The sequence below is a fragment of the Melospiza melodia genome, chromosome 3 (genome assembly GCF_035770615.1).
Source record: "Melospiza melodia melodia isolate bMelMel2 chromosome 3, bMelMel2.pri, whole genome shotgun sequence".
NCBI classification, from domain to species: Eukaryota; Metazoa; Chordata; class Aves; order Passeriformes; family Passerellidae; genus Melospiza; species Melospiza melodia.
Window position 1 is genome coordinate 110,557,313 of NC_086196.1, and position 142,623 is coordinate 110,699,935.

A 142,623-nucleotide genomic window follows, 5' to 3' on the forward strand; every position below is an offset into this window, starting at 1 on the left:
TTTTCTCAAATATTGAAATGAATATTATATGTGTTGTGTTAGAAAGTAATTCTCTTAAGTAGTGTGTTAAATATAGTTTAAGGTTATAACATAATGTTAAAATATGAACTATGCTATGTAAGATACTTTTTTTCTAAAGAAAGGACTTGCACTGAGATAGCAGCCGCAGGACACCTAAATCTTTCAGAGAAAGGGAATTTATTGTTCCATTATCAGAAGAAACGAACTTTTTCCCACCTCACTCAGGCAGGACAACGCCATTAGGATTAAGAAGAAGAAGTTGATGATGACCAGACAGAATCCTGTGTTTGAATGGAATTTATGCATCATGTATGAGGTGTATGAATATGCAACAGGCTGTTGCTTTTAAGGATTAATCCTCTGTTAACGTGGGTCCTTTTTCGTGCTTATGTTGCCCAGAAAGGGCAAACACCCGGATATCCATAACTCCTTGTTTGTATTGTCTCATATTGTCCTAATCCAAATTGTCCAAATTATTATTACTCTAATTATATTACTATTTTTAGAACGATTTTATTACTATTAAACTTTTAAAATTCTAAAAACAAGTGATTGGCGTTTTTCACAATGCCCAGCACACATATGCAGAGCTGTAGTGCTGAGCAAAGAACATCAGTTTGCCTCACAGGCTTCAGGATGGTGCAGCTGGACTTTGGAGAACTCTAACAGAGCTCAAGAGATTGAGATGTATGTATGGAAAATATTATGCATAGTGCATTAGTCTAACAAGGAGTTATGTACACACAGTATAGGCAAGAATGTTTAGGAACTCTTGAACAAGCACAGGATATGACATTTCCTCCTGATGCAATGCAAATATGGCTGTGGTACCTTTCCCTCAGCTGGTAAACTCCCCAGGGTGAGGATGTGAAGGTCTGATGTGAAAGCTTGGTTTCTATGTCTGGGTATGGCCAGCAGTTTCAGTGCCACCCTTCCTGTTTTTTCTGGATTCCAGGGAAGAGCCCGGCTTTGCAGCTGGTGTGTGCCACAGCTGTGGTCCTCTGGGCTCCGCATGGGCACTTTGGCTCACAGTTGCTATTTGCAGATAATAGGAATACAAACATGTGCATGTTTGGGGGCTAACTCATGATTCGGCATAAATGGGTGAAAAATGCGTGTATTTCATGATCGGCTTTTTGCAAATATTGAAATGAATATTATATGTGTTGTGTTAGAAAGTAATGCTGTGTTAATTCTCTTAAGTACTGTGTTAAAGATAGTTTTAGGTTATAAAAAATGTTAAAATAGAAACTATGCTATGTAAGATACTTTTTTTAAAGAAAGGACTGGCAGTGAGATAGCAGCCACAGGACACCTGAATCTTTCAGAGAAAAAGAATTTATTGCTCCATTATCAGGAGAAATGAACTTCTTCCTGCCTCGAAGGCACTGTCAGGATTCAGAGGAAGAAGCTGACACTGACCAGACAGAATCCTGTGTTTGAATGGAATTTATGCATCATGTATGAAGTGTATAAATATCCAACAGGCTGTTGCTGTTAAGGGTTAATCCTCTGTTAACGTGGGTCCTTTTTCAGGCTTGTGCTGGCCAGAAAGACATACCCAGACTGTCCCTAACTCTTTGCATTTATTGTCTCATATTGTCCTAATTCAAATTGTCCAAATTATTATTACTGTCATTATATTACTATTTTTATAACCATTTTATTACTATTAAACTTTTAAAATTAAAAAAAATTGATTGTCGTTTTTCACACAAATGTTTTCTCTTTTTTTGCACAGACCCAACTACAGGCAGTAGAAGCACATCAAATAGGTATTGCTGAGTTTTACTGACATTCACTAAAACCATAAAGTAGAATCCTTCCCCATTGGGGCTTGAGGCTACTAAAAGTTGTACCCAGGTCTGCTGCTGAGGGAATAAAACAATTAGAACTCAAATACTGCTTCGTTATCTGAATAAGATTTTTCTGTTCATGGGTCACAGTTATTCCACTAGACTGTGACCACACAGCCATAATTGTGCAGCTTTGCATTTATTTGAGATAGCTACAATCCCAGCAGGAAAAGGACAGGCTGTTTTCCAAGTGAGCCGTGTGTGTCACATAGACTTTTTTGGAATCAGTAGTATATGAAGGGGGTGTGAGATTCCACTGCACCTTTTAGGGATGAGATGAGCATGGAATCACAAGAAATGCTGTCCAAGTTTCCACTCTGCAATGAGTGATAGCTGTGTTTTGAAGAACTGGGAGAGAGAAGGCACTGAAGAAGACATGATTAATAATTTTAAAGTTCATACTGAGCTGTAGCCATTTAATTTTAAATAAAACAATTTGGTTTTCTCCAGGAATCTATTTTTTGCTCGCAGTATAATTATTTCAAGGATTTACCACAATATTGCTATTATGGACAGATGTTTATCTTTGTTCCTATGCCTTTGAAAGGAAAAAAAAGCTGAACTTTGAATGAGTGCAGCACAGTAAAATAAACTAGCAGGTCTGGGTCGATTCTTCCTAACTTTAAATATCTAAAGCAACAGAGTTATGAAAATATTCCTAAATGATGTTGCCAGACAGAAGAGTATTATCTGTGCTGTTTTCTGTATGCAGCACTGCTCATTGCTATGCAACAAATCACAGAGGTCAGCAGACCCTGACCCTGCAGAGCAGCTGTGTTATAGCAGTCTCTGGAAAACACCAGTCCTTGCACATAAAATTGCTTCAAGCAAGAACATCTTTCCCAGAAAGACTGAGATCTGCATGCTGGATCATGCTTTTCCTCTGAGCAGCCTGAGGTAAGTAAAGCCCTTATGGAAAGAACAGCATCCATGTCCACCAAGGATATTTTCAGAATTGTCACAAGTTCCTATAGATATATCCATACACATAAATATGCCCAGGCATAATAAGGGGGCACTTCAATAGCACCAAGAGCAGCTTCTCCAGCTGCAGCTAGCACTAAGCAGACCCTTATCTCTGGAGATAACCACTCTGGGAGCACTCTGGAGACATCCATCCACTCCTGGGGCTGTGGGTGCTCTCTGAGCTGCCTCCCCAGCTCTGGATTTGAGCAGAGACTTGGGCAATGCAGCACAGCCTCCTTTGCTGTGCTCCCACCCCCTCTGGCTGCTCTGCCCAGCACAGACTCCCCCTTGTGCTGCCCTTCCTCCTCCCTCAGGCATTTCCAGGTTGCTCCTGGATGGGCAGAGTTGTTTAGTGCTGAGAGGGCACTTGTGTGAGATTTTTAAGTCACCACTGCAGAGTTTCAGGTCATTGGCATTTCCCATTCCACTGCCATGAGCTCTCTAATACCAGGCAACACTACAGCTCGAGTTTTCACCTCTGTGTGACTAAACTGAAGAATTTAAACCCTCAGGCATGTTTAGATGCCTGAGCTTGAACACAGATGTCAGGAGGTGGGATGTTCCCTCACACCACCATGAAGTTTGCCACTCTTCAAATTCTCTGTGTTCCAAGGGAGGGGTTCCCAATCCTTCTTTTCCTTTGCAAAAGGTGAAAGATATTTCATGGTCTGGCTGCTTGAAATGAGGACACTAAAGACACACTACAGCTGGGGAAGATGAAGGACTGGCCCGGAGGGGCGATATTAACCATCCATTTCCTATCTTGTTGAGTGGGGGCTGATGAGCTAGACCACAGCATTAATGGCTCCTAAATGTTATGTATTTTCTCCCCACTTCCTGCTGGATGGGGACTGATAGCACAGAGCTCCAGCTGGCTGCTCTTTTCTTCCCAGGAGAATAAGTAACTTAATGAGATGCAAAAGCAAGTGGAGAAGAGGAGAGATGTGGGGCCTGCAGAGAGATGTGGGGCCTGCAGTTCCTCAGCAGAAATGCTGTGTTTACTTCCCACTTGTTCCTTACTCCTTTTCCATCCTCTGCTCTCCTCCTTTCTGGGCATACCTATAGGGTGTCTGATTCTCCTGTAGTCCTTGGCAGCAGCATTCCAGACTGGGTTAGGTGGGACTCCAAGCTGGCCTGAGCCAGGCAGAGCTGGCAGAAGATGGAGCTGCAGAGGAGCATGGCAGAGAGGCCTCAACTCCTCCCTGGTGGGGAGATTCCTCCAGCTGGGCCTGCACCCACACTCTGCTGATGGAGAAAAGCAGGATTTGTCTGGTGAGTGGGACAGAGAGAGCATGGAGATGGGAGAACCAGGAGAGCTGATGAGGCTCTGCTTGCTCCAGTGCCAGCTTTGCCCTCAGAGATGGTGGCTCCTTTGATGTCTCTTCCCCCTCTGTGGACACAGCCTGCACCCCCAGCTGGAGGCACGGGAAGAGCTGGCAGCTGTCCTGGTCTTCTCCCCACTGGGAACAGACTGAAGCTGTTTTTCTTCATGGCTGTTTTATGAGGAGCGGGAAGAGAACACCCGGACAGAGCACTGGGATTAACTTTACAAATGTGTCTCCCTTTGACAAAATGTTTGAGCTTTGCCAGTTCCTCTACGTTCTCTCCCACTGGCTGAGGGCGGCCTTGTCCTGAATAGGAAAAGGGGAACAGTGCAAGAGCACAGATGTCTGACATCTTCCTGTCTTCTGGCTCAGAGCGAGGGAGATTAATAAAAGCTGCCAGAGAGATGCCTTGGAATAACCCTTCCTGGTTGGAGACACAGCATCCTGGAAACACCCATCATTTGGCAGAGACACTCACTTCATTCCTTAGCTACACAAGCAAATTTCTTTAACTCTTCTCAAGATCATTTCTGGACTGGATTGCAAGTGTTTTCTGTTAAAACAAAAACAAACAAACAAACAAAAATGCAACAAAAAAAACCTCAACCAGTTTGTTTATTTTTGTTTTACATACGTGGCATTTCCTAAAAGGAACAAAATGCTGAAACAATGAAATATTTTTCTTTTTTACAGCCCTATCCTTCATTAAGAGACAGTTTGCCTAACATCTCTTCTTCCCTGTTAAGATGATAGATGGGGTTGAACAAAACTTGCAGGATCCAGTGGGGTGCCATTTGCGTCACCAGTGGCCATCAGGGAATGATCTACCACTTCAATTGCTTCAAGGAGAGATAGAGAGGAAAATGGAGCAGGCTGAGGTTATTTATTACAGTGGATGGAACAGGCTTTGAAGTCAGACAAATGGAAATTTGGATTATTTGCAGGAACAGATCCTATGTGAGGCTGTTGAGTTAGGCAAGGCTCCGGTTTTGGAGGAAACATCACATGAGTGTACTCAGGCTTGAAAGCTCCAAGAAGGACAGCTGGAGGCTGCCTTAGTAATCTGGAAAGAGGGATGCACCAGAGAATGGAGTGCATCACCACTGCCTTGCTCAACAAGCTCTCCCGTGGATGTCATTCCATTAGAGTTGAAAGGGACTTCAGAATAACAGGTGAAACCGGTCTTCTACAAATCAGCTTCCATTGTGCTGCAGAAAGCTTTCCTTTGCACACTCGAGACCACCAGAGAGGAGGAGATGAACTCTAACAACTAACAAAAAGCCAGCCATCAGATTTACTGCCTAAACAGTGATCTCACCTGCAGAGATTTTTACACTTCCCCACTCCTAACCTGAAAGCCCTGAAGTACCTGCACTGTCACATTTCTATTTTCCCTCAGGGAAACCAACCTGGATGGAAAGTGACAAGTACACACAAGTTGTGTGAGCTCTTAGGAACACTTCTGAAAGCTGAGCTAAGGAGAATGAGAGAAATGAGAGACAAAATGCCCATGCTACTGGAAGTGGTAAGTACCCTAGGAAACCTCCCTGAAATTCTTGACACACACCAGCAACTCTTTCTCTGTTCATCCTCACTGAAACTTCTAAATTGTCAGTGTTTTAATGCTCCCTTCATGCCATTTTCTCACCTCCAGTTCATCAAGCTCATGGACAATTCTGCTTCTGGAGAAACCTGTAGTAATTCCATGGAAGCAAAAAGACTGAATCTGATAGGAGTGCAATCAGACCATGAGGATTTAGTAGCAAATTTTACAGGGAAATAGAGAACTGGGGACTGGGGCTGTTCTAAAATAAATTGTTTGACCAAACACTTGGTAAGTTCTTTCCTCCTCGTTCCTTTCTCAACACATTTATTTGTCCCAGATTCACACTCTTTCATGTCCAAGCTAATTTCTTTCACAAGATTAATCAGCAGCTGGAGGCAGGTGATATCATAGACTTTGACATCAGATTGTCAACAAATATTACATTTCTCTCTCTCTTTTAAACTAAACAGCTGCAGTGATGGCTGTGCTGGCTGGGGGCCAGCTGAGTCTCTTCACAGAAATGTAACACTCCTTGCCTCAGTTTTCCCATATTCCCAGCTTGTTTGCTCTCTGATGGAAAACTTGGCTTCCATGGCAAGACACTCAGTAGCACCTCCAGTTGCAAGGCATCCAAGAAAAATATACTGCAAGGACCAGGGGAATCCTTATAGCTCTGACAAAACAAGGGTTTTGTTTTCTCATCCCTTTTCCTTTGGAGGGAAAATAGTGCTGGGGCAGCTTCTTTGTCCTAAGGTAATTGAACAAATAGATTTAGGTTCGGCCTTGAGTTATCTAAAAACCTCAGGGGCTTTGTCAAGTTCTGTCTCAAACAAAGTATTGGTTTAAAAAGCCCACACCTGCCCTCAGTGATAAATTCTGTCTTTAGGAAAGTAGTCTTTGAAGTAATTTTCATTTTCAGAGTGTGCATAACACACTTGTGAGCCCAAATACTGATGAGTTCTGGTTGATTTAGTTTAATTGAGGCATTAGCTGTATTGCAGGTAAATGGATCTGGAATAGCTGCTAGAGCACTCAGTTTTCCAAATCATTACAGAAGGATGAGATAACAGTCAAATATTTTATGTTGATAGGCTTAAGTACTTAAAATTATGGAAGCTTTTTCATCAATAAGTGCAAAATTATTGCAGCAATTCTGAGCATCAGCAGGGTCTGAAAGCCTTTAATTAATTTTGCTTACATTTGAAATAATCAGAATTATTTCAGAATAATAAACTAGATCAATCCCTGGGAAGATTCACATAGAAGGGATTACATCCCACCTGAAATAAGTTTTGGCTCTGTCACTTAGATAATCCATTAAAAATCCCCAAAAGGCTAACAATTGTAACTGGAAATACAAATTATAGTCTGCATATGTTACTCTGTTATGTCCAAAGAAAAATACCTGCTGATTTGAATAGGCTACAGATCAGGTCTTACACTGCACACCTAAATTAGAAATTCATCTGTCTCTGGGACAGAAACTCATCAAGTTCTCTCTTCCAGAACTCAGTTCAAAATCCCTTCTGTTTCTGAGGAAGTAACCTTTTCCACATTTCCTATTTTCACTTGTACTATTCAAAGATTGAAAGCAAGGATTTACATACAAGGTGCTAAATAAATAATCTGCTGCATTCAAATCACTTTCCACTGGGTAGATGTAATTTTTTCCATCCACATTTAAGTTAAGCACACTGGACCAGCCTTTATTTTAACATCTGATGCAGTATAAACAGGATGAATGAATAGATGGAAGAGCTCTGAGCTTTTGGCAGTGAGCATTTTGGCAAGTCAGAAAACAGAGGGCAACAGCAGTGACAGTGATTTCCAGCACAGTGCAGGGAAGCAGCAGCAGAGAAAGCAATAAGGGCCAAGCCAGGACCACCCTGGGCTCTCAGGACTGCACTGATGGCCTTGGCTCTTGTATTTAGAGAGAAGGACAGAGGTAAATAGCTAAAAATAGCTGAAGCCTTTTTCCTCATTCCTGATTTCTCACGGTTATGTTTGCATGGTGAACTTCAGTGAAGCCCACACACTGGGTAGGTTTCTTGTACTTGTCCTGTTCTCTGACTCAGTTACTGTCTGATCTCTTGCTGTAGCAATTATTTATCTGCAGCTGCCTCAGCACAGCTTGGCCCTGCCAGTTTCTCAGCCTGCATGGAGAGCCTTTGTTATCCATCATATCCTCTCCTTAAAGAGACTAAATGAGAGATGTGGACTCCAGGGGCTCTCCAAAATGCAGTTTATTCCATCCAGGAGGTTACAGCAGCCCAGGGAGGTGGGTGACAGAGCTGTGCCTACAGCTGTCAGCTCCAGCTGCAGGCAGCCCTGGAGACCCTGAGTTTAGGTTACATTGCATTATATACTTTCCTTTGCTGAGCATCTTAATACAGTAGAACCAATTTATACCTTAACTTTTATCTATAGTCTATCATAACTGCTATAATTACCATATTCATGTGACTATTCTCCAATCACTAAAAGTTAGTACATTACAGTTTAAGCTAGAAGTTGTTTTTCAATTTTCTTGAAGTGGAAAATTCTGAGATCTTTTTTCTACTTGCAGCATTTGCTGACTTGTTTGCCCGTGGTATCTTTCTGCTTGGTAAAAACATCTTCTTGTTTGAGGTGGGTTTATCCTTTGCTCTAAGTCATAAAAATCCCTTCCAACTAATATATCCTTTACCTCCTTGGTTATCCAGTAAGTCAGGCTCAGCAATTCTTTTTTTCTGTATCAAAACTTGTTTTAATTTCTATTCCTTCTTCAGATTCTACATTCAAAAACCTTTCTGCCAAGCACACATATCTGTGAGACTTTCTTGTCAAACTTTCATCCTTCCCAACACTCTCCCTGCAGGTGAACAGCAAAGCCCAGACAATTTGCTCTGTGTGTCTGTCTGGGCAGGCTTTCCATGGTGCTCGGGCAGCTCAAGGAGCCCTTCTCACTCTACCTAAACTTCCATTAGTCCCAGCTTCTATCAGCTCTGCCCATAATATTCCAGTACTTCTTGGGCTCACATTCATTGTCCTCACACTGTCAGTGTTTCATAAAACTGATGGAGTCAGACCCAAATGCTGAAGGGAAGAGAATCACTGACTCCTACAGGCATTGAATCAAATTTTTCCTTTCATGAAAGACATGCAGTCTTCAGAGAGGGTTGAATCTAAAAGCTCGGTGGAGCATCATTGGTTTTGCTGTTTGGGCTCCTGAAGGGTAAATATCAAATAAAAGCATATTAAAACCAACCCAAGAAAGGGCTGGAATGAGTAGCTAGCATCTGTTTCATTTTGAAAATGTACCTAAGCAACCTTTTATGGCTATGGAGCAGCCACTGAGGCACTGCTGAAAGTTAAGAGCATCAGCTCAGTACCTGAAGCAGTGCTAATGAAACCACACAGCTGGGTTATTCTGCAGAAGAAATGGAGAGACATAGAAAACAGATTTCTGCTCTCTTTTAGCATTTCTTTTAGCTGGAGGACTCACAGGTGAATAGAGGAGGCCAGGAGGTGTCACATGAAGAAGGGAAGCCATGCCCAGAGGAGAAGCAGCCCCACAAGCACAGCAGTGGGGCAGTGACTGCAGCCCCAGCCCTGCTGCTCACAGCTCTGCCTGGGCAGTGAAACAGGAGCTTCACCTCAACAACAACAAGTGTACAAACACTTCTGCATAGGTGAAAGGTGCCCAGCTGAAAAGGTTCAAGTTTGGGGCACTGCTACTCCCAACACTTTCCCTCTTCCCCCTGGGAGACCAACTCCCAGAGGCAACTGGATGCAGCACTGACCTTTCAGGACTTATGAAATGCAAACACAGCTTTATTTACTTCCTGACCCTTGGCTCAACAACATCTGCAGCTTTATAAATGAAAAGCAACCACTGTGATTTAGCAACTTCTTCTGCCTCTGCTTTATTTTGCCAAGAGGCAGAGGCCAGGCTGTGATATGAGCACGGTGTTGTGGTGACATTTGGGAACCACCAGCTGGGCTCCCCAGGCAGTTGGCACCACCACTTTTCATTTTGCATCTTGTCTAGCAGGACAAAGCCTGGCTGCTCAGGTAAAGGGCCACAGCTGGGGATTTTAGTCAAATCAAGAAAACACATTGAAAATGAAGCCTTCTTCCTCTGAAAGATCTCGAGTTTCTGTTCCAGACAAGACAGTTGAGTTAGCAGTCTGAACTCCTCTTGTCCCTCCAGTATGTGACAGAAAAGCTGCTGCTGCTGCTACTTTTGCACCTTTACTAGAAGAAAAAGCTGATCAAGTTTTGCCAGATCAACCCTGGGCCATATGAGGAGAGGTGCTAATTATTTTGAGGAGAACTCTTGGCAAAGCTTTTCATCCCTCTTCTTTCTGAAGAAACTCTGGAAATTTGTTGGAAGCAATTGGTTCCAGTCAATTTGCTGGAAACTGCATAGTGGTTGCTGCAGGATTCTTCTTCTTCAATAAAAAAAAAAGGACTTCAGCAAATATTTGAAACTGAGTCCATGCAAATTTCATTTGTCAACCTAATCTTCATGCATTCAGCAAAATGGAAAGGGATTCTCCAGTATCTGCCTCATGTGACAAACTTCAAGCACTAGCAGCAGCAAGTTGTACTTTTGGCAAGGTAAATCAGTTCCTTTGCACATGAAAGAACTCTCAGGATGCCTGGTTTATATACATGTACAGGCACATGTACAGTAAGACTTTAAAAGGTAGCAGATGAGGATGGTAGGGAATGTCCTGATTTTGTTTCTCAGGATATTCTCAGCAAATCTTGACAGAGCATTTCTTAGCAGCAGAAATACTGAAAAAATAGGTTCTGATTACTTTAAGCCCAGGAAGTGGAAAGATAGTGTCATGATATTGTGCTTTTTTTGTGCTTGATCCATATCTTACTGTACCAAAAATTTATATTTTCTTGTGGCATCTGCTGAATGCTGACTAGATAGATGTTAGCATCATGGTAGTACCTACAGATTAGATCCAAATTGAAGTGGCTGAAAACAACTAATATTTGGGTTTCTACATCAATTTTGATGCTTTGGAAAATTCTATACTTCTCCAAAATGACAGAAGCACAAGGAGGGTTATGACTTAACAGAACTGTGTTGTAACATTTTATTCAGCCTCAACTTTAGATTCAAAATGCCCCTATGAGGCCATTTTAATCTCCACCTTTGTCTTTTTTTGAAATCAAATTCTTAGTTATCATAGCATTGTCTTTCTTGGTTTGGAAATGACGACAACTAACTATTCTCCTCTGCATTTTTTTGGTAGTCTTCCATAATGACTCCTATTTCAAGAGAGATGGCATCACCTGTAAGTTGGGTAAAAACCAGCACCTGATGCATTCTCATCAGACCCAGGTTTAAAGGAGGGCTGCCTGAGGAGAAATCCAGACATGCAGCCTGTGGTACGAGCAGCTTCTGCAGAGGAGAATGATCCCTCATCACCATGACTGCACAGACAGACTCTGGTTGGTGTCCAGCTCCATCTGACACTTCACCACACCACAATGACTCTTTCCTAGCTGGCTTGTCCTGCTTCTGCAGTCTCTGCACCCCAAAGGTCTGCTTTCAGGGAGATGAACTGGCTTGTCCCAGCCCAGGGAAGGAAGCCAAAGGCCCCAGGCAGAAGTGGCATGCTCAGCAAAACCCAGCCAAAGGGCAGCACGGGCTAAGGCAGAAGCTGCAGCAGCAGCAAAGGCCATTCTCATAACATATACATCACTTGTATTTCCTGGTGAGTCAGCCCTCCTTCCTCCCCTCAGGTCACACTAAGGGAGATGCAAGGAACAGGTTTGGGGTTTTCCTGTCCATCCTGCATTCTGTGGGGATGTAATGACAGCATTGCAGCTGGCAAAGCAGCACAGCTGTCCTACAGGAGTCACACACCGTCCTTCCTGTCCCCGTGGTGAGGGGATGTGCTTTTATGGCACACTGGAAATGACACAGCCAGCGCTCAGTGACTGCTGAATGCCCAGCAATGGCATCAGTCAGGGACTCTGGGATTTGCCACAACAAGTGCTGCTCAGGAAGCAATTCCCTTTCCACTCCTTCCCTCCCTTTGTTCCCCTTAACCCTTCTTCTTGCTTTTCTCCCCACCTTTCCTTCTCTCCTTCTCTCCCTCCTCTTTCTCTCCCTCCTTTTGGAGAACAGCTCCTGCTATTGTTTATCACCATACAGCATTGCTGGCCATGAGGAAACTTTGGAAACCAAGGAAATCAGAGACCTTGTGACAAAACTCAAGGGAACAATGGCTTCAAGGGCACTCAGCTCTTGGCAGCATGAGCACCATGCTGAGCTCAGCATCTGGCAGCAGGGACCATGGGTTAGGATGACAAGAGGCCAAGGAAGCACAGAAGAGGATCAGGGAAGATGAATAAAGATGCATTGCTTTCTGGAATGAGATGAGCAATGCAACCCTGCAGGTATTTGTTTAGAATTCTATGTTGCACCATGATCCATATGCAAAAGTTTGATGTGTTTTCTCAGAACATCTGTCATAAACTGGACTGCAGACTTTTGAAAAAGTCTTAGTTTTGAAGGCAGCAGAATTAAAAGGTTCTGTGTGGCTGATTCTTTGTCCCATCTGCTCTGCTATTCTCCTTTCTTTCTTTCTTTCTTTCTTTCTTTCTTTCTTTCTTTCTTTCTTTCTTTCTTTCTTTCTTTCTTTCTTTCTTTCTTTCTTTCTTTCTTTCTTTCTTTCTTTCTTTCTTTCTTTCTTTCTTTCTTTCTTTCTTTCTTTCTCTCTTTCTTTCTCTCTTTCTTTCTCTCTTTCTCTCTTTCTTCCTCCCTCCCTCCCTCCCTCCCTCCCTCCCTCCCTTCCTTCCTTCCTTCCTTCCTTCCTTCCTTCCTTCCTTCCTTCCTTCCTTCCTTCCTTCCTTCCTTCCTTCCTTCCTTCCTTCCTTCCTTCCTTCCTTCCTTCCTTCCTTCCTTCCTTCCTTCCTTCCTTCCTTCCTTCCTTCCTTCCTTCCTTCCTTCCTTCCTTCCTTCCTCCCTTCCTCCCTCCCTTCCTTCCTCCCTTCCTCCCTCCCTCCCTCCCTCCCTCCCTTCCCTCCTTCCCTTCCTCCCTTCCTTCCCTTCCTTCCCTTCCTTCCCTTCCTTCCCTTCCTTCCCTTCCTCCTTTCTTTTTTCTTTGTTTTTTTTTTTTTTTCTTTCTTTCCTTCCTTTCTATTTTTTCTTTCTTTCTTTTCTTTTTTTCTTTTTAGCTCTTCTCTCTCTGGCAGTGAGGACTGGTCAGCTCACACAGTGGTTGGAGTCAATTTGACATTTGCAGACACTAATGGAGGTGTTTGTGTTCATTGCTGTGTATGTTTGAGTAGCTGTTCTTTATGATTCAATTTTTCTTCCATGAGTCAACTTATGCTTGTTTCAGACTTCACAGGAGCTATTTCACAGCAAAAAGCCTCCCATCACTCTTAAGTCCTTCTATAAAGGTACACAGGAGGCTGCTATCATTTGCTTGCTGTTTCCACTCTTTAGAGATTTCAATGGGAGAGTATATCCTATTTATAGAAATCAATTGAATAGTTCAAACAAACCACAAACAGTAATGACACCTGAGGTACATGTTTTGAGTGACTAGCTGTCCATCAATTTTGCAGTATAGGTTGGCTGAACCAAAAATTATGTTGTTAACATAGAAAACAACTATTTCAGCATGTCAGAAATGTATTGACTTTACAACATTAGACAGAGTTCCTCCCTTTGACTAAATCTGGTGGATGTAAAACAGCTTTGAGAAGATGCTTCTCTGAGAAATGAGAGATGTGGGTCACATCCTTTCAGATGTGGGTTTTACACTGCCTACATGATGGCTTGTGTTTGCAGAAGAGGTGGCCACCACCATCAGCTACTTTATAATGTTAATCTACTATTTAACTTTTTTTCACTGTAAGAAGGAAGGATTTCATTTTGGGTTGAGTAAAGTATGTTCCACAAACCAGAGCAAGTTTTTACAGTGTTTCTTGTGATTGCAAATACAACCCATATATCTCTACTATGGATCAGTTCAAACCAGTTTCAGTCCAACTGATTTATTTGGCTCAGCTACACAACTCAAAATTTATTCAAATTAGCCTGTGAGTCAGAACCTCATAAACATAAGTGAAAAGCATGTGTATATAAGATGCAGGAATCTCTCTGCCCAAGAGTTTACTCTCCAAGTCAGGTGTCAGAAAGGTTCTTATCTCTATGAATATTTAGTAAGTTTGTGTAGGAATTGGGAAGCCAGCCTGGGCTATGAGTATTCTAAATCAGGGCCCAAGCCAGAAGCTGCTCAAATTTCCAGCTTACATTCCTTTCTACAGCTACCAAAGGTACTCTGGTTCTGGTGGCTCAAGGCTCCCAGAAGGCCCAATTCAGACAGTGTTCTGTGTTCAGACAGAGCCTCCACAGCAGGAACAATTCATCTTTTCAAGGTCTAGGAGCACTCCTCTGCCATCACCTACCCAGTGTGGCACCGGCTGTTTTAGCTGCAGCTTGGGATCTGAGGGCTAGACTTGATTCAGCACTCACAAGGAGTCTTCCCTGAATAAGCAGAGTAGGTGTAGAGTTTGTAAGAAGTGTCACAGTGGCCGTCTGAGACAAGAAATTTCTTTAAGAGGTGAAATGTTTTAACGGGTTTCTAATATAGCCGCGCTGGGCGGAAAAAGCAAATGAATGTGAAGTTGTTATGGAACCTCCTGTGTACATGTTGCAATAAACAGGGGTGTGAAAAGCTCTGAGAAAGACACAGGAGACAGAAATGCAGATGAGGGAGGAAAGCAGAGGTGGGTGAGAAATGATCTAAGTGTTGGCATTGTGTGCGGCACAGTGGGCATTGCTCAGCTCCATGCACACCCTTCCCTGCCTTGAGGGGCTGCTCGAGGCACTCCTCACTGGGGGGATTATCCTCTTTTCCCTGCAGATGGGAAAACCAAAAACCAAGGCAGGGAAAGGTCAAGACTAACATTTTAAAAACGGATTGTCTGTGGCTTGATTTCTACATGTCTAAAAGGAAGCCAGTCTTGTTTCCTTAATGAAAGCCATGACTCTCATGAACCTCATGACCTTCATGAACCTCATGACTTGCACAAGTGTGGACTATTGTCTGCTCAGCACATATCAAAACAAGGTCCAAGGTGTCTCAGATTCAGCATTTGAGATGGCACATGGGACATGTTGGTCTCTTAAATGCTACTGTAGCTCATGCAGAAAGTTACCATAATTAATTTCCTTTTCTGATATAGTGAAGGAATCTTCTTTTTAAATAATATATCTGATTTGGATGTTGCTTTTGTATTCACATTGTAACAGAAGTTGTCCAGAAATAACATGGAGGTATCTACGGAGTTTCATTTGCTTTTTCCTGACATTTGTATGAGTAAACTCATCTGACTTCACAGTGTAGATGAGGAAACTGCATCTTCCCTACATGCCACGAAGAACTGTAATTTTTTTCCTTTTGGATAGGGGTATTGCAGCTCCCCTGACAGCACTACACCCACCCTCTGTCTTGCTGAGTTTGACACTGCCTTCAGTGACAGCACAGATGCTGGAGCTGAGCTGCTTGGTGACTGTCAGGCAACGTGGCCACAGAGTGGTGGCATTCTTTCAGCAAGGATTTCAGGCTCCTGACTGAGCTAAGAGGAAACCAAGCTGACTGCTGGACACAAGTCTGGATTTTCTCAGGGCACCTTTGCAGTTGGAAATGTCAGGGAATTCAGACTGCATCAGTGAGCAAATTCAATCCAAATTCTGGTGCCACAGCTCCCTTTGCTCAGGTGCTCACTTTGGCTCCACCACAGTGCATTCTCTTTCCTGCTGTTTTCCCAGCTTCTATATATTAGGCTCACACTGTTTCTATCTGTGCAAGTATCCAGCTCCTCATATGGCTTTAGGACAAAAACCAGTACACCTCCACAGATACCAGAGGCATTTTGGAAAACCTATAGCTTGCATTCAAATGAATCTTTGTTATTTTAAATTTATTTGCAATGTCCTCTCCTCTGTAACTATCTATTGAATAATGAATTTTAGACAGGCTAACTCCACCTTGACATTGTCAGATCTCTGTCATGTTCTTTCATTTCTCTCTCCTTGACCATTCTATGTAATTCTGTGAGCTGTTAAATAGCACCTATACATATATATATACATATAATGTCTCCAGCTCTACACAGGCTTTAGGACACAAACACAGAGCAGGTAAAAGAGTTCATCCCAAGCCAAAAATCGACTCTGGCTGTTAGTGAAAGCTGCAGCATGACGGTGTTTCATGAAGGCAGTTTTTGACCAAGGATGAGTGTCTCCTATACTGCCTGCAAAGTTTTGTTGCCCTGGAAACAGGTATTATTGTTATGTGGAAACATCTGTGAGATGTATGGGAACACCAAGGTGATTTGGATGAAATATGGCAATGGAATGGCAACAAAGGTGTGCTTAACTGTGCTCACAAAAAGTTACAGATGAGAAGTGTTATTCATCAGCAAAGTACAATACCGTGCAGAATTTTAAAATAATTCACTTCTGAAGCTCTTCTTTCAGCAAATTGATGCTTGTCAGGTGTAGAAAAGAGGAGGGAAGTTATAAAGATGAGGAGGTACTAGTTACTGCTATTTCCTTAATTTGAGATCTATGCTTGAATGCCTTTGACATATAAAATAAATACTTTTTTCTTCAACTTACAGTTTCATTGTACAAGAAGGGAAAAAAATGCCTCAAGGTTTTGAAAAGCCACAGTTTAACTGTGGTTTAGCTGTAGTTTTACCTTTAACCTGCTTTATTTGATCAGTAGAAAATCCCTGTATAAACTCTCTTATTTCATTTATCTTAATATGTTATAACCTCTTCAGTTACTGAATAATTGAGAATTATAATTGAGAATCCAGTTTACTAGGCCCATTCAAAACCTAATTTAGGGCTTGATGAAATGGTGCTAATGTAAAGTTAAATAAACTAAGCGCCAGTAAAAGCTCTTTTAGGAATTGCCACTCCTGCTGAAGGGTAAGGAGTTTCAAACAAACTCATTTAATTTACTTTAAAAGTTACTAAGATAAACTATTCTAAGTGCTTCTGTGCAGAAAAACTTGCAGAGCTATAACAATGGACTCTGGAGAACTGCTGCTTAACACGAGTAATGAGTGAAGCACAGAAACAGAAAGCAACTAAACCTTGCACCATTTATAAAAAAAAAATCAAAACACAACACTTTTCCTCTTTCCCTTTAGGAAAGTTAAAATACAATTCTGCCTGCATTTTCTCAGTTTTCCTGCCATTGCTGCCACAGCTGTGCAGTGGGAACACTGCTCATGATACAGCTGTGCCAGCAGAAGCAAGCTGGGCTCAGACTGAGCCTGACAAATGAGGTGGAACCCAGCAAATAACGCGGCTTCACATCAATCCTTCTTGTAGCGTCAGGAGTTTCGCAGCACAGAGAATGTATTTTATTACACTAACAATTCCCTGCGAGGCTTATTATCCCAGAGTCCCGGGGCTGGAGCTGCGGCTGTCGGAGCTGCATGGCAGGGATGTGCGCGGCAGAGCTCTGTCCCCTAGCGGGGACAGCGACACGCTCCCTCCAGTGAGACAGGGAAGGATTTATTTGTGTGAATGTGTATCTCACATTACTCGCTCATGTCCCACTCACCGGGCGGGGGACATGAGTGTGAAAAACGCCAATCTCTTGGTTTGTAAATTTTAAAAGTTTAATAGTAATAAAATGGTTATAAAAATAGTAATACAATTAGAGTAATAATAATTTGGACAAAATGGAATTAGGACAATATGAGACAACAAATACAAAGAGTTACAGATGTCCAGGTACCTTTTTCTGGGCAGCATAAACCCGAAAAAGGACAAAGTTAACAGAGCGTTAACACTTAAAAGCAACAGCCTGTTGCATATTCATACACCTCATGCACACTTTTCCTTTAATCAAGAAAGCATTTCTTATATTATGGACATAGAATTTCCTTGTCTTGTTGACCTGAAATTTCCCTGTGTGTTGTCCCAGTGGTCACAGACCCATGGTTTAATCCATCTGAATTTTCACAAGCACTGTCTGTGTGAGGAGCAATGTGCTTTGGTGCCTTGGGACATTTGTCATCCAATTCCTCTGCTCAGGAAAATGAGAGGTGGGTGCACTCAGGGAAAATGGGAGATGGGTGCACTCCCTCCCCTGCATCCCTTTTTTCTCAGCTTGCAAGGGCTTAGGGACCATGGCTACCAGAGAGGGTCCAGGCTGGCCAGGAAGCTGCAGAAGCACAAGGAATTCACAGCTGGCACAGCTGTGCTGCAGATGGAAAGCTGTGGCTGCCACATCCCTGCAAATGTTGAAACCCAGCTTGGATGGGGCTGTGAGCAGCCTGGTCTAGTGGAATTTGTCCCTGCCCATGGCACGGGGGTTTAAGTAGATGAAGGGGTTTAACTAGATGGTCCTTGAGGTCCTTTCCATACAAAGCTCATTTCCACAGCTGAGCTGACGTGCTTGGGGTGCTCAGAACACTTGGGGTGCTCCAAGAGAGCAGGAGGTGCTGCTGTGCTGCCCTCAGGGTGTCCTGCAGGGGACACACACAGCTGGTGCTGGGCAGCCTCGGTCTCTGGGTGAAACTGCAGCTCCTGCAGTGTCCCAGCCCTGGCTCTTGGAGCTGACAGCTGTGCCCAGCCCATGCTGTGGCACCCCGAGTCTGCTAAAAACACAGCCAGGCAGGGCTTGGAAAGGACACTTCTTATGGAAAGAAGGATGCTGTGCCTTACTGAGTAGGCTACTCATAGAAAGCTTTAAATTGAAATCAAAATTTTACATTTTCCTTCCAGAGTTTAAAGTTTCCATCCAGAGCAGTCTCCATTTCTTCTTTCTACCCACTGTGTCTGCCAGCTGCAGCAGTTGCCTCTTCCCTGCAAGCTTGAGCTGAGTTTGCATTTCCATCAGCAGCAGCCCTGGTGTGTGGTGACAGTGCTTTCCACTTCATGGGCAGCAGCTTGTGGCTCAGGGAGGGACTGGCCCACAGAACTGGTGCTGGTTTCCTCAGTGCCTGAAATGCCAGGAAGGAGGAGGTTTCTGAAGTACCCCAGGCCTGCAAGGCTCTTAAGACAAGCTCATCTTCCCCAATCACGGTCAGATATCAGTGGGATCACGGGACAAACTTGGGGGCAATTGCTTCATTTAGAAAAGCAGAGTTGTTGAATTTTTCTAAACCTTTGTGTGTTCATGAGTGATGTACATTTTTTTGTCAGACTGCCTTTGTATCCTCATTAAAAGAGATCCAAAGTCAATTTTACCTGTTGCCATTTATTGCAAAGGGCCAGTATGCTTTTGTTTCCCCACTCACTTTGCCAAGACCTGGTCATGGTGCTTTTGCCCCCAGGTGGAGACACAGACCATGATTTTTCCAATTCTATAAAGGGAAAGCTCCATCTGTCTAGAAGTAAGTTTTGTACAGTCTAATGTTAAGCCTTTAATTCGATTTTTTTTACTTGTAATCATGCTTTAAACACATTTCTTGTCCTTAACCAAAACCAGTGTCTTCATTGATCTCTGTATTCATATTTTCAGTAAAGGAAATAGGTGTGATGGTTTGGCTTTCCATTGGAGGTGTCAGACCTGTCTTGATCTGAGCACTGTGTTTTATTCCTTCCAGACCTCCTTGTGTTATTCCAGCATTGGGGAAATGAAGAAGGGGTCATTTGGGAAATCTTTGATCCCTGTAATTTGAGCTGCAATCTGTAGAAATTTAGCAAAAGAAGTTGGACATTTAGAGGATTAAAACAGAAAAAAATGCTTTTGAAGGATTTTTCCTTCCTAGTGAGTGAGTTTCTACCTTAAAGCAATCCAAAAGTGCCGCCACCACAGCAGAAAATGGAGGCCAAGAAGAAGAAGGAGAAAGGCTGGACATGCCCAGATTCCTCCATCTTACCCTCTGAACCCCCATTCTAAAACCTTCCAAAATCTATTTTTCACCCTGTGATAAATTCACTATCATTCCACTTCAACTTTCGTGGCTTGTAAATCCTCATACAAGGTTGGTCATTGTTTTTTTCAAGGGCTAAATCAAAGGCACAGGGGTCTTGGACTCTGTGCTAAGGTCTCTGAGCCCCCTGGGCAGGGTCTGGAGCCCTCCAGGGCAGCCAGAGGAATTCCCTGGGATCCAAGAGGTCCCTGGGTGGGCCCCAGGCAGGGCTCAGCCCCTGGGCATGGGCAGCACAAAGCTGTTTCTGAAGATCCCCATGGGCTGAGGGGAGCTGTGTGCTGCCAGCTCCTCTGTCCATGGGCAGGCTGGGAAGGGCGGGTTGGGCATGGCCAAGGTTCAGTGACCACCCACAGGAAAAATCTCCCAGCCTTATTGCTCTGTGAATTTTCAGGAAGGAGAAAACCCTAAACCCTGCCTGTGGGTATGTAGGGGGATAGAATATAAGAAAATAAAGATAGTGTAGAAAGTAATCTCACCCCTAAGGAGCTGCAGCTGGGCCAATTATCAAAGATTAAGAACAGGCCTGACTTTAGCAGGCCCCAGCTGTAACCAGTGAGAAGAAGAGGGCTTCTCTTCTTCTAAAAGAGTGGGGTGGCTGGGCAAGAAGGGAACTGGGGTCAGTTGGCTGCTTTGTGAAGGAGTCAGTGCTTGGAGGAGTTGCCCATGAGAAACACCAGGAAGGTTTGAAACTCTTGTGATGAGGAGACAGCGGCATGGAACCCCTGCAATGAGATGACAGCACAGGTAAGGTTTGGCTTTGGAGCTCCTCCTGGGGCAGCTCAGGGAATGACTCAGATGGGTTCAGCTCCAGAGCAAGCAGGGTTGATGCCAGCTTGCCTATTGCTGGGCCATGTCCTGGGCAGAGTAGGCAGAAAAGGTGTCCAAAAAAGTGACAATTGGCTCAGCTGCCCCCATCAGCACTGCGAGCTTTGGCTGTGCTGCTCTCCCTGCCCCACTCCTGCTGTGTGGGCTCCTTGCTGCTCCTTCCCTCAGGCCCTGGGGAGGGAGGGACAACTGAGGTTGCTGGGTGGCTCACATGTCCTTGCTGATGTTTTGGCTTTCTTTAATTTTTTTTCATTTATTTATTTTATTTTTAAAATTTATTTATGTTTCTTTAAGGGTTTTTTCGGGTTTTTACTTATTTCACGCGCCTCACGGCAGCTGTGCAGAGCTACGCCGATTACGCAGGGCTACGGCGACTGCGCATGCTCACACCGACTGCGCAGGCTCACGGCGATTGCGCAATTCGCAGTGGGGATCACAGAGTTTAACTAATTTTAAAGCCAAGTGCTTCTCAAAATGACATTTCTGGGCAGCCTTGGTGTGGCACAAAGCTGTCAGTGCCACCTCCAGCTCTCAGAAATGAGCAGGGCCTAGAAATAATGACCTTTCTTTGCTGGCTCAGGGAGATGAGCCGGCGTCTGCTTGAAAAGATGGAAAGGAGATTCCCAGCCTGTTGATATCCCAGCTTGGCCGGCTGTTCTCCAGAAATCAGTGCTGGGCTGTCTCATTGGGGTCGGTTTGACATTGAAAGTGATCTCCATCGGTGATCCTGGCTGCAGCCAAAGGAAGGGGATCCTGGTGAGATCCCAGCTGCTGGGCTGTCTCATTGGGGTCGGTTTCAAGTGCAAAGTGATCCCCATCGGTGATCCTGGCTGCAGGCAGAGCAGTGAGGGCAGCAGGCTGAGGAAGGGGATCCTGGTGGGATCCCGGCTGCGGGGCTGCTCCCCGCTCTGGGCACTCAGCAGGAGCAGGATGGGGACGGGCTGAGCCCAGAGCAGCGTCCTGGAGGGGAGCAGAGGGATGGAGCCCCTCTGCCATGAGGGCAGCGTGAGAGAGCTGGAGCTGCTCAGCCTGGAGAGCAGAAGTGTGAAAAATGCATGTATTTTATGATTGGCTTTTCGCAAATATTAAAATGAATATTATATGTGTTGTGTTAGAAAGTAATGCTGTATTAATTCTCTTAAGTACTGTGTTAAATATAGCTTTACATTATAGAAATTGTTAAAATAGAAACTATGCTACGTACGATGCTTTGTTTAACAGAAAGGACTTGCAGCAAGATAGCAGCCACAGGACACCTGAATCTTTCAGAGAAAAAGAATTTAGTGCCCTCCTATCAAGAGAAACGAACTTCTTCCCGCCTCGAAGGCACTGTTAGGATTCAGAGGAAGGAGCTGACACTGACCAGACAGAATCCTGTGTTTGAATGGAATTTATGCATCATGGATGAGGTGTATGAATATGCAACAGGCTGTTGCTTTTAAGGGTTAATCCTCTGTTAACGTGGGTCCTTTTTCAGGCTCGTGCTGCCCAGAAAAAGGTACCCGGACTGTCCGTAACTCTTTGTTTCTATTGTCTCATATTGTCCTAATTCCATTTTGTCCAAATTATTATTACTGTAATTGTATTACCATTTTTATAACCATTTTATTACTATTAAACTTTTAAAAATTTTAAAAACAAGTGATTGGCGTTTTTCACAATAAGGAACCAGGGATTAGAACCTTCTCCCTGGTTCCACCTTCCAGCACCTAAAGGGCGACAGAAGAGCTGGAGAGGGACTTTTTACAGGCACGTGCAGTTGTAGGACAGGGAGGAATGACGTTAAACTGACAAAGGAATGTTTTAAATTGGGTATTAGGAAGGAATTCTTCACTGTGAGGGTGGTGAGGCTCTGGAACAGGTTGCTCAGAGAAGTCTGACCTTGGTCCCTAGTGTTCTTGCTTTCTTCTAGCCATTCAGTGGTGAGTGGGAGCTGGGATTAACTTCTGAAAATAATGTTAGCTTTGGTACTCAGCAATGACCTTTCCTTGAGGGACTGCAGATCTGTGGAGTGGAATAAACTGAGCAAGACTCCTGGAAAGTACTGTCTATTCCAGAACAAAACCCCAGTGTGCTGGGCCTGACCCTATTCATATCTTCTGTGCAAGCACAAGAGGTTTTAATGTTATTTTGACAGATGGTGTCATGTCTGTTTCCATTCAAAAGCCGAGGGAGCATCCCTGGATTTGTGTCAGCAGTCCTGTTTCCGGGTATTATTTACATCTCCTGAAATAAACCAGTCACAATTCCTTGGATATATTTGAAGGACTGCAGCAGTTTATGACAAAACCTCCCTGAGATTTTCCTACCATAAACATCTGAGTACCAAAATGGAACACATCAGGGCAATCCCAGAGAATGTCCCTGTGTACTTCAGAACAACCTCCCAAGTCGTGAAGCTGTGATGCAGCTGGGCATGTGATTTCCCTGGCAATGAGCACAAATCTGCACTATCTGGGAGAGATCCTTTCAGGAAAGACTGCACAGATCTGTTAAAAAAGAAAAAAAAAGAGAAAAAAGCAGAAATATTTTTGATGTCCATAACATCAAAGAGCCTGTTAACTCGCTCCCAGGTCAGATGCTTCTCATGTGATGCAGCTAGGAAAAAACATGTGAAAAGGCATTCTGACTGAAAGCAGCATGGAAATAACACTCATGGATGGAGAGACCAAAACAATTTGTCTTCCCATTACCCACTTTAGGCTGCACAAGAGGAACACTGAGCTGAGATAGATTTTTGCCTCATGCTACAAAGGAGGCAGGCAGGGTGTGCATTCTGAGAAACACAGGTGGGTTTTACATCCCCATGTTCTTGTGCTTCCATGAAGGTTAAAGGAGATGATTTTTTTTCATAAAACCCTTTGCTAGATTGCACAAGACCTACATCTCTCTGTCCATCAGGGTGAGAGCAAAAAGGGAGGATTTAGTGGGAATGTGGAAAGAAGCAAGGAATTTGTTTGTGTCTAAACAAATTGTTTTAGTCCAGAGTAGGCACTTTTGAGATTCAAAAAGCTGCAAGTTTGGCTTCTAAAGCTGCTGATAAAGGGCAACTGGGCTTGTAAAACCAGTTCCCATCCCTCCAGCCCCTAGAAGAAGGGGCCTAAGAACAATTTCCCTATCTCCTGCACAGATCTATGGCAGGCTCAGCTGCACTGGCAGCTGCTGTTCACAGCACAGTTCAGACTGTCAACACTTTGGCTTTGAAGTTGTAAAATGTTTTTAAAACAGATAAATATTTTTACTATTGTCCCAAATTTGTGTCAGATACTTTTGCTCCATGTAAAAGTAAAGGGGAGTAAAATCATTGTCAATTGAGGAAAATCTGAGTGCAGCCAAAATTATTCCTTCCCCTAATGTTAAACTTAACAAAGCAGCATCCTTCACATGTGTGAAGGATTCAATCCATCAGAAAGACTCCCATTAAAAAAATCTCCAGCTGGATCAAGTGTCCAGTGAAAAGGAGCTCAAGGGTTCAGCACAAAGACCAGAGGTTAACACAGCCTTTGAGGGAAACCTGTTAGGAAGAGCTCTTGGCTAGTGAAGAACACAGCCAAACACAGAATTTGTAAATTTTCTCAGACTGACTTTACCTTGGCAGAGGTAAAAAAATAAATAGGCAGCTCTCTGGGGCTCTGAAGAATTTTCCATGTAACTTAGTTCTGTGTGCAGGGTTCAAAATAAGAATTATGGACACAAGGATGTCACTGATGTTGTGCAGGGACTTGGGGGAAAAGAATGTGATGGCCAACTTAAGATTTGGGATCTGCAAAAGATTCCATTTTATCCAGTGATTTACAGTGGGGTAGTTCACGTGTTTGTACCTTGGCTCTCCTTCACTACCACCTTACTCTTCATTCCTTCTGTACACAGAATCATCTTGGGTGGCATGGAGCAGAGAGGAGTGTGAATTTGCCTGTGTTCTTCCTGAAATGACAACAGCAGCAGAGGGAAATTGCCATGACTCCAGCTCGTGTCTCTGCCCCCACAGATGATGAGCAAGTGCTACAGACCTGCCAGAATCTTAATTTCACTTGGCTGCTGCTTGATGAAGCAATGGAAACAGAGGCAGGAGTGGTTTGCTTCTGACTGAAGAAGCAATTTCATCTATCTACTGGATTATCTTGCTTACTACCATGCCTTTTTTTCTTCTTTTAATTTTTAATTTTAAACAAAAACGCTTACAGTCTGAAAATACAAACTTCCCACACTCACTGCAAACAGGGCGAAATTGCAATTTTCCTTATTCACCCCCCTGATCTCTCTACTGAGCACGGTCAGACAATTCCAGCAGAACTATTCTTTGGCCTTTTCCTCTGGTTTCTCTGTTTTCTCCTCCACACTTATCTCTTATTATTTATTACTCCTTTTATTTCCATCAGGATCTACATGCTTGCATATAATTTTATTTACTGAAGGGATAAGTTGATGTGCATTTAAGCCTTCCAATACTTGAAAGGGGTCTACAAGAACGACAGAAATTGACTTTTTACAAGGGGATTTAGTGACAAGACAAGGGGGGATGGATTCAGACTGGAAGAGAGTAGGTTTCGATAATAAATTAAATATTAGGAGCAAGTTCCGTCCTGTGAGGGTGGTGACGCGCTGGCACAGGCTGCCCAGAGCAGCTGTGGATGCCCCATCCCTGAAGTGTTCAGGGACATGTTGGACAGAGCCTTGAGCAACATGGTTTGGTGGGAGGCTCCAAGCCATGCAAGAGGTTGGCACTGGATGACGTTCACGGCCCCTTCCAGCTCCAGCCATTCCCGGACTCCGCCTGGCCCGAGGCTGGGGCACAGCCCGCACCCGCCCCGCCATGGCGGCGCCGCCGCCTCACAGGCCGCCGCCGAGCACCGGGCGGGCGGTGACACCCGCCTTCCTATTGGCCGAGCCTCTTCTCGTTCTTCTCTCCTATTGGAAGAGAGCGTTCTGTAGGCGGGGATAGCCGCTGAGCGACGGCTGTGACGGCGAATGGGCGGGCGCGGGCGTCCCTCCCGGCCGGCGCTGGGGCGGGAGCCAATGGGAGCGGCGGGGGGCGCGTGCGGTGCCGGGAGCAGGTAAACAGCGGGGCCGGGGCGCCGGACTGGGATGCGGGATTGGGATGGGGATCGGGATGGGAATTGGGATCGGGATGTTGCGGGTTATAGATGGGAAGGGACGGGACGGGCCCGGCGTTCCTGCGGGGTCTCGGGGTCGCCGCGCTCCCGGAGCTGCCTGTTTCTGTCTATGTGTGTATATACATATAAATGCATGTTCACGTATATACGCATATTATATAAAAAGTTACATATTTCCAGGTGAGTTGCTGTATGTACGTGTGTTAAGCTACCTGTACACCTATTTCTGCTGGGCGGTGGCGGCGTGTCCCGGCTTTCATGTGGAAGCGCCCGGAGGCAGAGAACTCCGGGCAGAGTTCTTCAAGCGTTCGCAGGGGCAGCCGGGCAGGGAGAACATTGCATGGGAGCAGGAGCTCCCCTGGCCTCCTGCAAAGCCTCTGCCTGCTGGGCTGGGGCTTCTCTTGGCGCTTGTTTGTTTTTGGGTGGTTTTTTTTTCAATTTTTTAAAATGTCGGTGTCCCTGGATGTGCGCCTTGGATGCGCAGGGCAGCGGCCCAGCCCCGCTGCGTCCCTGTGTGTGGGGCACAGGGGAAAGCGGCCACTCGGGCAGGACACGGGAGCTCAGCCCGACACAGGTGTCCTTGGGTGTCCCCAAAGTGTCACCTCCAGCCCCTGTGCTGGCTCTGATGCCCTCGGCAGTGCTGGGACGGATGCGAATTGCTGCTCCCGCACGAGAAGTGTGAGATTTGAGGTTTTATTGTGTGGGGCTGTGGTGCCTTCATGCTGTGACACGGAGTATTTGGGCTCAGTGCCGGTAGAATAACCCTCCTGACCCTCCCGGGCAGGGTCTGATTTCAGCTCTGCCACCAGAATCGCCCTTTGGGAACTACATCTTGTGCCTTTCTTGTGGGACAAGAGAAAGGAGTGCTGGTTCAGCCACAATGTAGAAAGAAAGCTACGGATCTTTGCTGCTTCCCACAGCATCTTGTGGTTTGTTATTTTTGTGTTCTGGGGCGGAAAGTGAGCGGTGTTTGCACGCTGAGATGGTGTGTTCCAAGTCCCCTGGCATTTTAGCAGCATGCCCATTCTGACTATATTTATTAGCAAGAGCATGAAAATATTTCCTCCTAATTTTGGCCTCACCACTTCTGATTTCTTAAGTTTATTTCCTTCTCTTCATATTTATCAACAGCACTGCTTTCTGCAGCCAAAACTTAGGAGGACATCAGGCTGTCAGTATCATCTCAAAGCTTTCTCTTGATCTAAATATAGCAAAGAAAATACATTTTTCTTAATCTAATTGCCATCAAAGAGAACAATATGGATAAGAAGGAATTTAAATTCTCAAGTGGATAATTAAGTATTCTGCCAGGCTACAGCAGCTATTCTGTGCTGTATATTGTACAGGTATTATTTGTGATGGATGAAATGCAAAGCAAAGGGTTTAGATTGTTTGCAGCATGAAAATAAAAGGCAACCTGAGGCTAGATCTTAATGTTAGTGAACTGGCCCAGTTTAATTAAAATCCATGAAGCTGGTTTTTTGCAGTTGAGGAAAGAAGGACATCTGGAAAGAGAATTGGTGACTCCTGCTTCCCTTCAGAGTTCACAAGACTGCTGTAAAGCAGGAGTAATTGTATTCCCACCTCAGCTCTTGTAAGAAGCACTTACTACTGGCCTACTTTTTGTCCTCTTTTTTTCCACAGAGTTTTGTGAGTTGGGTCATTTTGCTCTTATGCACTGTATGATTTTTTTGAATGGGACCTGCTGGTTTGAGAGGCAGAGAGGAGAGCCTTGCCTGATACAACTTAGTGCTTCACTTTGATAATGGCCTGGAATTTTGTTCAATGTATTTGGCAGATCATGCTCTCAAGCTTTCTGTGAATACAGATACTGCTTATATTTATCTCAGTGTTTTCCATTCCTGAGCTGTCCTCCTCCCTTTTCCAGCTCAGCCTAGAAAAACAGTCAGTATGCACAGGCATATTTGCTGTCATGAGCATGAGTAGGAAAGAAGCTCCTTCGCTTTCCATTGTGGGGTGTGCAGCACCCTTTTGGCAGGCAGAAACAATTTCCACAAGGCCCTTTTCCTTAGTTTTAGCAGTGAAATGAGACCAGAGAACAGTGTGGCTTTGTGACTCAGGTGATGAGCACCTGGTGCTGATGAGAGTTGGAGAGTGGTAAGACAACCTCTTGCAGGACAGTTTAGATCAGTCTAAGGCAGAAGACCTCTAAAGTCTTGGATCCCTTGGGATGTGTTTGTGTAAATCCTCACTGGGACCATGGCTGTGCAAACAAGGGACACTGAAGCTGTGTTCAGCACTGAATCTGCTTGCTGAGCAGAAGTGTGATGGCACTTCTATATCCTTGTTGGGGGAGCCTGGGAAAAAATGTCCTTAAAACTGGCTGTATTTCAACCTGAGTTTATTTCTTCCCATGTAACTGTGAAGGTTAGTAATTGGCACAGAGGTTTTGCTGTTGGTTTAACTCCTCCATTGGGCATAAGTAGGGTATTAAAAGTAGGCTGACTGGCTGTCCCTTCAGAGTCCTCTGCAGAATTGCTCTCTTTATGTAGCAAAAATGATTTCGTAAATAATGTGAGAAAAAGTTCTTCAGTATTTTGATTGAGTCCCAAACTATCAGTGAATAAAGCTTTATTTATTTCCTCCCTGGTGTCTGGCATGAGCAGAAGGTTTTGAGAGTTATTTAAATCCTGTAGGTCACAGATCCTGTGGCATGAATAACTTATCCTGTTCCTCATCCAGAAGTATGTCATGATTGAATGACTGTGGATCTGACTTCTTTAAAGACCTACATCCTAGAACTGGAGCAGAGTCTGGTGTCCCAGCTGCAAATTGTGAGCCCTCAGGTGCTCAGTCAAAAGAGTGAGCAAATTACTTATAAATAATAAATTTATTTATTAAATAATTATTTAAATAATATAATAATATAAATATTTAGATATTATTTATTACTGTAATAAATATTTAAAGATAGAATAATTAAATAAAGTGTGTTAAGCATCCAGAGAGGAGATCTTGGTCTCTGTAAGAAATAAGCACACAAGTGTTAAGCAGCTCACTCAGTAAGAACAGGATTACAATGAAGCTGACAGGCCTGGTGTGAGGGTTAGCCCTGCTTCTGTTTCCCATAATGTACCACTCTTATCACCAAAGGAGGAACAAAATGATATGAAAAATCAAGAGAAGCCAGGGGAGGAGCAGATGTCTCACAAAAATGTTTCACTTTTTGGGTGGATTGAGTTGATGTTCCAAAATTTCTTGAAGGTGCAGATGTGTTTGAGGAGGCTGTGACAGAAAGTAGGGGTCTCCTACACCTCCCTCTTTCCTTCCTCCACAGCGAATTTCAGTTCTTTTAGTGAGAAGCAAGAATATCTCACAGATCTTCAAAGCAAACTCTCTGATGTCAGGGTGTGCTGGTTGGGCTGTGAATGTATGATTCAGATTTCAGTGACTGTGTCCAAATCACGTGGCTTCTTCAGCTTCCTCTCCTATTTCCTGAGACACAGGAACTTGGGTAAGCTTCTGTAGAGTTCTGGTAGGTACAACTGCTGACAATGCAACAGAGGTATGGTTTTGCTTTTGGACAAGTGGCTGGGTATCAGAAAAGTGATTCATTACTTGCTTTGTTAAGCTGACTTAATAAATGCTAAAAGGAATTTTCCTACTAGTTGCATTTATAACTTCCCGAAATCCTGATTTTAAGGCTGTTCTGCCATATTTAGGGCAATGCACCTTCTCCCTTTGGTGTCTAGAAAGAAGAGCTGTTCCTTTCCTTTCTGCACTCTGTCACTGCATCTCCTGCTTTTCTGCATAGCAGTAGGTGAAAAGAGGCCAAGCCTTTCTAGCCCCCACATTTTTTCTCTGTGTTTTTGCCCATTCAAGTAGTTTTGCTTTTAATCACAAGCCAGCATAAGGAAAAGCCCTCAAGTGGCTCTCCTAAAAGGAGACAGGTGTTTCACTTGCTATGCAAACCTCTTCATCAGCAGAGAGAAGCACTGCTAATAAATTTCATCTGGTTAATAAACAGTCATAAGACAGCATGTAGCTCCTGATTAGTGCCTCATGTAAAGCTGAGGCTCCAGGTTACTAAGAAACTTGTGCTCCTTGCTGATGCTCCTGGGAGTGTTGTGTAGGAGCTGAGCTTTCTGACAGGCAGCCTGTGTGTGAGGTGAATCTGTGTCTGGCCCTGCCAAACAAACACTGAGCACTGAGGAACCTCCTTTGTGGAAGGCAATGTGTGCTGGTGGGAGAGGGGAAATAGAGGCAGCAGGTGTGGAAGCTGTGGTAAAGGAAAAACAAGTTTCTTTAGTGCTGCATGTGCTGATAGCCGTGCCTGCAGCAGTCCCAGTGACTTGAACTGAAGGGATTGTCATGGCTGGGTGAGGGCAGGACAAACCTGCTGTTGGGAGGAGATGGAGCCTTCCTGGTGAAATCTGCTGAATCCTACTCAGACTTCCAGTCCTTTGCAGTGTGGTGTTCACTGTTCTCTCCCCCTGTGCTGTGCTTGTCCCCACAGGCTCGGGCAGTGCTGGCTGTGCCCTCCTGAGCGCCCCCTTGGGCAGCGGCCATGATCGCCTTCATGAACAACTCGGACAGCGAGGAGGAGCCCTGCAATGAGAGAACGTCCCTCATGTCTGCTGAGAGCCCTCCTGTCCCCTCCTACCAGGATGGCCTGCCAGCCTCAGAGGCAGGGGAAGCACAGGCACACAGGGTAGGTGTGTGCTGACAGAAGCAGTGCTGCTACCCCTCAGTCCCTCCTTCCAGGCTGGATTCTAGGATTGGCTTTGCTGTTGTTTCACCGGTGTCACTCTCAGCCAGCAGCAGCACTGCCTGTTGCCATTTCCTCCAGCCTGACTTCTACCCCATATGTACTCCTCCCTTTTCCTTCCTTTTGATAAAGATGCCAAATCAGGCTTTTAATCAGGACCTGATGCACATTTGACTGTTGCAGGACATCCTTTTTAGCCTTCTTGTCTGCTCTGGTCAGAGGCAGCTAATGTTAGAACAGAATCTAGTCCAGGTGCCAGCAAAGCAGCAGGATAAAGCAAGCACAGCATTGCTGAGAGAGGAGGAACATGTCAAGCTTTTGTCACCTCAGATGACATTTTTTTCTGTCTAATTCTGGGCATCTTGCCCTTCATGTTCATGTGTCTGTCTATATATGTGTATTTGAAGAGTGTGGTGGTGTTCACAGGGGTCCCAGGATGAGGGAAGAAATGAGGATCTGACTCCATGTTTCAGAAGGCTGATTTATTATTTTATGATATATATTATATTAAAACTATACTAAAAGAATAGAAGAAAGGATTTCATCAGAAGGCTAGCAAGGAATAGAAAAGAATGGAATGATCATAAAATCTTGTGACTGACCAGAGAGTCCGAGACAGCTGGACTGTGATTGGCCATTAATTAAAAACAACCACATGAGACCAATCACAGATGCACCTGTTGCATTCCACAGCAGCAGATAATTATTGTTTACATTTTGTTCCTGAGGCCTCTCAGCTTCTCAGGAGAAAAGATCCTAATGAAAGGATTTTTCATAAAATATGTCTTGTGACAGAAGAGGTCCTTAGGTATTCATGGAATTGCTTTAAAAACTATTGCAACCTGTTTGCAATGGAATTTAATGGAATTTCTAATTGTATTGTTCAGTTTGTACCTTTCTGTTAGGACTCAGCTGCTATGCTGTGGTGGCCTACAGCAGCCTCATGAGACATGATGGAATCAAGCTTTGAACACAGAGAAAAGAAGCATCTTACGCATTTGCAAATATTTCTTTTCAGAAGAGGCGAGCAGGTAGCAGCCGTGGCCCAAACAACATCGCCGCTGGAGAAATGTCTGGCTCGGGTGTTCCAGTGAGAGAAAGCATCCTGGAAAATGAAGAGGAGGAACTGACTCTGAAATATGGAGCAAAGCATGTAATCATGCTCTTTGTGCCTGTCACCCTGTGCATGATTGTTGTCGTCGCCACCATCAAGTCAGTGCGCTTCTATACGGAGAAAAACGGGCAGCTGTAAGTGGGCTCTGAAACAGCCTCAGTATGTGGGACCCCTGCCCCACACACACACTATGGGCATGCAGAGTACTTCCCTGGCAGCCTGGGAGAACCTTTACACAGGTACAGGTGGCTGTAGGAACACACACAGAGCTCACCTGTGTAAGCTTTTCCCTTACCTGCATTATACTGATGCGTTAGCACTGTCATTTGGGGTGCCCTGAGTGAGGCCTGTGAGCAGAATAATAATTAAGCGGCTTCATTCTGCAGCAGAAAAGGCCCAGGCTGAGCTCCTAGACTGTTCACTCAGTAGCTGGCAGCAATGAGGGAATAGCATGTTCATTTGGTTGAGTGTCTCATTTCCTGGTGATATTTCTGGTTCTTAAAGACTCGTGGTGTGGATACGTAATTCCAGCTCCTGCTGACAGTGCCTGGCTCCTGGGGCTGTAACTGCTTCACATATGGCATGGAAAAAGGGGGACTTGTCCCTTGAACTGAATGGAAGGAAACAAAATAGGGTGGTGAGAAGGGATAAAAGAGTCTAAGACTCTCCTACCAAGTGTGGAAAGAAAGGGTGTCCCCATTTGAGAACAGCACCTGGGAACCCAGCTGCTCTGGAAGAACGTGCCTTTGATAGAGACCACTAATCTTTAGTTGATAATTAACTTGAGCCCAGCCTACATCTCATGTTTGCTGTCCTTGGCAGTTCTACCTCCCTTTCTTTCCCACACACAGAGAGGTCTGGTTTTATCTGGGACAGACAGTTAGAAGAGAATATCTGTGCTTTATATGGCTTTTGCTTTATCCTGCAGGATCTACACCCCTTTCAGTGAGGACACCCCATCTGTGGGGCAGCGTCTCTTGAACTCGGTGTTGAACACCATTGTAATGATCAGTGTCATCATTGTCATGACTGTGTTCCTGGTGCTGCTCTATAAATATCGCTGCTACAAGGTAAAGCATCCCTGCCACAGCCTTTTCCATCTCTCTGCTCTGAGCCTGGGATCAAATGGGCCTTGCATGGCCGTGAGAGACACGGGCAATGCACTGGCTTATCCTCGTGCTGGGCACAGCAGGAATCACACTGTGCAGGAGTCTTTGTCAGTGGTGATGGAGCTGTGCCTCTGAATAGGCTGTGCTGTTATTTTGTCACTAATGGCAGGCCCTTAAAAACAAGGTCTGCCACTTTGTGTGAGTCAGGTCTGAGTCTTCTGCATCTGATCCAAATGTTTTGCCATTTGTACTTCTACCACTTACTGTGGATGCTTCTATTAAGATATTTCACACAAGCTTTGTGGGAACTGGTATTATTTCTGCCTTCTGGAAGCTCTGGTAGAAGAGCACAAGGCTTGAAGAGAAAGGCACATTCAGGTTCTGTGATGCTCAGGGAGTTCTTATATGTGGTACCAGCCCAGCATTTGTGGTCTGTCCATTCCTGCTTTTTAAACTTGTCCCAAAGACAGAGTTTATTTTACAGCTTTGGGCAAACCCTTCCTCCTTCCTAGCAAACAGAAAGATTGTGCTGACACCTGTATGAGCTAGCAGCCAGTCTGAATACCCATGAAAATGCTTTTGCCAGAGACTGAAATAAACCCAAACCACCTAAAATGCTAAGGGACAGAATTCAAAATGAAAGTGGGAGAACTGGGAGGAATTGGCTGGCCCTCCTCCATCAGTGACCATAGGGAAGGCAGGGTCTTTGGGAGTGCAGGAGGAGACTGTTGGGCTGCAGTTCTGTGACCTGAGCAGGGGTAACAGCCCCTACAATCACTGTCTCTTCTTGCCCTTGGCAGTTCATCCATGGCTGGCTGATCCTGTCCTCCCTGATGCTGCTCTTCCTCTTTACCTACATTTACCTGGGGTAAGTGGGAATGGTGCAGGTAACCTGGCACTTCAGGGCTCCTTCACCTCTTTGCTGAGAATTCCCACTTTGAACAAGAAAAGGAATGTCTCCCCTTCTCCAAATGGACTTTTAAGTGTTGTTAGAAGAAGACAGCTTTCTTTTTTAAAACTGGAAAAGAAGATCTTTAATAGTCAATGCTCAGTTTTACAGAAATCGCTGGGCAGTGATACTGTGAGCATGGAATGAACAGGTTGAATCCTGTGGTACAGAGGCCCTGCATTATACATTGAGAAGCATGTGGAAAGGCATTTCATGTGCCAAATTACTTTCCTGGTTTGTCTTTTTTCTTAAGACAACATTGTTTCAAGCTCATTCCCTCAGCTCCCAGCTCAGGTGAAAGGAAACTTGTAACTTGTGGGTGAGACATTTGTTAAGACATTTTCATTTTTAACTGTGAGCATATTGCACCTGGTGGTGGGATGACACTGACAGCATTTCTTTGCTGTAGACAGTCATGTAGCCACAGGCCTTTGCTCATTTAAGACTTGAAATCCTGCCTGCTCAAATCCTTGGAATTGCTGTTGAACTGAGGACTAAGGCAATGTGGTGCTGGTCTGTAACACAGTACATGTCAGGCAGGAGGATCAGGGCTCAGAGCAGCGAGCAGCCAAAGGGCAGGTTCCCCTTTCATGATGGGAGTTGCTCTATTCTGCTTCCTCCTGGTGTAGCTGGGGGCTTTTTTATTTAATTACAGCCTTACCTTTTGTTTGACTTTCCATTGTCACTGGCTTTCACTGCTTAGCTGAATTTTCTTGTGGTATTCCAGGGAAGTATTGAAGACTTACAACGTGGCCATGGATTACCCCACTTTGTTCATAGTCATCTGGAATTTTGGAGCTGTTGGAATGATTTGCATCCACTGGAAAGGTCCCTTGCAGCTCCAGCAAGCTTATCTCATTATGATCAGTGCTCTGATGGCATTGGTGTTCATTAAATATCTACCTGAGTGGTCAGCATGGGTGATCCTAGGTGCAATCTCCATCTATGGTAAGTCTGGGTTGTGACTCTCAAGGTGTGGCTCCTGGAGAGGTTACTCTGTGGCAATCTCAGGACTCTGTATATTCTTCAAAAAAAAACAACTTTATGGTGCTAAAAGCTTTAGAAAGTGCCAGATGGGCTATTAATTTGACTCCCTGTCTTGTCTCTTGCTAATTGTTTGTGTAGGTAGTGTACCTCAGCCAGGTCTTTCAAAGTAGATCACCAAGTCAGGGAAGGACTGAACCTCACATCACTGCATGGTAGAGGTGGCTGGATTTTTATCAGTAGCAGACCCTTGCAGGTTTTGTTTATTGCTGTCAAGAGATCATGGATTTTGGTGTGAGTTCTAAATTTCAAGAGAACCTGCAGGACAAGAGGGAGGAGATGTGATGGAACTGGACTGAAGGCCTTCCTGCATGTGAAACCAGAGCCAGTGTATGAAGTGATGGAGTGTGGAATGTGAACAAAGCACCCCCACTCCTCCTGTGATTAAATTTAGCATCTCAGTGAAATGCTGCCATCAGCTTTCAAAGAACTCATGTGGTATTCTCAAGGGGCTTTTTATAGGATTAACACAGTGAAAACTCTTATTATTACATTAAGGCTTGGAGGTGGTATTTTAAGTGAACAGCACTTTCAGGGACTTGAAACAGCTAGAGTTATGCAAAGTGGTGGAAAGTGCTATTCAGGAAATCATCTGGTTTATATGGATAGATGTAAATGTAAGGGGAGAACATCTTAAAGATAAAGAATGTAAAGTATGCATGACAGTTCATGATGAGATTGGTCCTTTTCTTTCTGCAGATCTGATGGCTGTTCTCTGTCCCAAGGGGCCACTGAGAATGTTGGTAGAAACTGCACAGGAGAGAAATGAGCCCATTTTCCCTGCATTAATATATTCCTGTGAGTAAGATTAAAATGTTAATGTTTTTAGCCAGATGAAACTCCTTGTCTGTGTCAAAGCAAAGGTATTTTCTTGTCTTAGGTACTTTCTTGCCTTAAGAATGGTGCCCATTTATGTTCTGGATTTTGTAGAAGGCCTTGTTTACCACTTAAAATGTTGCTAACTCTAATTAGCCAAAGGGAGCCCACATTTACCTTGTGAAGCTGGATGTTCAGAAACAGACTAATCCTTTCATGAATACAGTGCAGAATATGCCTCTTTTTCTGCACACAAAACCCTGTGTGAGGTGGGCAGCAGTATTTGCCCAGTTCTGTGATGAGCTGATGCTCACTCAATACATTTATTCATTGTGTGTGTGCTTTACAGACACACTTGAAACATGTGATGAGGCTCCATGCTTCCTGCAGCCCCCTCTGTACTGTACAGATGCCAGTGCTTAGAAATTTGCTTTATTGTTCATTGTTTGGCTCCTCACTTTGCAAAGGGCTGCATTCAAGTATTGCTCTGCAAACAGAATCAGTCATCTCTCTCTCCCCTGGTTTTCTTGGGCTCTTTAACTACCACAGTGTCTGGTGTCCTTGTCAGAGGTATCCACATGCCTGAGATCAGATTGTTGGAAGGCAAAAGACTCAACACTCATGGGACCTGAACTTGAGTGCTTCATGGATTATCACAGACATCTTTTATGGAAAATCATTTCCTTAGGATTTTTTCTCCTGAGAAGCTGAGAGGACTCAGGAACAAAATGCAAATATTGATTATCTGCTGCTGTGGGATGCAACAGGTGCATCTGTGATTGGCCCATGTTGGTTGTTTCTAATTAATGGCCAATCACAGTCAGCTGGCTCGGACAGAGAGCCAAGCCACAAACCTTTGTTATCATTCCTTATTATTCTATTCTTAGCTGGCCTTGTGATGAAATCCTTTCGTCTATTCTTTTAGTATAGTTTTAATGTATAATAAATAATAAATATCACAAAATAATAAATCAGCCTTCTGAAACATGGAGTCAGATCCTCATCTCTTCCCTCATCCTAAGAACCCCTGTGAACACCATCACAATGGACCTCAGTGACTTTTTCATTACATCACTTGGAAGATAAAAAGTTATTTCCAAATGTTTGGTCCCAAGCTGAGGATGCCTTCAACCTGACTGATTTTTTTTTTCTTCAAGCATTTAATGTTACATAAATGCTTTTATGTGTTCCAAGCAGAGTCTCAGCTCACCTCAGCTGCCTCCCCTTTTACAGGAGATTCTGTTACCCTGACCTGAGACCATCTAGATGAAGTCTCTCCCATGCTTTAGTTAACAAACAAGAGCTTCCCTGAAGGAGAATGCAGTTCAGCAAATAATAAATAATGAACAAAAAGTTCTTGTGCAGAATGTCAGTGTCTCCATTACATTCTGTGGCTCCATCTAGATACAAAAACATCACCTTGGCTGAGCTCATCATGGAAAAGCAGGCACTGGGTTTCCCTTGGCTTATTTTGTTTAGCTTAGCTTCTATAAAATCAGGGAGACTGATGCACACTTAAATAAAAAGCTGATTTGAGGTCCCTTCTGCTGATTTTGGAAGGGTTTGTATTCCTTTTCAATTTAAGGATCCCAAGAATAAACCACCAACTATCAGTTGCTATTAGAACCAAAACAGAAATATGCAATATTTTGACAGGATGGAACCACAACAGGCAGAGAGAAAACTTGCATTCTGACAGCTCCTGTAATCCCTCACTTGTGTGCTGTACCTTTAGCAGAACATGAGCAAGCTGTGTTAGTTAACCTCTGGTTACCTTTGGTATTACCATCATTCCCTGGGAAATTGTTTTCTTTGAAGAGAAGAGCCAGAAATCAGGAAGAAACCAAAGGAGTTGCAGACTCTAGTTCTGGAATTTTGCTTTCTTTAATCCACAGAGAAGATTAAATTGACTCTTAGCTACTTGTGCCCTGGAACTTTCTTAAAAACTGAATGGATGCATTGCCTTGGCTTTCTCCCACCTTGCTGTCTCAGTTCCTAGGGAAACCAACTGGGTGTTTTAGAAGCATTTACAGGGACAAGGGTTTGTATTTTTAGGGACAGCTAAATTCTTGTTTCCTCTGAGCTATAGTGGCCAATGATTTGTGCAGCTGATTACTTTCTTTCTTTCTTGCAGCTGCTATGATGTGGACAGTTGGAATGGCAAAGCCAGACACAGCAGCAAGAGGAGCAAGTCAGCAGACATGGGATGCAGGTTTGTTTGCATGTTCCTCTCCCATACACAGCACTGTCCTACAGAAATATTGAATATGTTTGAGATTGAATGTAACATAAGCCCCCAAATCCTGATGGATGAATTTTTTTTCAGTGTTGTTACCTGCAGAACTCAGTGATGTTCATAAACCTGCTGTTAGGACTGGCAGCAAAGATGAACAGTGTAGGAAACTCCAATATTCAGGCCACTTTTATTTTGAAAAACCCCAAACAAACAACAAATCTAGCAGAAGTCTTGTTCAGCTCACTTTTTTCAGTGTACTGAAGTCAAAGCTGAAAGTGAGCTAGTGGGGATTTACATTTTTCCATACTGGGGATGGTAAATTCCAACATAGGCTCCTAAATATAATACTGATGAGCTGGTGAAATTCAGTGCTGCATTCAGACCAGTGCCATGGAGCACCTCTCTGTAAGTGCTCTATAGCTCACCCTGCTAAAGAAAATAGATATCTTTACCTTTGGGTAAAGCCTGAAGTTAAAGGCAGTTACCCACCAGTAGCTTTTGTGATTGAAGTTTACATTGTAGCTGGTTCTGCAGTAATTTGGGTGCCTTTGCTTTTATCATCTTGAGATGCAAATTAAACTGCAGTTTTAAGTTGACTGAATCAAATCTTACATGGTTTTGGGATGATTTCCCATCTAGTCCTGTTGCACTTCAGAGATGACTACTTTTGAATGTTAAGGCAATAAATGTGTGTGCAGAGGTTTGATAATTGGACATGCTGCTTATTTCAGGATGAAGCAGCTGACATACCAAGGGATGGCAGGGACACAATCCTGCTGGGAAATGGGGCACAGAGCACATGCTGAGGGGTACAGAATGCTCTGTGGAAGCTGTGTGTCCCAGATCTGCTTGCACCTGCAGCAACCTGTCACACTGACGTGGACTGAAGAGTTTGTAGGAGCTTCTGAAAAACAGGAGTTGTCAGATAAAGTCATATATCACAGAGTGGCTGCTTCCAAAAGTACTGCTAAAGGCTCTGTCAGATGGGCTTTAACAGAGGGGGGAAAAAAAAGTGAAATTTGTGGACAATGAAATGAGTCAACTGGTCCTGATGGTCACATCTCCAGGAGACAAAAAGGGCTCACCCACTGCAGGGCAGCTTCACAGGAGTGTGGATTTCATGGGCTAAAACATGTTAAAAATGTAGCTCTCTCTTGTGTTTTTTTTTTTTTTTTTTTTTTTTTTTGGTAATGCACTCTTGGCCTGTTTTTGTGGACCCAAGCTGAGGATGGCAGAGAACAGCTCAGGAGCCCCTCTCATGCAGAGTCTCAGATGTCAGAGACAAGAGGTCCTGTTCCAACCCGCCCTGTCACTTCTTTAGAGGAGCTCGAGGAGGAGGAAAGTAAGGGAAGCTTTATACCTTGTTTTCAGTGTAATTAGAGCCTGACATTTTTACTCTTTGTGCTTAACACTCTGTTCCTAGTTTGGTTAATCACAGTTAATCTAATAGCTGTGCTTGCTGAGCAATGAAGATCTTGAGTCTGACTGTGTATTTCCTCTTGCTGCTGCAAAATCTGTTCTGGGATTGTGGTTCCAGTGACATCTGTTGGCTACATGTACAATTTAAAACAGTTCCTTCTTCCCCCTGACTCCTGTCTCTCTCTGTCCTTGTGCTTCCCAGCTGCTTCATTTGGAAAGCAGCCTCAGAGAATGAGGGAGAACAAAGCAAATAGTGGGAAGAGGGGCTGGAAGTCTCAGCCTCCTCAGGAATGTGTGGGTCCAGGTTGGTAACCAGGACTAGGAACCTTTACCTGCTCCCCAGGGGACAAGAATTTGTTCAGGAGGAAGCAAATCAGGAGGCTGAGAATTAACACTTATTTCCTTTTTCCACTTCTTTCAGGGGGTGTGAAGCTGGGCCTTGGAGACTTCATATTTTACAGCGTGCTTGTTGGGAAAGCAGCTGCCACAGCTAGTGGGGACTGGAATACCACACTGGCCTGCTTTGTAGCCATTCTCATAGTAAGTGAGCAGCTTTTAAAAGCTCTGTCACAGCCTGCTCAGCACAGAATTGTTGCCAGGAGTACCAGCAGCTGAGCACTGCTGAATCAGCCCAGGTAACCTGGATTTAGGAATTTAGGAATGCTGCAGTCTCTAGATAGGCACTGGAGCAGAATGATCCAGACTAATCAGAGCAGAGCCAAGTGTGAATGTGGTGGGGCTGAAACAGCCCCAGGAACTGCTGGTGTGTTTGCTTCAGCCACAAGAGTCAATATTTGGAACTGCACACCGATTAGCAAGTGTAGTTGAAAAGGTTAACTCTGTTATGCTAGGGGGAGCTGATAGATAAGAGGGTAAGGACCTATCTTATTCTACTATTTGAACTGGAAAAAAATGAGAAGGAAGGAGACTTACATCCATGGAAATTATCAGTAAGGGCAGATGACTAACATACTGTGGCTGCTAAAGAGTTGGTCCTGCCAGGTCTAAAGAAGACACACTGTTAAGCTTCCATCTGAGTGGAAAATAATTATTATACACTTGCTGTTTACCTCAACATCCTCATAGAAATTAACCAGAAAGACAACAGCAGGATTTTTAGAATGTAAAAGAAAATCTGGGTAAAACCAAAATTCATCCATTGTATTAAGCAATCCAGCCAAAAGAACAGCAGTGGATTTTTGATTTCGTTTTGGGTTTGGGTTTTTTTTTTTTTGTTTTTCTTTCTTTTTTACCCTAAGGGACTTTGTAAACTGGGAATGTGTTATAAGTATTAGAAACCTTCAGTGGAACTCCTATCTATGCTATTCACCAGGATTTAAGTGCTTTTGTCTGCTGGATCAGTACTTCATTCATAATGGCACAGAACAAGGAGTAAAATAATGTGTACAGAAGTTACTCTCTTGGGGTTAGCTGTACCTCTGCATTTGCTGTTCATACCACTTTCTCAGCAGAGATTTCTGTGCTCAACATTGCTGAGGAAAAACCTGGCCAGCTTGTGTGAAAGATGAAGCTGTGGGCACATAGATATTCTGCTGCTGGTAGCTCAGGCAGTGTGCAGTGCTCTAGAGTGCATTTAGATAATTATCTGTGTGTTGGTTTGTTGGTGACAGATGAATTTCTGGTTGTCTAACTATTACCTCCTTGTGATTTTTATTCTGTTCTCTCTGACAGGGTTTATGCCTAACACTTTTACTACTGGCTGTTTTTAAGAAAGCACTGCCTGCTCTCCCCATCTCCATCACCTTTGGCTTGATCTTCTACTTCTCGACAGACAACCTCGTGCGACCCTTCATGGACACCCTGGCCTCCCACCAGCTGTACATTTAGAAGAAGTGAGAGTTAGAGGATTCTTTTTCAAGCTTTGCTGTGAAGTATGGTACAATGTTTGGAATAGGTCATAAAGTTTTTACACTTAGTGCCATATATTTGTAAGGAAAACACTAATTCCTTGATATGCCGTGTACTAAAAATCCAATAGTTACATGTTGAACTGAGATTTTTCACAGGACTCTTGGTGAAAAGCCTGGCTCCTTGCTGATGTCAGAGTGTTACTTTTATTTTATTTGATGTGCACAGTGGCTGTTGTGAGCACAGAAACCTGTATGTGGCATGGAGCACTGCAGAGGTGAGGGGTCTGATCTTCCAGGAGCTAAGTAAAGTGTTTTAGCCCTGGAACTCAAATCATCTTTTACCATAGTCTAGAATTTCTAAGTTTTCACTTAGAACTTCTAAATCTACACTTCTGAAGTGTGCAAACATGAGGTGCAAGTGATTGGAAAAGCCCAGCTGGGAGCAGGCACGGAGCAGTGTGTGAGCCATTAGAGAAGTGAACTCTGCTGTGCACACAGCATCTGCTGAAATTGCCCCAAAGGCCCATTTATCCTGACCTCAGTTAGACATGGTGATTGAGACAGGATCCCCAGGAGGGATTGAGGCAGGATGTCAGTGCTGGGATGGTGGAACATCAGGCTCCTGATGCTCTCTGAGCACATCCACCAGTGCAGCAAGCAGCTGATGGAGGCAGTGCTGCCCCTTGCAGCACATCAGATCCTCAGCATGCAGAAACACGTACTGCTCTCTCCTCCCAACATTTTATTTTTTAGGAAATATTTTTCTGGGTCATTGCTACAATCCTGAAGTGACCCTAAGGTGGAAATGACTTAACAACTCCAGTAAATCAGACCTATATCTTACTTGCTGTGTTTCTGGTCTCATTTCTGTGCATTGTTGTAACTACTCCAAAGGAGGATTTACCTTCCCTTTTTTAAGAGGTCCTCTCTTACACTGACTGAGACTTGGTTTACCTAGGTTTTTGTACTGTTTAAAGATTATTTTTTTAATTTTTAAAATAGCTATTTAGTGTCAAAGGAACTCTTTTGGAAATATCCAGTCATAGTTTGTATCAGAATATTGGGGTGCAAACTTCAATCTGTTGTTACATTACTTTTAGGAATAGCTATACACCCTCAAGTGAGTTCATTAAGAAAATCACAGTGCTTGATGTCAGTAAAAAATACATAGGACAGACTGAACCTTTATGTTTTGTCCACTTTTGAAAATAACTTTGTTTCTACTCTTTGAGTCAGTCTTTCAATAGCTACCAAAGTTCTGTGATTTTATTTTTTCTTTTTTTTTTTACCTGTGTCTGTTACTCAAACAAGCTCAGTTTTCTTTGACAGCTGATCAGTGTCAGTAAATGTAACATTATGTGAGAATTCATGAATAATGCAATGTCTTTGACAGACATAGAATTTAATTTCTGGAAATACTTCTTAGCAAAGGCTTTGAATTACACAATTTTATGTAGTGCTTTTTCCAGTAGACCTGTTCAAGCTCATCTGCTTTGATAATTAACAAGGATATCACACAGGTGATTCAGACTAATTTTTAAAAAGTGCATAAGTGTTTTTACAAGGGGTGTGTGTGTGTGTGTCTCAGTCTGGACAAGTCAGTAACTCTTGCTCTTTGTCAGTTTTCCATCCTCATTTCTCACATTTGCAATGTTTGGACTTAACAACTGCAGAGTTAACTATTACTAAAAGGTATTTCCTTTGGAAATGTAAATCAGTAGAGCTTTGTTTGCTGATTTTTAAGGTTTATGTGAGAGTTGCTTTTTCTATTTGTTTGTTAGTGCTTGTTCTTTTTAATGAAAACAGTTGTGGGGCCAAATCAGACTAGAATCACTGGGAAACGTGATTTTACTTTTTGCATTGCATGGTGTAGAGAGGATGTGAATTATTTGTATATACTGAAAGAAAAATCCTGCTTGGCTTATCAGGGTTGTATTTCTATGAAAGCAGAGTTAATACTTGAAGGAAACGGGCAGGGGACCCTTCACATATTGAAGGATCACCACTGGTTTGCTGCAGACACCTGCTTGCCAAAGACTGGCCTTCCACTGACCAATTCTGCAGAATTGACAGGAATTTTAATTTAAAAGGTAACTGAGCAAGAGATTCTGGCAGTGCAACAGAATGTATTGTCCTGGTGAGTGAAAGGAGTATATCATGGATATACTGGAGTGCTTATAATTGTATAAAAGTTCATATGTATTTACAACAAATATATATTTGTGTTTGTGTGTCCATGTACACACAGACATGCAAATTTTAAAATTATGTGGAGTGATTTTTCATCTCTTTGGATGTTTTCACCTGTGGATAAAGTGAAGTTTTGTTGTGATGTTAACATTGTGCAGCATGTGAAATGCAGAGGGCAGGATTTACCCTACTCACAGCTGGCTGCTACTGACTCAGTGACCTGGCACCTTGAATCAGCAAAGCATTTGTCTGCCTGATGTGTTCATTCACTGGTGTCACTGCTGCATGCTCTGAACCAGCACAGCTGCCAGCTACACTGAGGGGACACCTTTCTTGTGCTGGTGTCACTCAACACCTCAATTCCTCTAGGAGGTGCCATGTGTTGGCATTTTCCTGTGTGAGGATATCCTGCTCACACTCACCCCTCCTCTCCAGTCTGAAATGAGTCTTTCATTGCTTCTACTCTCAAATGCAGCTTGGGCACACATCAGTCTTGAAGATCTAACACTGAAGCCAAGACCATGAACAAAACTCTAGTGGTGAGCCTGCCTAATGCAACCCCCCAGTGAAACTTGTGGTGGGAGGTCTGGGGTTGTTTTGCTGAAGTGTCTGCTGTGTGTCAGAGACTGGAGATGAGCCCTGCCCTCAGGGGATGCACAAGAAGCATCAGTCATAATGAAAAAAACAGAAACAGGATAGTCCTTGCAGAAGCTCACAGCTTTCATTTGATACTCTTGGCCTGATTCATCAAACCTGACTTCAGGCTCTTTGTTCTTGCCCTCAGAGGTACTTCCAGCTAATCCCACTGTGTTTGCTTTTCTCTTGCTTGTAACTCAAACTGTGGTTTGGTTTAAACTGAATATAGTTATTTTTCTTTATTGTTTCCCTCAGTCCCTGACCTCAGTTTCTGCTTTAGAGATGCTCCTTGGCAGCCACAGGAGGGCAGCAGGTCCATGTGCAGAAGTACCAGCCATTTTAAATACTCTGCCCTGTGCCCCTTGTGTTTCAGGGAGGCTGAAGGCCCTGCAATCTCCTTCGTGGCAGGAAAAAAGAGAAAGGCAGGCACCCCACACCTCAGTAAAGCTTCAGTTTTGGTCCAGCATGGGAGAGACTTTCAGTGAGAACAAGCTCAAGCTGAACCAGAATTCATTTAAAACCAGCTGCTTTCAGTGTGATGCCATGTTCAGCACTGCGGTCCTGCTGTTACACTGCATTTTGTTTGGGTTCTCTCCCCCCTTTCTTTTTTTAATAAATCATCCAGTCCTAGTTCCATTCCTCAAAGCCCCAGGCATAAGTCAGGGGCTCCCCCAGGCATTGCTAAATTCAATTTATTACATAAAGATTTCTTCTGAGCATCTTCAAGAAGGAAAGGAGTAGTTCTACTTACTGATTTGTCATTCTTCCTCTCACTTCCAGTCTCTTATTCCAGTAGGTCTTGCTAATCTGGGAGGAAAAAAGAGCACACAGCTTGTCCTTCCAGCTCTTGGCACTGAGAAATCCAGGGACAAGCTAGATAGGGTTGGATGGGCTTTGAGCAGCGTGGTCTAATGGAAAATGTCCCTGCCCATGGCAGGGGGTTGGTACTGGATGGTTTTTAAGGCCCCTTCCAACCCAAACCATTCTATGAGTCTCTGTTGTTTGTGCCTCAGGAGGACCAGGGGGTATCTTATTTTCTTGAACTTGGTTGTTTTGTAAGAAAGCAGTCTGGAGACATGTGGTATCTTTGCCAGAAATTCTCCTACAACACTATTTGTTTGCCCCAAACACACATTGTATTCCTAATTGAATTTATCTTTTCTTCCTCAGCCAGGTAAAGTGATGTAAGCTGTTCTCATTCTACAAGTGGGAAACAAAGCAAGACAGTAAATCATGCAATCATAGAATGGTTTGGGTGGGAAGGGACATTAAAATCATCTAGTTCCAATCCCCTCATATGGGTAGGGACACTTTCTACTAGACCAGGTTGCTTCATCCAGCCTGGCCTTGAACACTTCCAGGGATGGGCAGCCACAACTTCTCTGTGCCAGTGCTCACCACTAGCACAGTAAAGAATTTCAATCATCTAATAACTAATCTAAACTTACTGTCTTTCAGTTGGAAGCAATTCCCCCTTGTCCTGTCACTACATGCCCTTGTAAAAAGTACCTCTCCCTCTTTATTTGGGCTCCCCTTGGGTACTGGAAGGCCTCATGACCATGCTGGGTTTGAGCTTGGATACATAAGGAAGATCCACATCATATCATGGCATCAAACACCATCACACAAATTACTGTTCTTTTTTACAAATTGCTTTGCTGCAGATTTGCCGTCACCCACTTTTTGCCACTCTTAAATCCAAGATGTTTGCCCTGAGCACTGAAGGAGTTAAGCAAATATGAACTGTTATCTTCTTTGTGCAACACATTTGATAGGTGCCCAAGAGCACAATTTGGGAGGTGTCAGTGCTCAGCACTATTTGTGGCTCACTATCAAAAAGATCTAAATAAGCAGAAACTTTGAAGTGGAACTAGCTAAACTCCTTGATACAGAAACCTGAGACAGGTACAGGGCCAAGTGGATGGAGTAGAAATTTCCCCAAACTGGGAACTGTTGGAGCCCTATCAAATGCAGCGTGAGGTAAGTGACAGCTCCCACAGCCAGCTCTGGATTAGATATGTGCTGAAATAAATGCCAGGAAGCCTGGCACTCCTGAACCTGCCCTGCAGAATTGGGTGGAGTAGGAAAAGCATTAGACCTGTTTTCTCCTGGTTTCTCACTGGTTTCTATGATTTCAAGGAGATCTTGCTCACTCTGGTATAAAATATGAGTAACTCCACAGCTAACTTGCATTCAGGCAGATCAGGAACAATGCATAAAGTAAAAGTGTGGAAAATCCAGCCTATTTACCTTATGCCATGCCATCTTCAACCTTTACAGAGCTTAAGCTACAAGCATTTACAATTCTCCCTGACTTCACTGAGCTGCAGAATATGAGCCTTCCTTCAAAACTGGTGTAAGACAAGCAAGATCCCTGGAACTGAAGGTAGGATTCAGGATTATTTTAAAAGCTGCCTATCCTGTGTACCAACAGTTAGTAGCAATAAAATGCCAGTAGCATTACAGAACTGTTCTAAACAGGAATGTCATCCCTTCATCAAGCCAGAAAAGACATGCCCTCTCTTTAAGCCCCTACCAAATAGAGTCTTTGTGGTATTCTGGGTAGTTCAAATTTGAGCTATTTTTGTTCTCCAGCTATTGTGCTAATAGTCTTCTTCTCAAGTGCTCTGTGAGTTTTCAGGGGGCATGACAACTGTTTAACTTTCTTCTTTAATATGGAAAAGAATTGCCCTGATTTCTGTCCCTGTGATTTGGGTGGGCAAGCAAGAATCAAATGGCAAGAGGACTTAAATAGGATGGGGAAATGAGGGCATTTAGCATGTAAAGGGTTAAGGTACCTTCTCTGCTACTCTTGTGTGCACATGCTGTGTACCACTGTCATGAAACAGGAGCACTACTGCAGAACAGTGAGAACATCTGTATTTCAGGCAAGGAGTAACATTTCCTGTGCTGGGAAAGCAGAGCAGCAGCTCAGCTGCAGCCAGAGCTGCTGCAGGGCACTGAGTGGATGGTGCTGGGTGTAGTCTCTGTCCAGCTGCATCCCCAGATGCTGTGTCTGGTGGGACTGCTGAAGGAAAGGGACATCTTTGTGCTCACATCTTTGTGCTCACACCTTGGGCTCCTGCCGGCTGGCAATCTCACAAGTGTCTGCAGAGAGTGAACCTGCAGTGCTGGCTCTCAGGAAACCCTTTTCCCTGCACACTAGCACAGAGCAGGTTGAAATTCCTCCTGCTGTGCTCCCACTGAGGCTTTCCAAACACTTCTTTAGCATTAGGAGCACGACAGAGCAGAAGAATGCCATTAACCCTATTTTACAGATAGGAGTTGGATCATTTGCTCAGGGTCAAATGAAGGGCTTAACCTGGATGTCTGGAGCATCTCTCAATCAGTCACTCCTTCCAGAGGCTTGTTAATTGCTGGTGTCTCCCTCTTAGTTGCACTCTGCTACGTGCCAGTCAGGATGTTCTGCCCCCAGTTGGTGTCTCTGTGTCCAGGTATGCAGACACAGATGTAGACAGCAGAGGTTGGATCATGCAGTCCTGCTCAATTGGCCTCTGGAATTGGATAGATAGCCACAGCAAAGCAGGAAAAGGGTCAGTCAGCATCCAAAGGTAGCAACAATCCTGCTTTCCCATACTGGTTTTGGCTTTTGGTTTTTGAAGCCACAACATCCCTGCAAACTGACTGCTAAAGTAAATTGTCATGACTATCTGTGAGTCATCATGTGGCAAGTGGATGGAGGTTGTGAGTTTGTCCATTTGCCACACAGGCACTCAGAAACAGCCTGCAGCTTTCCAGTCTCCATCCCACACCTTGCTGTGCTTGGAACAGCGAGGCAGGAAGCCAGGAAGCCAGAACAAGCACTGGCTTTCAGGGCAGTGAAGGAAAACAAGGTATCCTGGGGATGATTCCAGGCTAGGGCAAGGTGGCTCACTGCTCTCCAGCTCTGTGAGACATGGCAATGCTGTGCCAAAAGCTGGGGCAGTGGCTGGGATTGGCAGCACACTTTGCCATTAACCAGCAGAACTGTGATGTTAATTCTTAGTTCCAGTAAATGTTCACAAATAACTCTGTTTCTCCCAAGTCCTCTGGCTCCTGCCTGTCCTCCCATTTAGAACAACTCTGCCCAAATTGTTCAGATAACCCTTCTGTCCTTGGCAAAAGGCTTTCCAGAGTGGCTAAATGCAGGCAAAGAACTTGTTCCTGTTTGCCTGGCTTTAAAATGAATTTGCCATGTTTGCCCAGGGGGTGAATGGCTTTGCCAGTTATCATCTGTAAAGTGAATCCTGGCTGGAAGCTACAAAGAACTGAGCCTTCCCACCTTGTCCAGGATGGGCTGAGGTACATGTAAACAATCAGGTGCCAAGGGGAGAGAGCACAACACCAAACTCTGCAAGCAAATGCAATTTACAATGAGCAGAAACAACTGATCTGTGCAGTCCAGACAAAGAAGAATTACAGACTGAGTAATGTTTAACAGAGAAACAGAAATGCCACGTTCTTGAGGCACACAGCTGCAAATCAGGCTACTGCACTCTTCATCTCATTCAAAATGGCTTTGCTCAACACCCATAAAAAGCACTGTTGTGCAACAGGATTGGAACTGGCAAGGCTAACACTGTGAATGTTTGACTGTATAAATTGCTAAGGTGGCAGGGTGCCTGTCCTTGCCCTGCACTGTCCCACACACTAACCCAAAAACAAGGACTGGTATCCCTTTCTTCCACTTAGTGACAGAGAGGCAAAACACAGGGGGCAAAGGGAAGGGTTTTGTGTCTTCTTCACCTTCCCTTTTCTCAAAGAGGGGACAGGACAGCCCTTCAGCAGTCCTCTCTCCTGCACAGAACCTGGCAGCCCCACTGGCACTCCCTGCCCTCTCCAGCTGAGCAGAGCAAGGCTGCTCACTGCACACTCCAGAAGGAAAACAGGGGTGGGAATCATGAAATTTCCCTCTGGTGACCAGTGACATGAATGGGAATAAAGCCATGTCAGGGAGGGTTTAGGTTGGATATTAGGAAAAGGTTCTTTAGGCAGAGGGTGGTTGGGGACTGGAACAGGCTCCCCAGGGAAGGGGTCACAGCATCAAGCCTGACATAATCCATGAGGTGTTTGTCAATGCAGTCAGGCATTTTGTGTCAATCTTGTGGTGTCCTGTGCAGGCCCACAGGTTGGAGTTAATGATCCTTGTGGGTCCCTTCCAACTCAGCATATTCTGTGATTCTAGGAAATATCTGTCCTGCTCCCTGCACTATCATCTCTTCCTCTAGGACAGAAAATATTAGTCTTGAGAACTGCCACACCACCCCCTTCTGACAGCACTAAATCACCTTAAAATTAAAGTGCTAACTGAGATGGCATCTTGTCTCTGTCCCTTTGCAGTGAGTGGAGAGAGAAAAAGGCAGGGCAAGTGCAATGAGTGCCAGAATGCTTTGGGATGAAAATACACAGTTCAGAAACCAGAGCAGTACTAAGCTTAACAAAAATAGCTCATCATTTGGATGCTGTGATGATACTGGATGTGCATCTACCATTGACTGAGTCAGTGAGATGCCATTTCTCTGAGAGCTCTTGCTCTCATTCTTGCCCATAAAAAAAGCCATATAAATAACATATGGTACAAACAGCATCACTGACACCTGCCAAAGTTTTGAAATACCTCCAAGCTAACTACTAAAACCAAGCCACCTGTCCAGTGACTTCACTTGAACTGTTCCACTTCATCATCATCATCCCTGTATTATTATGTTGATGGGACGCCATAAATCCACAGAGTCAGAGAAGACATTCCATCTGCCCTGAAAAAATTACCCTCTAGAGAAGATGAGGCAAAGCCCCTCAAGAGGTAGCTCATCTGAGCCTCAGAAGTTGCTTGGAGAAGGAGAACTAAGGGAAACACTTCCAGAGCAGCTTTTGCTTTGTGGTTAGCTGTGTGAACACGAGAGAAGGATGGTGATGTCTATTAGAGATTCCTAAAATCATTAAGGTTGAAAAAAACCTCCAAGTTCATTGAGTCCAACCATGCATATGGTGGTTGGAGAAACAGCTTGGGCCTGTCCTATGCAAGAGAATTCTCTGAACAGCCTGGACACTTGTCAGCCTAATTAAATGACCAACTGCAGCTTAATTGAGGCTCCATCACCTTTTTTTCTGCAGGTCAGTAGTCTGCCCATAGTAATTTTCTGTTGCAATTGAGGCCTTCTTACTCCAGGGCCCAAAGATCCTTCCAGGCTCTGGTCTTCTAACTTCTGTTGGTAAAAGTTTAGCACTTCTGGCTCATTCCTCTCTGGGAACGTGTCCCACTTTGTACAAGGCTTTGAGGAAAATGAGGAAATTTGCGAATTAAATATATCATTTTAACCTTAGTAGGTTAAAACTCCCACTCTGTGGGAGTGTGACTCTGACATAGGTAAATTGTAACTATTAGTTATAATTTAAATTTATTATAGTTTTGATTATATCTGTCATGAGGATAGAAAGATCATTGGAGTATTTATAGCTTTATAATAATTAATGTTACTATAATCAAACTCATCATTTAATTTAATAAAAGACTGATTTATATACTCCTCATAGTTGTAAGTTTCTTGCTAGAAATGCTTACAGAAATGTTTCTAGATAAGGCAGTATGTTGAAATTTGACTGAATAGAATACAACCAAGCAAGCAACAAGAAGAAAATGACAGCTGTATTGCATTTATTAATAATGTTCACTTCTTATTCTTTATATCTAATCAAGAGACTCCTCAAAGTCTAGGAACTTGCTTTTTCACAGGACTGCTTTGACTTGCTCTGCAAATTCATCTCTGCACTGCACACACCTCCAAAAGAGTGCAGGTATACAACACAAAAATTACATGGGATTTAGACACTGGTGCAAAACCTTTTAACCTGCAACAACCTCATTCTGCTGTCATGTGGATGTCATTGTTTAGGTATTTACAAAGAAGTTGCATAGAATCATAGAATAATTTGGGTTGGAAGGGACCTTAAAAGTTTGACTAGTCCAACGCTCTGTCATGGGCAGGGACACCTTCCAGCAGCCCAGGTTGCTCAGAGCCCCATCCAGCCTGGCCTTGAGCACTTCCAGGATGGGGCAGCCACAGCTTCTCTGGGCAGCCTGTGAGGGCCTCACCACCCTCACAGTAAAGAATTTCTTTTTAATATCTATCCTAAGTCTGCTCTCTTTTAGTTTGAATCCATTCTTCCTTGTTCTATGTCCCTACAGGACAAGGAGGAAAAAGGACCTCCCTATAGGGACTAGATTTCTTCCCTCTACCCTGCTTGGAAGGACTTTATGAGTTAATGTTTGCACAGCACACTCAGCAGATCAGCTTCTACACAAACCCTGCCCAGAGTCAGGGCCTGCATGAAGCTGCTGTTTCACCTGCATTGCTTTGGTGGAGGGCACAAAACCAGAATGGACAGCCTGGGCTGATCCCACAGGGTTCCTGTCCTCTCCTGCCACTGCACGAGGCACAGTTTGCACAAGGCCTGACTGCAGATTTGTCTGGGATCTGGACGGGGTTGGAGGATTGCTCCATCCTCATTTCCTCCTGCTGAACTTTCCCATTAAATAATATGAGTAAGGCTGAAGAGAGAAGACAAGAGGATGCACAATGATTAGGGTCTCAGTGTGTGGAGTGCTGTTAAGTCTTCCCAAGCAGAGAAGGGAACCTGAATTTGAACACCCCAAACGGCCAACAAGGCTTTACATAAACCACTGATACCCTTCCTGAAGAAAAGGATGGCTCCCTGGTCTATTTCCCACCTACAACACTTCCTTTTTTCAGGATCAAAGGCTGTCAATCTCACAAGTGGTAGCACTAAACCAATCCTAAATACTGACAATATTTTTTATCTGTTACCATTTTTCCTTACTTTACAGGGAGATCTGCCATGGAACAGCTCTCCTAGCACTTCATATATATCACATTCATCTTTTTATTATTATTGTGGACAAAGTAGGCAAAATTAACCTCTGGATTCTGGATTGAGTCCTGGGTGTCCTGTCCCTATTCCCCCTAAGAACTAAAAAGTAACAAAGAGGGACATACACTATTTTTTCCCATCAGCTTCAGCCCAGCTTTCATTCCTACCTCTTTGCACTCCAAATTAGGTGGGAATACAGACACTTCTCTCTTCTTTATGCACAGAAAGAGCTCAGGTTCAATGGGTCTTTTAAGGCTGCAGAAAGTCTGGCAGGAGAAGGTGTGATGCAAATTGAACAGCAGTGGCAGAAATATCCAATGGTTTACCACGTGTGAATGAAGGGAAGCAGCCAGGCCTGCCTCTGAGAGATGGGGAGAGCTTCACCCTGGCCTTGCTGTGCCTCCATCTCAAACTATGGCAGCCTGCTCACGCAGAAAGCCTCCAGTTCTCCGTGCTCAGCACTGTGAGTAAGGTGTTTCACAATTAATGCCGAGCTGATGCAAGCAAAGTGATGTTACACAGAAACTGAGCCCTGCCATCCAAATCCAGCACAGGAATAGATAAAGGGGTGTCCTTAGAAAAGACACACACAACTTGTCTCTTTCCAGATGAGGGCATATATGATCTTTATTAGAAGTGTGAACCTAACCACAAATAGAACAATTATTTTGTGTATATTTCCACAGCTGTGAGTAGTGAAATGAAGAAATGAGGCATTTTTTTGGACAAAACTTGTCAAGGCTGGTATCTTATTACTGTTATATTTTTCTTCATCTACATATTGAGCCTCCATCCCTTATCAGGTATTGTGTTTGCCTTTTCCATTTCAGATATATTTTGTTTACACACAGCCTGTGTGTTAAGCATTTATTTCAATAATGTGCCTTTCCCAGGGAACTGTTTCTTTTTTCACCTTTCAAATTCAAATCCAGCCTTTTTAGTCCTGATTGGAGCTGGCTTCTAATTCAATAATGTTTGGGTGATGAATATTGCTAAATTTATTTGTAGGTGTCTGTTCAGTGCTTAACAGAGACCTTCTCAGGGTTTATGTGGAAAGCTGAGAGGGGCTTGGGGAAGATGCAAATATTTCTGGTTTTTTTTTTTTTTTTTTTAAACATGAAGGAATATGTGTAATACTTGACCAATAAATAGCAGCCAATTTCTGGTCTGAGCAGCTGGAGATAATAATTGTCTCCCTCTACAGAGGAGGGCAACTTTGGCAATAGCAGATTGGCAGTAATACTCACAGGTTTTGTACAGTTCAACCTCTCTACACACTTAGAGCAGACCATTTATCCATTTTCCTTCTTCACAAATCCACAGCATCCCCAATTCCTACTGACTTTACAATTCACAGCATCCACAGCTCCTACTGACTTAGATACAGGTCCTCTGGTGTGGATTTAAGTGCTCAATTCAAGCTACTAGTTAGCTGAAAAGGTCAGCCAAAACAAGCATTGACAATGGTGAAATTAAAGCTCGGGGCTGTTTGTTGGTCACTCCCGCAAGTTCTGCTACAACTGGAGAAGGATTATGAATCCTGTTTGGTTTAGGAAGGAACGAATGATTTCATCTCCAAACCTCATCCGAATGCACTCCTGCACTGATGTAGCCATGTGGCAAATGCCCCAGAACGACTGTATTGTTATTTTTCAGACGGGAAAGTTGCTGACAGCGGCGGGCGCTTACCAGAGCATCCAGACAAGCCGGGAGCCGGCTGATGCCGTGAGCCCCTCGCATCCGTGGCATCGACCTGCGGGGAACAAGGCACCGCGTTTGTTTCCAGCGTGCATTTCCCAACAACCTGACCAGTTCCCAGTGCCTGCGTGACACGCTGCTTTGACAAACCACACAGGCAGCCACAGACAAGCTTTCCCGGACACGAAGCGTCACTAATCGGGAACTGCTCCCTCCGCCTGGCATTTCCCTGGAGCCTGCAGGGCGCGGGGCCCCTGCCCATCTCCCCATTAACGGGGAATGTGGGACCGCCGGAGCAGCGACCCCCCGGCCTCCCCGAGCCCACCTCATCCACTCCCACCGCGGGATCCCCTCCCCCGCCCCAGACGCCGCCACCTCCCACTGACACCGCACCGGGCGGTCCCCGTTCGCTGGAGCAGCGCAGCCCGGGGGCAGCCGGCCCAGCGCGGACAGACGGCGGCTGTCGCCGCCCCGCTCGCAGCACACGCTCCTCACGCCTCACCCGCCGCCCGCGCCCCCCCCGCCCGCCGCCGCACGGACCTCACGGGCCTCACGTCCCCCTGCAGCCGCCGCGCGCGCCGCGCCGGGCCCGCCCCGCATTGGCCGGAGCCCCGCCCGAGCCCGCCGCCTATTGGCGGAGGCGCGGGGGCCGCGGGCTCCGCCAATGGGAGCGCGGCGGGGGCGGGGCGAGCGGCCCGGCCGCGGCCGGGGGCGGTGGCGGCGGTAAACAGGCGTGCGGGCCCGGGCCGCGGCCGCCGAGCCCAGCTGAGCGGAGCGGACAGAGCCGAGCTGAACCGAGCGGTGGCCGCTGGGCTGTGCCGGGCCAGGGTATGGGAAGCGACCGCGGCAGTGGAGGGGCCAGGCTGGGCAGGGGAGGCCTGTGTCGGGCTGTGCGGCGTGGTGGGAGCAGCGGAGCACCCGGTAGTGCCGGTGCCCCCGGTAGTGCCGGTGCCTCGACTGTGGGAGCTCGCCCGTTGCCATGCAGGGCAGCGGTGCGGGAAGGGGTGTGGGTGATGGCGGCACCTGCGGCGCTGCCGCGGGGAGCACTCCCGTGCCCGGCGTGGCGCCTCGGGCCGGGGGTCGCTCGCCCGGGGCTCGTTCCCCGGCGGGCGGGGGGACGTGTGCGGGGTCCGGGGGCCGATGGCGGCAGCGGGGCTGCGCCCGGGCAGGAGGAACCCGGGGCCGCGGCCTTGCCGTGCCCTTGGCCGAGTCCCGGCGGGGCGAGAGCGGGGCCGGCCGGGTCCCGCCTCCTGCCCGGGCCCGGCGCCTCAGCGCAGCCGGGGAGATGCGCGGGCTGAGCGGGAGCGCGGCCCAAGGGGATCGGGGAAAGTGGGAATTCCCTGCCCCGCTCCGCAGGGAACGCGCCCTGCCCGGGATACCGCGCGGACCCGGTGCTGCGCTGCTTTCCGGGCTGATCCCGCTTGCAGCCTCGCTGCTCTCTGCCGCTGGCACCCATCCGCGCGTCTGTAAAATAAAGATGTTTGCTGTTTTTAAAGCTTTGCTTGCGGCTGAAATGGGGGTTAAAAAAATCCTGTGAGCCCCCTGGTAAAGTGCCTGAGGAAATAATCTTTCTATAGGCAAACAGGCTTGTGATGTCTTTGTAACAATGTGAACGGGAACTGATGGGGAGATACTTAGTTTTAAACAGATATCGAACAAGCGACCGATAGATAACTACAAATATGAAAGTTTGGTTTCAAACAACACTGTATAATGTTATTTTCATGGTTACTGATCATTTTAATTTCTGCAGGACTGTATAACAAGGAATAACACTATTTCTAATAGCCCAACAAGGGTAGGAATGTAGGTGGGGAGATTCTCTGTATTCCCCTCCATGCAATGAAAATCCATACTTTGTGGTCAGTGTTAGTAAAGGAAAATAAGGAAATAAAGGAAAATAAAGGAAATTAAATTTTCTTTCAATAACTGATAGTATCATTTTCCTAAAAATAACTGACCTAACAATTTAAGATTTTTTTTCTGAGTTGCTTGTCTTTTAATGATATTGTTTTACTAGACTCAGGTGTATTAATTAAGAATATGCAGAATAAGTCTTAGCACTGGATGTAGGAGGGTAGTGGCCAAAGTCAATAGTAGCTCAATAAAAGAAGGGATTGAGAAATTGTTCTTTATGCAGACTGAATGCAGACTGGTGTCTAAAGGTATATTGGTAGTTTTGTATTTCTCTGTCATGGGGTAAGAACATTCATATGTTATCAGAAGGAGTTTAGTTCACAGGAACTGCAGCTAGCAAGAGCAAGCTAGAACCTTCTTGCTCTTAGACCAGGAGAGTTCTTTTTGTATTTTGTCCTTTTTTTTATTGCTGTTAAGTAGCAGTGACATTGGTAACCTTGAATAAAGTATGCTTAGAATAAACAGCTTTATATTGTCCAGTCTTACTCGATGTGGGGGAAAAAGTGGGTGACCTGCTGTGTTTTGACAGTGTCTCCCTTTTATTAATGAGGTGGTGAGATGAGCACAAGAAAGGGCCAGATGTGGAGAACTGCCTCCTTTACCAAGTGCTGATCACCTTGTTTCATTCCTGCCAAAGGGAATTCTGTGCAGTGCAGCTCTGGTTAATTAATCTGTGATAGTTCACACAAGTTAATAATAGCTCAGTGCATCCATGCAGCAAGACCTGGACTTGTTTTGGCTTCTACTCTTCCAGTAGTCCTTTTAAAGGCAGGTGGAGATCTGTTGTTTCACACCCTGTTTGCCAGGCTGTATTGTTTTTCTGGAAACTGAGAGAGAACAAGGGACAGGAGCTGAATTCCTGCTTCTTAATTTTTTCTGTTAAAACTAATTGATTACGTATGTAGTTGGGATTTTTTTAGGTGGAGTTTGGTGGTTTTTTTCTGTCTGCATTTGTTTTTTCTTCATTGTTTTAACCTGGGTGCAAGGGATGACGTGTGTCTCATGGTCTGTCATCTTGTGTGTCAGTGTGTGTGGGATAAATTGTTTGATCCAGGTGGTTTGCCAAACACATCTCAGGACTTAGCTTAGTGCATGAATAAGCATTTCCCCTTTTCCTTACATCTGTCCTGCTGGGTGAACAGTCCAGCCTGGGATGGAGGCAGTGAGTCTGAGCAGTATTTAGCAATCACATCTCCAGTGTGATACAGGTCTTCTCATATTCTCCCTTTAAAAATTACAAAAGAAAGAAGTCTGGAAGAGGAGCCTTTTTGCTTTAAGGAGCTGTATATCCTGGGACAGAGCAGCTTTAGGAGAAAAGCTTTCTCTTTCAGCTTGTTTTATAAAAGTGCTGCCTTGTGCTGTGGGTGCCTGCTTTCCTTCAGGATCTGAAGAAGAAAATTATCTGCATGTGGAGCTAAAATACCAGCTGGCAGTGAAGCTCGGTAGTATGAGGACGTGGGTTCAATCATTGCTTTCTCACCCAGCAGCGAAAACTCATTTTATAGGCACATTCCTATCTTCACATTCAATTTTTTGTCTTTAGCTTCTCAGTTTTTTAGATGCCACTTGTTTTGTTCCTCTCACCTCCCTTTCCCCTGTATGGTATATGGCAAAATGAAATCAATCTGAGCTGGTGACAAAGACCCAAGAAATAACTGGATACACAAGTTTTGCCCTTTCTTTGCACAGTTGTGTTTCTGCACTTTATTTTAATGGCTTTTGTGTTTTGTCAGTCAGTAGAGGTGTGGAACTAAATAAAGCATGTTCAGTTCCCAGCTATCCAGTCTCTGACATGTTCTGTGTGCTTCTCAGAGCATAGAAAATGACATTATTTGCTCTGAAAGACTTAGTTGTCAGTCTGTGGACCTGGCTTTTAGAAACTTTACAAGTTTATATGTTTCCTTAAACAAGTCTGCATGCATATCCACAGTTTAAAAACAGGTGGTTTTTTTTGGAGGCTGCAGAAGACTTTGTCTTTTTTTGTGAAGACTGTAGATTCTTTATGTAGAGGGAAAAGATGATCTGTATGGTCCTAGAGCTGTTTTGTGATGTGCAGGTGATAACTTCCACTTACAAAGTTCTCCTACTGTGTTTGTTTTTCCTCTGTAGTTTGTCCTGGTTTTTGGTGCAGATTAGATTTTTATGTGGCTCCTTTCTTTGCTATTCATGCCTCCTTTTTAACCTGTTGCATGCCTTGGTTTTTTTCTGGGTCTGCTGAACAAGTGAACTCTAAAAGGGCTTTAGGCATTGTTCTGAAATATCACAGCTCTCCTGCTGTCTGGATTGTGCCATTTGGAAGGATTAAATCCTCATCCTAATTTGATCTGGTCAAAGTGCTCATCAACAGAGTACTTGGATTTAGGGAAGAGATGGCAGAAGAATGACTGGGCAGTAAACTGCAAGTGGATTTGAGTGTTTCCTTTGGAGAACCTTTCTGAAATCAGTAAGCCTGATACAATTATACATTGCACAGCAAACATTGTGGAGCATGGCTTTTCAGAACTCACTTGGAGTTTGGGGATTTTTATTTTTTTAACTGTATAAGCTGCAGAAAGCTTTGGTTTTTCTAGTTTGGAAAGGCAATATATTTATACTATGCAAATGTGAATTCATAAAGTCTATATATAGAGAGCATAAACAATTGTAGATTACAGATTCTGTATTAGGTTAGGCTTAGCTGGAAGAAAAATATAGAGCTCATTACTCTCATTTACCCTAGTGTCAGAAGTACCTATGTGTGGGGAGCAGGAGCAAACAGAAATAACTTGTCTGTGGCAGAGCTGCCATGCAGGAGCTGGAGGTTCTGACAGACCATGTTCCCCTGCAGCACAGAGATCATCTTAGGTCTTCTTTTTTTTGTCTGTAGTCCTCTTGTTGCAGGGAGGATTTGGCACAGCCAGAAAAATGGAAGCTCTCACAGTCAGAGGGCTATGAATAGACCAGGATGTGCTGTAAGTTGCTAAATTGGAACTTACCCCCAGTTTCTAGGGCAAGGTTGGAAGCCATGAGATGGATACAGACAGGAATGCCTGCAGGATCAATAGTGGAATCAGTGGCTGTGGGGTTTGCCTGCTGCTCCCAGAGGTGACAGCTCTCAGCACAGGGGTTAGGTTCTGATAAACCATGTTCCCCTGCAGCACAGAGATCATCTCAGGTCTTGAAGTACTCTTTTTTTTTTTTTTTGCCTATGGTCCTCTTGTTGCAGGCAGGATTTGGCACAGCCAGAAAAATGGAAGCTCTCACAGCCAGGGCTCTGGTGTGTCAGAGGGCTATGAATAGACCAGGATGTGTTGTAAGTTGCTAAATTGGAGCTTAACCCCAGTTTCCAGGGCAAGGTTGGAAGCCATGAGATGGACACAGACAGGAATGCCTGCAGGATCAATAGTGGGATCAGTGGCTGTGGGGTTTGCCTGCTGCTCCCAGAGGTGACAGAGGGGACAGCTCTCAGCACAGGGGGTGTCTCTGCTACCCAGAGAGACCTGTGAGGTGCCACTTACAGACTTGGGGCATGCTGTGCAAGGGTCTGTCCTGGTGTACACAAAGGGGGATAACCAAAATCCCTTCTTATCCCAGGTACAGGCCGTGTCTAGTTCTTACAGAGGTTCTGACTAGAAGCCACTGCCCAAGTGGCATTTAATGGTGACTGTTGGCAATATGTGGTTTAGGTGGTCAGCAAAGCAGCTCTGAATCCTTGTTTGTGTTTGATCCACAGAGGTGGGTGTTGAGAGGACTCGTAGGGATAGGCTGTGAGCTGTAAGTAAGGATCACTGTGGAGAGCACTGGGATTGTTCCCAGCCCTGTGCCTGACAAGCAGTGTAAGTTTGGGTAGATCACCTGTTCTCTTCCTCCAAAGTAGACAACTGTGGTATCAGTGCCCTTTCCTGAGCTTTCTGAGAGTTATAAGTGAAGAGGGTTGTGTGTTTAAATGCAAGAGGATGAGCTGCTATTTTTCTCAAGACTTGTGCATTAAGCAGTGGAGTATTTGAGTCTAAAGGAATCTGTACTTGTTTGTGAGGCACAGCACTTTATCAGTTTCTAGTTCCTAAATTAACCTTCGTGTGCTTTTGGAAAGTCAAAACTTCCAGGAAAAACAATTGTACCATAACAGCGTATAAAAAAAAAAAAAAGGAAATTAACTGCAAGTTGATAACCTTCTTAATTTATACTTTATATTCTAATTCAGAGTAATTTATACTTTATATTCTAATTCAGGGAAGCTCTGTTGACTCCTGTGCAGAGCTGCGCATCAGAGGGAGCTGGGCTTTGATGATCTCAAGGTGTTTGTAGTGCTCAGATTTTGTTTGAAGGTCAGTGTTTGGGTTTGATCAGTGTAGAGCTTTAGTGTAACCTTTTTATAATTACTGCTAGGTACAGTTATTCCATACAGATGTGGGGGATTTATCTTCTCAAGTAATGCTGTATGTTCCCATTGATGGGGTGACTTGGAACTAGTGAACTGTGCTTTTGTGTAAACTTGCCATAAACCTAAATAAAGGTTTCATCTTGTAGTAGTTCTGTTTCTTAAGTACAGGCTTCAAATATTGCATCTGCCAGAATCTGCAATAATCTGTGTGCTTGGAGGTCATGCTCCATTTTGATTTTAATATACTGTTGTCCTTGTTGCTGAGTGAAAGATCTGCATGCATGGGAAGTAACATGAATAATTCTGATGAACTCTGGATTAATGTGATTAAAGTTACACTTAAGGCTTTTGAGCTAAGCAGAGGATGCAGTGCAATGCACTTATAAGCACAGCCCACTGCATAAACAGAAGAGAAAACCCTTTTTTCCCCTTGTCCTCTTATTCTTTCTCCCTTTCCTCTTAATAAGAGAGATAATATAAAGATTGTGTGCTGGATATAAATACAACTCCTAGCTTGAAATCCATCCCCATGGCCCAAAACTTTTTGCCTTGCAATTGGGATAAATGGATTTTTTTTAAAATTATTATTTTGGGCCCCCAACTGCAAAGACTTAATTCTCAGGAGCAGATAGAGATCACATTTTTGGGGAGCAGTGAATGAGCAGTGACCTTAGAGTCACAGCCACTGAGTTGGATCTCCCTCAGTGTAGCAGCCAACAGTGTGTGCCCAAGGCAGAATTTATTGGTGCACTGTGCCAGGGCATGTCAGGAGTGACCTGTAGTGAGCCTTGTGCTCTCTTAATTGTGGTAAATCTTAATTGTGGCTAAATTATTTCCAGGTCTGTGTAGCTCATTTCCATCTGTGGGTAGAAGGGGACTGTGTTAGTTCCAGGCATGTGGGCTGTGACTGTGCTGTTGCATTCCCCAGACATTGTCCAGAGAGAAGTAAACAGGATTGTTGGTCCAGAGCATTCAGGGATGTATCTGTGCCTAAAATAAAGCAGGCCTTGCTAAAATGTCCAAGCATTCTTTTCACTCTTATGTGTGTCAAGCCATTTATGGGGAAAATTGTGTTTTGAACTAACTGTCATTTGCCAGAAATGAGTGCTAAGCCTTCTGAATTTTGTTGGAAAGAGGCATTTGTGTGCCCAGCAGCCCATTTTTATCAGTGCTGTTATTGTAGTGATTAGGGAGCAAAGCAGTTCTGCTTGCCCTTGAGAGGTGTTTGTTCTAAGTGCATTGGCAGAGTGCTTTGGGGAAGGGTGCTTGTAAAGAGACTTTTCAGAGACTTGATGAATTCAGCTTAAGGGGGCTTGAGTGCAGGCCACAGGGCAGGGTCAAATCTAGGGCTCCTCACTTCTGCTACCGGTCACATCTTTAAAAACATTTCCTTTGGAGCTGCAGTGTATTGGAGTTATGGGGAAGGGAAGAAAGAAGGATAAGCAAGGTGGATTTGCAGTTTGGTTTGAAGGATGAGGGCAACTTGTTCCTTTGAAAATGCTGGTTTTGTGCCCTGCATGGTTAAAATTTGGGTCAGCTGCAACCCAAGGAATCCAGCTAATGAAAATACATCTAGGCAGGGACCTGGCAATCTGGTATCAAAGGAACTGCTGGGGAGGTGTGTGATGGAACTGAAAAAGGCCATGAATGAAAGGATCACATCAAAGGGTTGGTATGGCAACAAACATAAAAAGAAATGGGAAAAAATGTGTAAAAGAACAGTTACAGAGCAGCTTAATGAATAATAGTTATATTGAACTTAGCCTACTTTTGTTTCATGGCCATGGAACAATGTCCTGAGTATCTGGCCTTCTGCATCTTGTTTGTGGTGTTTATTATTTTTATTTCATTATACTCTTGCCACACTTGCTCTGATGGTGTGGGTGGTTATACTGAAGCCAGGGTTTTAGTCCTTGTTTAGATACAGCCAAGATAACAGTGCCTGTAATAAAGGATAATGGAGAGAGGGAAGATGTAGAGGCTGTTTTATTGATATGTGATATCTGATTATCTGCCTTACTACCTGTCCAAGCTAATATTATTTTATTCTTTATTTTCATTTATTTAGAATAAAAGTTGAAGATAAAGAAGGCAGCTAAAACTGCAGACCTGATGGAGGGAATTAGGGCTGCTGTAAAACTGCTCTGGTTTTGTTGGGGGGATTTTTTTGGATGTTTTTTCTTTGGTCAGTTAGTTTGTTTTGATTTGAAAGATGATGGCAATCATGTTGTTTTGGTTTTTAAATAATTCAACAGTGTTTGGTAGTAGTAATTCCCATAAACTGAAAGAAGCTGTGTTGTCATGCACAGAAAACTTTCAGATGTGTTTCTGCTGTTTGTATGATTAGAGATCTTGTGTTTAAACTTGGTCCATCCTATATATATATATGTGTGTGTGTGTGTGCATATGTGTATCTGAGTAAAACTTTTCACTGTACAAGCATCTGGAGGAGGAAAGCTCCTGGAGTCTCAAGCAGATCTGTGTGTCTGTAGGAGCACATATTAGCACATGGAAAAGAATGGTTTTAAAGTGAGACAAATCCATGATTTCTTGTGTTGCTTGTAGCCAGGCTCTTGGTTTCTGTTCTTGGCCTCTGATAAGCTGAGTGATAAGCAAGCTGCACTTGCTTAAACCTTCAGTCCAATAGTCTGGAATGTTGAAAAGGGGAGGGAACACTTGGCAGTCAGTGGCTCCAGAGGATGGTGGGCTGTGAGGCTGATTGCTGCACACAGGAGGATCCAGCACTGGTTTGGTTTTGCTGCTTTGAATCAGGGGGTATCTGACCTGCAGGAGCCTCTGCCCACTGTGTGTACCTTGCCTGGTGCCTGAGGGTGCCTTGGCCTGAGTTCCCTAGTGCTGGAAGGTCTGGGGGTTTTCCAGGGGTTCATTCACCTGGGAGAAGCTTACTAAGCCAAATCTGTGACCCTGGCTATTTTTGGAAAAGGGCTCAGCATCCACACTTGTCAGCCCTCTTCAGGCCAGGTCAGAGGCACTGACAGCTTGTGCAGACACCACTGACCTGTCCCTGCCCTGTGCTGGCAGTGCCCCACTCTGCCAGTGGGAGCAAGTCAAGTGTGATACAGACCTTGTACACTTGGGCTAATTCCATTTGGAACCACTCCCTAAATCTCCTTCTGAGAGAGCTTCCTTATGCTGTATTTATTTATTTAGGGTAGGAATAGAACTTAGGGGGGAAAACTGCCTTGCCTGCTGTCTGTGCTGGATAATAACACAAGTGTAATTGTTTGGTACAGTACCAACCTTCTCAGAAGTGTGTGCCTCAGTTTTTGGGGTTTTGTCCTTGCTTGTGCTTGTTACCTTTTCATTAAAAAAAAAAAAAAAAAAAAAAAAAAAGGTAATTTTCCTAATGTTTGGATTTTTGGGGGTTTTTTTGGTGTGTGTGTAGTGTTTTACCTTCTTGATTATTTGGCATATATTTTATTTAGAGTAGCCTCTCTTTTGGCAGCACTGCATAGGAGCATGTTACTGATACTTCTGAGCTAACAAACCACTTACCTGGTACCTAGGTGGTTCCAGCTGCTGTGCAGAGCAAGTGGGGCTGGTAAAATGGAAGTCAGAGAGAGATTGGTAAGAATTTGCCCTGTGCAGTTTCTTGTAGCCAAATCTGTGCAGGGCAATAGGTTCTCTTTGTATGCTGATATATTTAGCAGTGCAGGGTTGAATGAGTGTTGTGCAATGTATGTTTTCTACTTGTGGCTGCATTAGCTTCCCTGAAATTTTGTTTGGAGATTTATTTCTTTTAAAAAGCACACATTTAGCATATCATAACAAGGTCTTTGGCTGGTTTGGGGTGAAAGAAGTGTATAGTTTTACTACTATTGATTAGTAAGAATACATGTTAAAAGTGGATTTGTTTTTGTGTGGGCTGTCCAAGTCTCTATTGGCTTACCTTTTGTTGCCCTTCTTGGGATGGAGGAAATGAACTTTTTTTGCACTCAAACTTTCCTTGCTGCTAATACTTGTGATCACAAAAGCACTTATTTCTTAATAGTGGCAACCTTTGAATGGTCTCATTTCAGCTGGGACAGTATTGGGTTGATGGCTGATTTCTTTGCCTGGCTCTGAATTGCAGGGACAGCCTGCAAATAAATGCTTTGGGTGAGATCCATGTGGAAATTTCCAGTGTGAAGATGGAGGGGTAGAAAAACACTTCCTGTTGACAGAGTAGATTTCCTTACCTGACAGGCAACTTTTGAGTTTAAAAGTGCATTATACAAGGTTAAGACAAATTGCAGTGGTCGAACTCAGTTAGATGCAGGAGTAACACTTCTTAGAGGTCTGGAGCATATGGATAGGTCTTGTGGTGAGAACCACAGAAAAACGACCTAGGTGGGCTTGAGTTTTATTTTTGCAGCTAACCTGTTATGCCCAGATTCCTTGTAAGCCCTTGACTATCCTTTTAACAGTGTACATAGAATATGTAAGTGTAACACTCCTGGCTGCAGTGCTTGTTCCGGATTTTGATCACTGATAAATTAAATATCAGTGGTTGAACAAATATCCCAGTAACTGGGCTTTATCCTGCATTTGCATAATAATGTCTCTCTGAAGTTCAGCTGTAGTAATGTGTGCAGTTCCTGTGTGATTGCACCAAATTTGTGTACTTCACAGAAATTTAGCTTTAGCAGTCCATTCTTCTCCTTCATGACAGGTACAGCAGACATGTTTGAGACAGAGCTTGTGTTTCCTGAGAAGGTAACTGGATCCAGGTGCTTGTGGTCTGCAGCTGGGTGTAATGCTTTGTGTGCTTTGACTCAAGACCACTTGTACACATCAGTGTATTCACATTTATAGTTGAGTATATGTGCATGTTGACAGCTTATCTTCTAAAAATTGATTGCTACCTGTGTACCTACCTAGGAAATAAATATGTGGCCTGAGACCAGTGCTCTCTACCTATTGCAGTCAGAACTTATTTTTTTCTCTCCAAATCATTACAAGCTACAAGCTGGGGACAGAACAGACTATGGAGCCGGCTACCTTTGGAGGATGGACAAAGCTTGATCACTGGTGTGGGAGTAAAGAAATTCAGCTATGTAAAATGAGCAGGCATAACTCCAGGGCAGGGATGGAATGTGACAGTGAACTTCATCAGTGCTGTCAGGACCTGAGAACATGTTCCAAGGCTCCATAATAATTAAAGGTCAAATGTTAATGTTTTTAATCCACTTCTAACATCTGGAAGGAATCAAGACTATCTTTCTAGTGTTCACTGACATTTACTGTCTTTGCTTGCCTTGGTCCATGGTAACTTGGATATTTGTGTAGAGTCCTGGAAAGTTATCCTAACTCATGAGAACAAGGAGAATTCTCTTTTCCTGGTAAGATCAGCTAAGCAGGGCCCTCAGGCTGGCCTGGGGGCCAGCTCAGCTCAGCTCTCAGCTCTCTGGGCTGCACACAGGTTCCCATGGTGGCTGCTTGCCAGAGCAGGAAGAGATTTTCCAGGCATCTGCTACCAGCTCTTAGGGGACATGAAACCTGCTGCAGACTTGTTCTTGACATCTTGTCTCTCTGCTCCCTCTCCCTTTTTATCTTTCAGCACAGAAATTGATCAGTCATGGCGGGTGATGCCATCATGGTCATGAGGGGCCTGACCAAGCTGAGCAAAGCCATCCTGGAGACCCAGGCAGGGCAGCTCCGGCAGGTGCTCCTCGGGGGAGATGCAGTCACCATTGCCAGGACTCTCCAGGCTGCTGCTGAGGAACAGTTCAGCTCTGCCCTGGGCAAGGTGCAGGTGAGCAAAGCTCTTTGAGCACAGTCTGGTCTGGTGTTTTGCTTTTTCTCCAGGTGCTTTTTTTGGTTTTGTTTGTGTGAGTATCACATCTTGAATGAGAGCCTGGTTCTGAACTGTGGGATTGATAATAGTAATGTTGCAGTGCTCTGGGTATTCTTTGGAATCTGTGGCATGTGGAAGGTGCTTGGACAGGAATGGGAGGGGAATGTTAGTGTTTCCTTTCCTGAGTGTTTAAGACATGCAGAATAAGAAAAGTGCTCTATTTGTCCCATCTTGTTAAAGATCAAGCTCTTACTAAGACTGGTCAGCAATTTTGTTGTTTAGAGTCTCCTTTAAACTTTGGGCATTGATTTACCTCTCTTTTAGAGTGCATTTGATTTATCTCAGTGCTGCTTCCTTTCTTGGCAGAATTGGTGCATATGGTATTTTTCAGAGTGGCTCAGGGTCAGGTGTTTGCACATTCACCACTTCCAGCCCAGGCTGGATTTTTGGAACTGGCTTTCAAATGAGGAACATAAGGAAAGGCAGACAGCAGCTTCTCTCATCAGAGATGGGGATAGATTTATAAGAGCTTCACATCTACTGTGCTGCCATCTTTTGAAAGCAAGGGGTTTATCTATGGTACTTCTCTCTCATCATCCTCTGGAAGGGGTGTGTAGCTCAGATGACCATTTTTGAAGCAGAAACTAAGGAATGAGATTTTGATGGTTTTTATGCAATGAGCAATCTATACCTTTAGTCCTAGAATCTGGGCCAGTGTTTTCTTGGTTCTCTTTAAGCTTGCAGTAGAACTAACTTGGATGTTTGTTTTTGGGGTAGTGCTTTGTCTTGTCATTGTCCTCCTCTTGCACCCAAGAGAAGACAGAGAGAGAGAGATGTTCTGTTTCTGTCCATGTTCCTCTGCACAAGAGAAGCCCAATGAGCACAACTGCAGAACACTTGCCCTGCTTTATGTAAATGGGTTCCAAGAGAAGCTCCTGTCAAAGCAGAGCTAAGTAAGAAATATAAACATACAGCATTTTCTGTTTTGAAGAGAGGAAGATCTTTTACATTAATTGGCAGTGGTTTAGCTGTCTGGAATGTTTCTAAAAATTTAAGTATGGAGGTAAGAAAGCTTTCTTGCTTGTAATCAATCACTGGTCAGTATTGTGAGCCACCGTCCCCATCTGTAAACATTTCTCTCCTCCCCCACTGTGATGTTGAGGTTCAGAATAGTATGAGATCTGCTGAATAACAGGAAAGACCATGTTCTGCTTTTTCTCTAAGGAAGGGAAATGTAATTAGTATTTAGGAAAGAGCCCAAAATATGTTGCCTGCTTGCCTGACCACAGCAGGATTTAAAATCCTGTTGATAGCCTGTAACAGTCATCTGTTATTTTATGGTACTGCCACTGCTGAGATGCGTAACTAGAGATAATGCTCTGCTGTTGATTTTTATTTATGTATTTATTTTTGACTGAAAAGTGTTAAAAAATATCTGGACTTTGTGGGGCAGCTTTTGCAAGGTTAGGACAGAAAAGAGTGTCAGGAGTGTTGCTGTGCCTGGTGCTGTTATCCTTGCTCCAGGCACAGAATTTTATTTATTTTGGGATGACAACACATAGTTTGGTGGTTGAATAATGGAATGTGTTTTGCAGTTGGTAGTGTTATGACTGTGAAGGGCTGAGCTTACTCTGCCTGTAAGTAGGTATCTGGTATTGCTTCAGGTGGCTTTGGACTTGGAAGTGCTCACGTTGGGTGGCTGCAAACAGGGTGGGAGGAGGGAAAACAATGTTATTCTGATGTGATATTGCAGCTCCAATCACCTGTTGTTTCTGAGCAGTGCACTGCTTCTAGTGAACTCTGTATTTAGTGACCTTTTCTGGCATGTATGTAAAAACAGAGTGTCTCCAGTTATGGATATTTGAGAAACTGTTAAAGAATTTGCCTATCAGTGCAGTTAAAAGGTTGTCAGGGATTCCAGGCATCCTCAGTGTCTCTTCCTTTCTTTCTTTCTTCTCTCTTACTGTGAATGTCTGCAGTGCCAGTCTGTCTGTACAGTTCTTCACTGTGGAGACATGACACCCAGCTGCATGCTTATCTCTGAGGACCATGGGTGGGTAAGGAGCAAAGTTTAAGATCTTTACTTCAGGTATTTCAATTCTTGTTTGCAGGAGCTTGGCAAACAGCGGGAGAACTTCACTGACCTTGGTGAGGATTTTGGGAAAGACTATGACTTCTCAGCCAGAGAGCCATCAGATGCTCCAATGGACTTCTCCACTGCCCCTGGCAAGCCTCAGGAACACAGCACTGAAGGCCCTGCTTATTCCTACACAACAAATGGACCTTTTAGAAATATTGATGAGACTGGAGATTCTGGCATGGGTCAGAAGCCTTTCCCTCCCAAAATGGATGCAAGGTTATTTGGAGGCATTAGGGACCCTGGAAATCCTTTTGCTACTGCCTTTGGACAAAATAGAGCTTTTCACCAAGACCATTCCTCTGTTGGTGGATTAACAGCTGAAGATATTGATAAAGCCAGACAGGCCAAAACAGGTTCAGGACAGAAACCCTACAAGCAGATGGTATGTTGTTTAATTAAGGATTCTCACTACTGTGGTGTCTGTACCACATTGCCCTTACTCACCTTCTCCTGTTTCTCTCATTTCTTCCTCTTCCACTATTCCCTTTTTTGGAGGGAAAAGAGGGAAGTGTCAGTGCTCATTAACCCTGTGATATTTGTTCTGTCAATAGCTTTTCAGTCTCTCTTTTCACACTTGCTCCCTCTATGTCAGATAATCTGATGTGAGAGGATGTTTAAAAAGTGTACATAGGCTTAGGATTGGACCTAAGCTCCTCACAGTGGAGGCTGTGGCTTCCTGTGTGGCTTCCTGCAGTTGGAGAGGTGGAGGCAATGCTGCCCTGAGCATAAGCAGATTGGAGAGTAGCACAGCTCACAATTTTCACTTTAGTGCTTCATGCCCTGGTGTGAGTGCAGAACCCCCAGTGCAGACACTTGTCACCTGCTGTGACCTTGTGCTCCTTCCCCACATCCAGTATCAGATGCCACTGGGCTCACTCCCTCAGGGTATTGGATGTAACTGTACACTTAGCTGCTCCTGCTGTGTGTGGGGGAACTGTCCACAGTCCTGTGAATTACAGTTCTGTGAATCTGATCACCCTCCATGAGTTCTAATGCCATGCATGGAAGGGAGTTTGGGTTAGCATTGTGTGGCTTCTCCAAGTTCCAGATACAAGGGCTGCTGAGTTGAAAGTGAAAATGGGGTTTCCCAACATGGTTATCAGCTCTTCTGTCTTTCCCACCCTCCTGTCCTCTCCTCTGCTCAGTGTGTATTTCAGTTCAGGATGTGTCTGTTCCGCTCGGTATTCCCTTGAAAATCTCAAGGGTTCAAGGAAAGCTTTCTGCAGCATGAGCTGTTCAAGTGCTCTGGCTTGTGCTCTGGCTTTGCAGGTGTCTGAGCATCTGCCCAGTTCATTTGTGGATTTCTTGTTTTGATTTTCCCCCCTGTCTCTCCCCTGCAGCTCAGTGAGCGGGCCCGGGAGAGGAAGGTTCCCGTCACCAGGATCGGCCGCCTCGCCAACTTCGGAGGTCAGTGTGCACTGCCCCCCTTGCCATGGCACTGGCACTGCTGGCACGGCTGCCTGTGACAGAGCTCCTGCTCTGCACCCCTGGGGCCTTCCACTGCCACCCTACCAGCAGTTCAGCTTGCTGACAGCAAAGTGCTTTCCCTCAAACAGCTCGATTTGGGCTTTGTCATCGCTCTTTAGAGTGTGGGGCAGACGATTTGGGGGTGCATGGTGGAGCTGTCATGGTGACACATCCATGTCATTAAAACAGTCTCCCTGTTTTAATGGGAGACTGTGGTGCAGGCTGTTCCCCAGCCTGTACAAATACCCTGCTCCTGCACATGTGATTGCACTTTGAGGAGACTCTCCCAGTCCTTACAGTTTGCTGTTACTGTCAAGCAGAAACAGCTGGAGCAGCTGTTATTCTAAGTAATCCTTCCCCAGTCTTATCCTTGCTACTTCTCTGAACAGTGTTTAAATATAAAACATTTCCTCCTGGTATTCCTTTTTGAGCATGGGGAGATGATAATAGTCAAGCATTGCTTGTAGACCATTTTCTCCCAGGAAGGATGTAAATTCTGAGCTTGTAAGATCAAGCTAGCTGAAACTTAAATGAATTTTACTTGCAGAATGGGACTTGCTATAACAAAAAGCAACTAAATATCTTAAGTAATACTGACAGATGATGCCTGTTTAATGTCTTGTATCCAAAATCATCAAAGGACTTAACATGTTCCTAAGGAATAAGGTATCACATAGTGCAGGTGGAGAGATGAACACAGCTAGTGCTACTTAGGTAATCCTCCTCCTTGGATGAGGAGTCTGTGTGTTGCTGTGGTTGGGTTTTTTTGTGACTCTACTGTTTGGAGATGATAGTGGCCTATCTAGGTTGTGAACAGTCTCTTGTGGCTCTTGTGATTCTCTTCCACAAAATTTGATAGAGAACCACATGTACAAATTAGACATCCTTGTGTTACAGATCCCAGAAGAAAGAAAAATAACCTGTCAAATGTAATTCAAATCAACTATTATATTAAAAAAACCAATTACTATGTGTCTGTATGTCCTTTTGTCAGACTAACAGGCACACACACTAGGAGAAGCTGGGGCAGGGGCTGATCCTATGCAGTGCAGAAATAAACAGCAAGTGAATTTTGTGCTAAGTTTTTCATGCTTGTCAGATCTCTTTAACCCTGCAGTCTGTTGCAGGCTCTGGCATCACAGCATGCCTGTTATTCCTTAAGGAGAAGCAGATTAATGATCTGCTTTTTGGAGTAACAAGGCATTACTTAAAAACTCACTTACCATGTTCTAAAGCTCTGGTAGCACACAGGTGTCCACTCTAATCTAGCCTTGAATGTTAGGGGAGGTATCACAGCACCTTTAGCTGCCATCTTCTGAGTTCCTCTGTTGCTGCTTGCTGACAGCTGGTGGATGTGAAATGGCAGATGAGCAAATTTTCTGTGAACTTTGGGTTCCAGTGCTGTTGCTTTTATGTTTTGGCACCCAAGGCTGTTGTGGGAGGGAAGGCTAACTCATCTTCCAGGGGAAGTATAACCTGTCTTCTCCTAACCTCAAGGTAAAAACCAAAACAAACAGCCCCATCAGACCAAAACCACTAAGGGAGAGTAGGAAAGAAAGAGATTGCTCATAAGTAGCATCTCCAGACATCTGTGTCATTTATTTTTTTTTGGTCTTGCTACTCTCCTCCAGTTGTCTGCTTCATATGAGTAAAATGGCTGGCAAGAGAGAGTGCTTCCTTTTAGAGGGCTGCTGGGGGAAAATTCTTGTGCAGAAATTGTTCAGATCCTCTGGTCTCTGCAATCTCATGTTAGCATTCATTACTTATCTTTCCCTCTGAATTTTAAGTTGCAACAGCAAAGAGAAACAGTACTGTCAGTACAGTGGTTTAGCAAACAACAGATGTGGTCCATAGGTAATTTATTTCAGTTTAAGATATCCCTTGGTATTATTTTGGGACTTTTTACAAGGACCTCTGGTAACAGGATGAGGGATAATAGCTTTGAACTGACAGAGGGCAGGTCAGATTAGTTATAAAGGTTATTAGTTATAAAGGAATAAATCCTTTATTCAGAGGGTGGTGAGGCACTGGCACAGCTTGCCCAGAGAAATTGGGAATATCCCATCTCTGGAGGTGTTGAAGGCCAGGTTGGATGGGGGAGGATGAAGAAATATTGCAGGAAACATCACTGTTAACCTGTGGGATATTAGTGAGCCAGCTGTGTCCTCACTTCCTAGAGCATTGAAATGATGAGAATCAGCCAAGGAATGGCAGAGGTGGGGGGTGATTATTTCCTGCTCTGCTGCCTGGCTCCTCACATTGCCTTAAAAATAACTAAGGGCAGGAGGCTGCTCCATGTCTGTGAGGGAATGTGGCTCAAAGCAAGGAAACTTTTTGTGTGGGAATTTTCTTGTGTGCTTTGGGATGCCATCTTCAATTGAAGACCCCAAGAAATCATTCTGGGAAATAAAGTGGTTAAGGTGGATTCTTCACCTACAATCTCCACACCAGTCAAACTAGCATTTGATTGTTTTTTTTAATAAAGTCAACTTTTCCCCTTTATTTCTATATTAGAACAGTATTATTTTAATGTTGGATAGGATGTTGAATAGGTCAAAACCAGAGTTCATATAACTGTTCTGGGGTTCAGATAGCTGAATTCCCATGCTGTTGGCATGATCCCATTCCTCCTCCTGTCTTTCCATGTTTTCTTTCATGCCCTCCAGTGTTATAGGAGTGTTCAGCTGTGTCTCAGCCATGATGTCAGGACACTCTGGTGAGTGATGGACAAATTAGCAACAGGAGGCAGAAATACTTGGACTGCTGAGTTTGCCTGGCTTCTCACCTCTTCTGTGGGCAAAGAACATTTTACTGGAAGGGTTGAAGATGATGTTTTCCAAGACTTGCCTGTAATACTGAGCTAATATTGCTCTGTGATCAGCACAAGATTCTCTCCTGAACTTCCTAGTCCTTTATATGTATTTTTGTTTGCCTCTTGCAGCAGCCAGAGTGACTGCTGGTAGGTGTATTTATAGTACTAAATAGCATCCTTGATTTTTATTTATTTATTCTTCCCAGGATTGTAATTGACAAAACAGATTTTTCTGCAGTTTTTTTTTTTGTTCCATGCTTGTTTTGTAGCCTGATGGGTCATCAGTTCCACTACTCAGTTCTTGATTTTTTTATATTTCCATTCTCCCTTCCTTGCCTTATTTGACTTTTCTAAGCTGTTCCTGTCTCCCTTCATCATATTCCTGGTTTCTAAGTTTATTATTTTAATGATATAATAAGATTCTTTTGCAATAAAGAAAATTCAGGAAGCTTGTGGTGAAGCCTAGATTTAATGTGATTTGTAACAATTTGGAAAACAAAAAGAGCAAAAACCTACTCTGTTGAGGTGTGTTAGTGAAGTATATACAGACCTGACAGCTGTGAGTGGTAAGTGGATTGGGTTTGCTTGTCAAGGTTTGGCTGCAGGGAGAAGCTTCCAGAAACTTCCCCCATGTCCAGCTCCAAGGTGGCTCCAAGCCAAGGCCATCAGCAGTGGTGGCAGAGCCTCTGGGATAAGAGTTAAGAAGGGAGGAAAAAATCCATAAAAAAAATGCAGCTGGAGAGAGGAGTGAGAGAAACAGCCCTGCAGGCACCAAGGTCAGGGAAGGAGGAGGTGGAGAAGGTGCTGCAGGTGCTGGAGCTGAGATTCCCTGGCAGCCTGTGGTGAAGGCCATGGTGAGGCAGCTGTGTCCCTGCAGCCCATGGAGGGCCACAATGAAGGAATTCCACCTGCAGCCCATGGAGGAGCCCCAGGGAACAGATGGATGCTTGAAGGAAGCTGTGAAGCCCCCACAGGAGCAGGATTGCTGGCAGGACTTGTGCCCCTGCAGGATTGCACCCTGTGCTGGGTCTGTGCAGGCTGTGAGGAACTGCAGCCCATGGAGAAGAGGACTATTGGAGAAGTTTGTGGAGAACTCTCCTGTGGGAGCCACCCCACACTGGAGCAGGGCAGAGTGAGGAGTTCTCTCCCTGAGGAGGGAGGAGCAGAATTCAGGAGTGAAGTTAAACTCGGGAAGAAGGGAGGAGTATATTATTCACATGCCCTCTGAACAGAGATTTCGCTTTCTCAGAGTTCTCCTGAGAGAAGCAGAGAAAAGAATGATCAAAACAATTCTTATCTCATCTGCTGCTCCTGTGTTTGTGCCCATGTGGAATGTGTTCTGGAGATTGTTTACCCAAGGTGTTTGCTGGATTGGATTCTGGTGAGGGTGTTTGGATTCACTGACCAGTTGGATCCACGTGTGGGTGTCAGGACTCTCAGGCAGAGAGTCACAAGTTTTTGAGTTAGTTAGTGATAGTTCTTGTTAGTGTGATATAGTGTAACATAGTTACATTATAATATAATAAAGTAATTAATTAGCTTTCTGATATCATGGAGTCAGATGCCAGTCATTCCCAGAAGCTGGAGTTCTGCACATCATTCTTCCTGCTCAAACACCTCAGCCCCAAACATCCACCCTTACAGCCTCCTTCTTTGCAAGCTTGACTGCTAAGCAGCAGCAAACACTGTGATTGTAGTTTGAAGTTGTTTGAAGCCTTTGTTTAAACTTCAGATCTTTAAAGCTCAGCAGCTGTTTAACCATGCACTTGTTTCTGCCTGATTTTACTTAGTTTGTCTAAAACTGTTGTTGATTGGTGATTTGGGTTCATTTTTTTGGAAATTGAACAGAGTGAGCAGTGAGGAAGTTGCAAGAGCACCTATTGAAAAAGCAGCTCTTTTTCTAGTGCAGTCTAAAGTATTAGTACAGATGCTTAGCTGTGCACATTTAGGAGAAGATACATTCATTTGTAGTCTGATCTTGCCCACACTGATGTAAACCCCAGCTGCCTTTAAAGAAGCTGTAACTTCTTCAGCTTTATTCTGCATGACAGAGTAGAATCTGGTTCCTAGATTTTCATTTACCTTAGTGGTTTGTGTCTTAATGATGAAGAGATTAGAAACTTCAGATATGTTTTATTTTATGTCCAGGAAGTAAATCTGGTAATTTTTAATTTTAGACATTGAACATAGAGCCTACAGAAGATGTGATTATTTTTCTGAAACCAATTACTGCTAGTCAGTTCAGTCTAACTCTGATAATGATCAAGCTGATTTATGGTGGGGAGCATTGTTGTGGAGGTGGTAAAAGTGGGATCAAGGCCAACACAGATGTTCTGTGAGTGGTATTTAGTCTAGAAAATCACATCTTATTGATGAGATGTATTTATTGGCTTCCTTTCTGACTCTTGGTGCTGCCTGCTCCAAGGTACTGTCTTGTATGTGGGATCTGACTGGAAATAATCATGTATCAGCATTTTAGTAGGTGTTTATGCTGTGTTTGAAAAACCTTTTTGCTTGTTTTCTGTGAAGCCTAGGGGTATTTTTCTCAGCTTGTTTAGCTAATAAAATCTCTGGATTTCTGGTGCAAAACACTTGTTAATTGGTGATGCACGGTTTGCCACAATTGAAGGGTCTACACAAGATAGTTACTAACATCAGACTTCCTTCAGTGCTGTGACTCCATAGGAAAACTTGCAGAAAATATAGAAATTTCTTTTTAAAACCCCAAGCAAAAGCCATCCTACAAAAGCCCCCACCAAACCAACCAAAAAACCCAAACCCCAACCACCTTGTAATGTCATTGATGCCTCTTGTGCTTCACCTTATGCAGGATTCTCTGGCCCCAGTGCATGTAGTCTGTAAGATTAAAAGTGGAGCTGCTTGTGAGGCAGACAAACTATACGAGGGAGTGGGGGAGTTGTGATTGCCTGGTGGGAGAGAGGAAAAGCTCCAGTGCAGGATCAGGGTCACCTTGTTTGTGGCCAGGCTTGCTCACTCGAGTCTACAAAACTTGTGCATGTGGTTCTTCCTGCACACGTGCAAAATGCCACGTGCTGGACAGCTCTGCTTCCTTCATTGTGCTGACTTTGCTCCCTGGTTCTTTTACCTGGGAGGTTTTCCAGCAGTGCCTTAAGGAGGGCTTGAGGTGCTTGGAAAGCAGGTGCACCCAGTTCTGTCAGCAGTGTGGGAGCAGAGCACAGCAGGATGCACCACTGCTGAGGAGATTGGAGCAGCACCATCTGTTCTGATTGCCCACGACATTTATTATCCAGAAAAATAAATATTTTGATATTGGGAAGGCAGTGAGACCTTTGGTTGTATGATTAGATCTGTGCCTCATTTACTCTTGGGTGCCTTTGCTGTGGTTAGCAGAGGCAGATAATGCTGCTTTTGTACTCCTGTAACCTGTGGCTGTGGAACCTCCCTGCAGTTCACTGATAGTGCATGGGCAGTGCTGTGTTTTGTCTCCTGGTTTTACTGCTGTGTGGGATTGCTCCCCAAGCCAGCTCCTTGCACTGCAGGTTGCAACACTGCTGGTGTAAGGTGAGCCTTGGGGTAAAACACGTTTCTGTTCATCACAGTAAATGAGCTCAGGGAAGGAAGAGACAGCTAATGAGCACAATTAAACCTAAAGTTGGACAGCAAGGTTGCACAACTTCACACTCTGTTGGCTGTGGCTTCATCCTAAATGATGCTTTTCCTCCTGCTGTTGTGGCACAATGGGCAGTGAGAGGGATTCTGTTCCTTCTTGAGAGTGGTACTTTGAGAACCATGTTTGTGAGAGTTTTGGCTTCTTTTTCTTCCCTTTTTTTAAACTCCATGATTGGAGTCTGCAACAGGACATCAGCCAGAGCACAAAGCTCTGAGTAACACTTGTGGCATGCTTTATAAAAGCCAGATGTCCCAGACTGGCCTAGCCTATGATTCCTGGCTGGCATGCTGGGCTGAGGAAGTGCAGGAGAAAACTCTTCAGTGTCCAGTGAAGATGGCTCCATTGCAAAGGCCAGAATGTTCTGATAGGGCTGTTGTGCATTTGAATGTGTGCCTTAAAGTTCATTACCAAAAATGCTTCTGTATGTGGCTTGGAAGGTTTTTTCATTCTGACTTGAGTCTTTTTCTTGTTATTTTAAAGGACTGGCTGTTGGTCTTGGCATTGGGGCCCTGGCAGAAGTGGCAAAGAAGAGCCTAAGACCTGAGGAACGCAGTGGTAAGTCATTTCCGTGTCCTTCCATTTTCTTTTTATCTTCCTCTTTATTTTATTTCTAGACACAGTTTACCTGCATTTGCAAAATTTGTATTCTTTTGAAGGCTGGGTAGTGGGACAGAATAACAGGGGATATGAGTAGTTCTTTTATTTTCAATATTATTCTTCATCTCTTGGCTCTTCTCCCATCTCAGTACACCACAGCCTCACTGCATGGACGGAGGTCAGAGGAATATTCCAGAGAATGTGTTTGTGCCAGCACAGTTTGTACAGCTTTACTTTCCCTGAGGTTCAATATTATCCCTGTGCCCATTCTTGGATTGTCTTAACAATTCTTTTTAAACTGTTCAGTGAAACAATGCATTTCTGTCAGTACAGAAACTTTACGTGAGCCTCTGTATCTGAAAATATTGTTAGTGGTTGCAGTCTGTTTGAAATGAAAGAATATTCTGCCTAGGAGGAACTTGGAGGATGGCTGTTCTCTTGTAAGAGAGACAAAGCACTTTATGCTCCTGTTAAATGGGAATTCTCTATTTCCAATATCCTTCTTGTGCTGCCTTCTAAAGGGTTCTCATAACATGCAAAAGGCTGTGCTGAGCAAATTGACCTGATCTTCCTTCTTTTCCAGCTTATGTGAAATTGGAGGTAAAATGTTCCTAAGTTGTACCTGATCATGTTGTGGTGGCTTTCTTCTAAGCATGTGTGTTGGTTAAATATTGTGGGGGGTCTGCGTGTGAGTGCTTTAGGGCATAGAAAATTCAGGTGTTGTTCTCCAGAAAATGTGAGATTACTCTGAAGTTTGTGGTTCCATTCACTTGTTTGTTATCCAGAAAAAGCTTTGGTGGGACACTGCAGAATGTCAAGGTCTGTTAGGGTTGCTGCAGGCTGTTTGGTCTCCAGCTGGTCTCTCTGCTTTGCCTGGTGTGGTTGTGTGTTTGGGTTACTTCCAGTGACTGGAGGGAGCTGGTGAAAGGTTGAAATACTTGTAGATGGAAATAAAAATGAAGTCAAATTGTTCCTGGTTCAGAAGCATTACTTTCAGATAATGACAACTGCTAGGTCCTTGTAATTCTACTCTAATTCAGCTCTGTCTTTGTAATTCTACTCTAATTCAGTTCTGTCTACTCTAATTCAGTTTCTGTCTTCACCCTGGTCATCTTTAGGGGTGGAAGAAGGATGGAAACGGAACCTCTCTTTCAGGAGGTGCTGGAGTGGCTGAAAAATGAAGAAATTTGGAGGGGGGGGGTGGGCAAAACACTGAAAAAACAAAGCAACTGAACAAAAAAATCCCAACCAGAATAAATTCCCAAACCATTAAACAACACTTCAGGATATGAAACACATTCCCATTAGTGGGAGGCAGGGGTTGTGGACAACCTATGACTCTGCTTGTATTTAGAATACCAAAATGCAAATATTAACAGCAAGGCAATACAGAGCAGCCCAGCAGAGAAAAAGGATCCTTGGCACAGAGTTCTTGTTTCTCTCTGAGGTGTTTGAGGATGGGAGGGTTTCTTTGCTTTGATTTAAAAACATGCACTCAGGCAAACACAGCTCATCCTGGAGAGAATCCTTGAAGGCCTTTTGCTTCAGCACTTGGCATGTTTGACAGGTTGTTGATACCTGTTGGAAGCTGATGATTTGTGTTGCTTTTGACAGAGGTGGAATTGCACAACTGTTGGTATTTCTCTGCTTGCCAGAGTGTTTTCTAATTAGGCACACCCTAAATGAAAACATGAGCTTGCAGAGCTCTGAAGTTTGAGGGAATAACATGAGCTTTTTTCCTCTCTTCCAGCATGAGAAGGATTAGTTTTATTTTTTTTATTATTTAGAGGGCAAAAGACACTTTCTCCTTGCAATAAAGCAACAAGTTTAAACTTTTTATCTTTTATCTTCTTGATGGGGAAACTGCTATTTTTCTCTCTCATAAGCCTGCTCTACAGTCTTGAATCTTGCTTTGGGAAGAGTGATTTTCTTGAATAAATATTGTTTAAAAAAGGCAGCCATGAGAACTGCCAACTTCAGTGCTAGGTAGGGAATAAGAAAATGACCTGGCTTTTATTTTTAGGTGTTTGTTTGCCTTTCCTTGTTGCTTCCCATCTTGCTGTCAAGTCTGCTTAGATAAGATCTTGGAGCCGTGGTTGTGCTGTAGGGTAATATCAATAATGGAACTGAGAATGGGCCAAGAGCAGCAAGTGTGGAGGTGAGGCAAAAGTGAAACATTTCCATCATTGTACTCTTCTGGAGCTTCTCAGGCAGAAGCCACAGGAAGGTTTCCAGGTGACTCAGCTGCACCTCTAGCTGGTGTCCCTGGATGTGTTTTCCACAGTATTTTAGTGGTGGGTAAGGCTCCATGAATGAGAGCTCTCTCCATGGGCTCTGCTCCTGCTGAAATGCACAGCAGAGGAGAGGTGGGTACACAGTGGGAGTCCAAGATTCCATTTTCTTACTGTTTTTCTGACAGTACCAGCCTGAGCTGTTCTTGGGGAAAAACTCATAAGTATCTCACATTTCTTTAAAAATACCTCTGCACCCCTTTCCTGATTTCAGCTTGAGGCATTTGTTCCCAAGTTTTGTGGCTGCTAGCACCATGAGTTTGTGTTGAGACCTCTTTTGAGAATGACATATTGTCCTGTTCCTGGGAAGCTGCTGGAGGATGTGATTTCTCTCCCTGCTGCTGCAATATTAATAGGAACTTCTTGGCACTCCAGACTTAAACAAGTGGGCTGTGTGTGTATCCCCAAAGGCATGCCTAAGAATTTCACACTCTCACTGGCATCCTGGAGTAATGAGGAAGAGTTTTCACTTGGTTGCTCTCCTCTTGGCTAGACAGTACAAATTAAAATGTCTTTACACCTTTAAAATGGAGTTAGAAACACTGGTCCTTTAGTCCCAACCCCTTTGCCAGACACTCCTGAGCTACACATGACCCTGAAGCACAGCTTGTACTTCTTCTTTCCATTGCTGTTATCAGAGGGACTGCAAATTCCTACTCTCCTGCACATTCTCTAGCAATTGTGCTAGTGCTGAACTGTTTTTTCCTGCTCAGCTTCTCCATCTTTGTTTAGTATTGGATTGTCTCTTTTTCCATAAACAATTCATTTCTTAGGGACAAAGCCTAGAACAACTATGCCTGGTGCAAGAATTGCTGAATTTCTTCCTTTTCTGTCCAAGCCTGATGTCCTGGACATAAATTCATTCTGCTGCCAAATTCTTGTAAGTAGATGCAGGTTTTTTGAGTTTTTTGTTTTGATTTGGTTTGGTTTTTTTTTTAAATAATGCTTAAGGCCCTAATGCTGCCATCTTTAAGTGGTTTGGCTCATCTTATCTTGTTAAAAAGAGGATGACTGACTTGATTTCCAGTTTGAATTTTCCTGTTAGACTGAAAACCTTCTCTGTCACTGGTGACCTTGATGGCAGCCTCAGTATTTAAAGTTTGTATGTAAATACACACTTGTATGTAAATACAGTAGAAGGCCCACACAGGGTGAGTATGGGAAAGCAGAATAAATTCCCAGGAATTAAAATGAGAGTGCCCAAATAAACAGCTGCTGTTACAAGTATAGAGACTGGGTTCAAGGACAACTTTGTCACTTATTAATGATCTGTCCTGGGCAGTTCTTCAGGCTCTGCACAAATGCCAGGCTGGACAGAGCCCTGACAGGCTGGCACTTGGCCTGGATCTGGCCACTTGGCCTGGATTTCTTATCAAAGGCAGTCATGCAATATTCTTGGGTTGTCACTCTCAAGTGCTCAGGCCATGTTCCTAAACATTCCTTTGCCCCAAAGTTTCTGTGGCAGATGGTCCTAAAACAAATACAAAGTTTGGTGACTAGTTCTCCATTTGATGGTGGCAAAGGAGTGATGCAGCAGTGAGTTGCACACCGGTTTAGAAAGGTTCATGCTAATTCTGAATTTGGAAAGGAAAAAAAAATAAAAGTGGGACAAGCTCTAGGGAGGGTGTCTGCCTGCTGCCTGTTCTGTGGAAGGCCCAGGTACTGTGGCTGCAGGAGTCTTAATTTCTGTGGCATGTTGCCACAGCTTGTATGACTCCTATTTGCATTTTTTCCTTTCCCTAGTGAAACAGGTGAAACCACTTTGTGATCTAGAGATGGGGAAGAATTAATGTGAGGCACCAAAAGGTGCCAGCCATCTTTTGGGTGAAATGTTAACTCACTGAAAATCGGTATATTTTTCCATGAACTTGTGGTGGGTGGTGGGTTTTATTCCCCGCTCCCTTTCCCCCCAGCCTTGGAAGCCTGTGTCTGTTTTCTTTCTGCTTGCCATTGCCACAGCACTGCTTTTCACTCTTGCTTCCAGGTCACCTTCTTGTTCTTTGGCACACTTGTCCCAAAGCACACAAGCAAGAGCTGCTCCTGTGCTTTGGGCTGCCTGGTGCTCAGGTATTGCCCCTGGAGCCTTGACTGCAGTGAGGAGCCTGCCAGGAGAGAGGATTTGGGACTGCCTGTGTTTGGCCCTTTCTCTGACAAGAGTTAAAATTTTCAGGGTTCACTGGCTTCTGGATGTGGCTTTAATCATTAACTAACCACTTTATTCTGCTGCTGACTCAAAGGAGGATGTTTTTGTGTGCAGTGCTGTGAAGGGAAATACAGCTTTGGTTCAGTACTTTCCCTAGGTCCTGTGTGTCATCTCATACAGGGATCTGCCTCAGCATTGCTAAGGATACAGTTTTCCTGACAGGACACTTGAGAGACAGCTTTTCAAGTGTGTAAAGCCAGATCCTTCTGCTCTGAGTAGCTCTCCCTGTTCAGTCTCTAAATCTCCTTAAATCATCCATTATCCAGAGGAAAATGTGTTCTGAAGATTGCAATGTGCTGGAAATGGTGAATTCTGGACCTGTCCTGCTTTTCCATATCTTGCTGTCCTGTGTATTCCTGGTGTTTTTATTCCTCTTTTTCCTGTGCATCCTTGACTTAGGACAGGGATTTGTAGAGAGAACATCCCACATGCACTCCCATCCTGCTGCTGTCCCAAAAACAGATGAAAGAAAGAGAAGGGATGAAGGGCAGGAGAGCAGCCTGTACCTGCAGATCTGTGCTCTGCCAGTGCAGAGTTCTGTGGAACCACTTCTGCAGGGAAGCTCTGCAAGCAATCCAGCTGCTTGCAGGGACTGGAGGGTGTCTGTCAGATCAGTAACATGCTTGGCACCTCAAGAAAATGGTACCAAGTTGTGGGAGCTACCAGAGTTCAGACAGCAGCTACTTCAGTCTGTCTCTGTTATTTCTCCTGTCCCCTGGCCAGTCTAAGAGCTACCAGGAGATGGAGAGGATCTTTGGCTGCTCTAGTCACCAGTCATTTCCATCTGCTGCCTGAGATCTCCAGGGCTGTTTTCATCTGCTCTGCCTTTTTGGGTGCTGCTTATTGTTTATGGAGGCTTCAGCTGTTCTGTCTTCTGTTCCTCTAAAATATTCTAAAAACAATGTAGCTGCAAGATCAGCACGTGAGCTCTGCAGGCTGCCCTTGCTCCTGCTTGGCTGGCTGGCAGCAGGAGAGGTGGGTGGTGTCTGTCTGTCCCCTCTGTCCCTGCTCCACTGGGCATTGCCCTGGATGGGAGCTCTGGGCTGCTTCTCCCAAAGGGACCACAAACTAGAATCAGGGGCTCCTTCCCCTCTCCCTTAATAAAAATAAAATAAATTAAAGTGCTTCTTATGTCACACAGTGGCCCTGTTGCATACTTGGAACTGTGGCACTGGTGTGTCCATGGCTGTGTGAGCTCTCTGAGCCTGTCACACATCAGGCTTTACACATGCTTGGGGACAGGAGAGTGTGTGTTTGAGTGTGTATGTTTTGGCCTTGTTCTGTGTCAGCTTCCACATTAAGAGGCTGGAAGAGGGCTGTTGGTCTATGCCAGTGTTCTTCCAAGGCTTTTGAGGATTCCTCTTTGCTGTGGCTCACTCCCACTGCCCTTCTGAGGCTGTGGCTGTGCTGCAGCCCATGGTGTGGGACTCAAGCCACCTTTGCACAGTGTTTTAGGCTGTGCTGGCTGGCACAGTGAGTTCAAGCACCAGCATTACCCAGGATCCCAGACAGCTTGCAGAGCAGCACATTCTGGGAGGCTGTGACTTGCTGCTCCTGACTCTCAAGCCAACAATGTCAAAGTTGTCCCAAGGCACATGTACAATTCAGTCCTGGCTTGCAGTGAAGGCACTCAGGGTAGTCCTGTTTGATTTCCCTAGGGAAGGGCAAATCTCCTGTTGAATGTGGGCTTGAAGAAGGGTGTTCTTCATTCATGCTCTCTTTCCTTTCCCTCAGGGAAGAAAGCAGTGATGGATTCCAGCCCCTTCCTGTCAGAGGCCAATGCAGAAAGGATCGTGAGGACCTTGTGCAAGGTGCGGGGAGCAGCACTGAAGCTGGGACAGATGCTGAGCATTCAAGGTGAGTGTCCTTAGCACAGGTCCCCAGCTGTCCTTAGGGCTGCCAGCTGTGACACAGGGTCAGCTGTCTGCAATCAGGCAGTGCCAAGTGAATGTGGAGACTCTGAACAAATGGCTTTGTCCTGTGGAGCAGTGATGGAAATGTTTGAGTTCCATCTAATCCCAGTATGAAATAAATAGGTGCATGCACTTAGACACCACCACTCTCTCAGTGTCCTTATTGTGTGTAACTGAAATTGGTTGACAGTAGGGTGACACTGTGAATTTCAATGTCTGTGTTACAAGCAGAGCTGTATTACACTCTATTTGCAGGTGTCCTGCTAGAAAGGAGGAGGGTGACAACAAGAATGCGATCCTGTTCTTTGTTCACCAAAAGTGGTCAAGGTTATATCCACAATACTCTCCCATTATAGCAATCTGATTGTGGTTTACGTGCTCTGTGGGCACTGAAGCTTTGCTGGGAAGGCCAGTACAGCTGATAATCTTATCAGGTATAAAACACTTGTTTCCATCCTGAGAAGACTTCAGACTGCTGCTTAACCCATTGAGCTCTGAGGCCAGTGACCACAGGTGGAGGCATGAGTGACATCAGTGTCTGCACTGAACTGTTAGGGAGTTGGCAGGTGTGCTCAGTTCAAACCTTATCTGCATCTTTCCAATTTGCCTTGCTGCCCAGCCTGATAGGGAAGGAAAGAACCAGCCAAAAATAGCTGTAAGACTTGTCTGGAAATAGCTTTCAATGTGTTTCTGAAATTGAGTAAGTGTCTGAGTGTTTGAAGTACTCACTTTGCTTCCTTTGTGCTTCTACTTGAATTTTTGTAGGTATCAGCTGATGAGACTGGATCTAGTAGAGTATTAAATACTTTGGCCTTACCAACCAAACAAGATCAGTTCATTATCCCAGAGAGCCCTGACTGGCATTTCACTTGCTAATCAGTTGGTTTAGGTGTTTGCCAGGCTGATGGCCCCCTGGCAGAGCCCAGTGGGAGGCATCAGCTGCTGTGTCAAAGGCTGCCACCCACATGCTGCTTTCTCACCCTCCAGAAGCTGCCAGGTGCCACTGCTGGCTCACAGTGCAGTTCCAGGAGGAGCTCCTGTGCTCCCTGCTTTCCAGTGCCTCTGGTATGTGGGCAGAGCAAGCCATGCCTGGAAATCAGCTCTGCACTGAAACTCATCTGCCATAGGTGGGATTAATTTCAGATTCTTGGGACACCACTGAGCTGTGCCTGCTGTGTGCCCAAGGTTGGTCACAGCTGCCCTAGGCCTGCATGTGAGTGCAGAGGAGGAGCTATGAAAGGCTGTCTCTGAGGAGCAGAAATTCAGGAGCTCTGGATTTTTATAACTTGCTTGCTGTCTCCTAAGGTTACACTGCTCTGGCAGGAGTGTCAAATACTTGGTGATTGACTTCACTCTGGTGTCAGAACAGCCTTCAGCAACCTCAGTGGTTGTAGCCAGCCCTCATTTGGACTCTTGCTATAAGTGTGTGGATTCTGCTGTGCCTGGCAGGAACACAGGCCCATGGTGACCTTGCTGGGGGACAGCTGTGCTGAGATAAATCAGACAATGCAGAGTGTCTGTTTCTTGGGGTGGCTGTTTGGACAGGAGGGTTTCACACAGGTCCTGCCACTTCCTGGGCTTCTCTGGGGCCTGGTGAGTTTGAATTCACTGCTTCTGTCAGCAGGTCTGGGTGTTAACTGGGAGCAGGGGCTCCTTGTAGCTGAGCACAAGTCATAAAGGAATTTCATTAAAACCCCTGACGTCTGTTTGGGGAGTCAGTGGATTTGTGGGGACCCACATTCCTAAAGGTCCTGCACAGAAAAGATGCCAAAGGCCCCCAGTCATCCTGTGCTGTGGGAGATGGTGGAAAGGCAGCTGAGAGTGCCCTGCCTTGGCTCCTGCTTCATGCTTTGTTCCAGTGAGGCCTCAGCACTGACCACAAAGACGTAAAACCTTATTCATCAGCGTGTGGTAAGCCTGGCAGAGCTGCTCCCACAGCAGGGCTGATTTTTGACATTGCTGCTGAGTTTCTGTACACTCAGCCTGGACTTGCAAGTTCCTTGGCTATTTGATGTTGTGCTCATGAACAAATGCTGGGGATGCCCTCCCAGACTATGGGTGGAAACCCTTTGAGAGCTTTATGGATGTCAGCAGTGAGCAGAATAAGGGAGGCTGATCCTGAATGCCTGTGGCAGATGCTGATGCTTTGACACAAACAGCTTCTGGAAGTCACTCTTAGTGAGATCCCTTCTCCTTTTGCCCAGTCACCCTTGCCAGTGCAGGTGACACATTGCAGCATGGTGGTTAATACCTCCACAGAGCCCTGAGAATATTTTTGAGCATGTTCAGAGGCTGGGCAGTGATAGAGCATCAGTGACAGAGCAGGTGTTTCTGTCAGTGCACACCCAAATGCAATGTCTCACCTTCCTGCAGGTTTGTAACATCACACAGGAGCTCCACTGACTGCTCCTGCAAAGCCTGATCCTCTTACAAACTTCTCTTGGCTCCACAGTAGGGTTTTGTTAGTGCTTTTAAATGCTGCTATGGCTTCAGTGGGAATTTGTAAATAATGCTGAATGTTAATGTCACATCTCTGCATTATTTATCTTTTTTGTCCCTTCCTTTCCATCCTTCTTCCCAGGACAGTCCTCTTAAGGTCACTGTTTGTTTCTTGTTTCCTGGGATAGACATAATGTGGTTCATGCATGTGTATTTAGAGAGGAACAATCAATTTTTGTTTGAATGTCACAATTGCATGTGCAGGTTCAGTTCTCAGGCTTGTAGCCTGGATTTTTCCAGTATTGGGAGAGCAGCAGATAAATCTGATTCCTCTATAATCATTTATGAAATTAAAAGTTTGCTAGCAGTGATGGTTTTTCTCTGAGTTGTTGTAGAAGCCTTTGCTCAAGTAGAGGGCTAATCTTTCAAGATGCCCCAGCCCCTCCTCTTATGAGTGTAAATACTTACTTGCTAAATACTTCTTAAACTTAAAAGTTTGGGCCCAGCTGTGTTCTCTGCTGCCCATTTGTAGTTGCTCTGTGTTTGGGCAGTTGTTTACAGTAGCAGATGCTGAATCCTGATTTCTCCAAGAGTTCAGCACTTATCTAAGTGGTGTTTTACCATTGCACAGCATTCTGGAGGAGCTGCTGCCCCTTAAAATGCACTGGATTAAACCACACTGGGAACCTTGGAGCATTGGGATGGCTCTCCAGGGGTTCCTTCTGTGACCTGCGTTTCCATGAGGCAGTGGCCTCTCCTAGACCTGGGTGCTGCCAGCCAGGAGATGGGCTGGGGTGTGGCAGGGACAGAGCACTGTCACCACACCAAAAGAATTAAAGAATTACTTCTAAAACCTTCACTGGGGTGTGCCTGGGGCAGGACAGCTGACTTGCCTGAGTGCAGGAGCACATTTCTCTGTGTGTGGAAGGATGCAATGGCTGCTCTGAGTGCTGTGTGCTTTCCCTTGGCAGATGATGCCTTCATCAACCCCCACCTGCAGAGGATCTTTGAGCGTGTGCGTCAGAGCGCCGACTTCATGCCCATAAAGCAGATGATGGTGAGGAATATTCCTGAGTGCCTGCCAGGGAAAGGGACAGTGGACAGAAAAAATGTCACCTGTGACATGCCCCAGTAAGGGAGGTGGATGGGGATTTTATAGAATATTTTAATAAGGTTACATATTTTCAGTTGGGGGTAAAGTGTGATTCCTTCTCTGTTATGTGTTGTCTTTTCTCTCAAAAATTTGGAAGTTTGGGTCTAGACAGAGGGGGAAAAATGTGGGAGTTTTTCATGTCCTGAGATTAATGTTGATATGGAGCAGGATGCTGCCACAAATACGGTTATAGGGTATTGTTGAGTGTAGCCTCCTGTTGTGTTTCCTCTTCTCTTTCTTGTGGGTCTTAAGGTGGTGTCTAGATATGTCTACATCCCATTTTAGAAACAGACATACAAGCCTCAGTCTGATGGAAAATAACCAGGAGCTTTGCCCTTACCATTTTGGTTAACTTGCCATCAAGAAAACCCAGAATGAAGTGAACTAAGTTTGCTTTCCTCAGTGTTTATGTTCTGTGTAAATTAACGTGTAAAGGGTGATGCCAAAGGAACTGCCAGCACTACACTTATCTTCTGCAAGACACTAAGCAGAGCTAGAACTTAAATATGGCAGTCTGGCAGGGTAGCAAAGAAGATGTTAAAGCAGGCTGTGATGTTTAATTGTCAATATTGCCTTAAAAGAGTCATGCCTGGAATGCTTCTCTTCAGCTTGGCAGGATGATGAAAGAGGAGAAATAGCTAACTCATTTTCTTTGCTCATTTTCTGGAAGATAGCAAGTGGCACCTAAAAGGGGATGTTTGTATGCCAAGGCAGCAGTGTTTGTGTTCAAGGTTTCTGTCCCTTAGGGCAGAGCCCCACAGAGATCTGATCAGCACCTGTAGAGTGCTGGGGCAGTATTGCTGGCTGCACCACTCCCTGCCTTGCTGTGCAATGACAAGGCACGGAGGATCATCTAGAAAGCAGGTTATAGGCACTCAGAACTCAGTCACCTTAGAGGAATGTGATTTCTAAGACTGAAAGACTTAAATCTTTGCTTCCCATACCCTGATCCTTTCTATTTATTTGTAGAAAACTCTGAACAACGATCTGGGCCCCAACTGGAGGGATAAACTGGAGTCCTTTGAAGAACGCCCCTTTGCTGCTGCTTCCATCGGTCAGGTTCATCTGGCACGCTTGAAAAACGGGAAAGAAGTTGCCATGAAAATCCAGGTGGGCTTTCCAGAGCAGCCATATCTTGTTTGTGCTCAGAGAAGGGCAGGGGAGCTATGTGTGTGAAATAAGAAACATTTTAATGGAAGTGAAGATGTGATGTCTTATGTAGGGCAAGCTGAGTGGAAAACACAGCAAAGGTTTTGCAGCTTGAGCCAGTCTGAGTCCAGATGAGCAGGAGACATCCCATGGATTTTTCACTGCAGTTTGGGATAATGGTGCTGAAGGACTGCTTGTACTTTTAGGGCTGTATGGGAGGGTCCCACCTGCTCCCCAGGTCAGTCCCCTTTCTGGGTGTCAGCAGCCTCAGGTGGCTGTTTCCAACAAAATGACATTCTAGAGCTAAAGCTTATAAACCATCCTTGTACAGCATGGTTTATAATCCCAAGGAGTGAGGTTCCTGCTGGCTGAGCAGTATCCCAGGCAAAGCTGGGATAAACTCATTGGTGGATTTTGTAGTATGGGGAGACTTTAGCAATATTATCAATGGGTGTGGGTGTCTTCTGAAGCCATTTGTGTCCCACGTGCTCTCTGAAGTCAGGCCAAGGTAACAGCAGCAGAAACTGAACCCTCTGGCATCAGCACACATTTTCCTCAGCAGTGCAGGCTCCTTCCCCTTGACAGAGAGGGTGAGAACAGGGTGAGGTGCCTTGCCAGGACTGGACTGAGGCCCCACCACCTGCCCTGCTGCTGGGAATGACACTCTGGGGCTTCCAGGGGTGTGTGCTTCCAGCTGTGGGAGGGAAAGGACTGACTGCCATGGCTCTTGTGAGATTTGTGTGTCTGAGAACCCGTCATGTGTGGGAAGAATTCCCATCAGAGGATCTGAACAGGCCATTCTGATTGCAGGGAGCTGCATCTTAGCCTTTCTGTGTGTCCCCTGACAGATGCTGGGCTTTGAGAAAGCTTTTAGAGGAGGGATGTGTGGCTCAGGATGCCCTGGCCCATTGTGGTGTGGGGGCAGTGGGTGCTGAGCCAGGTGTTTTTATCCCGCCCTGTACAACCAGGCCTCATCTAACCCCAACACTGCCCTCTCCCATTGTGTCCCACAGTACCCTGGAGTGGCCCAGAGCATCAACAGTGATGTCAACAACCTGATGGCTGTCCTGAGCATGAGCAATATTCTCCCTGAAGGTAAAAGACAGAACCCTGTGTTCCCAGGTGGAGTTCTGCCAACCCCTTTCAAGCAGCACATTGCATGTGTCCCTCCAAGGACTGGGAAAGGAACTTAAGGATGCTAAGTGTGCCCAGGAGCAGATTCCTGCAGGAAGCAGGAGAGGCAGAGGGTGCAGGGCCAGCTTGGGGAGCCAGGCTCTGTTCCCCTGTTGTGCTGCACAGCTGCTGCTGCCTGTGCCTGCCCCAGTGCCCACCTGGTGGGGTGAGAAGTGCAGCTGTGTGTTTGTGGCCATGTGTGTGCACACACCTGCAGAGTAACTGCATTTGTGTGTTCTCTATAGAGACAGACCCATAGGGATTCTTGGCAAAATATAAAGTGCCTGGGAATACTCACTTTTGGTGGCTTTCTAGGCTTGGAGTGTGGGCAGTATCCAGGTGAGGTAGTCTTGCTTTGTCCTGTTACTTTCTGGTACAATTGGCACAACTCATTGTTCTCCATGTTCCCTTGTAGCTTTCCATGCCTGCCATTCTGTGCTCTTCCCAGATGTTCTCTATTCTTTCAGAGAACTGTCTGACTTAGAACTTGCTCAGTGTCCCAGCACATGGATAAATCCATTTTCCCACAGGGAATGCAGGACTTACCACTCTTTTTCCAAATACATGCCTGCAGCAGCTGTAAATATCAGTGAGACTGTACAAATGCTGCTCTAAAATCAGGCTGGGTGCTGACAAAATCTGGGACTGTTCTCTCTGGTGGCTGGGCAGGGCCCTGCAGGGGTTGCTGCAGCCCCAGCTGTGTCTGGCCCAAGGGGCAGATTGGTTTTCCAAATTCAAGACTAAGACTGGGCTTGGCACCTCAGGCCCTGGCTACGTGCTGCTGCTGCAGTGCCCTGCATTAGTCATGGTGACTGTGCCTGGCAGTGCCTGCTGCCACCTGCAGGCAGCTATGGAGCTCTTCCTGCTGCTTTTGCCCAGTGCTTGGGTGCTTGTCTGTGGTGTGTGTCCCTGCACAGCCGTGCCAGCAGCAGGAATGGACAGTTTGGGCTGTGGGGAGGACAGAGCAGTGCTGTGGATGTGCCTGGGCTGTGATTACTGCACAACCTGCATCCGGTTGGAAATGCACCTTGGCTCTCTGGGGCCTCCTGTGCTCCTCAGCTGCAGCTCTGGGAAGCTTAGCCTGAGCAGATCCTTTTTTCTAAGCCTGCTCTCTGCTGTGCTGTTTGACTTTCAGGTTTGTTCCCAGAGCACCTGATTGAAGTGGTGAGCAGAGAGCTGGCCCTGGAGTGCGACTACCTGAGAGAAGCTGCCTGTGCAAGGAAATTCCAGTATGTTCCCACCATTGCCTTGAACCCCTTTTCTGTGTGTGTGTGGGAGAGGCAGGAGAGGTTGCTTAACTTGAGGGATGGTGGGAGCTCACTGCTGTGCCCTGCCATGGCACAGGGGAAGGGTGCATGGCTGTGGCCCTAGCTGTGCCCCAGAATGTGTTCACCTCCTCTGGTGCAAGTCTGTCTGTTGTGCCACATGGGAAGGTGCTGCAGTAACTCCTGAGGCTGGGTTGCAGCGCTCTTACCTCAGCCTGTTGTTAACTTCTCCCATCCCTCAGTCCAGGAGGTTTTCAGTTCAGCTCTCTTGAAGCAGTTACCACCAGCAGAGCTGCCTGCTCCCTTGGCTTGCCAAAGCACCCAGATTTCTCCATGGTGCTGGATGCTCTTCCTGTCCTGCTGCAGAACTGTGGCACTGCTCCCCTTGGCAGAGCAGTTCTTCCATGTGTGCAGTCTGGCCCTGAAGCCAAGTGGGGTCAGCAGAAGAGCCCAGTGCCCCTTGATGCACCAGCCTGGAGCCTTCTTAATATCACTGCTCTGGCAGGAGATGGGACCTCAGGAGCTGGCAGCAGCTCCAAGTCACTGGCAGGGTTTCTGCTGACTTAATCCCTACTGTAATTGCTGAGGGAAGCATTTCCTGGCAGCCCCAGGCAGGGTGTGGGGAGAGGCTGGTCCAGGGCTGTGTGAGGTGTTGCTGATGGGTCTGTCTGCTCTCAGGGCTCCTAAACCTTCTCCTCTCCTTTCTCCACCCCTAGGGAGCTGCTGAAAGACCACCCCTTCTTTTATGTACCCAGAGTAATAGATGAGCTGTGCAGCAAGCACGTGCTGACCACAGAGCTGGTGTCTGGCTTTCCCTTGGATCAAGCTGAAGGACTGAGCCAGGAGATTCGAAATGAGGTGAATTTGGGAGGTTGGGTTTCTGCCCTTGCTCAGAGCCCTGTGCCAGGCTTGGGGGCATGCCTTGTGGCACAGCAAACCCTGAGCAGGGCTGTCTGGAGCCTCCAGGAAGACTTGTTTAGGGAAGGTGGCAGTGACACTGGAGTCTCTCCAGGCTCATTTGGGCCTTGCAGGCACCAGCACTCAGCAGGGAGGGGCTGGAGGGGGTGAGTGGCAAGGGCAGCTGAAGGGGAGGTGGCATCACTGTGTGATGCCATTTCTGATGACCTTAATTTTGGGGGGACTGTCAGTAAGGGCAAAGGTGCTTTATGCAGCTGCTCTTGTGGGCAGGATTGCAGAATCATCCCAGTGCAAGCAGCTGGGTGTCATTCCTGCAGGACTGGCTGGAAAAGTACCTGTCAGTAAACAAAAGCAGGGATGTGGGGATAGGTGGGTGTTGGTGCTGAATATAGCCAGGGATTGGAGTGCTGTGGTGGGACAAGCAGCTGTTCTAGCAGCAGAAATAACTGTCCTGGTATTTGGATGTGTGTGTGTCTGTGTGTGTGAGCTGTCAGCTGTTAGGTGACTGGGGAAGAGGGCAGAGTCTGTTCCCCTGGTTAAACAGATCTCAGTGTCACATTAGATTTGAAGCTGTGCCAGAGCTGGCTGGCTATTCTTAGGGACTGTCCCCAGCAATGAGCTGCTCCATCACCAAGACTCATTTTAAAAGGCTGTGAGCTGCAGGAACAACCCTTCTCTCCTTTGAGCCACTGGCCTGGCTGACCCTCTGCCTTCTGACCCCAATGGCAGGGTCCTGCAGCAGGGCTGGGCTTGCACTTGGTGCTCTCTTCCTTGCACCTGTGTTTCACTCAGCTTTGCAGCAGCTGGAGAGGGGCAGAGTGAGGCTGGCAGTTCTGCTCAACAGGCTCCAGCCTAGCAATTCTCACAGAAAAGCTCTGCTGGAGTGTGTAATCCAGCAGGGGGAGGTTTCAGGGACTGCTGCTCTTGCTTTTCTGTGCCTGTCAGTCCCAAGGTGTGGCTCTCTGCTCCTCCCTCAAGCTGGGTCAGTGCTGAGCCCACAGGAGTGCATGCTGGGTCTGGTATCATACAAGATTCCCATTCTTGCAGCACCCAGTGTGTAGTCAGTGCTGGAAAGTGAAAAGGCAGGAGCAGAATGCAGCTGGATGAGCACTGGAGCATCTGTGCCATCTGCTAAGGATGCCCATGGCAGGGCTGGGCTGGGAGTTGCTGGTGCTGTGGTGAGAGGTGTTCCTTCAGCTCTGCATAGAGCAGATGGTTCCTGCTGGTGTGGCAGTGTGTGCCCTGTTTGCTGATGCCTGCTCTAAGTTACAGGTGTGAATTTGTTTCTTGTTTCTCCTTGTTGTAAAAGATCTGCCACAACATCCTGGTGCTGTGCCTGCGGGAGCTGTTTGAGTTCCGCTACATGCAGACCGACCCCAACTGGTCCAACTTCTTTTATGACCCACAGCTGCACAAGGTAAGCCTGAGCAGCCACTCTCCTGCCTTCACAAACAGCAGTTTTCACCAGCTTTTGGTTGTTCCTCACTCCCACTCCCCACTTAATCCTGAGTGGGATTCTCTCAGTTTCCTGTCCTTGAGGCATGGGCAGATAGCACAGGGAAACCTCCCTTTGCCATTTGCCCTCTCTAGGGCTTGGTAGGAAAGCAGGGCTGCTGTAACCCTGGCCCTTGGGCAGTCACAGCTACTTCCTTAACCTCAGGATCTGTTCTGAAGGTGGGAGGCTGCAGCAGGCAGTGCTCTGCCAGCACACACCTGAGCCCAGGATCTCCCTCTTGTGCTGTGGAGATAAGACTATTAATTCCTGCTCATTGGTTTGGCTGCTTGTCTGTGCTCTGTAGGGCAGATGGAATTGCTTTTTATTCCTGAGGTCTGTGCTGCAAGGTGCTGGGAAAAGATTCAGTGGTGCTCTGTCCCTGCACATGGAGCCTGAGTGGAGCTGCCAGCAGAGCAGGAGTGGCAGTGTGGGCACTGGGCAGTGGCCTCAGCCCTGTTGGGCTGCAGACTGGGAATAAAGGAGTCAGGGGCAGCTGGGATGCAGAGGAGAGCTGGGAAAGCAGCTGAGCTTCCTGAAGAAATCAGGAGCATTCTTAAGATCAGCTGTGGTTGACTCTAATACAGAGAGCTTTGTCCATTCCAGGTGGCCCTGCTGGACTTTGGAGCAACACGAGGGTTTGATGAGAAGTTCACAGATGTCTACATAGAGGTGAGGACTTGCGCTGTGCCCTAGAGAGCTGCACTTGATTTTGCAAATACTCTTATTTCTTAGCTGTTATCACTTTGTACTGGAATACACTTTGGGTGTGGGGGAAGCAGGGCTGGAGGCGAGAGTGGTCTCTGTTCCTGTTTCATCCCTTGCATGGCTGTCTGCAGATGTGCTGCAAGCTCTGAGGTGGGATGTTCACACAAGTGCACTGCAGTGATGCTTGCTGGGGGCCTTGGGTGTATCAGGGCACTCACAATTCTGTGATTTTTATATGAGGATATGCAGGAATTGCTTGTTCCCCACCTCTTCCTGAGACTTGCAGATTTTCCACAGATAGATGAATGAATGTGAAGTCAAACATGCTTCCTTTGTGCTCACCATGTTCTGCACATGGTAACTGAGCTGCCAGGGCCAGCAGCTCCCACCTAAAGCTGCTCACAGTCAGCTCTGCTGTTTCTTTGGGGAGGGGCTGACTATTTGTGAAGCTTTTTTTGCTGTCCCTTACATTCTCTGGGCCATGTGCAGCCCTGTTGGGAAGAGGTGGATCTTTTATCCAGTAGCTCTTAACCTGCCCAGCATGCAGAGGAGAGGGCAGAGGCAAGGAAGTGAGCAGTGGCTGGTGTTGGTGTGTGCTCCTGTGGCCTGGGCAGCAGTCCTGCTGTTCACTCTTCTCTTGGCTCTCCTGAAAGTATTCCTCCTTCTCAGGTAATCAAGGCAGCTGCTGACATGGACAGAGAGAGGGTACTGAAGAAGTCCATTGAAATGAAATTCCTCACTGGCTATGAAATCAAGGTATGGAGCAGAAGGGTCTGATTTTGGTGTTGGGCACAGATAAGGTGATTGCAGGTCTGTGAACTTCCCCAGACTTCTTGATGTGGTAAAAGTGTCAGTCCAAAAGCCCTTTTGATAAGCATGAGAGAGGAGGGTAAAAAAGGTTTTGGCTTTTATTCTCACTTCCTTTTGGGAGCAGGAAAATAATAAGGACACAGCTAGCCCCAAAACCACTGTCCTTCCTTCTCTCCCCATGCAAGACCCTGCAGCTGATGACAATTTCTGAAGAAATATAGCAAATGTCCAGTCACTTTGATTTTGTATTTTCAAAAGGATCTGTTTATTTTTTCTGAAAGCTGTTAAGGGAAAATCAATTTTCTCACATACTCCTTCCCACTGTGCACTTGTGCAAATGTGTTAGAACCAGCATGTTGTATGACTGGGAAGATGGTTTTCTGGAAGGTTTAGCTGCTCAAAACTGTATGAACTAAATGTTCCTCGGTCTTGCTGGGGGCTGGAGGTTCCCTTTGTTGTGGACAGGGCTGTTTCTCCTGAGCTGCTGCTGTTAGCACTGGCATTTCTTTTTCTCCTTGGTGGTTCTCATGGCTAGTGGTGTTATTTATCCCTCTAGTTAAGTGTTACTTATCCCTCTTTCCTTTTGGGCAGGAAATGGAAGATGCCCACTTAAATGCTGTCCTCATCCTGGGAGAGGCTTTTGCATCTAAGGAGCCTTTTGATTTTGGCAACCAAAGCACCACTGAGAAGATCCACGGTTTAATCCCAATCATGCTGAAGCACCGGCTCATCCCCCCGCCAGAGGAGACCTACTCCCTTCATCGGAAGATGGGCGGCTCTTTCCTCATCTGCACCAAACTGAAGGCCAAAATTCCCTGCAAAAACATGTTCCAAGAGGCATACAGCAAGTATTGGAGCAGTAGGGGCAAGAAGCCAGAGGAGTAGTAAGAAGGAACTTGTCTTGTTGTGAGGGCCTGGTTCAGCTGAGCCTTGCAGAGAGCGTTCCAAGCCTCCCCAGCGTTGCTCCCCAGCTCTCCATCCTCTTGAGATGCAGCAGCCCCATGCCCTGGAAGCCAAGGGTGCATTCCACGAGGACAAAGCTGCTCTTTCCTGCTGTGTCTGTCCTGCCTGGACTGCCAGCACAGCCCACAGCTTGCAGGAAACTCTTGAGTGCTTCTGTGCTGCTTCAAGGTACCAGCTGACTACCTTGAATGCATTTGTAACATTGTGATGGTGGCTGCATATTGAGAGGGTTTTGTAACGAGTAGGGGAAGGAGGATGAGAGCAGAATTTAATATTGAAACCTATTTGTAATTGTCCACAAATTGTTTTTTAAAAACCTTCCCTCTTTCAAGCTGAGGTGGAATTCAAGTAGTTTTCATACTGTGACTTTAGAGAATGAGATACCAAGGTGTCCCCTACCACAGACACATCCAGCACCTCCCCCACGTTTTTGTAAGTCAAGTGGTGGCAGTCTGAGAACCCTCCTGGATTCTTCTGACATTGATTTAATGCAAGGGGCGTGTGTGTACATTGAAGTTTGATGCTTTCTGCCTCTTTCTGGCTTGCAAGCTAAACATAGGAAATATTTTAAAAGTCCGAGAATTGAATGCCAGTCTCTTTTAAACACACACACACATGCACACTCTCACAACCCATCTCAGTTCTGGGAGTCAAACATGTAATCAGCAGAGCTAGAGCTGAGCACACCTAGTGGGATTCTGCACTGTCTGGTAGGTATCAGCTTTCCTGAGGGCGAGTTAGATAAGCTCCAGCTCTGACCCCCACTGCTTGCTGGGCTCCTGACTAAAACCTGCTCTGTGTTTCCCTGAGGCAGAACTTGCAGCAAGGCAAACAAACGTCCTGCCTCTGGAGAGCAGCTGCAGATCAGCTGAAATGTCACACGGTTCAAACCAGACGCACAGTTTTAAACTCCTGGAGTCGAGCTAGGAAATTGACTTTTGTAGGTTTTTGTACAAAGCCTGAACCTGTACAAGTTCCTGATGTCAATAAACAAGTGCTTGTGCCGTGGGCCTGCTGCTTGTGGCTGTGTCATCTTCTGGTGTGGGAATGGACACTCAGGTGAGCAGTGTCCTGTTCTGGGGATAAACTGCAGCTCAGCAGAAGCTGAGGCCTGGTCATGCCATGAAAATCCCTGGTAATTTACTTGTTTTTTAATTATCCTTTTTTTAAATCATTCTGGCAGCAGCCTCCTGAACACAAGTCTCTCTGCCTTTGCTGCACTTGTGAAGGAGAGGCTGGTGCAGTTGAGGCTTTCCTGGTGTCATAAGGCAAGTGCCAGGTATTGATTTACCAGCAGGCTCAGCTGGTCCTGCTCAGCTAACAGAGCCCAGGAATGCCCAGGTTGCCTGATATTAAGTCCAGCATATGTGAAATCCTGACAGCTGACACTTCAGAGGGAGAGAACAGGTAAGTGACTAAATGGTCTCTCTCAGGAGTGACCTCTGAGAAATAGGAAAACAGGTAATGGTATTATCTTTATTCCAAAGCCATAAACATATAATATGCTACTTCATTTAAGACTTTATTGAACAAGATGTAGTGCAGTTCAGTTCAAAATCCCAGTCAGATTATTCTTAACCTTTTGAGAAGAGTTAACTCTGCTGTTCAATGAAGTAATAGTTTTGCATGAAGCAGTTTATCAGTGTACAAAGTTACAGTAACTTCCCTTGTTTTGAGTTCTGATAAACATTGTTTAGTTTTTCTCCTTTGGCTCTAGACCTTGCAGCTGTAAAAACAACAGAGCTGTTTGAGCTGTTAAATGTTTATGATAAAGTTTAAAAAGTAAAGTATAAAAAGCTGACAAGGGAATTCGATTAGGTGAGCTTCAGAGCAGATTTTCTGAAAGTGAAGGTTCAAGGCCAGCATGTTCAGAGGACTTGCAAAAGTGGCAGAGTAAGCTGGAGCACTGCAGTTCACTTTTCCCCTTGCTCATGTCAGCCCAGATCTTGTGTATACCATGCTGGGGCAAGAGTGCTCAGCTCCTGGCAAACATTCCCCTTCCCAAGAGGGTTTAGGAATGACATCCAGCTGAACAGTGGAGTTTGTTTTGCATTTGCCAGAGGGTAGCAACTTGCAGAAGCTGAGATGTTGCTTTATTAGGAGAGCTAATTAGAGTCCTGAGTCACTAATTCTCCTGACCTTTTGTGTATGCTCTGAAAGCATTAATAATGGCTGTAGCTTTGTCCAGAGAGATTTGTGACAGGAGGAATTGCATGTCAGAGGAACAGCCCTGTAGAAAACGTGAGCTAGAAACTCTGGCTTCAAGTCAGAGCAGTTGTGACATTGTGCAGTGAGCAGGGACACTTGGTCCATGCCAGGCACTGCATTTGCTTGAACTGTGCTTGCAGGCTGGAGGATGTGACTGTTCTGTGCTGCAGGAAGCTTCTATGGTCTAGAAAAATCTCTTGTGAAAACATTCTTTGCACAGGGCAAGCTGCAGATTAAAGCTGCCTCTGGAATGACAGTGATTTTCCATTCTAAAGGAACAAGATTGAGGCTACCTCTGGTAGCAGTGATTTTCCTGCTTTCTTTCTTTAGTCAGCCTGGCTGCTGCATCAAAACAGAAACTGCATGCTGAGGAGCTGAACATGCAGATCAGTTTCTGCTTTTCTAATGCCCAAATCCCTGACTACATTTCCCAAGACCTTCACAGCTGTGATGTGCAACTAGACCCCTGGGAAATCAGAAATAAAGTGCTGATGGAAAAGTCAGAGCACAGGAACCAGGGTATGTCCCAGAGCTACAGCAGCTGCCTCACTGAGATGAGCCATGGGCTTAAATCCACCTGAACATTTTTGACTGAAAGAGAGGGACAGGAGTCAGGCAGCCTTGGAAGAAGGGGGAATCATGGTGCCTGGTCCTGAGAGGGTTTGGAAATGGAAGAATGCCCAGGCTGGCACTGCTGGCAGTGTGGGATGAGTAACAGCCCAGTGCTGTATTCCTGCTGCAGAGGGGTCACTGAAGCAGGTACCAAAGCCAGGACTTAGCCCAGAATCACTGAGGCTGGAAAAGACCTCCAAGATCATCAAAACCAACCCTGAACCCAGCACTGCCCTGTTCACCATGGAACCATGTCCTTCAGTGCCACATCCACACATCCTTTGAACACTTGCAGGGTGGTGACTGCACCACTTCCCTGCACAGCCTGTTCCCATATTTCACATGCCTTCCTGTGAAGAAATGTTTCCTAATACCTAATCTAAACTTCCCCAGGCACAAAGAGCCATTTCCAACACTACACCAAGAGGGGAATAAATGAAGAGGAAGATGCACCAACACACTGTGGTACAGGAAAAATTCCAGGCTGACTTGGGAGGAACAGGGGGATGACAAGAAAGGGTCAGGGCGCATGCAAAACTTCAAAAAATATTCTGAGATGTACTTAAAAGTGCATCAAGGCCAATCTGATGCTGGTAACTCAGAACTAACAAACAATCCAGGCTCTAACACTAAGACAGCTGAAATATTTGATGTGTAGCTACAAATGAAGGCAGAACACCAAAACCACTGACTACAACTCCATAATTATCTCTTTTCTTAGGTCATCACAGCACAGCTGACCCAAGAAAAAGGTCAGGAAAACTGTAGTTCAGTATAGAAAAGTATCCAGTCACTTTGATTTTGTATTTTCAAAAGGATCTGGTTATTTTTTCTGAAAGCTGTTAAAGGGAAATAAATTTTCTCACATACTCCTTCCCAAATGTGTTAGAACCAGCATGTTGTATCTTCACCATTTCCATTTCCTCCTCAAAGCTTAATGGGGGGAGGTGGGAAAAAAGACAGAACATCTACATTTCTAACAGTTCCCTGTTTTATTGCAGTACATCAAAGTAGGTTAATATTAAGTGTGTTACCAACATAAAATATTGGTGGTAAGTCATTTTTACATTGTTGACTGTTCCACCTTAAATATTTCTGTGCAAAAGAATCTACATCATTGTTCTGTAGCAGAGAATCTCTTACAATGTCCCCTACAACATTGAGGGCATTAAACAAAAGAGTGAGAAGAGGCAAAAAGCAGAATTTTTCCCCCACACGCACACTTGTCAGCTTTTATACTCTAAAACAAAAAAAAGTGATTACATCTATGCCATGCAAAACTGTACAATAATATTACAATGAAAAACCTAAAAAACATATTTTAAAAATAAATGATATGAAACTGTCATACATAAAAAGGCAGGTATAGCAACACTGGTTTGTTTGTGGATTTCTTCCCTGTAGATGACTGTCTCAAATGGAGAATGAAAATGGGTTGTACTGAGCTGGAATGAGAGGAGCTGGAATTCAGACTGGAAAGCCTGCAGCAGAGCGGCCTCTGGGGGTGTTCATCAAACCAACTGTGAACACAAAGTGCACAGAAGGGTGCTCACACTTGGTGTTAGTGCAGAAAAGCTGTCCCATTTCCTCCATGGAACGGGCTCGTGTTCACAGAAGAACCCTCAGCAGGAATTGCTATGTGCCACTTGGATTCTCAGACTAAGGCTCAGGAGCTGGGGGTACTTGCACTGCATGAAGTTTTACCCTTAATGCATTCATAAAATGGAAAACTTTTTTCCACCCAAGGGCATGTTTGTCCTGTCCCTCAGGGTCTGGCCATGCAATGCAACACAGGGCCAGATTCTGTTTCTGTGGTAATAATCCAGCTGTTCTGTTTGGAAGGGCTGACACACTGTGAACCAGTTAGGTGCATTAAACTACATTTCTATAAATAAACTGCTTTTTGGACTTTTTTTTGTATGGCAAGACCCTTAACTTCCCTCTGCCATGTACCTGAAAATAACACACCTGGGTTGTAACTTATCAGAATCAAATCAAAGAGAGAACATTCCTGACTCAGTTTTGAAACTCATTTAAATAGGCAAAATACACATTCATAACAAGCCACAGCAATTAATGGAGGGAAAAAGGAGCAACTATTTCACCACAGTCTCAGGAATGTTTTTTTGAAACCACCAGCTGTCTTCTACAGGCCAAAGGCAAGAGAGAAGAGAGGACTGTAGCCCTGCTTTTGGGTTCATGAAATGTGGGAGGAAGCCACATACCTGTGTGTGCACACGTGCAGGGGAAAACTATTTACCAAACCTATTCCATCCTATAACCTGGAATCCTTAGTAGCTGCCTGAATCTGTTCAGATCCTTGTTGCCATCAAAATAGATGAAAAAAAAAAAAAGGCAAAACCCCAACAACCCATATGTTCAAGCACTGTCAAAAATGCAAACAAACACCTTCAGTCTCAGCCAAAAGGAAAAAAACCCAGCTAGAAACACATCCTGTGTACAGAGAACATGTGCCACACCCAGGAATTCAGGGGGAGGTTTCAGTTCCCAGAACAAAATGCAGCCCTCGACCTGTGGAGTTGAAGCAGTGCTACAGTGCCAAGGAGCAAACATCAAATACAGGAGACAACTGCCCTGGAGATACCAGTCAAGAGTCTTACAGTTCAAATGACCAAGTTACTTTTCCTTTAGAAAGCTCAGCTGCAGTATGCATACCAACAAAAAGAGATGAGTGTGGTTTCAAATTGAGTCTGTAACCAAATGGTCCCCAAATATATAAAACTATTTAAGCCCTAGGACAATTTTTCTCTTTTCCAATAAGTGATGTGGTCATTTGCTTTTCAACTGAGAGAACAGTTGCTGTTTCTCTTCTGAACAGACACATATAAAAATGCACAGGACCAAAGTAATGATTAAATAAACCCTAGAGAAGACTGATGAGGCTTGGACATTGTAGTGTACAAACAGTGTGGGCCTGTGGAGCTCTCATCCTCTGAGCTTAGTGTTGGACACAGCTGACCTATGCTCTGCCTGAAAATGCCAGGGTTGGTATCAATAGATTGCAGGCACTGGAACAGAGCAAACACAGGGGTTTACTCAATTTAATGTTTGCTAAGTGGTGGCTCTTCAGGTTCCATTTTCAGATAGAGCTTTAGCACAGCTGCAAAAAAATAAAGTCCACGGAAAACGATCCTGTGACCCTCTCTCAGGGGACTGCCATGCAGGCTGCTCTGTCTTTAATGACTACTGTTTAAATGCCTTCTCTCAACATCAAAATAAGATTATTATTTAAATACAACATACAGTAAATACAAAACTAGTCTGCAAAGGCTTTGAAAAGTGTGTGGACATGCTTCACCAAAACAAGGGAATTGTGGGGAAAAAGCAGTGCCTATACTTGAAGCAATATGCAGCCTTTAAAAAGAAGCTGATGTGGAATTTCAATAATGCCAATAATGCCCTGCCTATCTGTCCCTCAGAAATACATAAACTTTTCTGGGAAGAATTACTTTCAGATGCTTTGCTCTTTGCTAAGGCTTTTAATTTCAAATGCCAGGCTTGCAAAAGTAGTAGGTCTGAAGTGAAAACAAACAACACAACCAGCTTGCTACTCTGAAATACCCAAATAGGAGAGAGACAGGCTTTTGATATGATGGTTCCTACAATAATTTCTTGAATCCCTGTCCCAAAATAACACTGAATTAACTTAAACTTGGATAAGCCTCTTGATTCAGAGTGAAAGAGAAATCTTACCTATGAGACCCAGCACGATTAAATGGATTAGATGATGCGTGTCTTGTTCCCTATGTCACATGTAGATCATACCTGGAAATTACTGTACATGGTTTCAACTTACCTACAACCTCTATTAGGGAAGACAGAAACTGCAAAACTCCAAACACCTCTGTGTGGGTGAAACTCTACATAACTGCTGACTGCAAGAACACAGAATGGTTTAATGAGAGCCATAACAAGTTTCCAAAACCCACAAACCCCAATAGTCTAAATACAAAAAGCCCTTATGTGTTTGAGTATGGTCATAGTATGAAGTCAGCAACAACACTACTGGGAAGAGAGGCTCATCCCAAATGAAAAGCACAATCTGCCTTGCTAACTAAAGAGAAGAGACATCTTCCTCTTACCATACATCTGCTATCAGTTTCTCATTTATTCTGCCGACTGGGTGACCACTTCAGCTTTTTATTTATTTTTCCAGCTTCAGCAGGCTCTGCCTTTCACTGCAATACTTCCTGCCCTCCAACCTGCCCTGCTTTTGGAACCAAACAGCAGGTGAGCACATACAAACAACTGCAAATTGCACAAACCCACAGCACAGGTAGGGGGCAGAGGAAAACCAACCTTGCCAGTGCAGCAGTTGTGGGTCACCAGGCATCTCTGACTACCACAGTGTCAACAGTGTGAGGTCAGTCTTCAAGGTTCTTTGTTGCTACAGTGACAGCAAAGCCAGCCAGGGCCAGCTTTGGGCTAAGGGCACTCGTTTGGCTGATGTGTATTAGCAACCAGTATTTGGTAATGACTGTAAGAGTTTGCTGCTCAGGGATGGTCAAGGAGGTCAAGACTGCTCCCTTCTGAGTTAAACCTGCTGAAAGGCTGACCCAGGGGAACAGTTTTCCTGCTGAATCCAGCTGCACTGAACTCCCTTGCTGCCTGAAGGACCTCTCCTGTAGCTGCTGCAAGGCTCCAGCTCACAGGTGGCACGCACGGAGCCAGGGCAGCCTGTGGCTGGCTGCTGGGACAGGGCCTTGCTGCCAACTGCTGTAGTTTCTGAAAAGGATGGGGACTGTGAGGAAAACAGGAATTACAGCTTCAGTTCTGCTACTGAAGGCCAGAAGGAGAGAAGTGTAGTGAGAGCACTGCGGGGGCAGCGCCGCGAGCGCGTGGAATCTCTGTCCTGCCGGAGGTTTTAGCCAGACCTCCGAGTCTGTAAATCACCGAGCATGAAAACAGGGACAACACAAATCTTAAATTAAAGGCTCTCTTAAATAAGCATCCATCTTCTGCTGCATACACAATGCTTTTTTTTCTTTGAATATATACATACGTATTTTACTCTAACATCTGCGTATTTATTTAAACTCTGTACTGTAGTAAAATATGCATCATTTTAATCAATAAGGATTTGCTGGCGACAATCAGATTGACATTCAAACGTGGTGGCTGAAAGCTTTTATGTGCCTCTGACATACTGATCATTCCCCATGGTGGGGAAGGGGTCTCTGTGCTACTTTTGTACAGTACAATGAGCTATTGTATGAAAACAAAATCCCTCTGAATTTTCTCTTGTTGACACTGGTCTGGTCTACTTACGCTACCTTTTGGGAAGTGGAAGGGGAGTGGGATAAATATGTCTTTAAAAATGAAGCAGCTGTAACCACAAAAATGAAACCAATACTAATACAAATCTACAGCATCTGATATTTACCAACACCCTAGCTTTGCTCATTTGCTGCTGTCAGATCTGGGGAGGTGAGGCAATGCTGAACAGTGCTGAAGGCGACCAGCTTTTACCTTCCTCTGTACCCCACTCCCAGATCCTTTTCCGACAGGGAATGGGGAGGGTTAGGAAGATGAAGGTGAGAACTGGAGCAAGTGAAGGGGGCAGCCATGGGGACAGCAAGCTGATGTGATGCCAAATCTGAATGCTGAAGCAGTTCATGAGTCCCAACTCACGTGGTCAGAGCTCTCCAGGGAGAGGCTCTTGGTCTTGTGAGGAGAAACCGGGCTGGGAGGGCTGCTGAGGTTGGAGCTGTTGGATGCCGTCGAGTGTCTTGGAGAGTCAGAGTCCTGCAGCCCAGAGACACAAAGGAACACCAGTAAGTAACAGCACAGCAAGTTTGGGGATCACTAAGAGTCTCCCAGCAACAGTGGCTGGATTCAAAGGCCTCTGCAGATTTTGCTTGTGTCCAAAAATCCTGAGGGATCTTTTTTGCTCACAATTTCCAAGGAGAGCCGAGATTAAATGGTCAGGTCACTCTGCTTTCATCAGGCATAAGTGATACTGACATAAGGACACAGCACCAGCGGGATTCTGGCAGTCTGTGTGTTGCCAAGGGCTGCCTGGCCAGCAGAGTGTGCAGCTACAACAGCTACTGCGTTTTCACAGATTATGATCAAGATGCTCTGGCACTAAAATGAGAAATCTTTGTGGCTTCATCACAGCTTCCTGTTCTATGTCAGCCCCAGGGTATCAGTTCAAACATCCTACCAAGTTACTTGGATCTTCCAGAGCACAGGAGAATGCAGCTCTGAGCCTGAATTTGGGCTGACAGCTGCCTTTCAGCTTCCACTGGCAGGATATCTCCAGTATCATGAAAAGCCTGTGTGATCTCTTATTTTCACAATCCTTGGTAAGAAAATGGGTTGGGGAAGTTTTGTAGGCCAGTTTCAGATTGAACCCTCCCATGTAAAACGATTTTGGCTGGAGGGACTGAGTTTAGCACTGTGCAGGATTTCAGTCCTATCATAATGATAGTCTTGACTGCACAGAATAGAAATTATTAAATCAATTTCCTGCTCTAAATGAAATCATAATTCTTAAACTGCCTTGTTAACTTCTGAGTACAAAGTGTCTCCTGTGAAGTGGTTGCTAAGATAGCTTATGAATCTTTGCACATAAAGGCCAAAAGGAACATCAGCACTTCCAGCTGTGATATGCCATGATCAGGCTGTTACTCTACTGGGCCTGTGTTTGGGGGAGCCTTGCTACCCACATTTCTCCAGCTAAGGAATGCGCAGAAAAGCAGAGAGCTTTTTCTGCATCCTAAATACCAGCACCAGAGCTGACACTTTGACCACAGCCTTTTGTAGCTTGAAATACAGGAAATCCACCTTTCCACTGTCAACGACTCCCAGGCTTGTAGCCAACCCCATGAGAGGACTGAAGTGCCTCACCTTTACCCACACCTGCAAGGTTTCTCCTCCTGCTGCAGCCACTCACCTCTCGCTCGTAGTCCCTTGTGGGCGCATCACTGCCCTGGTCCAGCCCCCCTGAGGACAGGGAGCCATCCGAGGGCGATGCCATGGGCTGGCGCTTTGCTCCGTAGCTCCCTCCCGAGAATTCCCTGCGCAAAGCGCTGCCGTTCTGCGCCGACGATCCTGCAACAGAGAATCAAACTGAGCTACAGAGTCACAGAATAATGAGGTTGGAACTCTGAGATCAAGTCCAACCTATGCCCTAACACCTCAACTAGACCACAGCACCAAGTGCCACGTCCAGTCTTTTTTATCTTTGCAATAGAGGCAAGAGAGGCATCAAGAGCTACACACAGCTCAGCAACAAAATTCACAACGATGAAGTGTCACAGACATATTTCATGAAAAATACTTTTGCTAGGATTTTTTCTCCTGAGAAACTGAGAGGTCTCAGGAACAAAATGTAAACAATAATTATCAGCTGCTGTGGAATGTAAAAGGTGCATCTTTGATTGGTCTCATGTGGTTGTTTCTAATTAATGGCCAATCACAGTCCAGCTGTCTCAGACTCTCTGGTCAGTCACAAGATTTTATTATAATTTCTTTCTATTCCTTTCAAGCCTTCTGATGAAATTCTTCTTCTATTCTTTAATATAGTTTTACTATATAATTTTCTTTTAAATAATATATATACATCATCAAATAATGAATCAGCCTTCTGAAACATGGAGTCAAGACTCTCATCTCTTCCCTTGTCCTGGGACCCCTGTGAACACCACCACAATGGAGCTTGTGAACAACTTGTCACTGATTTAAAACACTTGAGCAGGAGCAAAACAGTCCCAGGGCTAAGAATGCAATTTGAATTCTAACATCAATTAAAAAAAACTTGACAAATTACAAATGTACGACTCTCAAAAGCACTACCTGCTTATTCACGTGCTCCTTTGAAAGCAAGACTAAAATGCCCTGCTAGCCTTGGCAGCAACACAGTCAGCCATCACTTGGGAAAATCCTCATCCAGTGTGGACAGAATCACAGAATTTCTAGGTTGGAAGAGACCTTTAAGATCATTGAGTCCAACCCATGTTCTAACACCTCAACTAGATCATGGCACCAAGTGCCACATCCAGTCTTTTTTTAAACACATGGAGGGATGGTGACTCCACCACCTCCCTGGGTAGATGAAGCAACTGCAGGCAGCCCTTTCCCTGCCACACTTGTGCCCAGCCCCCAGAAGCAGAGAGCTGTGTTTGCTTACGTGCTGCCAAGCCGCTGCTGGCGCTCATGGAGCGTCCCGGCTCCGTGCGGGCTTTGGTGATCGACGGGATGCTGACGGAGCCGCTGAACACCGTCCGGCTCTCCTGGGGCCGCAGGTTCTGAAACGCACACACACACACCACGGTCACTTATCCACTGCTGCCTCAACCTTGCTGTTCTGCCCCAAAACACGGGAAAGCCCCAACCTTACCAGAGCTGAGTATCTGGGCAGCAAGTCAGCAAAAATTGCAAAATAATATTCTGCAGTTTAGTGCAGAGACTGGCAGCACACGCAACGCGGCAGTCAAGTGCTGAATTACATGGACATATGCAGGCAACTGAAAGAATACACGGAATAATTCCAGAATTTCCCTGAAAGAATGGCTTGCTAGCCTAATTAAGCTGCTGTGGGTATATTCAAGTCACACTGCATAAGGCCTTCTTTCTGAACACAAGCTTCCAAGGATCTCATTACAATTTCTCTTTGATGCCATTGTCTGTGCCGTGATTGTATAAGTTGATACAATATCCAGGTTAATCCCTAACGCTTGCAGAGTTATTAATAGATAGTGGATCACTCTGTATAGGAATTACTTAAGAAATTCCAAAGGTGCTAACAGCATCCCTCCAAACCTACACTAGTTGAGCCAAAGTAAGAAGCAGCCTCCTGTTTCCAGCCTGCACAAAGAGGAGGACCAGAGTCCTGTTTTGCTACACATTTTAATTATTGCTCCTGTTTTGAATCCTGAGCGTTCCAGTGTAATTTTCTAAACTAATCAGTTACTGGACTGAAGGGATCCTTTACTTAGGAGATAAACCACAACTTCCCTACTTGGATATGGCAGCTCCCCAAACATAAGCTGTCTTTAAAAGAAGGTGAAAGAGTACTTTGAAGTGATTTCCGGGAGATTTTATTTCTGCTTCTGTTAACCTACAGCTGACCTTAGGGGAGGAAGACCTCTCAGATTATTTAGCCCCTCTCTCTGTGCATGAGCTGGCTTCCCTGCCCATGTGTGTCATTTCAGCCCTTGCTAAATATGAGACCACATCAATAGAGAGTGATTATTAAGCCAGTATCATTAAGTTAAGCTAATATTAACTATTAAGCCAATACCATTAACTGGGAGTAGGTTCAGGGAACCCTCATAGATGCACTATGTGAAAGAAATGCAGGTAGCTCTAAGAATTACTTCCTTCACCCTCTACAGCGCCCCCTCTGCAATAACTGTTTGTTTCTTCCTATTTAAATTTAGTTATTTCCCCATCCTCACACTGAGAAGTAGCCATATATAAAACAATAGTTGCAAGTGCAATGCTTCTTTAAACTAGGATGTTAATGAAAATTTCAGATCAGAACAAAGATTCTATCCCACAAGGATATTCTCAGAGAACCTTGGTACTAACCATGTCTCTATTTGTATTTTAAAATGGGTAATTAAATTTAAGTTTTGTAAGAAACAGATTTTATACAGGTCAGACCTCATCAGATAAATTTTACCAACCTGCTGCCAAATCCAGTCTTACAATGATCCCGGGAATCATTGCTCTGACAGGCCCCTTTGATCTTACAGGCAACCCTCGGCTTTCCATTCTCCCAGGGTGCCAGATATGGCTGATTTTAATGTGCAGCAAATAAGAATTAAAATCTCTCATCTGCTCCCAGATCTCTCACAAACACCAGCAAAAGAGAATCAGAGACATTCCCAATGAAAAAGCCCTTTTTACTTCTCCCTTCTTCCACTGCTGCACCATGAGGATTTATACCTAAAGGCTTGAAACAGTCTCTTAAATTATTTGAGGGATACTATTGCTGTCTCTTGCTTAGCTTCTCCCTTTCTTTTTTGTTTTTTTAACATCAATAACCAACCTGCTTTGCAGTACAAAATACTGAGCTGCTGCATTTTCCCCACGTGACAAACTGAGATGCAGAGTTTGAGCATCCTGGCTGTACCTAAAGCATGGAGGCTCATTCCCCTGGCCATACACAAAGAACTGAGGGGCTGAGGATTGAGTTACTGCTGTGTCTTGACAAAGAAAGGAAAGCCAAGTGCAGCACTGGCTTTTAGCACATGTGCAGTGGGGTTAGTACACTGGGGCTGCAAGGCTGGAATAAACCTACAGAGGTTCGTCTTGCAAAGAGAACAATTCTGTTTACTGATAAGGTGATTAACCTCCTTCACAGTGACTGAGCTGGCAACATACAGGCACCAGGGGAAGGAGGGAATGAGTGGGTGCACAAAAAAGACTCATTTGTTCTAACACTGTGCTCTAAAGATGATTATTCTTCGTGCCCTCAGTTTGCAACGTCCATGTAATTCCTTGTAGGAAATCTCTCCACAAAGCAAATCTTTCATCATTCTTTGTTCTAAAAATAAAATAAGCACATGCCAGGGCTGCTGGCATTTTGGACCAAACCTCCTGGAAGTGGTGTGCACATGACGCAGGAAGGAAGGGGGTTCAAAGGAAAATGAACGGCGGTTATTAGCGGTAGTTATAAAGCAGCACAACACAGCAGGTTAAAAACACAGAAAACAAAAGGAAACCTGAGCTTGCTTTAGAGAGACAAAAACCCCTCATTTCGAGCAACAATTCAAATCCTAGCAGGAAAATTCATCCCCACTGCTGGACCAAACGGAGAAAGATGAAAGAAGTTGGGGAAAAGCAGCAGCGGAGAAGCTGCTGCTGAGCACAGTGAATCGCTGTGAAACAGGGTGAGAGATTATTTGGGTGCATCCCATTCCAGCTGGAGAGTGGAGCTGTGGGTGCAATCAGTGCCAGGGTTACAGAGCCTCTGCTCCTGCTCCAGCTCCCTGGGCACCTTCTCCAGCACTGGGATGAGGGGCAGGCTCTGACTGGACAGGGTCAGCACCCACACTGACTGCTTCTGTTCCTCTGTCCATTGTGCTGCTTGGTCTTGTTTTGGGGTTTGTTTTTGTTCTGAAGTAGTGCTCTCTGTTCATCACACTATAAAACTCAGCTTTCAACTCTCCCATGAAATAACATGACAGACTCTACTTTAACAAGTCATTTTTCAACTCCCCTATGGATTCCACACTATCCTGGTTCCAATATCCAATTCTACCTGGGACCATGGCACCCTTCTTACACTAACATCTCCAAACACAAAGGGAGGATGGACAGACATGAAACCAAACTCACAGCCTGGCTTTCCATACAGCTTCCAGCACCTCTATCCTCATGCCCCAAAGCAGACAAACAACTTTCCTCACACAAGACTAAACCTCTAGTGCTCCAAGGAGCTAACAAGGCAGGATATCTTGACACTCCAGGTTGCCCCTTCACTTTTCTTTCCCCTCCACTTTATGCTAGGAGGCTGCAACATTAGGATGAAGGAGGCTCCTAAAGAAAAAATTGAGTTATTGTCTGAAACACGAGGGGTCATTCCTTACTGATCCCAGGGAGACTACTCACATGAGAAAGGGAAGGTAGAGGGAGGGTCACAGTCCGGTGACACATCACTGCATGTTAAACACAGACAACTTTATAGCACAGTTGGATTAGAACAACCCTGTCACAACCAGAACTGAAATACAGCTTCAGTGACCCTATAATGACCCTCTAGGAGAGAAACAGATTTCAATTCAACTTAACAGTATTTTTTTTTTTGCATTTCAACAGAGCATTCCTCTCGTGTGATAATGCCTGTGACAGCTGGGACTCACAGCAGTGACACATGACCATGCATGTAACCAGTCAAAGCTCAGCTGTGCAAATTGGTTTTGGAGCCATAAGGAGAAGATTTATTTTCCTCCTGCATTTTTAAATTCAGTCCAGTGTTGGATGCAGGTATGTTTCCAAAACCTTCCCAGTGACAGGGCTCCAGCAGGGCAGCCCAGAGGCACTGGAAGCAGCCTGGCAGTGAAGCCTTGCCAGAAACCAAGAGCAATGTTCCCATGACAGCAATGGGCATGGCCTGGACCCACACAAATCCTGAGCAAACAACAGCATCACACACATCCACCTACAGCTTACTGCTGATTTATCTGTCCCAAGCAGAGCTGCAGGCCCCAGCATGGTGCAGAGCTGTGATGCACTGCAGGTACCAGTGTGCCTGCTTCACTCTGGTTTGCATTTCTACAGGACACAGCACACCCCAGGCAGGCAGACCTGGATGCACAATGCAAGGAAAAAAGGGAAAACCACTTCCATCCCTCCAATCTACACTGGAATTGGAAGGATACCTAAAGAACAGCATCCTACCTCAGTTTCTTCCTAAAACTACCAGGGTTAAGAGGATCTACATCAGCAAGTTGTCACTATCTTTAATTTTTATCCTGTTTATACATGTTTTAATTTAATTTATTTACCTTAACCTAAAAACTGCTTGAAGTACTAGTTGTGTCTGTCCCTTTCCATCTGTGTCCAGTGCAGTGCACAAATTCTCACATTCCACATGAATTCATCATAAACAAACAGCCTGAAAACTTGGTCCAACACAGATACATCCAGAACCTCTTCCTAATTCACCCTGGTATGCAGCCCTGTGACTGCTGGAGGATGAACACTGTGGAACAGAGAACTTCTCATTCAAAATTCCCACATCCTTCCTGCTGATTAAAAATTTCATTCTCATAGCAAAAAGTTCACCCTAAACTTTTCTTTTTTTTTTTTTCCTAGGGCCATGAAGTGTCTGTTTCTTGTCAGAGCTGTGGGAAGACCCCAGCTGATTGCAGAACGCAAATTGTCTGGGACAAAAGGAAATGGAGGGGTGAAGGAACAGCTTACAAGGGGTTTTCTCCCACGTTAATAGCCAGGCAAAAGGAAAACCACACAGTGTTAGTAGAGTGAACACCTGACTCAGCCATCCATACCCTCAGAGTGACAAAGTCTGGAGTACCGAGGACAGAGCGTGGAGGCGGGGAAAATGCAGGGTGTATGGAATCGTAAGAGAGGAATTTTTCAGCTGAATTAACAGTCATGTGGTAGATGTGCTCAAAGTTGCTCGGAGAGGAGATCAGACGGGAGTGATGATGAGGGAATTGATAAGGGGAACGCTGCTATCAAAGACAACAGAGAGAGAAAGCAATGAAGGATGGTTGTACAGGTTACACCGGCACCAGCAGTTCCACAAGAGCAGCGAGACACGGAGCAGGGACAGCAGACAGCAAACCCTGCTGGCTGTCAGCACACAGGGGCTGACACTGCCACCCCCAGTCCTCTGAGCACCTTCCTGACACACAGTCTGATGGGCTGCTGCCCTTGCTGTTGGCTAAAACATTAGAAACAAATAAAACTTTTAACTCATTGGGAATCGATTCTAATATTTATTATTTTTTGATATTTCAAAGAGCACCACAGTTGTAAAAGGTGCTTTACAGACAGTTGAGAAGCATCAGTTCCCTGCCTTGAGGAGCTTACAATCTAAAATAGACATAACACAAACAAAGGAAGGTGAACACAGGTGAGGTGGTGTGGGGAGAAGAAAAGATGAGCATACACAGCAGTTAGAGACTGTTAAGAGATTTCCTTCTGTTATTCATGCAATTTAGTGATTCCATTAAAATCATCACCCGTACAACAAACACAGAGTATTTCCAACAGTGGGAGGAACAGTGTTTTGATAGGGTGGGGACACAGGCTGTGTGGCAAGGTGAAGGGGTTAGTGTCAGACCACTGGGACAAGTCTCTCTGCTGACAGGTGACCAAGGCCATGTCTGTGGCACTCACATTCTCTGAACAGAGAGACATAATTCTCTCTCACAGGAATTTTCCTGGAGAAGCACAGAGAGAAGAAAACTATTCTTATCTCTACTTGCTGCTCCTACTGTTTTTGCACATGTGGAATGTGTTAGGGAGATTGTTTACCTGAAGTGATTTGTCAATTGGATTCTGCTGAGGATTGTTTTGATTCCTTGGCCAAATGGCTCAAAACTGCATCCTGGCTGCCTCAGTCACAAGTTTTCTTTAGCATGTATAGTGGTATAGTATCTCTTTAATATAGTATAGTATAATGTGATACAATATAGTTTTAATAAAGCAATTGTTCAGCTTTCTGAATCAATGGAGTCAGATGCCAATCATTCCCAGAGTTGGGGTCACCCTGTTTTTACTACACTGCTCCACACTGGCTCAACGCTGACAGTGCCAAGGGGAGCCAGCACTGCCATCCCTGCAGAGGATCAGCCCTCCCTCAGCACATGTAGTGTGAAAACATTGGGAAATTCAAATGTTTGTAACAGGTCAGCTGAGCAGTGTGCTCCCACAGCGTGATGTAAAGGAGGAGAGGGGAGAAATAACCCTGCAAACTGAACGGGAACAGTTTCTAATTAATCTCTATGGAATGTGCTGACACGAGTGCTTGTATAATTGAAAGTCATCTAAATCCAGATTTAATGGAAGAGATTTTCAAGGCTTGGTTTCCCCCCCTGTGCCATCTGTACATGCTCAGTCAGCCTGCAGTGGGCTGGTTTCCTATGGACACCAGTAAATCAGAACACCTTTTCTCCTTTCTAACTTCTAAGTTCCTCTTCCCCTCATCCAACTGATTTCATCTCCTTAAAACAGGTATTTCTGAGTAATATTAGAAATGTTAGGACTTAAAATATAAAATATGGTAAAAATATAGCTTACCCCTCCACTAAACCTAAGGCACTACTTTTTGTATGTGGAACGTATTAAAGTCTGGAAGAACATTAAGTCACATCCCAATACATATTATATCAAACATTATTGTTACTGTTCTCTTCATTTCAGCTGGTAAAATCCAACTTTGTTTTTTTAAAACACATGGTTATTATGAGGCTTTGCCTGTTAACCAAAACATCAATTACCACATTATGGCATATAAGACATAATATACATTAAATTGTTCTTAGTAACTTTAGCAGCATCTAAATATCAGTACAAGAAGCCACCATTCCAAAATGGTCCAGGACAGCAGACTTTGCTGAGTTCTCTGCAGAGAACTGGTAGCAAAGCCAGCTACATTCCTAAAAGCCAATAAGGGAGATATGGCAGTGTCTAAAACCACAAGCTAAAAAGCAGAGGGTAGGCCAGCTGCAGATCATGAAAATATTTAGCCAGCATTCACGAATGTGAGAAAGCCACGATATGGCAACATTTTAAAAATGATACTCCATGGAACTTTGTCCATAGACTCCACCATTAGATGCATGCATGGGGCTCCCATTTTCTTTAAAGAATACCAAATATAGATAAGTATTCATTTACTTTAAAAGTTTCTCAATTGAAACAAGCAAAGCTTCACACATCATCTAGAATGGAAGTAGAATGGCTCATGTATAATGAGGTCAAACTGAAGCATAATGTTCAAATATAATGGCAGTCAAGACCAGCTTTTGTATATAAAAATACTTAAGCATGCAGAATATGAAAGCAAAAGCAATCCTGTACATCTGATATACACAGAGAGGTGGTCTGTGCTGCAGTAAGTGCAGTTGCAGATTTCAGATCTTCACTACAAAGGAGCATCCACGATAAAGTGGCTTCAGGGGACAAGAGGGCAGAAGGGAGGCCAGACTGTACGGCCAGGTTAATTGGTGACAGGCTGCTAGGGAAGAAAAACATGTAAACAAATAAGTTTGGGGATACACTAACAGGAACCATTCCAAATTGTACAAAACAAGACAATGACCCAGATCTACAGCAATAAAACACAAATATGTACTGATTACTGCTCTGCTAACAGGAAACAACAGCTTCTGGTTTCTGGTGTGTTGCAGCCCACAAATTTGTGTGCCAAAGCCAGACCAAAAGGGCTCACCATGAAGAAAAGTATGCAGATTTACAGTTGCCTGAAACCCCCTAAATCTGATCTCCCTCTGAGCCCTGGCCATGGTTCTGCCCAAACACCAGGGCTCTACTGAAGTCAAGGGTGTCTGTTCATGGAAAGAACAATGTGGGACTAGACCAAGAGACTGTAACTTCCACAAACACACCAGAGTGTCTGGTGCACACCAAGAAAACTGGAAAACACTGGAAAACAACACTCAGAGAAAACATCTTTCTCCCCCATGTGGCTGCACCAGCAAGAGCAAACAAACAGGTAAATATGTTGTACACAAACAGGCACCTGATTCAACACAACAAACAGTGCAAAAGGGTTTGAACACTCCCTTTATTCCAGTTACAACACAAATTAAACTCTCTACAGCTGGTCTTTTAAAAGACACCATTAAACCAGCAGTGGGCAGAGAGCAAGCAGGCTCTGCACCCACCAGGCCAGGCTCAGAGCAGCACAAGGGCAGGTCCCCTGCTGCCCACAGACACAACCCAGGCATCCATCAAGGGCCATCACTACCAATCCCAACTCTGCTTCTCTCAGTTCTTGGCACTTCCCCTAAAAAAGGCAGTGGGGCTGAAGTGGTTAGTGTTTTTTTTTTTTTTTTTTTTTCTGATTCACATTGCATCTATGAAGTGAATATGTGCATATTAATGAATAAATACAAATACATACATATACCTAAAACTGTCATTTGCTTTATAAAGTTCACCCATGTGTGCTAGACAAAAGCTGGGCTGAGCTGGCTATTTAGCTTGTGACAATCTCATTGAACACAGAGATTAAAATATCTATTCTCTATTAAAACCTATTTCTACCTAAGGACCCTTTTGCCCATACAGCACTATACTGACTTCTGTGAAAGCTCAATGCTGGGTGAAACATTTCTATTGGAAGATCCAGCCAAACGGAGGTGCTCAAATAATGCAGAAGAAACTGCAAATGAAAAGTCCCACTCCACTCTTTCATGCACTTTCTGCATTCCAGTACCCCATAAAAAAAGAAGCTGTACCACCTAAAATAGCTGGAGGAAGAGAATTTGAGAAGACTGAGTATTAGCCTTGTACTGTTTGCTACCCCCAGCCTCAGCCCCAAAAATGTATTTTACCATTCACTTCCACAAACAAGAACAGGCATTCCCAAAGTAAAGTGCTGCAAACTTTGCCAAAGTTTGTTAAAAATAAATACTTTCTCTTCTTGTCTTCCTTTACAACCATACTAATCTATTAAAAATTACAAAGGAGATATTCCAGCTGCAAAATCAGGACACACACTTAGCAGCACACAAACCCTCCCACTTGTTCACCTTTTGGGAATAAGGTATGAAACTGGTGAAATAATTCCATGTCCTGGAAAAGGAACCACCATACAGATGAAGTGTACACAGGGTTGGATGATTATTCTTTTACCTTGTGTACTGATTCTCCAAGAAACATCCTTATTTTCCATGCCCTCTTCTCATTCTAAATTCCCTTCCAGTAAAACATTAGGCTCTATACATAACCTCAAATGCCCACACAACTCCTTTCCTTCTATTTCTGTGCCTGAGAAACAAAGTTATTAGTCTGGAATGGATTAAATGGAAACTCAGTCCAGGCAAATACCTTACAGGAAGCTGTTGGAAAAGAAAAAGCTGCCTGGACTGAAGTTGCTCTTGACAGAACATTTATTTCCTAATTTCAAGTTACATTTTCAAATTCACACACGTTCAAGTCCCGTGCTTGATGCAATTCTGTACCAATTAAGTTAAGAATACAAATACAGCATGACATTGCAAGGAACTGATGGAAAAATACACAACAAATTTGCTTTGTCTTGCAGCAACATCTCCCAGCATTAAGACTGATACTTACTTGCAAAAAGGAGGTTTTAATAATAACAACTTTTTAAAAAGAAGCTGCAGCAGTGGAAAAAGTGCAGGAATCAACTGTACATTGTACACATTTTCTAATTCTTCTCATAATTTTAAAGTGTGGGAAGTGACTCAAATTATTTTCAAAGCATCATATTGATTGGCAAAATAGCACAGTACCAGTCCTAACTTGAAACAGGACCTGTGAGCTAACACAAGGCAAGTGCAATTAGAAAGGGTTCAAAGCTGAAAACCATGGAGAGATGACATTGTGGAATAAATGATGTAAAAAATCCACCTCTATAGACAGAGTAATTCTTTGTTTTACACTTGTCAGATGTGGGGCTTGATTAAGAGTCCTTGCAGCTCTTGAGTGCCATGAACTTTCAATTACTGATGGTGTGACAAAGGATGACTTCTGCTCTACCTACAGAGGTAGCAGATTATTCTCTCTGCTTGAGAAGAGCCACAAATATTTTAAAGAACTTACCAGAGATGGAGAAATGAAGAAAGGCTCTGATCTACATCCTGCCCTGAAGCAAATGATCATTCTCTGTCTAACATTAGACACATGCAATCTTGTATCCAGGTAAGAGAAACATACCTGCCAACATCTCTTGGATTTGTCATGTGTTTTCTAGAAACAGCTCCTTCATTATGTGTTCATTTATAAAAATGATGATAATTTATAAAAATACACACAATACAGTACTGTTTTTTTCTCATTACACCAAACGTATTTCTTATTGAGAGGCTTCTCAGACTGTGTCTAATACGAGCTTTAAAATAAATCAAAGTGCAGACTTTACAGTCAAGTGCAACATAAAAGTACCATTTCCTTCCAAAGTGAGGTAAAATGAGTATCCAAAGACCAGAGATTAGGCTCCTAAACTCGTGCAACTGCATGCTGAGCTTTATTTTCCAGTCTTATTTTTGTTTCCTTTGCACTTTTCAGCATCAGAATATCCCAATTTCAGCATCTACTTCCTGTTTTCTGCACAAACTCCAAGTAGTAACAATGACAATTTTAGGCAGCAGTTCTGTGCTAATGCCTGAGTGTTATGCTGGAACAAATTTCATCTGTTTTTATCATAACATCTCATCTTTCTTACAGTGCTAATTAGCATCTTCTGAATCACATCTGTGTCATTGTGGATGTGCTTAGAAAACAATGCAGAACACAAAGACACAAAAGATGCTCAAGGTAGCTTGAAGCAAGCAGTACAGAACTTCCTTATGAGCAAAGTATCAATTAGTCTTTAGCTCATCACAGATTTCAGTAACTTCCAAGTGATTACTTCCTACATGAGGTTTTATGGAAATGAACACATTTTCTTTTTCCATTTTTCAACTAAAGAGGTTCGTTTTTATGCAAGAAGTTCTGTTTCACTGAGACTACTTAATTTGAAGAGAACAGGAAAGATAGCACTTGGCATGGGAAGAAATTTGAGCAGTACACATTATTGAATTGCTACAGGAAAACAGGCTGTGAAGAAAGAGGCAAAGATGGGAGGAGAAAAAAAGGAATTGAACTCCAGTTCACCGAGAAGGGAATTTCTCTTTCCATACCCACAAACAGCACAAATCATGTAAAATTTGCACCTTCATATGGGTCATAAAAATTATCATCATCACTGTGAGGCCAACCTGGCATTAGGCACTGCACCTCCTCCTCCTCTACTCAATGCTTGCTATGCTGCTTAAATTTTATTAAATACAGCAGAGCATTTTTACTCCATTCCCATTGTTACACTGCTCCTGATAGGAAATATGTCACTGAGTACACATTAAAATGGCACTTGTTTTTCTCTCACTTATTTGCAGCCTCTGCAGCAGTCAGTCACTCTCACATGTCCTTTTGTACTTACCATTGGGAGGTCTTTGAGAATCTGTATGCCATCTCCTGGACCCATATGTGCTATGTGGTTAAAATTAGTTGGGTTAGAAATTAACTTATTTCTCATTTCTGGATCACGTAGCATCTCCCTGGAAGAGAAGATACTTTGTTTAGGTATTTCCTTTGAGGTCAGGATGGGCATTTATAAAACATGTACAGCTTTGATTATCAGCTATTTTCAAACGGAAATTACCCAGTCTTTTCCAACCTAAACAATTCCATGAGTCTATGACTCTATTTAACCATGATAACAGTGATAAATCCCTGCTGTCAGTACTGGTGTGGAGAAGGTTCCAGCTTGAAGAGAGGGCAAGGGGCCAGGATAAAAGAATGCTGTTTGCAGCTTAACAGCCCATGCCCAGTAGTTACTAACATTCACAGAATGAGCTGATAGAAAGTTCTGTAAGATGAGTAAAAGCCAGACTTGCTTGGGATATATTACAAAGTGGAGATGAAAATGAAGTATAAAATATGAAAATATAATTAAAGTAATACTGCAGTACCTTTCTCAGTCTGTGGTCAGAATTAAAAGCTCTTCAAAATGGCAAGGATGCATTTCAGAAATCAGAATAAATAAATTTTAAAGAGACCAAATGTCAATCAACTTAGAAAAGGCAAGAACAAGAAACGGAATTTTATCTCCACTGCATACAGTTGTTACTTTCCTTAGAGCCAAAAAGACAAACTGGGAGCCAACCAATGGTGCAAGATGCTGGAAATTAGAAAAGTGAAATACTCAGCTCTTGGAGTGTGGCTTAGCACAGCAGCAGGTCACAGGAAATGGTCAATAACATCCTCTGCAAACACTGCCCGTAGTGCAGACCTGGTTTTGTTGCCATTTAGGAAAGTATTTGTAACCTGCTAAACACTCCCATTAGAAATACACCCTGCAGTCCTATGTCCTCTGAAGAGGTAAGTTTTTGTGAGCTTTATAAAAAATCTATGTAGTTAAATCTATAAATCAAAGAAACAGATGTCCTGGAATAGTGCTGAGAGGAAAATCTCCTTCAGAAAGAAAAACAGAACCAGAATCTGAAAGTAATTGATCCATATGCATAGTTAGCAAAGTAATCTCCTTTTGCAAAGTGTTTATTGGAGAGTTTTATATATACACAGGGTATGTGCACACCTATGCACCTGCATACAGTAACTGGAGGCATGCATTCCAAATTACAGCTGCTTCACACAATTCATCTGAACTAATTGTGCATCCAGTGCAAATCCATATCCAAGCTGGTATTGACACAAGTTACAGTGAGGATTAACAGGGCAGAGAAGAGACAGGAACACCTGAATGGCCACTCCAGAAAGCCACAGAATGAATGCAGCACGACCCTGGCACCAGTCAGTGTCCATCAGGGCCTACAGGCAGGGACAGAGGACAAGCACAGGTGGAATACAGACCTCCTCTGCTGCATCCTCTCCTCCTCGGGCACGCGGAAGGAGTAGCGCCGCTTGTTGTTGATGTTCCGCACCATCTGCTTCCGGCTGTTGTCTGACGTCTCAGGCACCACCAGCTCGTCCCCCTCTGAAACCAGCACAAAAATGGGGATGCAGTTCCTCAGCTACTAATGGAATTTGAGTTTCAACACTCTACTTCTGCTCTGCTTGTGCTGGAAGCCACCCCTTTCCCACCAAACCTTCTCTGGTTTATGGGTTTCCTTGGCTACTACCCACTACTCTGTTACGTACCAACAGACTTAACCCTTCTTCACACACAAGCTGCCACCACCTGTGTTCTCAAAACACCACTGATGTGTTCTTTGAAATAAACATTTTGGTGGGCAGGAAGAGAATCTTGAGTCTTGTCTCAAAATTCCCACTGAAAATCACTAGAACCATTTTGTTCTGCTCACTGTCTGGAAACTGAATGCAAGATTCTCTTTCATTCATTCCCTGCTCCAAAGAGAACACTGCTTTTGAAATGTTTGGACACTGATGTATTTTGATGCAACTGTGGGAAAAGGGAAGATTTTTTCCATGTGTGCACATCTGGCCAAGGGATCTTTATATTAAAGACAGGAAAAGGAAAACCGTGATTATCACACAACAGCTGTGTGACTTTGAATGAACATTGCAACTGTTCTGTCTTGTTTTCTATTTATGGAGACTAAAGTGACACTTAATAAGCTCACTGCTCACTGACAAAACAGTTTTGTATGGAACTCAAATCTCTTCTTTCCTTAAGATCAGCTCTAATGTACAGTCTTTATTAGACTTGAAAATTCTCTAGACATACTTCCAGCATATTTCTCCTCTCCACCACTGCCATTTCTTTTGTACTAATTTGCTGGCAATTGAAATAAGCACTGAGACAGTGCCTGCAGTAGTACATTTTCCTAGAGTGTTTCTTTCCACTGTTTTCAGAAAGTTGTTAACAAAAATTTATAGCTTTTGGTTGTTGAAACAGAGCATGTCCCCTCTCCACCTAAGAGGTTGAGCAAAAGTTTTAGGAAATTCCTCAGGAGCATGCTTATGAAAGGGCTCTAAAAAGTAAAAAAAAAAAAGTCAGAAAGACTTGTAATAAAAATAGATTTTTGAAGCTAAAGTTGTGGCACACAGTCATAGCTGGCCCTAATAATAAGTTACAAATACATTGTATTACTTTAAAACGCTTGGGAAACATTTGTTAAATATAGTATTAAAGGTTAAATATAGTATTGATTTTAATCTGGTGCTGCCAAAAGGACTACTGAAGTTTTTAATTGTGCAGGCTTTTTTAGGCAGTGTTCTGGCAGGTGATCCCACATTTGGAGGGAGCATCCAGTCATTCTAGTTTCTAGTTCCAGTCTTCATTCAAGTCTATATTGAATATTCAAAAGGCAAAAGAAGTTCAGAGAAGAGACAGCATTGCAATCACTGTGGAATCCATAAGCTTTAGCTTTTTCCCAAGTTAACAAGCCCACAGACATTTAAGAGATTCCTTTATGCAATGCACAGATGCAGACAAATGTACTTTCTAAACAAAAATGTGGATGATGAAAATTGGCTTCTCTTTACTTACCTGCCATTTTGTTTTTGAAATATATTAATCTGACTGTCTCCAGGCCTAAAAGGTTTAGTGATCCTTCTGTATTCAAGGGTCGTACCTGAAACAAGGAAAAACAGTCCTTGTAACACTCTCAAGAGTAACAATTCCAAGTCATTAAAGCCACAAAGAAGAGCTCAAAAGAATTTTAAACTCTTTTTTTTTTTTTGAGAATGAGTACAGAGAGGGCTGCTTAAAATTCCACTTCAAGACACAGGCTTAACATCATTCCTCCCAGCATTTAAATGAATAGTTGTGTTACAAGTCTAGTTCATATATCAACTCAATTTTTCCATTAGATGTACAAAGCAATAGGCTGAGCTTTTACTTTGTGTTAGCACCATGTCACAATAATGCTCTGCAGCTTGATAAGAGCACACACAGACTGCTAAAACCTACTGGTATTTGTGATTTCCAGCATAAAAGTGAAAGAGGCATTCCACACTCTGTAAATTGTGTTAGAAACAGACTCTTCATAATAAATGGCTATTTTTGAGACTCCTAAGTGTAGTAGTTTTTTTTACTGAAAGTAGCTTCCATTAAAAGGGAAGTCTTGAGCTAAATATTAATCAAAGTATTAAATCACATTCTACTGTGCAGGGAAAAAAAATGCTCCAACTGCTTAATAACTCAAAGTTTAGACACCAGAAAGAACTTCACCATAAAAGTCCAGATTGGTCTCTCTTCAAGATGTTAATAGCTGAGCACTTTGATCTTTGCATGATGTATCCTCACAGCACTGCCAGAATATCGTGGTTTGCATCTGGCACGTGGGAAATTGATATTCAGAGACTGAATGACCAACACAAGACCACAGGGGCAATGTCCTGCAGCTCTGTCTCATTGGAATTCCAGTAAAGGAATTGTGTTGACCCTGACACAAAGCTGAAGTCAGTCTAAACCACAAGGAAAAAAAATGACTTTTCTTTCCAAAATACAGCTGAGCAAACACCTTCTAAATACCAAGGAAGTGTCAAGTTTTCAGAAACATCTTCCTTTTGATAAGAGATCCAAACTGACATCATCCTGTTGTTGGTGTTTCTACTGCTTGAAACAAAATCTTCTCACCCTGTCTGTCTACCATATGTTCAGGAGCAGCAGGAGACAGATTTTTGAAGGCCTGTGTAATTATCTTAACATCCACCATCCTCTGGTAATAATCACAATCAGGCCCAATGAAGCCACATGTAATTAATGCCAATTAATTCCTCTCATTATTACAACAGTATCAGTAAATCTGAAACATAGCCATATGCTCCAGATTGACCATTCATCTAAAACAGTGCAACCACACGAAAAATACATTTTCTATCTTCTATTTCCAAAAAAAATGCATGAGTTTATTTGCAGTAGCTCTTCTTTTAATTCAATTATGTTCCTACAAGCAGTTTTAATGAGCAGTATTGGTTCTGGACATACTCCTTGGCCCACACTGAAATGGGAAGTTACCTTTTTGAGAGGAATAGTTTGAATCCACTCCATGGAGTTCACGTCGAAGACATCAATTGCATTTTCACTGTACACAGAGAGGTATGGTGCATTGTAACCTGGGAGGGAATCATGAGGCATTGTGTCATCTGCTTTTGGACATGGCCAAAAATAGACAATTTCTTAACAGTTTAACCATATTTATTTAAAAAAATAAAATCAGTGCTCCACAATCCAACAACAAGCTTTGAAAAATGTGCTTTAACTCCAAGTGACCAAGAAATTTATTCTGAAGGCAAACCAGCATCACCCAAAAACTTACAACCTCCATGACTTTTAACTTTGCTGAAAACCTACTTTCTGAACTGTAAAACATTATGGTTTACTCTGCCAAATCCTGATGTATTTCAAAGGCTTTTTCCTCCTAAAAGCTCCATTTTTAACAAGAGCTCACATATTGTTAATGATGTGGTAGGAAAATACTCTGCTCTATTTAATAACTGCCAGTTGAATGAACTGACCTCTGAGTCTTTGGACTATACACTAAATGAGCATCACTTGGAACTAAGCACCATGACACAGTCATACAAGTCATGTTTCCTTAACTCTAATTCTCTCTTCTCATTTTCTGGATTGTAAAGAGGAATCTTCTGCTACTTATCTGGCACATTTCCCCAGGATGAAATCTGTTTCACTGGGACTACTTCTAAAGGAGAACTCAGTATTTCCATGTCGGCAACAAGACTGCCACAGTCTGCCAAGACTAACAAGAGCATCCAAGTTGTGTTTAAATGTAACAGCTTTTGCTATAAAATACACCTTCATTCTGAGTTGGAAATTATCACCACTTCATTTAGGACAAGCAAAAAACTGTCACAAATAACAATGGCAAGTGTAGATGAACTATGTGCGAAAAATACACATTTTTCAATCTATCACATAACCTTCTGTTTTGATTAATTCCTTGTCTGAGTCCACTGTAATAATCAATTGAGTAAAATTGCTTGAAATTGGCAAACACCCTGCAAATGTTGCTTCCTCCATACTCAGAAGGGCCTTCACTCAAGCAAGGTGAAATACTTCTCCTCTTTACAGCGTGACTAGACTGCTACCACAGTGAGGTGAGAAGGCAGACTGTTCTAAAAATCAACACAGAATTGGGCTTTTTCACTACTTTGAGTGCAGATTTGGCTAATCTTTATCTGCATTCAGAAGGACTTTAAAAAGATAAACGTTCAGGTTTGGTTTTTTTCCCTTAAAACTGTCACAGAGATAAAGACCCAGCCTTGAAATAAGGTGCAATAAATGTTTAACAGACCTTGGTGGAAATGAAAATCTTGAAAAATTACAGTATTTTTCTTAAGGTTATGAAATATATATTTTTATATTGCCTCCTAGGCATTGTATTTTAGAAGGGGTGAGAGAAACAGGAGAGCAACTGAGTGACTTTTTGAAAAAGGAGAGAGGAGATGAAAAAGAAGGTTGTAGACAAAACCTGCTGAGGAATAAAGAATGAACAAATAAATAAAGAAAAGACAAAACAGACTAGTAAGTAGGAACAAATACCATTAAAGCAAGTCAAACTACTAGATCCTAACGACTCTCAGCATGAAGAAAGCTGGAACCAAAATACAATCACATTTCAAGACTTTAAATAACAATCGGCCATCATTGGTGGTAGCAAATACATAAAGTTCCAATTAGCCTCTGTTGAACCTGAAATTTTGGCTGTTTTAGAGTTAGAAATCCTGACTCATTATTCCTCTTTGTGCTCCAGCAAGTAGATGTCAGTGCCAGAGTTGTTGAAACTAGCATGAATGAGGATTAAACACTCTTCTTGGAGTCTCTGTGGTCATGATGACCCCGAGATGTGTCAGAGTCTCTTTTCCCAGCCCAGCAGCTGAAGGAGGAGTCAGGATTCTTCTGTTCTGGTTTTCAAGGTTGTTTATTTGCTGAAGAATATTATTATTAATATTCTTTCGCTGACCCCCGAGGTCTGTCTGGCAGGTTGGGTTGAGGCACACTGACCATCTCAGAGGTAGTGCTATCTTTTATACTAAAATATACATGTACATGATTTACAATAATTTCCCAATACCCATCACCTATGTTAGACAGTGTGTTCCCTACTCTAAACCAATCCAAAAGTGCCAACATCACCCAGAAGATGGAGGCCAAGAAGAAGAAAGAAGAAGGACAAGGCATGCCCAAATCCCTCTATCTTGGCTTCTGAACCCCCATTCTAAAAACGCAAAATTCTATCTTGTAACAAACTAACTATTGTTCTACCTAAACTTCTGTGGCTTGTGAATCCTCATATAAAGGTTGGTAATTGTTTTTTCCAAGGGTTAAAATCAAAGGCACAGGTGTTTTTGACTCTATGCCAAGGTCTCTGAGCCCCCTGTCAGGGTCTCGAGTCCTTCAGGGCAGCCAGAGGAATTCCTGGGGTCTGATACCTCCAGCTAGATTGAAAATGGTGATAGTGGCTGAGAGCATCCATTAACCTGTCAGGTAATTAGCCCAGAACTCCACCTCCCATGGCTATCAACACAAACAGAGATCACTTCAGACACACAGAGAGCACAACTCACAGCAAGAAGATGGAGTTGCGGGCCACATCAACTCTTGCTGCCTGGATCTTCGGCCCTGGCAGTCGACGTAAACCCCGACGCTGCTAAAACACAGCAGGTATTCTTTAGTTGAGATCTCGACTGCACAGATGGCATCAGTTGGCTGCTGTGAGATAAACGAGAGCGTGTGGTCGTCCGGGTGGAGCAGGCTGTACGGGCCGCCCTCCCCGTGGAGGGGGTACTTGAGGAAACCTGACTGGTAGCCTACACAGAGACGGTCGCTGAAGATGGACATCCACTGGACGTTCCCCTGCACCTGGATCTCCTTGATCTTTTTGTGGCGCGTCTTGCTCTGATTGAGTTCGTAACAGAGCACCTGCCTCTTCATGGCCACGCACAGGCAGGTGAGGGCCCCGTGGCGCACGTGCCCAGACACGATGGCCTGGCAGCCCTTGGTCTCTGCCAGCTTATAGAAGTCAGTCTCCCTTCCATCCAGGGCGGCCATGGGGAAGAGCCGCACGTGGCGGTTCCGTCCTGAGATTACGGCGATGAGCTGCTCGCTCGGGATGAGCTCGATCTGATGGACCTTCTTATTGTCACCAACACGGATAATCTCTGAAAGAAAAATCAGAACAAGCCCCCTGTCACACACATGTTTTATGAGAAATCCTTTTCTTAGTATCTTTTCTCCTGCGAAGCTGAGAGGCCTCAGAAACAAAATGTAAACATTGATTATCTGCTGCTGTGGAATGCAACAGGTGCATCTGTGATTGGTCTCATGTGGTTGTTTTTAATGAATGGCCAATCAAAGTCCAGCTGTCTTGGACTCTCTGGTCAATCACAAGATTTTATTATCATTCCTCTTCTTTCTTTTCTAGCCTTCTGATGTCTCCTTTCTTCTTTTCTTTTAGTATAGTCTTAATATATAATTTTCTTTTAATATAATATATATATATCATAAAATAATAAATCAGCCTTCTGAAACATGGAGCCAAGATTCTCATCTCTTCACTCGTCCTGGGACCCTTGTGAACACCACCACAGCCCCCCACAAAATCAAGTAAGTAACGGTGAAGTGTGAATTGATTATAACATGTATTTGTAAAGATGAACTAGGAAAGAAACCCAAGTGTGGACGCCATGGGACAGGGAGAGAGAAACGGGAAGTGTTTCTCACAGCAGCTTGTGAGAATTTTTAGGGACTCGTAAGGATGTGGTAACTTGTTAAGTATAAGCAATGTGCAGGTGGTGTGTTTCTACTTCATCTTTCTGTTCTTCTCAAGAACAGCATATGAGGAAGGTGTTTTTGTTAGTTAGCCAATCAAACAGAATCTATGGTATCACTCTATAAAACCACGTGGTTCTCTTGAATAAAGCCTTCTTTGCTCTTTCTACAATCCTGCCTCCTGACTGCTCCTGTGTCATCCTCAGCACAAGAGTGATGAAGCACAAGAAATCCCCTTTATTGCTTCCCTGCAGTATTAAAAAGTACAGAATCAAAACTAGTGTTTTAATAACACCAGATGTGCAAATTCTGGATGAGCCTTTGGTTCTTCCTCATCAGAAATGGGAGGAGCAGATCTGACGCACTAACAAGTGCATTATTTCAGCGTTCATTTCAAAAACAGTTTATAGCAAAAAACTACTGAATCAAGAAAAAGCCTCAGAGCTGAAGCATACAATTAAACATGTCATTTGTTGAATTAACTTGGGCAATCTGTTAGCACATGTTGCAGTACTGCACAGAAGTTTTCACTTCCAGTACCAAGGAGGAGGTTATACAAAGGATTAAGCCACGACTCTTGCTGGGGGGCACAGCAGGAAATTCAAATGAGGGAGGTTTCTGCTGAGTATAAAAAGGAAGTGATGCACTGTGAGAGTAATTTGCAACAGGCAGTCCAGAGAGATCATGGAACGTGTGTCCTTGGGGATTTTCAACACACAACTGGATAAAGCCCTGAGCAACCTGGTCTGAAATCAGTATTGAGACAGTTGGGGGAAAAATAGGGGAAAAAACTTCAACTGCGTTCCAAAACCTTGATATTGGAAAGGATAACCAAATCAGAGAGCACACAGAACACCTTTTGGTCTCTCATGGAGCTGTCCAGCTGATAATGTAGTAAATAATGAAAAATGAAACAAGAAAGAAAAAGACGATTTAGTATTAGGGAAATTATTACCAGTTCCTAGTTTCTTACCATCTTTGGTGACATGCACAACAAACAACCCTTCTTCATTCCCCAGAGCTATTCTTTCATGGTCTATGACATTAAGGGAAAAAAAAAAGGTTATTTTTCTTTGGAAGTACTTTATGAATCATATAAACAATAGTTATAATTTTCATTAACAGAGACAGTTTTTATAATATATTGAAATAATTGTATATAAAACCAAACCTAATATATTCATGTATTTAAAAAAATTGGCAACCTCCTAATCCTTCAAATTTCTCAAAAAAGTATTTTCCCATTTCTTCTGTTAGTTAAAGTAACAGCTAGAAACATAATTGTTCAGAGAACTTCAGTCTAGCACCAGCTTTGAAGTAACTATATTATTATATTGAAATAATTTACATAATCAGAGTTTAACATATTTTATGCAGTACTATTTGAAATTACTACATTCAACCTCTGATCTTACATCTTCTCTCTGGTCCGACCAGCAGATTTTGAAGTAAGTAAGTGATTGACACCTACTCTATAGTGCTAATTTTGCCCAGTTAGGGAATTATGTTTACAGAGTAACAAAAGAGGAATGTCCAATTCTCAGTCAAAATTATTCATAATTATGAATATTGGTGGATAATTATGAATATGGGTGAATAGAGGGAATACTCTTAAAAGATCTGACAAAAGTGCTGGGTACTAACTTGCACTTTTCTCTTAGGCCCACATGGGATAAAACCACCACCTATTACTCTCTATTCAGTAGATAACCATCTAACACATTTTTCCCTAAAAAATCATGCTTTTAGCATTCCCATTTTTCTTAGAGCTTTCTTCTAAATAACTTCATACCTATGATTGCTGCTGACTGTGTTGTTTTGATGAGGGGCAAGGTGCTGTCATAAGCTTCTTTGGGGACATAGACTGAGCGGTCTTTGAGCTTGTTCTTCTTCAAGATCCTATGCAACTCGTTCAGCACGCCCACCCACTTGCTTTTTTCATTCTCACCATCTGCTAGAATCAGGATTGAACACTTGTTACTGGATGCAGAGAGCTGGGAGGCTGTAACCTGCAAAAAAAAAAATCAAAACATAGTTTTAAGTCATAAGTAATAAATAATTTCCTCGTGATCGTTTTTACAAGGGAATCAGATGCCTGTAAATGCCCTTTTAATTAGTTGTCTGAATTAAGGAAGTAAAAATTTCTCTTCAGTTAATAGAAAACACTCTTATCTTAATCAAGAACCCACAGCAGAAAACCAGACATGAATATTTTAAAAAACAGAGAAAATGTTGGCTTTATTTTAAATGCATTTGTATTTATTTTATAATTCATGCATGTCTGCTCTAAATAGGGCAGTCAATTGTTTCTCACAGCAATTTTATAATTAACAAAAAGCATTTTTATAAAGTTTTCTGTATTTTCAAGAGCTATAGATTTCCTTAATTTTTAATGCAATAGGAATGGCTTTCATTGAAAGAATGCTCTGTGATCCTTTTCATGCATTTGATACAGCTATTAATGATAAAATGGAAAGCCCCTTTTGTAGGTTTTATCTCCTCTTAGCACACTGAGTGATGAACAGTCTAAAAACTGGAGAAACAATGACTGAAATACAAAGGCACAGTAAAGAAATGATGGTGGAACTTATAAGACATCAAGGAAATTTCACTGAGGTCAAAACTTTAACAGAATATCTAACAAAAATAAGAATATTAGAATAAGCCAGTAATGACAAAAATCCTTATACTAGAGACTAGACATAAATTTTGATGAGCATTTTGCACTCAATTTCTGTACTGACTACCTGATGAATGGGAGTTTTCAGATATCCAAAGCATATGTAAAAAAAAAGCATAAAAAATAAAGACTTCAGCAATAACCCAGTAAGTTAAATTGAGAAGCAGAGGCCAACTTGAGGAAATGAAAATGTACAAGGTCATGATGAACAGAAGAATTTCAAATGATTAAGAAGAAATGGAGGGAAATAAGTCTTATTGTGAAGATGAAAAAATACGACCCACACGGAGATGAATGCTTGTCTAGATGTACCAGTGCTATTTTTACCACAGAAATTACATATGTACAGATCCCTATGCATTGCTGCTGCTGCCATGGATTCCACAGGGGCAGAACTGGCCAAGGAAATAAAATACTGGTGAGCTGTCACAGCACACATCACCCTGTGAAACCCAGGGTGTCATACTCACCCTAAAGATACAGGGGATATCTTTCCGATTTGCATGGATGACATCTGAGGCCAAGACAGAACTCACTGAGAATTCTTCATCCCTTATGGAGATCATAAACATAATTGGAAAAGAGTTAATGAGCAAAATCTGTATGTTTGGATTTTACTTTTTCAATAGTCTTGCTTAGTGAAGGAAACAAGTCAGCACTGAGATCTGATTTTTAAAATTATCCTTTCATCTGTATCAGAAGATAAAACTCACAAATGAAATGTTGCATAATTAATTCCTGGTAAATGCTGATGGAAATAAATCTATTCAGATACTCTGTAACTGTTTTTAATCTGTATAAATTAAAACCTTTAAAGAAAAAGTCCAATTTAAAAAATAAGTGGAACAAAGAACAACTTCTCCAACTCTCATAAAAATCCAAACTCACCTAGAAGCTATAACTTTCAGCAGTTTGGGGCTTCCTGGATGAACTAACTTAGATCAGAGATGAGCTTTAGTTAGTTACTATGTTAGATATTCTCAGCCTTCAGTGAGGCTAGTAGTATTTCAGTAGTACTGAAGATTGTGGGAACAAACTACTCAGCCCTTTTCAAGCAGAAATTGTAATACATTTACCCTACAACAATGTATTTATGTCTTTGAAAACTCTATTCAACTCCAAAATGGTGTTATTTTTAATTCTTTATTCATTCCAGATCTTCTCCACAGCTGAACAGATGCTCTTTGCACATGATGTTGTAATGGAAGTTTAGACATCCACAGAGGAACAAACAAGTGTAGTTCAGGCTAACTCCAAGTAACTGCTAACTGCTCTTTTATTTTTTTTATCCCAGAAAATTAGTGCCTTTCAGCATGGATTAAAGGGTTTCATAAAAGCTCTGGAGCTTGCTTACTGATTTGACAAAAAGGAAAAGCAGCACAAAACCTCCTAGTGCTTCTAGCAAGCTCCCACCAGCAGCAAAGAGCTTACCTCATGTCTATGACCTGACTCACTACCACGCTGGGCTGAGATGCTTTTCCTTCTGCTACATCATACAGGAAGAGTTTAAAATCACAGATCACTGCCAGTGCTCTCTGCCAACCTTTCTTTACTCCAGCTGGCTTGGGGACCTTTAGAAAGATAAATTCTGATCAACTCTCTGTTAGTTTAGATGCAATCAAAAAATAAAACAGCACAAAAATAAATCAGTTAGTTTACTCATCTGGGCTGGAAAGTTTTAATTCAGTGATGATGTTAAGCAACATATGCAAGAGCCCAGGAGCAGTAAGACCAACAAACACAGACAGACAATATACTAGTTAATAAATTAATAGCATCACAGATTCTTTCTTCTCATTTCACAAATTCATTCAGAGCTGTATTAAGAAACATGGAGACAAGAACTCGTCTCTAGTTGGCCACAGAATTATGGCCAAAACTAAGCTGAGTAGATATTTTAATATTTCTGTGCAAATATCCACACCAGTAACCACAGACAGTACTAGCAGAAAGACTCAAAAAACCCACAGAGCCTGGAAGATGATCTGATCTGCAGAGATGAAACTGCTCAAGACCAACCCAAATCACACTGACCAACAGAGATGGAGAGAGGATCACTGCTGACAATGCTAAGAGTTGCTTTGTGAAAATTTAAATCTTAGTTTCCAAACTGCTACCCTAAGATGTAATTGAATCTAGCCCCCCAATATTCAAAGTAATGCCAGCTCTGGGAAACAATGAATTTAATGTAAGTGCCCCAAATGTAGCTGCCTCCTACTTACTCTGACATGTCCTTCGTAAGCTGTTCCTATGCCTTTCTGTGGATCTATTCCCAAAGGTCCCTTAGTCTGCTCAGGAGGGATTGGACAAACTGCAGGAGCCTTGTCTGCACAGGTCACGTGGCAAGAGAACCCACACACTTGTGAGGAGAAGAAATAAAAAGATTTGATGGTTATTTCTTGTGCAATGCAAAAGTTGGGATAATGATGATGAGATTTACAAAGAAATCCCCTTTCCTTTTTTGGCCAGCATCTGAATAATCTCACTGAACTTTGCAACAGACAGAAATATAAGAATGCACACAGCAAAGTTCATGTTTTTATCTGCTCTAAATCCCAAATTTCTCTTTTTTAAATAGTTTATGGATACACTTGCTTTCACATAGATAAGAAAGAGCCTAATATAATCTCTATTATGTTCTCTAGGCCCAATTCTACTAGTAAACAAAACACTGGAACATCCTTTGAATAATAAGCACCATTCTGTGTGTATACAAACAAGAATAACTGCCATTCAGTATCAATTCTGCTATCTTTCTGGAATAAGTCAGAATGGATGTCTATTAAATTTAGCCCTGCAACATAAAGCTGGTGTGACCACTCAGGAGGCCACCTGTGGCCCCCTTATTGCTATTTTGAGTACACAGAACTAAGCTCTTCTACCACCAATTGGAATAAAAGTGTCCCCAGATAACTGGGCAATCTCTTATCTATGTCCAAAGTGTTTGGCTTCTACTCTTAAAGACTGAAGCATGAGAATATACTGCTATTCAAAATATAAGCAGAAGACTCCTGCATCACCACACTACATTTCCTGTGCCATTTGCATCTGTAAGAACTTCAGTTCACACTTGTGCTTTCCCAAGTGCTTACCTTCACAAGTACAGCCCTGTCGTATCAGACCAACCATCAGGGATGTGCACTGATTGCATTTTGTTGGTGTGTTGAAGGATTTCACTACAAACTGGTGAGCTTTAGGCTGTGAAATGAGCAGACAAGGATGTTAGCATCTGTAACACTTCTCAAGTACAGTTATTTCTTTCACAGACAAGAGAGCATAGGTGCATTTCATCAGGCAGCTTGCTTGTGCTTGCTGAAATGAAATCTGTGCCAAAAAACATTTCCTCATCACTGTGCCCACTGTTGATAACTTTAAGCATCTTCTGTAAACAAGGCCATGGAAACTGGACCCTGTGTCAGAACATGAGTTTGCTTCCATTGCAGATAGGAAAGCTGCCCAAGTGATTCTGTTACACTTTAGAAGTTGAAGGTGAATCATCATGTGCTGGGAGAGCACCTGACTGTCACCAGGTCAGCCCATAACAGTATTTTCTAAGCTGCAAGTTCAGTGCTCCTGTCAGGAGTATTGCCTTAGTTAAAAGAAAAAGAGCAGACTTTTTCAGAATTTCAGAAAGCCCTGACAGAGCCCCCTTTTATAGTGTTCAGCAGGGCCAATTCAGAACAGCCAATCTAAAGGGAAGAGCTGAAGTTGATAGATGAAGTTGATTTTGAAAGGGTTTCTCTTTTTTTATATTTCCTTGGGAACACAGAGTACATGAGTAAGTGGTTTCATTCTCTCCCTCTCCTCAAGGATGGCCATGCTGATGCTGCTATACAAAGGCTAAGGGCCCACAGAATGTGGCAGGATGACTCACAGATGGCCTTACATAAAATCCAGGAAGCTGCTTCGCTTTTCTTTAAAGAAACTCCCAGCAAATAACTGGGAGTTAATAATAAAGAAAGGCCAGAACATAGGGTCATTGCAAAGACTGTCCCAAAAAACCTCTGATCATGTATGTGATCTCAAACAAGACAATTTTGCAGATTACTTTGGAGAGTAGGTATGTTAAAATTTTACTCACTTTCCTGTTTTTCTGAGCATGGGATATCACAGCTAAGGGCTCAAACTTATCCATATTTAATGACAGCTTTACTGTTAAAATGGCAGCATTCTGTCTACAGAATGTTCTGTTTTGAGACTTGCAGGGAAACAACACCCAGCTTTAAACACTGATGCAATCAAAAAATAAGAAGGTTCTTTAGGGGACATAATAAATTATAAAGCAAGTCATTACTTACTGAGCAAAATGTTTGCAAAAATTAAATTATGTAGACAGTAAAGTCTCTTTCACATGATTCCAAGGGCACTTCAAGTCTTTTTTTAATTGATCTACTAAGATGCTGCTAACAGAGCACTGTCTGCTCAAAGTTTCTAGCTTTCTTTTACACAAGTGAATCTTCTGCCACTTTGCAATTTATCAAAGCAGAGAAACAGATCTACTAGAAAGGCTTGCTTATTTCATTATTAGTTGCACAAAAACCTGTTATTTTAAAATATACAGAAGATTCCTAAACCATTGAGTCATTTTCAAAACTTTCATAAAAGTTTTTTTCCTTTAAAGCCTGTATTTATTCTTCATTTGTTTGAATAGACAATCTCCTGGGAATTAGCATATACTGGCACGTTCAGCAACAGCAAAATGATTTGAACAACGAATGGAAAATCAATACTTATGCAGGTAAAAGCCAAAAGACAGGAAAATTGGAAATCTCTTCCTGTAGTGCTCACTCTACACTGCTTTAAAACAGGCAAATCTGTGGTTTTATTTTTAGGGATACTCTTTGCCTTTTCTCAAGAAGAAACATCCAATTAGCACACAGACATGCTAATCTGAGACTTTCCTGTATGTAAAGAGTAGAGAGGCCTGTTGGTCAGTCACATGTCAGAAAACACTCTCTTCCTAGGATGGCACTTTGCTTTCTTCACATTCTACCTCATTTACCTCTTTCTGGTGTCCAAACTACTGGTTTTCATACCATCAAATGCCTGTGGAATTCCACATGCAGCTTGTCACACTCCATAATCTAAGAACCAAGGGTTTTAAATTTCAGAGAGCAACCAGCTTGCACATAAACACCCCACATATTCATCTCCTAAATGCCCTTCCAGGCAGCTCTGGGAAGATCAGTGTGATAAGCAGCTCTCCTGGAGCTGTAGCCTAGGAGTGCCACGTTGCCCTTGCTACACAGAAAGTGGGAATTCCTGACAAAAGGGTACCTTTGGTGCAGAGAGTCCCGAGCCAATGTACGCTGTCCTCATGGTGGGCGTGTGAATGGAACGGGGAGGATGATCTGTAACCTGCACAGAGCCCCCAAAGATCAATCAGACATCAAGAACACACTACCAAAGAGAGCCTGGATAAAGGAAGAAGAGCAGGTTGTCCCACCCACCCCATTCCCCAGCATCCAAGCCATGAAACCAAACTGATTCATGCCAGGCTTAGAAAAACAAATCTTATTTCTCAGCAAGATTCATCTCCTAAATGTTAAAACCAACTTCACATTGTCTGAAATATCTGATTAGATATTTTCTAATACAAAATATTAGAAAACACACTTTTTTTTTTTTTAATCAGGGAAAGGGGATAAATTATTACATCAATGTATTGTTATAGTTGCAGAATCTGGCTAACATTTCATAGTAACAAGACTTCCAGCAGGGCTTTAAAGTGCATTTTTACAAACTGTATTATAACAATCTTTCTGCTAACATTTCTTAAATTCATGACTGAGGATATGTTAAGAAGAGAGACCATAACTAATAATTGATTCATAGTTCCCATTCCTATTCAATTACCCATATGTGAAAGGAAATACAACATTCCCCAAAACACAGTTCACCACTAGTGCAGAAGGCCATGACAAAGTCTTAAACAGTCTTGCAGAAGAATGAGCTGCACCTTAAACAAAAGACTTGCAGTACTCATTTTTATACAAGTGAAACTGTTACTCCTAAAAAGAGGGGAAAAAAAAAGGACAAATATCTTTCAACACTGAAGTACCTCAATTGGCTCAATCTCACTGGCTGTGGAAGGAGATCTTGATCTTGAATGGAGGTGAGACTTGCTATCTTCATCCCGTGATGGAGTATTAGACAATGTAAAATTCTCAACTGAATCAATCTAGGAGAACAATTCAAAAGAGAAAAAAAAAAAAAAACAACAACCAAAGAAATAAATCAAAGACATCATTAAAAAAAAATTCTCAACTCTTACCAAAATAAGATATGGGAGCAGTAGAATTCCTAAGAGAGAACTGAGAGGATAAAAATTCAGTTTTAAGCAACTTCCTAATTAAAAGCAACAAAATGGAATGAAAACTGTTGCATGTAAACACACCAAGGCTTCTGCTGAGAGGTGAGCACATGCATAAGAGCTGCTAGTTCAGGGCCCTGATAACTACTTGAAGACACTTGCAATTCAGCATTTTTCAAGGGTGAATGTTTTCTGAACACTACGGGGTTTTGTCCACTGGTAGCAGGGATTTGTTAGAAGTGAATTTCCACAGCCCATGTAAATTCCTGCAAAGATATTCAGAAGAAAACCAGGAGAAAAGGCAGAGCAGTGTGTATCCTGATAACTACATTCACAGAGAACTGAGGGGGTTTTGCACCCCATTTGAACTACAGAAACATCCTTACCAGGAACACAGATTCTTCTGGGGAATGTTTTCCTAGTCCTTGATATACAGAATGAAACTAAGCCCAACACAGAGCTACACTGAACAAGGCACACAGGTACAAAGAGGCATCCTGGGTAACAAGTTATCTTTTGTTAGTAAAGCTGAAAAAATCAGAGAAGGCAGGATTCTTCCTTGAAAACAAGACATCTCTGCAAAGTTTCCTATGTAAAATTATATTAGAAAAAAAAAAAAAGGTGAAAACGCTTTTTTCCCACTAATAATAAAAGTAAAAGCTGCAGGCCTGCAGAAGGCTTCATGGCATGCCTTGATTTTCTGGAGCAATGCTATCATCAGTTCTGCACTGCCAAGGATTTGCCTAGCTTGCAGGCAAACTAAAATATGCAGCCATGTTTACAGAAAGCATTTGAACATTCCAGTGGTTCTCATTGCATTTGCCACTGACAATACCAAGAATTCCACAAACTTTACTGCTTTTTGGGAATCAATTATATTGCCAAGCCAATTTTATACATGCACATACAGTCCTGTTCTTCAGGAGCTCAGTCATGGTAGCCAACAGGTGCAGTTGCTAGTTTTATTTTAATTTATCTTTTTTAATAGTGAGTTAAGTGTGATGGCTTCTAGTTTTACCAGAGAATGCTCATCAATTTAATCAACTTAGGCATGTTAACATGCCTGCAAGCATTTCTGAAATGAAAATGGGAAATTCTCACACTGGGATACACCTGTTTACTACACATAGATCATGTGTTTCAAGCATTCAGGCAAAAAGTAGCAGTAAAGTGAACATTTTGTGCTTAGATTTATCAGAAGCAAATAATAATTGAAAGCTTTATCCAGTATTAGAAACACTGATGCCTTAAGTAGTAAATCCTCAAATGCAACATGTTTCAATTATTTTAAACTTCTTTTTAATCCAGTCTAAACATGTGAAAACTTGGAGTCCACACAAAGACTGTTTAACCTTCAACAATTCTGCCTCCTCCCTAAAAAAGTTACTAAAAAATAAGCCCAGTGAGTAACTACAGGCAAATTTTTTTGTAGCAAGAAATAAACACTCCTTTTTTCCTACAAGTTAAACCTGGAGATCTAATCTATCATTTCATAAATGTTTCCAGACACTCCAAGGGCTTTCCCTTTCAAAGCAGCAACTGCATACCAAAAAATTTTCATTGTGTCTGAAAAAATGTAGTACAAGCCCGATATCAGTGATGGAACCTTTCTGGAATGTGCTACAAAACCTTTGTGGTTGAAGACAACTGCTGAAACAGTAACAAATGCATTTTCACTTTACTTACAAACATAAAAAGCCCACAAAACACACAGAACCTGATCCACCATTGCAGAAGGGAATTTAATCACCACCTTCAGGGCAGAAACAAGGGCTTTAAGCTGGATTGCTGCAGTGATCTTGGCGACCTGGCTTTCATGAGAAGAACCAAGCACAAAAGCAACCTGACTCAACTATGGTCAACAGTTTATGAAGACCATGCCAGCATCTTTCAAACTGGTTTTAAACTAATCCACTGGATTACCCAAAGCAGATTTCACTATTTCCTACCAAACTGCAAGAGTTTGCTGTCTTCCACAGGACTGTGCAGGTCTGAGCCAAAGCTGGCCAGTGTTTAAACACATCTGGAAGAGAGAAAACTTCTCAACTGGAGGCACCACCAACAAAAACAACCTTGCCTGAGAGAGTCAGCAGTGTGCTTTGAACTGCATGGCTAAGGACATCATTAGAGCTGATGGGCATTGCTGTTTGTTTATTGAACATTCAACAGAAATTCTGTCTATGCTTACTTATCCCTTCCACCACATCTTTATAAAACAACAGAAGTGGCAGTATGAGATTAAAATGGACATAGCTTAACTGGTAGGAATTCATCCTCACTGCATCTGCTTTGATAACATCTGTAAACCCTTAAAAATCCACCTTGATTTTTGAAACACCATAGACCTTTCCAGCTTAACCAGCTACAACACAACCATCTCTGTTTTCTTTGTATGAATTTTTCCTATCCTCCTTGATGCTCAATTTACTCAACTCCCCACCTCCTTTTTATCGTTATACTGTGATATTTTCTATCATTTGCTGTGATGTTCTCCCCAAATACCAAACTTTGACCTTCTATGGGCAATTCCCATGACTTAACACGTGCCTTCTGTTAAGGGCAAGGAAACAAACAGGCTCTCATTTGATGTTTGCTCATCTTCCCAACCTGCATCTGCCTGATCAGCTTCCACACAGAACTTTCACATTAAAATCAGGAAGTACCCAAAGCATCTTCTCCAGTTTCAGAGATATTCTGCTCATAGGACTGCCAAATGAAATAATCCAAAAGCTTTGAGCCCACGGCTGTAAAACAACAGAAAGCACAGCAGCAGCAGCAGCAAACAGCAGCAGCAGCAGCACAAGACATGCAGTGAGGTAAATACACAATCCATACATTAAACATAGGCATGGACAAAACAGGCAAAAAATGAAGGGCCACACAGAGTAAGACAGCCTCTTACACGTCTGCCTTTGTTAGCTGGAATACAGGAAGGAGAGCGCTTTAACAAAGAGAGGAGGAGAGTATGTTACAAAACCAAACAGTGACACATACATCACCTCAGAATTCCTCACTCTATCTATCTCCACAGGTAGTGCTTAGACACACACAGGCGTGTTCACTGTTACAAGGATTTTAAAAACAAGCTATTCTGGGCTAACAAGAAGGAAGAAACATTAAAAAAAAAAGGAACAGCTATTCCAAGTCAACAGTCTTACACTGGACAATAGCAGCAGGGCTGCAGACTACACTGCACCATTAATTTGCAGTTGGCATCTCTGTGCTTTGAACAAATGAATAAAGTCATCTATTGGAGGCACAATATGTCCAATTTAAAGTATCATTATGAACCAGATTTACTCAATTATGAACGTGCAGGTGAAGTCAAGGCTCTCACCACACACCACTATGACTTATTCTGTTCAATAATAAGAATTCAGAACACCATTTGTTATTCTGTGGCTACTTGCAGAGCTCAGATTTGTTTAGTCTAGCAAAGCCCATGGGGACTGCATGCGAGGACAGATTGCAGGAGGACTTAAGAAATCTATTTCTAATTTCTAATGTGTTAGTAACAGGGCAAAAAATAGAATTTTTGAGCATGACTGAAAAATAATTTTGACAAGGAAAAATGGGATTCCATTTTATTGCGATGAAATAACCACAAATTCATCCTTAAACAAAACAAGTTGACTGCTTCCCACAGCTAGTGGGATTCACAAAGATCCACCTGGCAAAGCAACAAACCCCAACAGTTCCACTGTCAGACACTTCTGGTGAACACAGGAGACTTAACACCCAGACAGTGTCACTGAGGCAGGGGGGAGCAGCAGGGTTTAGTCTCTTACACTCACTGGGGGTGACTTCCCTCCCCACCCAGGCTGGAATTCAGGGACTGCAAACACACTCCTCCTCCCTTGTGTGCAGAGGACAGACCAGGATGGTTTCTGAACCTGTGGGGCTGTCACAGCCAGGAGGATTTAGGCACCAGTTCTGCCAACCTGACCCAGCATCTTTTCCAGGCAGGAACCAACAGTGAGTGCTGCTCACGTGAGTAGTGAGCTACCATTTTCTCCTCAGCATCTGCAGGCTACAGAGGCAGCAGGACATCTATTTTTATTTCTCTCCAGCAGAAATTGCAAAACTACTGTTTTCCTCATTGGAAAAATGAGAATTAACTCCAGTCATTCAGAGAGTGCTATAAATAGTTACGTTATTTGGATGGCAGACACACAAGACATACCCACCCTGGGAAACCCAGTGCAGTGTGCACATCTGTGTGCTGAACAGACTTCAGAGATCCTGCAAGGAATGCCTTGCAACTGCACCTGCACCTTATTTCACACACTCTGTCCTTCCTTAATGAGGCACAGAGTCTGAAGAAACAACCCAGGCCAACAGAAATACTTACTTGGGGTTCTTGGTTACAAGAGAGGCTTTCCTGAACCCCATGCAATATTGCAGCACTGACCTAAGGACTTCTAATCCTTCCTTGGCCTTACAAAGACCCCAAAGAACCCTCAGAGTTCTCAGGTTTGACTGAGAAGTTAATTCTTCTGGAGATGCTGCAAGAAATGCTGCCCTTGAAGGTAACCACTGCCAATAAGAGTCATTGGGAAGGGAATGGAGGTCACAGCCAGTGGGCAGGGAGTTTTAACAGCCTTATTTTAATTTAAGTCTATCTAATATATTGATACTAAAGCAACTCAATGAGCTAAATCATAAATAACCATTCATTTAGATAATTCAGCCTATAAATTATGCTATGAATGAATCAAGTGATTGTCCAATAAATCAAAGATGCAGAACTGACTTTCAGAGCACAACTGAATGACATTACTTTTCATCTACTAACACAGGTAACAGCTTTATCTCTCTTTCTAACAAAGACAGAATGTCTTGTATTTCTCTGCAAGGTGCTCTTCCCATCTTTGAGCAGCCAATTGTACTTTTTCTGCAGTTTGGTCAGATGATAGAGATTTCTGCCTTGGTGTTAGAGACATGAGCCCCTGGCCAGACCAGCCCAGAGATTTCTTTTGTCCACTGCAACTGAGAAAATAATCACTCCCGTTGGACTCAAATTGAAGATGGAACAGGAGAAGTTTGACTCCACGTGCAGGAAGCTAACTACAGGCAAACAATATAAATATTAATATCTGAACCTTTACTCAAGACTATAAGGTCTGCAAAGATCTGATCTGGGTGGGCCAATCAAGAAGAATTGCTATGAAAGGATGTATGCCAGCAGTTGAAAATTACTCACTTCCATAAAGAAAAAAAACAAAATTGTCAAAATGCCTGTGGAAAAAATGCTGCCTTCTCAAAAAAAAAACAAAAAAAACCACCAAACTGAAACAAACCCGAAAAACAAGTAACAATAAATAAGAAATAAAGTACTGAAGCCCTTCAGAATTAACTAGAGAGCAACCAGGAAAATATCCATGTCCTAAGCTTCTCCTTGCAAAATAGAACATTATCAGTAACTGCCACATTTGTCCTTTATTTCTCTTTTAATAGGGTTTAGGGGAGTGTTTTAGATATTTTTAAAGATAAACTTCTGTTCAAGAACCTGCTGCTACAAACGAAGTGCTCCTAATACTCAGGTAACACAGAACATGTTTTCTTTAATCCAGATAAAGAATATAAATATTATTTGGTTTTTGTGGATTTACACAACAGGAAACTATCAGCACTATCAGCAAGCCAGAAGCTTTCTGTATGCTATACAAAAAAGCAGAGAAGTGCCTTCTATTATGCTACCAAAGATGAACCTTGACATTTTGTCTGAGGTATAAACCTGATTTACAGAGAAAAAGCACCCAGAAGCATTTTTTCAGAGTATGTAAAAGGAAATGAAAGCAGCAGAAAAGGCCCATGTACCTCATCCTCTTTGCTACACCCTTCACAGCAGAGATTTCTCAAACAATATTAACTTGATCTAATTTCAATGCCAATGGGATTACACTGTGTTAAACACATCTGTATAAATATGTGTGAATGTATGGACGTATAATATGTACAAACACATCTACGAGCACAGACAGACACACACACACAATTATTCCTACAGAGATGCAATGAATGGAGCTCTACACACCTGGCTTTCAAAAATTTTATTAAAAATAACTTTTATGGGCCTACTACTTCAGTTTAGAAGAAATATAATGCAGTCAATTCTTAGCTTTTAACTCAATTACCTTAGTGTGCAATTAACTAGTGGGAATATTTAAACAGTTTAAATATTTTAAAGTCCTGACAGAAAACCTGCATATCAAATGACAATAAAAAGTAGTAAGTTCACTTCAGTCATAATGAAAATGACTTTGCACAATGCAGGCTAAAAACCAGAAAAAAATTTATTTTAGCACACAGAAATTAACTGTATGGAAGGGAAACTTTTTAAGAGAAGTGATTGGAAAACTTATGGAAAAAACAGACGATAAAGGAATAATATGAAGCAAAAGAATTAAATACATAAATGTGCTGATGACTTTGGAACTGTTTTTTACAGGCCATATCAACAGCTGCCTAAAAGCAGCTTTTCCCCATCAGAAAAAACTGTTTGCAATTAAGAATTCTTCACCTGCACCTAAAGAAAAGCATTTATTTCAAAACAAAACACCTACCCATATAAATAGGTATTAAGAGTGCTATTACAGAAATACTTTGCCCTCCACTGCATGTGCAGATTTTTTAAGTTGACTGCATTAATGTTTGAATATTCCAAATCAACCAAGTGATCTGTTATTGAGGGATTTACTGGGTTAAAGTCAGACTTACGTCATCCATAAAATCAATCAATGAGGATGAAGAGGAGGAAAAGGAATCCTATTTTAATGAACACAGCAGTAAAAAAAAAAGAGAGAGAGAAAGAAAAGGATGAAGAAAACTGTTCAGTATAAATAAAAGTGCAAAAATAAAGAACTGTAAATAACCAGTGGCAGTAATAATTACCTCAGTATGTTTTCATTAATTGCCTTTCATAGACAATTAATTAATGTACTATCTGTAAAGAAACCAGTGTTTTTACAGCATTTAATAAAGTATTATTGCTATACTCTCAACAGGATTCTTATACTGAAAGTAATTTATAAGATAAATTATTACAAAGGAAATTTAAAAACTATGTTAATTGTGAGGACTTCAAGAGAGAACAATGAATTAGTGAATACATAATGAAAAGAGAATTTTGGGACAGCAGTAACAGCAGGGATTTATGCTCTTTCATAGCTAAATGTGATGATGTGGTATTTGCATCAGGAAAAACTGGGCAAACCTTAGATTAATGTCTAACTGTAAAGATGGTGCCTTGTATCCTCTGAATTCAGTTTGACCAATATTTCACCTCAGCTGTTCTTTTAAAAGAAAGATGATGCGTTGCTTACTGTTGATTAGAAAAGAAGATAATAAATCTATCATATTGTTTAATTCTTTTCCTGCCAGGCTTTCTACCTATTCTGGTCTTTTGTCTACAAGTGACAAAGGTATGAAACACATTCATTTTTTAAATAAAAGGATCTGTGGAGAGGAAATGAGTAACAATATCTGGATTTAACAGATCTGTGTAAAAGAACAGATGATGAAAACAACCTAATAAACAGTACTAATGACTTAATGGAATACAATCAAGGATGATTTGGTATTTTCTTGTTTTTACCAAACCACTGCCTGCATTACTTAGCATTTTCTGAATACAAAGAAAAGCCATTTGAACAACTATACTTTTCATGTTCACTGCAAAATCAGGCAAATTTCTGCATTCAAGGTTTGAGACAGAATTCACTGTGAGTACAAGCATTCAAGAGAAGACAGCCAGCACTGTAAATGATAAATAATTATTATACACAAATATTATTGCTGCAATACAATTAAAATACAGGAGCAAACCCTCAGCAAATATGCACAGGACCTGCACACAACAGCAGTTCCACTGAGTGAGTTAGAATAGCTGTGCACTTACTTCAAATTGATCCAGAGCAGAGGTAGGCGCATTCAAAAATGCCAAGAAAGAATTCTGTGAGTCTTGGTGCTTTACACCTAGAAAACAGCAGCAGGTTTATAAGCTACAGAAAATAAGACCTTCTCATGGAGGACCTTTGCCTTGCTGAATCAGAATTTTGAGTGTCCACCTGAAGCACCTATGTGTTTTGAAATAAGCTGCACATTTGGTTTATTTTCCAGAGTAAATGATTTTTTTAATGAACAAGCATCTGTTTAATCAACCTTTCCCAAGCTAGGATGTGTGTGGTGTGAGCTCCATGTGGAAACACACTCTGTGTCCATGTCTGTTACGCACAGGGCACTGGTTTGTAATGTGCCCATGTCCATCTGCACCACACGCTAACACAGCAGGTGCCACCCTGCCCTGGTGACACGTGGCATGTCCCACTGTGGTAGGACAGCTGGAGCCAAAAAAGCATGGCATTTCCAAACCAGATGGGTTCCT

At 43.6% G+C, this 142,623-nt stretch overlaps 3 protein-coding genes and 2 long non-coding RNA genes across 18 annotated transcripts in view; 3 read left to right on the top strand and 2 right to left on the bottom strand.

Moving 5' to 3' along the window:
- The first annotated feature begins 17,601 nt into the window (after positions 1-17,601).
- LOC134416816 (uncharacterized) lies at positions 17,602-18,951 on the top strand. The gene is made up of 2 exons (XR_010027410.1): positions 17,602-17,810; positions 18,493-18,951. It is a non-coding gene; the product is annotated as an uncharacterized LOC134416816 (long non-coding RNA).
- An 11,062-nt stretch (positions 18,952-30,013) lies between these two features.
- Positions 30,014-53,879, bottom strand: LOC134416218 (uncharacterized). The gene is made up of 5 exons (XR_010027203.1): positions 53,827-53,879; positions 53,278-53,341; positions 44,450-44,505; positions 31,309-31,419; positions 30,014-30,154 (listed from the first exon to the last, which is right to left on the bottom strand). It is a non-coding gene; the product is annotated as an uncharacterized LOC134416218 (long non-coding RNA).
- PSEN2 (presenilin 2) lies at positions 30,114-43,140 on the top strand. Its single transcript, XM_063152592.1, has 10 exons — positions 30,114-30,257; positions 31,333-31,562; positions 32,357-32,498; positions 33,338-33,405; positions 34,214-34,434; positions 35,230-35,328; positions 37,481-37,558; positions 38,805-38,924; positions 39,423-39,541; positions 40,694-43,140. The coding sequence occupies exons 1-10, from the start codon at positions 30,114-30,116 to the stop codon at positions 40,847-40,849; spliced, it is 1,377 nt and encodes a 458-aa protein (XP_063008662.1). The 3' UTR covers positions 40,850-43,140.
- Positions 53,880-54,009: 130 nt separating the features above from the next.
- Positions 54,010-95,518, top strand: COQ8A (coenzyme Q8A). The gene is made up of 15 exons (XM_063152609.1): positions 54,010-54,114; positions 65,127-65,321; positions 67,475-67,885; positions 68,844-68,910; positions 75,915-75,989; positions 82,260-82,382; positions 85,849-85,934; positions 87,000-87,140; positions 88,193-88,274; positions 89,488-89,581; positions 90,334-90,475; positions 91,845-91,952; positions 92,634-92,699; positions 93,405-93,491; positions 94,137-95,518. Exons 2-15 carry the CDS (start codon positions 65,145-65,147, stop codon positions 94,428-94,430), a joined length of 1,953 nt encoding a protein of 650 aa, XP_063008679.1. The 5' UTR covers positions 54,010-54,114; positions 65,127-65,144; the 3' UTR covers positions 94,431-95,518.
- A 2,783-nt stretch (positions 95,519-98,301) lies between these two features.
- The window catches only part of CDC42BPA (CDC42 binding protein kinase alpha), a 181,938-nt gene continuing 137,616 nt past the window's right edge, over positions 98,302-142,623 (bottom strand). For 4 of the 14 annotated variants that reach the window (XM_063152594.1, XM_063152595.1, XM_063152601.1 and 1 more), the window contains 19 exons: positions 142,138-142,214; positions 140,958-141,005; positions 133,986-134,105; positions 133,202-133,282; positions 131,017-131,122; positions 130,147-130,283; positions 129,356-129,495; positions 128,395-128,476; positions 127,037-127,253; positions 126,218-126,280; positions 124,041-124,634; positions 121,471-121,568; positions 119,998-120,082; positions 118,398-118,521; positions 116,965-117,082; positions 110,315-110,500; positions 105,484-105,601; positions 104,248-104,405; positions 98,302-103,094 (listed from right to left, as the gene is read on the bottom strand). In XM_063152594.1, the coding sequence (XP_063008664.1) occupies positions 102,963-103,094; positions 104,248-104,405; positions 105,484-105,601; positions 110,315-110,500; positions 116,965-117,082; positions 118,398-118,521; positions 119,998-120,082; positions 121,471-121,568; positions 124,041-124,634; positions 126,218-126,280; positions 127,037-127,253; positions 128,395-128,476; positions 129,356-129,495; positions 130,147-130,283; positions 131,017-131,122; positions 133,202-133,282; positions 133,986-134,105; positions 140,958-141,005; positions 142,138-142,214 (2,684 nt within the window). In that variant the 3' untranslated portion in view covers positions 98,302-102,962. Of the gene's footprint in view, positions 103,095-104,247; positions 104,406-105,483; positions 105,602-110,314; positions 110,501-110,754; positions 113,014-116,964; positions 117,083-118,397; positions 118,522-119,997; positions 120,083-121,470; positions 121,569-124,040; positions 124,635-126,217; positions 126,281-127,036; positions 127,254-128,394; positions 128,477-129,355; positions 129,496-130,146; positions 130,284-131,016; positions 131,123-133,201; positions 133,283-133,985; positions 134,106-137,139; positions 137,179-140,957; positions 141,006-142,137; positions 142,215-142,623 lie in introns of those variants that run through there. The other 10 variants (XM_063152608.1, XM_063152598.1, XM_063152605.1 and 7 more) reach the window with 9 other exon arrangements.

Bases quoted from the DNA above. Each gene is read 5' to 3' on its own strand.
- COQ8A (XM_063152609.1), top strand. From the start codon at position 65,145: ATGGCGGGTGATGCCATCATGGTCATGAGGGGCCTGACCAAGCTGAGC. The intron at 89,582-90,333 runs GTATGTTCCCAC...CTCCACCCCTAG, and splicing joins GCCTGTGCAAGGAAATTCCA to GGAGCTGCTGAAAGACCACC. The intron at 93,492-94,136 runs GTATGGAGCAGA...CCTTTTGGGCAG, and splicing joins TCACTGGCTATGAAATCAAG to GAAATGGAAGATGCCCACTT.
- PSEN2 (XM_063152592.1), top strand. From the start codon at position 30,114: ATGATCGCCTTCATGAACAACTCGGACAGCGAGGAGGAGCCCTGCAAT. The intron at 31,563-32,356 runs GTAAGTGGGCTC...TTTATCCTGCAG, and splicing joins ACGGAGAAAAACGGGCAGCT to GATCTACACCCCTTTCAGTG. The intron at 35,329-37,480 runs GTGAGTAAGATT...TCTTTCTTGCAG, and splicing joins CCCTGCATTAATATATTCCT to CTGCTATGATGTGGACAGTT.